At 32.7% G+C, this 144,179-nt stretch overlaps 1 protein-coding gene across 1 annotated transcript; it reads right to left on the reverse strand.

The window, feature by feature from the left end:
* Window positions 1-37,705: 37,705 nt before the first annotated feature.
* Window positions 37,706-97,873, reverse strand: LOC124365554 (piggyBac transposable element-derived protein 3-like). Its single transcript, XM_046821545.1, has 4 exons — window positions 97,735-97,873; window positions 53,119-53,382; window positions 52,734-52,983; window positions 37,706-37,898 (listed from the first exon to the last, which is right to left on the reverse strand). The coding sequence occupies exons 1-4, from the start codon at window positions 97,871-97,873 to the stop codon at window positions 37,706-37,708; spliced, it is 846 nt and encodes a 281-aa protein (XP_046677501.1).
* Between the last annotated feature and the right edge of the window lie 46,306 nt (window positions 97,874-144,179).

A 144,179-nucleotide genomic window follows, 5' to 3' on the forward strand; every position in this document is an offset into this window, starting at 1 on the left:
TACGAAAATATATCTTTAAAATCCTTACAAAATATGCTTTTGTTTTTATCTTCACTAAAAGTCGGTTAAAAAATAATTAACTTGCATTGTTTAGGTGCACATAAAATATTACTGATCATTACTGCTATAGAATATTGTTTTAAAATTAAACATATTTCTACATCAATAATGTCTCACTTTTATATATAATGTGCACTTTTTAATATGTGCTATAAAGCAGAGATTTTTTACGACTTAGGTCAACGTTCCTGTCAAATAAAATAAATTTTTGGTCATTTACAAAATAAACTGGTGGTAACAAGAACAACAGTTTTATAGCACTATGATATAAAAGAAAACTTTGCCACTGAACACAAACATAAACACACACACACTTCAAGGCGAGTAAAAAGCCAAATGTAACATTTCAATTATTTAGGTTTAAAAGGGACCGAAATGTTATGGGTTGTGTAATGTAGGCTAATACTTTTCCATAACAGTGAAGTAGACTTGTATTCTATCCTTATATTTTAATGGCATGGCTGATAAAATTTAGTTTACCGAAATACAATAATCATTTTATTTATTTATAAACATGCGTTTAATTAATAATTTAATTTCTATCATATTGTATTCAACAAGCATATTATATAGTCGAACTTATGACGCCAATATTTGACAAAACAAAACGCAGTTGTACGATTTATAATCAGGACAAAACGTATCGTTCACAACCCAGTGTTAAATGTTTCACTGGAAAAACATAAACAAACAACACGGATAGCAGCCATTGTCATAAAAGAGCAACCAGAACTGTTTATGTGTTTAGAACAAACAAATAGAACCAGTGGTTATTTTATAAAACACAGAGCTTTCACCTTATGGACATGACTGACAAGTACAAATAGCGTTATTTATTGATGTTCCACCACAACGATTATTCCCCTCGTTGATTATAACAAACAAACAAATCACAAAATTTGGTGTTTATTAATCATAATTGTTAATGTTCTGTCTTCATTAGCGTATATACAATTTTATTATTTATTACCTCTTTAACTTAATATAGTATTATTTAAGATGAAGCTAGCTAGACCTTCTCCTACACTATGCAAGAGTTTTAAACTATGAATTCTTAATCTAACCAATACAAAAATAAAGTAACAAAACGTTTTCTGATTGTCGAAATATACTGACGTACCTATACACTTTAACCTAATATTTCGTATTATTTAGGTAGACATTCGCAAAAACTCAAATCATGTTCACATTTCCTATAGAAATGTAGATTTAATTAATTATAGTATGAGACAGAGAGATAGAATATAGTATTTTATAAGACATGGCTATACACATATAAATAATTTTTTACATTACTACAGTAGACTATCGAAATTGAGGTTGGATCCAAGTTTTGAGCTAACAGTTTTCTCAGTAATGCCTTAGCTCAGCAAATCACTAAGATCAAAAGTTCAAACTAAACTGACAATCCCTCGGCTTCAGCAGAAGCTTGCTTGAACAAAGTTTTGCATTCATGCCAAAGAGACATAAACTTGTAAACATACGGAAAATACAAGTTTAATCATAAACTTTGAACAGTTTTAAGGCTAAGAATAAATTAGGTTGTGCTAACTAGACCTAAAATAATCAAGTATGGCACACACATGTCTTTCACTAAATAAAAAATTTAATATTTGAACAATTTGTTAGTAAATGTTTGTAATTACAGACAGATATAATTACGTAATTGTTAACAGGCAACTGACAGTTTGAAATTTTGTTATGTTAGTGAGTTATTTTTTGTTAGCAAAAAGAAATGATCGTACCAATTTCAATTAACCAATTTTTAACATAGTATTATTGGACTATGAAAACAGATGAAGAAACTCATCAGTGAATATGGATTATGACAACTTTTACAATGCAGGTGTGTACATCAGTTACAGTACATATTCAATTATGCTCTGTATCCTAAGCATAGCTTATATTAAGGGTGGGGAAAAGGAGAAAATGTTACTAAAATAAAATATTTATAAACACTCTAACACAAACACCCATAATAAAAAAATGTCTATATGTTTCATTGATATGTGTTCTAAAAATAAGAACAGGTCATAAACTTCGATGTAGGCTAGGAGCCGAAAGCTAATCAGTAACTAAAAAGCGCACCACCAGTATGTCTTGAAATTTGTACAAAAAGGAATTGCTCCTTAGAAATACATTGGTACCTCACCACGTTGGTTTCAGTGGTTGGCTGAAATAAGGGCGTAATAGTTATCTTTTAACTAGCTTGATACCTTTTGAACTAATTGCTACAATACCGTCTCGTAATTAGCTAAAGATATTGGAAATCTGTATATGGTTTACAGAAGCTGATTTGAAACATTTTGTAAGACTATAAGGTTTAGTGTGTCAAGCTAAAGTTTATCATTTGAGAAAAAAGTTATTATTTCACTAATACAATCATTTTAAACCATACAATTTACATCTCTATTGAAAATAACACTGACGATAGATTTTTTTCTGAGAGGAAATTTCTTTATTAATTTCAAGAAAAACCATGTTATGTGTATATTGCATTTGCGTTGAGAAAATTGGCAGTCGGCGACTGTCTTATAAAGCTTTACATAAATCTCAAGATGTATTTATAAAATATTTAAATTACAATTAATATAGGTTTTAGTAGCGCAGGAATAATTTTGAATAGGGCAATAAATGTAATGTAGTGAATAGATGAATTCGAAAGATGTCTTGTCAAATATGAGTTAGATTTCTCTTCAAATAGCTTACACTTATAAATTTCAATTCAATTTATTATTATTATAAACCTAAGAATGAAACACAGTTATACACTTTGAGCACTGATTTTTTCATTTAAATTCAAATTTATTTATTATTACAGTTATTCACCCAATTTATTTTAAAAACAATCATAAATTGAGTGACAATAATAAAACAGTTTGACCATGTCTCAGCCAAGCCCTGACTGAAACCAAGTGTTCATGAATAACGGATACCTTTGTCCCTAAGGATTTACATAAATCCCTTTCCTATCGCAGCCTGTACCTCCGAATGTCCAACCCGAGGGTGTACGGAGTTTTATCAAACGTATCTAGGTTGAGATTTCCGTCATAAATACAATTCAATAGAGGTCATAAATAAATAAGTTAAAATAAATAACATTTCGTTTCATATTGAAGCAGCAGTTACCAAAAGAAATGATTTCGAGTTCGTTTTTTAATAATTCCGATCCTAATTTTAATTTGGTTAATAATGAATAATACAGAACTTCGATGAGTACTGAAACAATAAATTTCTTTTTACTATAGAGATTCTAAACCGGCGATATTTACAATCTCTGTTTCTAAAAATACAATAAGAGATAATCATATGTTTTGTGTCTATTTTGGGTTTCAATTTGAAACTTTGTCTTATGCAAGAGGCATGGAGCTAACGTTTTTATGCGTAAGTAATCGGTATATAATCAGTAGTATAAAAATGTACAAATTGCCTCTGATAGGTTCATGTTTGAAATGTATTGTTGTTCATAATCAAAAGCTTGTTGTTGAGAGTAAATGTACTGTACACAAATACAGTGAATACGTTATCTATCCATTGATATTATTTATTTATATAAAGCATATATATATATATATATGTTAACGTATAAATATAACGTATTCACTGTATTTGTGTACAGTACATTTACTCTCAACAACAAGCTTTTGATTATGAACAACAATAAATTTCAAACATGAACCTATCAGAGGCAATTTGTACATTTTTATAAATAAGACTATGAACCATAATTAAATAAAACGCGTTGTGGTCAGGAATGAATTTATGGATAAGCGTAAACAGTGATGAATTAATGGGAACGAATTCAAAACGATTTATGTCTTATTATATGTTTTCGATCAATCTTATATAACACATTACAAGATGGTCAGAATTCACAACTATTTTACTTATGTACAATTCTCTTTATAAAAATGTCAAAATACCGAACTTTAATGTATTCATGTTCAAAGGCCGGAAGTAAAGTGTGACAGGAAACGCGTAGACTGGAACCGCTGCACGGCTCGTTTAAGCCTTCTCGCTAAGTTTACTTTTATACTCTTAGCCGCCTGTGTTTACTTCAAGCGTGACTTTCCACGGATTTATTAAAATCTAGTAAGGGAATACATTACTGTTATATGATTCAAATAAAAAAAACGAAACTGTAAAATGTTACTTACAGTTATGAAAACTGTTCTTATTTATTCGCCTACAATACATAAATGAGGTGAAAAATAGCTGAAAGTGCACTTATTACAAGAAACTATGTTGAATAGTTGTTAAAAATAATAGTAGTTAGAAATAACAAGTAATAAGTGAACTTATTTTTGTTGACTTCAAAAATGTTATTTATTAAAGATAAATAACATTCCCATATTTTATAAAGATCTTTAAAATGTAAAATTAACAAATTTTGTTAACGTTTTTCTCTTTAAGCCATGCTAGAATAACTTAATCAAATTGAAAAAAATTATGAGTTTCGTCATGTAGAAATAAATGCATAAATAAAAATCGGTGCTTTGGGATTATACCGACCACACCCAGTATGAAGAACACAAAAATATAAATTTATAAAAACAAACGTGATAAAACGAAAAAACAACTCTTTAATTACAAAATTACAACATTACAACGATTATCAATTGTTAATGGGGTCAGATTCCGTTATATACCCCCAACGCTTAAACTTTTTTCAATGAACTTACAACGTTATAAAAAAATGTAGTTGAGTAATAGAATTAACATTCCATCAATATACAAGCATTTCCAGGTATTTTTATCGGTATTGTTGTCGCTGTTATCTTATCTTTCTCGCTGTTATCTTATCTTTCTCGAGAATCACGATTACGGCAGGCCGCGCGGCATCACATGATTATTTAAGTTTTTGCACGGTACATAATTGCCTTTCCATTACAATTCAATTTATATTTCTGATCAGCCCCTCTAGAATTTGATATTTTACTGATAGGTACTATCTCGAGGGATGTTTTTCTGTCGTTGACATCAGCGCGGGCTTCGGCAGCACCTTCGGCCGGAGGCACTCGCAGTTTGGGTGGCGGAGTGTGGACAAGAATAAAAACAAGTCTTGTGAGTTTTTTTTCAATAAAAAGTTTAGTTTTTGTTTGGTAATGTTTGTTTTTGTTGAATTGTTGTGTTTGGAGAAATGTAGGGGTAAAACACGGAAGTACAACAAAGCGACGCACCAACTGAAGGGGCGGCGAGACTCGGCAATCACGTTATCTACTAGACCGCTCGACTTTGACCTCTGTATGAGGATGGGGAGGGGTTTGCGATAAGACAATACCTGTTTTATATTGACGAACTATTGTTCTACGCTAATCTAGTAATCAGTAGAAACAAAATGTCAAATAACGTTTGGTTGTGGTCGGTATAATCCCAAAGTACCTAAAAATCTCTTTATTATCGTTAGAATATTACATTTTGTACAATTACTTTTATAATACACTAATGTTAAATGACAACAACACAATCGCAGAGCAGTAACATACATATACACAGGTCTTGGCCTTAATAAATCTTTGAATTTTCTCTTAAAATTATCAATGCACGCATTAGTTATAGCCTGTAAAAGAATCCCATTATAGCTTAAGACTAAGGTAAGGAAATCTCTTTTTCCCAACTTTAAGCATCACTTAGGAAAGTTAAGCTTCTAAGGTAATAATGCATGCATCATGTTCTACAGGCTTTAGACGGCTTCTACGCTGCAAAACCTCAATATAAAACAAGAGACATTCAATTTGGTACTGTGGTTCTAGGAAGAATAAAAGATTTATGGGCCATGCAGCACGTCATAACCCGACACACCGTTTGCTTTGGGAGCATGTTGACACATTAAAGACGATTACCACAGCCAGAAGTAATGCTAACAAATTTTAGGAAACCCACACTTTGTTGCATATTGAGTTTAAAGCTACATTGAGCTTCAGTTGTGTGTATTTCATTGTTTTAGTAGGAAATCTTTTGAGTAGGATTTGTAAAAAAATTACAGACATCGGTATGAAGTGAATAGGCATCAACTTGATATAGCTGCCCCAATCAACCTGTATTAATAATGTGTTAATATTTAGAAGTATATAAATTTTCTATGTGGATATTGTAGATGTCTTTAAATCCCTTCCATCGCTCTGAATAATTCTTTCGCTGCTTCTCGTTGATTATCATACCAACTGGATTCTGGTACTCCATCAGTTCCCCGAGTAGGATTCTGCAATGTTCCATAGTTATAGAAACATAAAATTCAGCAATAATGTGACCTATCTTACCTACAATCCAATGACATGAATTAAATTAGTACTATTATCCACAAATACTATCTTTCCCAAGAAAGATTATCTTTGGTAACTGCACTTTTATTGGGAACATTAAAAATTAATGAATCAATAACATCAGGGAAACCTAATGGATATTCTAGATCGTCACATCACTAACTTAAAATGTCGAAATATCAAGATTAAGTTCAGAAAAAGAAATTCAGATATAATTTTTGAAACCACATACTCCAGAACATAATGCAATAGTTAAAGACTCAATATAAAAGGGGAAGTTTAATTACTCGTATTTTAATTATTTTGATAATCTCTAGGATAATTCAAAGAAGCACACTATATATGGCTGATTATTATACTACAGTACTTAGTATAGAGCAAATTAATCATAAATAATAACGATTATCCATAGCATAGTTATGTAAAGAAACGTATATAACACGTTAAATTCTTTGAAATATTTATATCCACTTTTATGAAAATTCAGAAATATTCAGAAATCCACATTTATGAAATATTTTGTATAAATTACAGTATCACTTTTTACTACCTAATTTTTTATATAGAAATAAGTCAAAAATGCCACACACGGAATAGTCCTGTCTATTTTACTTTAATGTCTTTGTGTCAGTTTGTGTTTTAGTACAAAAAAGTATATCTTAAATTTGAATGAAGATATAATATTTGATACCTTTTTATTTGAGTTTAATATATAAGTTTAAAAAAATTTTAATTTACCTAATATATAATTTACATAAATGTTTCGGAAAAACATTATATCGGCTTTAAAAATACTCGACCTTGCAAAATTCTCAAAATATAAAAAAAAGTGGGAGATCTTATAAAAGAAATTATTAAAATAGTAAAATAGGTGTTAATTTTAAATTAAAATTGTTATAAAATTTTATTTCATTATAGTAAATAAAAAGCACGAAGTAAAGGTTTTATTGAGCGTCATAATTTTATTAAAAATACATTAATCAAGTTATTAGTTTTAATTAATAGCTGATTAATAATTGTATTCATGTATGTAGTAATTGTGATTTGTAATTGTATTTAGTTTTAAGATATAGTTTAATTCCTAAAAGACACAAACAACATGTAACGAAGCACTGAATGACATTTAATACGTATTTTTATATTATATATCAAACGCTAAATTTTATAGAGTAAGTTAAGTACAGCCTGTATATAACGTAAAAGATGGTGGGACTGAGAAAGCTCGATTTCATGACTCATGTTAACGTTCTCGGCACTTAGTGCTTCTGACAAACAAGTCTTAACTGGTCTGGCCACTGAATAAACCCGAGTTTATCCACAAAAGCCGTATAGTTTCCAGCAAGAAGATGAATAGATCCAGGTAACAGACTTTATAGAAGGGATTCAATTTCTTTGAAATGTAAATTTCCAATCATTTTATTCGTAACTATTTTCTTCAGAATAAAGTATTTATGAATTTTATGTTTTGTAACGTAATTCGAACATATATATATATATATATATATATATATATATATATAATTTCAATAAACATTGAATCGCAAAAAGTACTTGCTCCGCTGGGACTCGAACCCGGATCTCTCACTTGCCGGGTGAATGTGATTCAATTATTTTGTATTTGCCGTATCTGTCACATATGCGTTTAAATAACCAAACTAACATATGATTTGAAGACCAAATACCTATAAAATATATATATATATATATAATATATATATATATATATATATACGTGTGTGTGTGTGTGTGTGTAATCGTGATTTTAGTTTTGTACACGAATTTACATGAACCAAATTCTACGTAATAGCTTTACAGGGAGCATTCGACTTCAATGCTAAAAATCTTCCTACCCCTAGAAGGGTTGCAGAATTTCAATATACCCAAAGGCTACTGTAAAACCTAATCCTTATTCATAAGCCTAGTTTTCCTCACATTTGTAATGAAGACTATATACTGTTGGATACACTATGGAACCCAATCCCGAGTCATAAATGAATAACATTCTTACCTTTGCAAAAGTAAAGGATAAGATTTGTATGGTATAAGTTATTGTATAAGTGTAAGGAATAATCAAATTCTAAATACATCCTCATCGTTAACCATATCAAGATTGAACAACACATGAACCAAGTGTTTTAATAGGTATAAATAAAATATTCTAAACTATTATCTTTTAAACTTGTCTATCCATGGAAATTCTCTAGCATAGAAGAGTTACAAATTTACAAGATTAAGGTTTATAATACATTTTATAATTGTCAATCCAAGGCAAATGTCGAATATTATGAAACGTGTATAAATGCGCCTGTTGAAAATAATTCATGAAGAGGAAATTTAACCGTTATTGCTCACAATAGACACGTTGCCTCTACGATGCAGTTGTATATACACTAACTAATATTCCTGTAGCTGTGTCTAAGGAATAGGGTCTGTGGTGAATGAGGTGTTATGCTCTCATGCCCCTTCACACACCCAAGTTTACACCGACAATACCAGGGAGATGAAGTGTTTGGCGAACATTTCTGGCTCGCTACAGATAACGCAACAAATTCCGGTCGGCTAATCTCGCTTTTGGTTATCTACTTAGAACTATATAATTTTATTCTAGTGCGTAAATTATCTCCAGCATTACACTAGTGTGGATTGTTCGAGATTACCGCGTTTTTTAAACCCGATTCGGTGTTATCTGATACGCAAATTAAATTCAATTAAATCAACCCTTCCTACTACAGCTGTGTTGAAAACTTGGTTGCTCCACCGTGCTTACAGATCATGTCTATTACATCGTAGTGTACTCAATTGTGTATGTAATGAGAAAATAAGACTACCACTTCATCTATTTATTGGTGTCTCTGATATCGAAAAGATGTAAATGTTTCGTTTGAAGCTTCTTCGTCATCGACATTCTTTCGATCTCTTTAGATGAACATGACTCAAGATTCCAGGAGTTAAGTCTGAGACAGCTTCAGATACCAGACGCTGCAATAAATGGAAGGTGAGCTGAAGCTAAAGTTCTAGTCCAATTGAATAAACCCTTCCTACCATAGCTACTTCATGTGTTGGAAGCCCTAAATAGTTGTGGAACGTAATATTCCATACTACCCAACATTTTCATGATACCTGTATCTCATTTATTTGTAGTTTAGTACTACCCTTATATATATATATATATATATATATATATATATATATATATATATATATATATATCAAAGTGTATCTATTAATGCTACCCTATCAACATATTGATAAATCTAAGAATGCAGAGGAAGTTAAACATAATTTGTTCTTATAAGGATGGTCTAAAGATTTAGCATTTCAGTGTTTAGTATAATATAGTCGATCTGTGAGTTAAAAGTTTACTACCCGTGTGTTTATCCCAGGAGGGCTCAATTCTGACTGTTCCAGTTTCATCTACACTGGTTAAAGCAAATTCGGGTGTGTCCATTAAATCTGGCCAACCTATGGATTTCCAGGAGCATAACATCACTAACTGAGTTAAAATGCATAAATCATAAAAAGGATAGCAGAACTCATTTCACTAGAAAATTTGCCTAATTTCAAGTAAATTATAGATGGAGACTATTGGAATGTGAGAAATAAAATGTTTCTTACTTTTAGTAAAACAATTAGAGTTAGGACACAGATAGTAAATATTTCGTAGGGTAACCTTTTTTATGGTGGTAGCTGTTTCTTGCGCCTTTGCAAGCCTTTTTTCTAAATCAAAGCCCTTCTACTAAGTAGTAAAAGCATTTATGATATAATATGTTGAAGTCCTATGAAGTTTTACTAACGTAACAGACATATGTATGAGGTACATATTATTAACGTATTGTCTTGAGTTTAAAGCTATACAGCTCAAAAACTTTTCTTCTGTCAAAAAGTGTCTACTTCCGCCTCTTTCAATCTGCTTTTGTTCTAAATGTTCAATACATGTCCCCTGTTCAATACATACTTAGGTCTAAACAGATGTATGTAGAAATTTATATTATATTGTTGTAGGTCGTTGTTTATTATTATACCATTTTAGCTACTATATATGAGCAGTTGTTTGTCATTATTTCAAGAAATCATAAATTATTTTTTATAATAAGATATAATATATTGGGTAATATATTATCTTTTTATAATGCATGAATTATCATAGACCACCAATGACAACTCTACGAAATTGTCTTTATCTGTAGGTAACAGGTTTTTTCCAATTCTGCCACACAGTTTATGTCTTCATTTGCCACACAGCACAGCACAAGAGTGTCTTTCACCTCAAGAAAGAGTTGCCAAATTGTCTTCATTCTGGCTGGGTACTACACAGTAAAATCATAACTCTAACAGTATAATATCATTTTCTAAAGTTTGAGGCAAATAAAAATAAGACAACAGCAGTGCGGCCAAATACATTGATCTCTGGCCAGAGACAAGAGGTGATCAGCTGATCATACGGCACGACCTGTCTATACAGCACGCCAATGTAGCTCATCGAAATGATTTATACAACTACAAATTTAAAACAAATTAATTCTGATATTAAGACTATATTATTGTTTTAAACATTATTGATTTCAATAGATATTATTCTCAATTATGCATTTATTTTAATTCCTCCATTAGAGACGACAATCACATTATAGAGATATAAAGTACCAATAAGTGGTGAATTCCTTATTATTTTACTTTTACCAATGCCAAATCGATCAACATACATATAATGTGTTCCAAACCCGGATCTGAAACTGGTCGAATGAAAACGTTAATCGTTACACCAAACAACATTCTTGTATTCTGTTTCCATTAATTTGTATTAGAGTTCATACTTTTTATAAACCTGGTAAGACCTTGTCTACATGGAAGTCAGTAGAATAATGTATAATAGATTATCACAATTCAGGGACCAAAACTAATTTTTGTTTCTTTAAACACATATATCCTAACTAATATTATAAAAACGTAAATTATTTTAACCGATTGTACTGAAATATTACACATTCCTTACTATCACCCCTTTTTAACTTATAGGCCACTTATTATTTAGAAAATCCCTTTGGGTTACGTCCCAATGATCTGTAAAGTTGATAAATAATCAATTCTGCTCTCTAAACCTGTGAAATATTAATAAATTGGCAAAGCATGTCAAATATAATCAGCTGTTCTGTGTAAACAATGTTTTATTACAGCAAAACGATATTTTTAATTAATTTAACCAGTATTTGCAATTACTTTACATATATAGTGTATTTATTCTTATTCTATAAGGAGTATCCATTAGACTTAAACCCCGTATTGGTGACATGACAGTGATCAAGTAAATACTCATCTACCTTAGAAAGTCTCCTAAACATATGAGAATTTGAGTTTGTAAACTCCCTTTGAAGCTGTCGGCAAGAACATAAAGCAAACACATATATTAATTAAAAGCTCCTGTTATATGCAATCAGTTTGTCTGTGTAAACATTTCCTTGTGACAGCACAAACATCTGTTTAGTTAATGTAACTCTCCTAGAATCCTATTTCTGAAGTGAATGAATTTAGTTTCTAGAAGTTTCCACTCTTCACTTATAGCAGAGGCAATACTAGGGACAGAAGTAAATGCTTTTTTATAAATGTGTTCTCTTTAATTTTACACAGGCATAATTTATCATGTGGAGTAAAAATCACTATATCAATTATAGCACAAATAATTAATTACGGAAAGTAGATACTTTTAAAATATTGATTGGTTTTCGATTAATTAAATATACTTTCTAGTAAGGGGAATAATGCACACTCATCTATGAAAGAATTTAGTAAATAAATTAAATCGGAAGTGCATTTAAACGGCCGGAATTAACATTTCATAACTTTTAAGTCTTATGTGGGTATGTGTACATTCTTTATAGTTATACAAATTTATGTATGCAAATTAAAATATCTCAGTCAAGGAGATACAAAGACCGGCAGTAAATGCTTTTTGGTCGAAATTGGGCTTGAAAATCAAAATGTGTATTTTTTTTTCTTGGCCATGAAACCAGTTAAACTCTCCTTTGGCACCGGAACGTAGTATACATTAGACCGGAAGTACATTTAAACAGCGAGGTTGAAGGTTCTGGCCAATGTAGGTTTCCGAGTTTTAAAAAGGATTTTAAAAAGATTGAGGTGTTATTGTAAATATGTAGTTTTAATTGTACTCTTCGTATGGTTTCGATATTTGTATTATTTACTACAGTCACTGATTACAGTCATTCTTAGAGTAGAGTTTACCATACCTACAATTTATCGTACATAAATTATAATTTATGTTTCACATTCTATATGTGTTCCAAGATACAAACATACAATACGTAAATATGTTATTGGAGATAACGTATGTCTTATTTTACAAATATCGTGAAGTATTTCACATTACACCGTACGTATAAACTTGATTACGATAGGATTAGAAACCTAAAGTATTTAGTCCAAGTATTCTTTTGGGCAATATAGTAAAATTATATACAGTACAGATTAGATTAATTTTATATACAATAAAATATGTAGGAAATATATACAACAGAGAATACAGATGACATGCGAGTCCGTTAGATGTATGAAGTATATAAATACCATTTTTGACCAAAGTAAAAAATATAATCTCTAACACAATATATCGTTCTCAACTGCTGAAGTACAGTTTTTATTTTAAAATTGGCATTCTTTACACTATTTACAAATCAAAATTAAACACACAAAAATTTATAAAGTTTCGTGAATTCATTCATTATTTCCTAATTACAAGTAAGGAATAAATTAATATGTTTTGCATAGCGTAAAAGGATAACAGGTTAATTTCTCATATTTTTAAATATCATATTACTGTAATTAAAGTGTTTATTTAATTTATTCTGAGATTTATCGTTGTTGTCATAGCCACTTGACCAATGTAAAAGTGTTCGCTAATACGCCAATATCCAATGGAGTAATATTGCAGCATTGGTGAAATCGATGTTGTTGAACAGAAATACTCCAGCACCTTCATACGAAATTTCAAGTCTAGAGGACAGTTCAAGATATCATGTGGAGAGAGGATTGTTTTTAATTCGCTAACGCTTACCTAAAAATTACATCCTGAGTTAGAGTTTTTAAGATTTATAGTGAACCCGAGCCAGGAATAGCCATTATACAAGTTCTGCACTATTTATTTAAATAAAGATATGGTTTAGTAGATTCAATAATGTGTCAACCGAATACATTTGTAAAGGGGGTGGGGAAAGCAATATGGCTATGATACCGGTTGAGACGCCCTTTTGGTCCAATATTTGTGCCCAGCCGAGCTCGATTTTCCCAATTTATATATCATAACATATCTCTTACTTATTTAACGTCAATTTTCCTACAAGTTTGCTGTAATACCACTTTATAAACTCAAAACATAGGAAAATCTGTATCTAATTAGTATAATTTGCGACTATTGGCCACTATTATTCCCACAACATTTTTGGAATAATTGTGAGCACGATTGCTCCAGTATTTTTGATAATAAACATAATATAACAATTATAATAAACAATTTGTGGTATATAGATAATATTTGTACGTAGCTTAGATAAATGTATTAGTCAGTCTTAAGAGTTGAACATTTTAAAGGTGGCTGTTATTCATATATAGAAAAAAAGTTTTTCAGATGATAAATAAAACTTGAAATGTTTCATAAAATTGTGAAGTTAAACTAGGATTTATGCGTATTTATTACTTGACAACTCTTCAGGTTTCAAGATAGTTCACGTTTAGGTTACAGAATTATCGAATTTAACCGTTATAAGTGAATACATTTACAAACATAATTTTTTTATTGTAACTTAATGAAATCTACGTATTTGCAATGAATTTACATTTGTAGGCTGTAGGCTCGAACTGGTGAGCTAACTTTCACCTGAATAAACAATATAGGATTACAAAAGTAATACAGGTTCCATGAAGGAATAATTATCTAATTGATACAGCTAGATTATAACGTGTGGGTAATTGCATCAAGAGCAAAATTTAAACTATTTATATTGAGAAATAAAAGAAAAGTTTAGAAAATGTTTTACGTAGGAAAATAAATGTCAATAATATATTAAGGGATGACACACATTCAAACACGTCATTCACATGAACTCTGAATCCCAACATTAGAGCGCAGGTAAAGTTCCTACAGTTAATTAAAACATAAAGAAAGTAACGGTCGGAAAAGAGTTTCCTTTAGTTTACAATTCAAGACATTTACATTTAATGCTACCAGTTTCTTGGATTTCTCAAAGCCAACGGTTTACTGGAAGTAAGTTTCTTGGAAGTTAGTTGACTAAGATTAAAATTAAGACTTGTCAGCGCAACAAAAAGACGAGTATTACATCTTAGAACAGCTCCTTCACTATTATTATAAAATTATGTAGAATGTATTTACAAGTTGTCATTTAGTGCGTAAATATTACTTATAATTGTTACAGTTAAAAATATTAGTGAATTTACACAGGTATGCGATGAAAAATTTTGTAAATATTTAAGTTGTGGGTTTAACAAGTTTTGTGTACTGATAACAGAAAAAATAGTAAAATAATCCATCACTTATAGGAAGTCACTAGTTTCACCTACAATTTTCTTATTTTCAAGGGTTTTCTGGTACGGTATGCGTAGTTTTTATATTATAACTCAAGTTAGTAGTCAATTTAGTCTGAATTATGAACCTTTAATGATGAACAGGAAACTACACAATGTGAGTATGTTGTTAAAAAAATATTGTTGTTTACTTTTTTATTTTACTAATACAATGAAACTTAACTGGGTTAAACTAGCTCCAACTGGATGTCTTTCATAGCCCCTCCCCAATCCTGCTGTTTGCTAGGCGTCGTACAGACAGCCATGACCTTGCTTGTAGTCAGTGACCCAGTGCGGAGTTAGCCACTGTGGTATACACATTACCCAACTAACAAAATAAAAAAATCATAATTTTTTACAAGGTTTTTAATTCTTTAATAACCCATCAATTCATTTCAAAGTAAATTTGTACATTAATCATAGTACTCTTAAGTAAATACAATAACTAAATTCTTTTTAGTAACCGTTTCCATAGTTTTAAATCCCACTGAAAACAATAATTTTTTATATTTCCAAGAGATACAAATTATATAACTTTTATCATATTTAATCATCCCAACTAGTACGGCTCCCCCAAGATATTCTTATGCATCATATTGTTTTGGTCGAAATTATATCATAACAGATATACTTTGGCATAATCACTGAGGCAAAAATAGGGTAACATGGCCCTCTCTTACATTTAAAACCTAAAATTGGAACTAATAAACTAATACATGACTTAAGTAAACAATTTAGCAACTTGATAAATAATAAACATAAAAATCTTCTGATCTAAGAAGTTATTTCAAAGATGAACTGACGCGCGTCCAACTTCCTAGTTTGTTAATAATATCTGGAAGGGAATTCATGCGGTAACAATGAAGGATTTATTAAATATTGTTGATCTTTGACATGGAATCAACAGCAAAGACGATCAATCCCAAATGCTATATGCATATTGCGGGTCTTTCGAAAGTTGGATTCGATAAGGGTATACATAGCAAGGATGGCTTTCAGAGCCTTCTGACACAAGTAGGCGGGGCGCTAGAACCATAAATTTTATATATAATATGACTGGATAATTTGTGGTAGGATCGACTCTAAGTGACCTATGTACCTTAGTCCTATTTCAAAGTCTGGAAACATAAAAAATAAAATTTAATCTATATTGCAGGTTCCAGGAGTTTTACCATACATTTCGCTGTTCATCTATGTTCACTTACATTTCCGTTTGAGATGACATAAATGAAAAAGCTTGATTAGTTCGTCAGACAAGAAGCGTTTTGAGTATAAATAGAGAAATTCGGCCTTAGAAATTAATTGCAAACCTCCAATATGTTGTGTATGGCAATCTGACCTGACATAATAGTGCCTTGGCTAACATTCGTCATCACATGATTAAAGTCATGTGAGAAGAACAATCAACGTCTAAATAATTTATAATATACTTCATTATTAAATTAAATAGTGCCACAATCATCCTTCATACCGTAAAATAAAATGCGAAATTTTCAGTTGTCACTTTTCACCATCGGATATCTACGTTCCAAAATATTGAGATAGTTGTAAAATAGAACATATTATTTTCTTATATAATTTTATTGTAATGTTAAAATTACCTAACTTCCCTTACAATGCAATAAAATCGTATTATAATGTATCCAATGGAACCTATTAATAAGCTAAAAGCAATTGTAGTATAGGCGGATATCTACATAGTGATAAAGATGTAGAACCCATGTTCGTTAATAACCTATTATAGAGTGAGTGTCCCATAGGGTTTCCATGTATCGATTCCTCACTGTATGGACTGAGCGTTGCAACAAAAAATTCATAATCATTTACACTATTCCACTGACGAATATTTGATACGTCCATGTACCTATATATATTATTATATATATATATATATATATATATATATATATATATATATATATATATATATATATATATATATTTCTCCTTTTCAGAAATGCCTTTACTTTATGTTAGTAACATTTGTCTGGGGGGTTGAGTTAGTAATACGTTTGCGATGGGTATTACGTGTATTATTTTAAATATATCAAGATGTGCAATATTTTAAAGATATCAAGACTACAGAATTTGATATAGTGGGAGTTTCTTATATGTCCATAAAATTAAAAATATTTAATGAATTTAAATTTATCATATGCAAAGTCGTTTTGCTTAGCAAGTAATAAAGTATGTATTTTTAACTTTATTTATATTATACTACTACTCGAACTGATTTCTAAATGTTTTTCATCTCTTAAGTGAAACTTTAATAAGTTGTATTCTGTTTGCGTCTGTGCACTTACACTGTAAAATTCCGAATTGTATAGCAAAATTAATGATAGGAATAGCATTACTAAGTGTAAAAAATATTTAATATTTTAAAAACCTGAATAAGTCGTTATTATCTGTTTTACTGTCAGTTTTAGGTTTATGGAATTTACGAGTATTTACGCTGTCTTAAATTGACCTAGAAGATAAAATTTTACAAATAAAGTGTAACTACACTTTTAGTCTAAATCGTATATGTGAAACGGGGAAGGAACTTATTTGTTTCTCTCGAAATAGAGGGTGCGCCATAAGTTAGAGGATAAAAGCACTAATTAAAAAATTTTTTTATATTCTGATAAAGAAGTAAAAACATTTATAGTTAAAAACTATCAAAAGTTTGGGTTTGGTGTATTCTATAAGTTATGTTAAAGGCGAATAAATATTCAAAAATACACAAAATATTTATGATAAAATAATCTTCGTAAAATAATGCAATAATTATATCACTATTTTCAAACATGAAATAAAAATTAAGAAAATATTATATGGGCATTATAATAAATTTTACTGTAAAATAGTTTTTTTTTTTCACATCGTTATGAAGATGAAATAGAATTATGTGCATTTATTTTTAATAATTGCTTTCTTATTGAATAATCCATTATTCTTTCCCAATTTAAACTAATGGTTTTTTATTCATATTCGTAATATAAAATTAATATTAATATGAAAAATTTTATGAGAATAGTAGTAGTGATATGTATATATTTGTTTATAACTTGAACACGAGTAGAGACTGTACTACAACATAATTTGTATTTCCCTAAAAACAGTAAATAGTATAAATATAATTGTATAGGATAACTTCAAAAATGCAATTATCTTTTTTGGATGTAGAAAATATTAAGAAACTTAATTGCGACAAATATATGTTAAATATCCTATTTCGTTATCAACGTATTAATCAATTAATGTTTTTAAAAAATATATAAAATAAAAAAATTCATACACCTTTAGGCTGGGAAAGTTTTAAGGTTTTTTATATTTCCATATAAAACGGCTACTGAGGTTTTGTTAATTTTTATGTATGAAATGTAAGGAATTTAATTTTAAATTACTACATCTACACGCTAAGTTTTTGAAACTCGAAATACAATATTTTTTTTATTTAGTTGGTAGTACAATGACTGCGTTTCTCATGCAGTAGCAATGCAGGGGCATCGATGAGCTTTTAAAATTTACTAGCCAATTATTTAAAAATCTTGTGACGGGTTCTATGATATATTTAATGTCAGCCTATAAATTCTGTGCACGTATAAATCCATTAAAGTTTATTTGTTAAGTAACGAAAAACGCCCTGAGGCTGGCTGTGAGAGGTCAGTGGGAGAACATAAATGTAAGCATATTTCCAGAAATATAAAAATTTAGTGGTCTTGATACAAAGTCTTATTTTATTTTAGGCATTCTAATTTTGATTAGACTGTCTAAAACATTTAGGCTACTATAAAGATATAGCTATTAAGATTAAACATTTTTTGTTTGAATATTCAATTTCATAAAATGTTCTTAAAAAAGCAAAAGAGTTAGAATGAAAGAATGGTGTTTACATTTATTTTATTTTAAAATAAAAATTTAATTTTTACTTTTTATTTACTTTTTTTGCGTTCTTCTGCCCGTCCTCAAATACCACTACAAGTTTATATGAGTCAGTAATTTAAACTATGAATCAGATTTAGGTAAGGATTATCGGTATAGTAAATTATTAACAGCTTTGATAAAATACAAGTAAAACAGTCACAGGCAGGATTAAAACTTGAGATATCTCAAACTCAGACTCAAGGTACGAGAATTGGATTTATTTTGTTCTAAGAAGTCAGAGTAGGTTTCGCAACTTCAGGATCAAGTTAAAAAAAGCTTTCTCTTTAAAAAAAAAAAGTTAAAAAAGTTAAAAAAAAATTTCTCTTTTGCTTTATATTTGTCAAGATGAAAAAGTTTTAATCAAGCTCAATAAATGTTTCACATATGTACATACATCAAAAGTTTGTGTTTAACACCTGTAAATTAAATATTGTATTTTTATGCAGATATTACTTGCAACATTTATATATATATATATATATATATATATATATATATATATATATATATAAAAGAATCCTACTGTTATTATTTAGACAGGTTCATGCTTTCAACTGGAAGAATTAATAATAAATTTTAAGAGAATTTGTAGAAATCAATATAGCAATAGAAATACTGGAAATAAAAAAAAATCTTCATCGCAGTAAATGATAGTTGAGATGTAACGTAAATTGCAGACTGATGGATTTAATGATTCTGATTCCATTAAGATCAGATGCCCCTCTATAATAAGGAACATTAATTTTGCAAGGATCATAAAACTCAATTCTACTTTGTTAATAATTGTAAAAATATAAAATATACTATTGTAAAATACCCACACGTTATTCATCCACGTAGTGTTGAAGTCAACGGGCTTTATTTTATCATCATACGTATTTTAAGTATTTGTTATGGAACTAATATATCCGATATTATAGGTTTTCTTGAAATTAAATGTAAACAATTACATTTCCACAATTATTAGTTGATGTTAAATACCGCTCCTGGAGCTAAGAATACAAAACAGTTTGAATAATTTTGGTATATATCATTCAGCCACATATATACGCAGATGCACAAAATAGTTTGGAAATTATAATAATTAAATTTTCTGGGGTAGATATTTAAACATAAGTAAAGCCACACTTCCAATAAACCAGGGATCTAAAGTGAAAACCAATAAACTTTTATACTATTGGCGTATTAATCATAGGTTTTCTTTACAATAATAAATATCTTTGTTAATATCTTTCACTGTGTAAATTAAACAATACATATACATAGAAGAAAAAAATCAAGTATATCAGATTAAAACTCATGCTGTATATTAAAAAAATATAGATAAGCTGTTATTTAAAAATTAGAGTAAGTAACAAGTGAATTTTATGTAATTTACAACGTACACAGTACGATTGGTTGAGCTTTAGCGATAGCTATAAATCTTGGAGTTGCTAAATTTCATTTCTGTCTGTCTGTCTATCTTTCTGACAGTACGCTCAATATCTCAAAAACGAACTGACCATTGAACTTGAAACTGTGCATAAATTTTCATTTATACATGAGGAACTCTGAGTTCGATCATGATGCATGTCACTCCACTGGATTTGGCTCAGTATTAGTGAATATTCTTAAAGGTCTTATGGGTATCGATAATAAATAGATAGCATACCAATAAATAAATGTGGAAGCAAATTGAAACATATGAATTTTAACAAATGATACTTCCATTCAATGACTAAAAATAAAATTTAATGTACTAGAGTTTATATTAAACATTGGTTGTATTTAATGTATTTCTTGTTTGCTTACCACATCATTTATTTGAACACTGTTATATAATCTACCTTACAGAATAATTAAATTAATCATATGACAAGATATGTCGAGAAAACTTTTTATCTGTACAAATTGAATTTTCCATAAAATATCGTTTACACAGACAATAATGAGTTGTATACTTTTGCGTGTCCAACCATGGAATATCAAAGTTGCCTCATATAACTCAGTAGGCTAACACAATTTCTTTTGTGTGACCAGAGTTCGTAAATATTTCATTTCTGTGTAATTGTATATCTGTCTCCTTGTCTACAGGACATCTATATCTAGAAATCTCTAATGATTGATCTTTATGGATTTGAAAATTTTGCATGCGACCATAGTGACATGTGGTATGGGGTTATTTTAAGTTGTATATGATATTTTTTGCGATATTTTTTGCAAATTAAATATAGCTCTAAAAGAACCTCTGATGTCTTTATATTTATAAACATTCTATATTAAGATTGCTATTATATTTAAAGTCTTAAATTTAAAAAATGTGTTAAAACGAATCTGTTTAACTTTTCGATCTCTATAAAGATTTTATTTGATGTTATAGAATTACCAACATAATAGCTTAGCGTCAACATTAGAACATGCGCAATTTTTGAGCTTTCCAACGATATTGTCAAAGCATGACAGAGGTCCAAACACAACGCTAATACCGCAATATATAGTCTGAATCGTGAGTTACAGTAATGATCGCGAGTTCAAACTCCCTAGTTAAATTTAATAAAAACGCATAAACACAAGCTTAATACTATTACAGGATACTTTTTATCGAATTGTGTACCTAATGAAATATCAATGGTTACCCATTAGTTAGAGATCAGCTGTACTAATTGAGACAAGTCCCGCGTCCCTCCCCTACCCAAACAGCTGATGGGAACATTAGGGATAAAGAGGGCCGGACATTTGCCGTTATTCTCGTCTCCTACTATTTTCAGGATTTTGTTAGTTGAAATATATAACGTACAATGCTAAAAACGTTAAATAATTTTTTCATAGTATTATTTAAATAAATTTCTATAAGTAAATCTTAATAAAATTAGTATGCAAACTACCAATACCATCCTTAACGTTATATTTGAATTAGCAAATGAGAAAGATTAGATATGTAATTGGCCAACTGAAACATCTAAACCAAATTAATTTCTAATTTTAGTAGGGAAAAATCTCACTGAATTATTATAGATTATAATGAAATGAGAGGATATAAAATGCAATCTGCAGAGGTTTCCAATGAACATGTTTTAGTTCTATGGTACGTTATTCAAGATCAACAAACAAAATATTACAATACATTCTAACAGAAAACAGGATTTTGCTTATAAATTTCAAAAAAAGTAATATAACACTTTTTTACATCCCTTTTCTTGCAATTTCCATCATTTAGTCCTGGCATACACCCACCATATAATAAAAACCACCGTACAATTCTTTCACTTCAGCTTAAGAGTTTCAATTTATAAACTCTGCTGGTAGGGATTTGTTAGAATACATGATTCTAACTTTATTTATTTTCGTTTCTACTCTTGAAATTATTATACCAAGACCAATATTAAAACTAATTATAGATTTAATTTAATACTTCATGATTTTACTCTCACGCTAATGACAGCGATAAATGGAATATTAGCTTTAACTTTAATTATTAGATTAATGAAATGAAAAACAAAACAATTATGTTTCTTTATAATTTCAGTCACTTATCACAAAATAAGGCTAAATGTACTAAATTATATTATCTTTGAGAGAAGTAAAGTGATGAAAGAAATGTTAAATGTAGTGAATTGACAGCAGTCAGCAGGTGATTGATCCCTTCACGTACGAACATGTCAATCAAACAGCGGGTTGATATCACACAATAGAGGAATATTCTTAACGTGACTTATACTGCGACGTGCCAAAGCGATTACCTTAACAGTTTTAAGTAAATGGCTATAGGATATTTTAATATACTCTTATTTGCACGTACTTTATATTGAAAATTTATTGTTATAAAACCAAAGTCTGTTAGTATCATTTACACGAAGCGAAAAAATATTAAATGAGATGTAATTTATTTATTTCAAAAATATTAACAAGGACAATTGGTTTTAAAACTTTTAAAATAAGTAAGAATCGCTTAAGTATATTTATAAAAATACATCCTCCGAATAGTCATAGAAAGATTTAAAAAATATTTTATGACTTAATAACAGTATCTATTTTATTCACAACGTATCATAAAAACAAATATTCGTAAATGATTAAATAACTATTATTAGAAGGTAATGATTTTGTTATCTAGACTTAATTTAGTTACAACTATTTTATTTATAAAACTGCAAAAAAGATTCTTATAAAATTATTTCAATTTCATATAGATACATCCATAGTGTTTAAAATGTATTTTTATGATTTAAATATTAATATTTGTTGTACTGTAATACTATTATGAATGTATAAAAAGTAAGTGCAAAAATACAATGTGTTCTTAATTCTGTTTTGCATTTCCTAATATTTATATTAATAATTAGCAGAGGAATAAAAATAAATTGTGATACTATATTCACTATTTGAGCATTTTGTATATCCCTGATATGCCAATCATTTAAATATGCATACCGTTCACCTTATTAATATTAAATAAAACGATGTATAATTAAATCAAATTTAACGATTGAATACAATTAATTAAATTCTGTACTTTACTAATTGTTTGATTTATTATAGCTCTTTTACCTTCACATTTAAGTTTACACGTTTCCACATGTACTTCACTATCACAATGGAAAACTCTATCTCAGCCCTATACCTTACTGATTGCCATTCACTGGCGATCCATTAGTGGGTGGTACACTTGCCACCCACTGGTCTCTCACTTGTTACCTACTTGTCATTGACTTAAGTCTCATACAATCAGTATGTACATATCCTGATATTAAATGCAAAATGCCATGGCGTGTAACACTTGATACTGTAAGTCTGACAGGTGTCTTTTGTCACAAACGTACCACCCACCTGCCACTCACAAACTATCTACTTGCCACTCACTTGCAGCTTATTTCCTATTAGCTTGCCAGTAAAACATTTCTCGTAGAACCAACTATTGTTTTAATAACCTTCATAAAATAGCGTTAATTAAATAAATAAAGGCCAAGGCAATCGTCACTCGAGACTTAATTTAAAACAAGTTGAAGGTGAGAACTTTAATTACGATGTCAAAGAACACTTATCAATTGCCGTTATCTTGTTGACGTAGACAGACAGCTAATAACTCATCAGTATCTGAGAGAATTGTAAAAATGATTCAAGGTCAAAACAACATTTTGTTAAAACAATATTCACTCTTAGGCCTATATTTAAACATTGGTTGCTAACTATGTCGGCCTGTGGAAATAGCATTGACACCAAAATATGAAACATTGTTTGTATTATATCATATCATTATTTAGACGTTAATGAAGAGGAGATAAGTGATAATATAAGTTTATTAATGGGAAATAATAGGTTAGCTTATTAGAATCCCCTAAAGAGGATATCATTATACTCCAACATGAAAATAATAATATGCAGTAGGTACTATAGCCACAGATATTTCTAAGGTGTTTCATATAATAAACTACGAAATCATTGTGATAAAGAATTAAAAAAGTTGTACTTTGGATATTTTAAAGACAGGCCATTTTTGTTGTTACTGGGGGAAATAAAATGCACATACTCGTAAAGATTTGGTTTATTTCGGTAGGGTATTGCAGCACAACGTTGTGTAACATTAGTGAGTATGGCTATGGGTCTACGTGAAACTATAATTATGAATTAATATTTTTATAAAACATTATCAATACAACAGCAAGAATTCAGCAAATAAAACACTGAAATAGTGTGCTGTGACTCATTTTAACAGCAAAATATAATATAAATGATTAAAAGTTTAAGTTATATAAACAATAATATCTTATAATACCCGTAAAGAGTTAAACCTTATACGTTATCATTATTAGCGTCCCAAAAATAGGCCTAACTCTAACGTTACTGTCACAATATTAGTTTTATGGTATATTAAATATTCTACTGTATCTGGACTCGTCATTCATAGCTTTAAATAATAATATACGACATTAAACTTGAGAGTAATAATATATAGATGTGGAAAAGTAAATAATTACTTTATTATAAATATAAAGAAAGTAAATTATTTCTAAGAGGTGCAGAGTTATGTAATATATAATTATAAACATTATTACAGACTAAATACGCTGAGCACTAATATAATTTAAACTATTAAAATATAATTGTTTATATCTACCTCACTGTAATTTGACTCACTACTATACTATACTATATAAATATGTGTTCAAAAAGCCTATTGTTTGATTTAGAGGTAAAACTATGTTGATTGGATACGTTGTATTCTCGACGTGAAACAATAGCGTCGTAAATCTACACTTGTACATCAAGTTTGCAGTCTGCGCCAAGAACAGACTTCCCTGTGTTTGTTTTCTACTGTGATGAATAGTAACCTGATATCTTGTTTGAGCAGGCCAACGTTACATTAGTAAGTAAAAAATATTAACTATTAAAAAACCCAAGTAGTCAGTAGTATTTTAATATCGACTATTCAATAAAATAAACTATTATATTCCAGAATATATTGCATTTTATTCCAGAATATATTGAATTTTATTCCAGAAATATAGATGTGGTCATAGTTGGAAGGTTAGTTACAATGTAAATTTTAAATTTACATTAATTAAAATTTCTATCTAGTGCAGCATATGAAACCTCACAGTAATACAGGCTGGGCTTCTGGAATCTGGAGTTTAAATCAATTGGAAAAGATCCTAAAGAATTAGCGACGAAGACGGTCAAAACTCTCTCCTTGCTTCATTTATGACATCAGACATGCCAAGAGCTTTGTCTGGTTTACTCAGCAGTCAACCAGTGTGATCTAGAGGAAGAGGCCATCGCAGTGTCTCATCGAGCACGCTATAGAGTACAATAAGATATTTTAGATAAGAAATAATAGCATAGAGGAACAATCTTTTCGTCTAGATTACACTGGATCACTGCTGGATAAACCAAACAGAACTCTTTTGATTCTGGTTGTGTCTGATTTTGAAACAATGAAATGGTTTCGATTTAATCGTCCTCGCCATAGTGATTTAATATCTTCAGACGGATTTGGACTCCTAATTCGAGGAGTTGATTACTTCGCAGGGTTAGATTTAAATGTTGTCCAAAAAGGGGAAGATGAAATGAAATATGGAAAAAGGTTCAACATTCGCAAATATATTATTGGCTAGCTTGAAATATTGGCAGGTTTACTGTACATGTACATTGTAAATATTGAGTTTTTAGCAGTTATATAATATAAAGTATAATCGCTGTGAAGATTGTTCTCAAAGAATGTACTAGTTAGTATTTTAGTATCAAAGCAAAGAATGTAGATTTCAAGGGTTCTTTTCTTTAGTGTTAATTAGATCCCTGAATAGAATTATTATAAATTCTTGAGAACAAAGGTTCAGCATAAAAACATACATTGTTTTCTTATTTCCATGAACGTTACTGATAAGATTTTTCATATTATTTTTATGTAACAAAGTATTATTCAGTGATTATTGTCTTAAGTTACGTGGAAATTTGAAAATAATTAAAACTCTACGTATACTTCACTCTCTAGTTAAAAATACGTAATTTCCACCTTCTATTTTCAGATTTGATTAATGTCATCCAATATGATTTGATACTCTATTTAGTCAAAATATATCCAAAACACTCAAAAGCAATCATCTGCATATAACATTTTATAATATGTAGTTCTGTTGAGGTATTTTATGGTGAATGCCATTCCATGAATTAGGATTGAGCGTTAACGAATATTTTAACATTGGTCTTAAGTATAATAATGGCAACAATAAAATATCAAAAGAAATAAACTTGTAATAAAATCCATACTTTAAAAACAGATTCAAACATGTGACATATTAACACACGTAGCCTAACAGTCCCGACACATCATTTTTATGGGGAATTGGAAAGTAGAATCTTATTATTTAAACCTTGATAGGAAAACCAATTTATTAAACGGAAAGTCATTTTCGTATTATATATCAAGATATGTATAAAAATAACTTATAATTAGTTCTTAAATTTTGCATGAAACTATATTTAAAAAAGAATGGGTTCTTTAATGGGTAATTCTCTCGTCAACTAATTTTTGTTATTAGATTGTTTGCCGGTCTATCTGTCCACAAGACACCTCGAGTACAAATTGAGCTACACATTTAGAATTTTGCATCCAACTTCAGTGTTACGCTATGTAGTTGTGTGGTGGTTATAATTAGTAGCGTTGCAATTAAAATTATACACAAGTTCAGTTCTAGGCTTGTATATAATTAGTTCTCTGTACCAGAAATCATTGAATAACGAACAACTGCGTGTTAACTAAAGTATACAGATGCCAAAAATTCGACACACACACGCGCAAAGTATATCTAGTATAAATGTTGGACCTTAGATTTCTCTCTCCCAAATTTCATTAACACTATTGAAATCCAGGCTGTTATTTGAGTAATATTTGATATCTCGATAAAATGTAAAATTATCCAGTGAATTTAAACTCAAGCATAAATTAATATTATTTACTGAACATTAGCTACTAAATCCAAAGTACACGCTATTATACTGATACACTAAGTATTTGTTCTATTTGTAATTGTTGGTAAAGTAACAAAAACAAATATTCTTTTATGTTTACTTAATACAGTAATACTTAAAACCGTCTGAGAAAGCGACTTACATAAGGGTACGTGTCCGGGTTATCTCACGTTCAATCAAAGGTCGTAAAAAACGTTGAAATGTTTCATTGCTGCTGGAGCTTAATGCACCTTAGCGAACATTGTCCTGCAAAATGTTATTTATTTATTTTCATTCTTTTAATTTATATATACAATATGTATGTATACTAAATTAATAAATAGAGGTTTTATTCTTACGCTTACAAGAAGTGTGTAGGAGAACTTAATGGCTACGTTAACGAAACCTATTACATATATATGTATACTAAGTTAATAAATATAGTTTTCATTCTTACGCGTGCATGAAGTGTGTAGGAGAAGTTTGGCTTAAGGTTAACGAAACCTATTACTAGAAAAACCTATTATTCGTTGTTTTGGAAAAAAACGTTCTCATTCTTTGCACAATACCTCTATCTTAATCATGGCAACATAAAATAAAAGGATAAAAATATTTTTTATAAACAGTACAACCTTATGATATTTAAAATATGACACATTAAAACATGTACTCTAATTGCCTAACACATTACATGTAACACATGCAACATCATCTTTTGTTGACTAGGTGTGTATAGTTTTATTATTTAAACACAGCTATTGATTTAAACTTCACGATGTAAATGTAACGTGTGGCAAAATGTTTAGAAAATATATTTATGTGAAGTTTTTATAACCTGCATGAATCGTAATTTCTAAATTGACAACAATGAGTTCTATGCTAATCCATGACCAATGATTGAATTTGGCGAATATCAGTAAACTGAAAAAATTCCACTGTTTGCTACGGGATGCTAAAATTGATTTTTTTAAATATTTTTGTCAATCTATCTGTCAGCAGAACATCTCGCAACTTCACACTCACAATTGAATGACACAATTTTATTTTTATTTCGTCTGCCGTTTTTATGCAACATTTCTTTTCTTCTTGTTGCATGTTGCCTCTACTAAGTTGTACGTTACTTTTATTCATTCATTAATTTAATTCATAATTTTAGCTGCATATGCTTATATAATATCATTCAGAAGTATAAGTGTATATTCTATCTGACAAGGTATGAGAGATATCATGGAACATATGGAAACTAGCGTAATTACTGTACATATGTTTTAAATGTAATGTATAATGTTTTATTGATCTATACCAAAAGTCATTGAATTGGAAATTAATTGGGGAATTATTCAACACAACCGATAAGGGAATCATTTGTGTAAGTGACACTGCTCGTATATCGCAGTTAATTTAAGGGTACAAATAAATCAGCTGTATTCATTAGAAAGAAGGATTTTGCTTAAAACATGTTTTAAAAATATAAAATATAAGTAATGAACTCAAAGTTTTTATTCTAATCAATTCCCTGTTAAATTCCTATTCATTATTCAGTCTTCATTCAGTCACTAGGTATTGATATGGAAATGTAACACGTTATATAAAGTTTGAAGCCACACTTTCAAATGATATTGCGTGAAGCAAATACTGGAAGTTTCTAACCATACTTTTCCAACGATTTGTAATCCATTGGTTACACATGTCCTTAGGAAGATAAGGTTGCAATAGGCCGTGTTACTCAATAACACCTCCTGGTCTTTTTCTTAAATTAGCTCCCAGCTTAAATTAGCTCTCATAATTTCGAAAATGACTACAGGACATCCACTGTATTCTTACGTTTAAGTACTAAATACAAAATTTAATTTTGAAGACACTGAGCTAACTTTCATCGACGGAATAATGTTAATACATATTGGTAATTTCTTTTATAATTAGATTAATATTTATTATACATTTTTGGCTATAAAAGAATATTGAATGTAAAACACTGCAATATCTTAGTTAAAGTTTTCGTAACACTTTTTTAGTATAATGAAATAAATATCAAAATTTTAAATCATAATATAAATATATCAATTTACCCCTAATGTTTTACAATATTAAGCAAATAGTGAGTACATACAAATGTATTACTCTCTAAAGCGAATATTTGTAATTTGATTCTATAAAATGTTATTTATTTTATTTTATAACCGCTGTCAATATAAACTAATAATTATCGTAAAATATCCTAGTAATGCGTTTTAAAATATTTATTTTTAACTGCTAGTATAAAGAGTAGCCGTAAATATTTGTCCCTCTTACTTGAATAAACACATTTTATAAATCCTTTCTTTCATGGGTTGATACAGTATTGCCCATACTCCTGTTTAAAAAATGCTTTTATGCTATTATTTCAGTGAAAGAGGCAGTTCAACCAGACTTAACGGTATAGCGTTAAAATTTTCACTCAAAATGTCAATTAGCAATACTTTTTATTTTATTTGTTATCCCCTTCATAAATTAATAATATCAAGTCTCTAAACTATAACTGTATTCTGTAACTTACAGCAACAGGGTAATTCAACACAAATCAACCGTAATACTTTAAAATGATTATTTTAATTTTTTATTATGATCATTTTCATGTTTAATCATACATTAAAAAAACTACTCACTAATTGTTACAAGTAAGTCAAGAATGGCTTGGGCTATCTGGAGGAATTCATGCATGGCATTAACTCCACGTTGAAATTCTGGCCGAACTATTTGTAGTTTTACGCTGATTTTGAGCACGATGAGCTTATCTTATATTCATCGGCCCTAACCTCTGAGTTCTGCAATCTCTAATGTCCACTAGTGAAACTGGCCACGGTCTCAGTGGGGTTTCCGCCGAGGTATAGACGAGTCACAAGAGTGCTGGATCAGTGCAATTGTTGAATTTACAAGATATTCCCCTTCCACCCATCTGTGTTCTCCAGGCACGCTGTTGCACTAGTCTCCACATGTCGACCAAGCTCGTCGACGAACTTTGCTTTGTCCATTTTGCGCGTATTCTAACCAAGGTTACCAATACTCAATTGCCACACTCGCTCTCTGTCTTTCAAACGGAAGGAGATGTATTCGTTTTTACTGTCAGTATACACCTAAATTAACCCACCAATGCGACAGCATAAGAGCCATGTCGCCCAATACTAGCGTAATGTCCGGTATTGACTCTCCGAAACCATGCCCTTCTGTACCTTGGGTTTGAACACATATATGCTACTTCCAAGTCAAGTCTCAAAGCCAACTGCAGATCGCGTGTTCCTCGAGTTTTAGTGACGGTCATGCACCACTCAACGGCTCTAGCATTGAATTCACCCGTTACTACAACATGACCCGCGGTTCTCCAACGCTTCTTAATTCTACCTATTATCTCAAGCGATTTAATTGGGAGAATGTACAAGCTGAACACATTGGCCTGTTGCAGCCTGATACACACTTATGCAGGTTCCCTAGAGGAACCGCATTGTGCTTCGGTTCTAGAGCTAGCTTTCTTGACATCCAGGGCCTTCCTTATGTACCTGCATACCCAGAACTAAGCACATGATTTTTGGATGCTCCAGAACGATATGTGAAAAGAACGGCGGTGCAGGCATTTTTCCAATGGTCTTTACCGCTATATTTCCAGCACTCTCGGCTCCTGTCAAGACTAGAGCAGTTCCTTTGAGAATGTGGCCGTACCTGAGATTTTGGTAAAACCGTTCTACTTCCACCCACCACTGTATTCTACAGCTGACATTCAAACTTTTTGTGGCCTTTTTTGGGACTTTTCAGGTTTTCGATCTCGTCCATTTAAGCAAGAGCTTCCCGATGTTTGCGCTTATTGGGCACTCACGGTGATCTTAAGCTTGACTTTCAGACCGGAGTTATTCCATCGAATATCCACCGTAACGTCATCTACATTAGCTAAGCTATCGTATCAATGATTTTGTTCCTGATTTTCGGGACGATGGTGCGGATAGCACTCATAACCTCGACGAACTTTACAATGTCGTCCTGGAGCTTCTCTATTTTCCTGCACTTATCGAAAAGGAGGAGCACTCCTCTAGTGGCCATAATGCAAATCTGTTGCACCTTGGTACCGATTACTCTAGCTTCCCTTCCTGCCTCATCACTACCAAGAATTTTGTGAAAATCCTGCCAACACTAGATTTGATCAGTACTACCTGACACTAAGCTTTGAGTTTATCAAGGTGTTTTTTATACGACTTCTTTGTAGAGGCAGGCGCCTCCTGGTGTTTTTTTTCCGCTTTGTCTTGCGCTGCCCTTGACGGGGCTTTCTCCCTGTTATTTTCTATGCTTTGTCTGTACCTCATTAAACTATAACGTTCATTAACAACCACTAAGGAGCTGTCCTTAGCTTCTTTTGCCTCTTCTACTTCCTGATGTCAATGGGAGGACTTGACGTGATACAGGCACCATGCCAAAGATTATGGACAGAGAGGAGACCTACCGTAGTTTAGTCACCCCCTCCGTCAGGCGCTGAAAGTTGATCATCTAAAACGTCAAAGAAGGTGCTCAGCGCTTCGATCCGCCTGAGCAAAGAAATGTGCTGGAAAGCGCTATGCTTGGATGACGAGTCAAACCTTTGTGGGAAAGGCAACAGACTGGTTACTAAGAACCTTGGAGGAGTGGGGATTAACTTTACGGCCTTGCTATCTGGGACCGTAACGGTAATCACAAACGCTATTTTCCCGGCTCATATATTGAGGAAGGTGGAAAAGAGGGCCTTTCCATATGTAACACGACATCGAGAATATTAGCTTGTGGCGGTAACGTACACTATTGGGTCGATTTTTGGCCCTGGCCTCTGGAATGTCTCTTACGATGGTCTATTCCACATCAAGATGCTACACGATCTGTTCCCGGTGTCCTACGTGAAAAACGTAGCAGATAATATTAAAAACAGGACTCCTCAGGTCACCTCTTGGATGCGAAGCCATAGACTCGACCTGCCAGTCGTTAAGTTCAAGATTGTCATGTTCACCCGACGGAGAATACCCACAGTGATTCTCAAGGCTGTGGATGCTGTCCAGGTCCAGACAAGGACTGCAGCGTAGTATCTGTGTGTGATGATCGATCGACACTTTCGGTACTGGGTGCAACACATCTAGATGGTGTGTGACAAAGCTGCAAGAGTTTTTACAGGTTGATGTTTTATATTTAGGCGTCCCTACAACAAGTAGGAGATAAATATTTTTATGTCCATTGGTAACTCCACACTTATGTACGACGCAAAAGTTCACAGCCCTGATCCTATAGTCCCATTGAGGTTCATTTGGTATTAATTGTGTTGAACGAGACGAGTATCTCAATATTTTAAATGACAAATAAATAACCCCTACGTAATAAACTAAATGAATAAAATATTATACGTTGCTACACAGAAACCACACAGTAGCGGATCTAGGGTCCGGGCTCCTTGGAGACGGCTCCTTTTTTAAGAGACGTCTTTATGAAACAAATTATCAATCTCGTTTTTTAACCTCTTAATAAAATAATATGAACTGAACGAACGAAACATTACTGTTTTGTTTTTACTGATTTAATTATTGCTTTGTTTATAAATGCTAAACCTCCTACTTATGTTACGATACGTGCAAACTAAAAGTAAGGTGGCCTCTAAAGTTTTCGATCAACTATTAATTCTATATATTACAATTAACTATGGTTCTAGTTAAATTTTTCATAATAATAAATGTATTTAAGTGAAAAATATCATAATGCATAATCTAAATAGCCTTGGAATAGTATTCAGGGTTCACCGAGATATATTGTTACCAACTGCTAAAACATATTGTAAAATATTTTTCCGTTCCATTGCTCAGTCACCTGTCACTATAAAAATATTTAAAACAAAGATATAAGTATATTAAAATCTTAATAATAATTGTTAAAGCTTTTTTTTATAAATACGTCCAATTTATGTAGTTAAACACCTAGGGAATTCCTGAAATATTAATTAAAACGTATGTACATTTGGTATAGTTGCATCGCTAAATAAAGTCACGAAAATCCTGTTAACTCTGTGACACTGTGTTAAAATATGATCAAAGATTACAGAGAGTATCTTACGGTAAAAAGTGTTAGATAATAAAGTAAACAGTAACAAAGGTAACAGATAAAAGAACTTAATCTGTAAGAAAGGAATGAAAGAATCTAATCTCATTATTTTGAACAGGTTTGATTAACTGAGAGCCAATTTAGTGATGATGAAAGAACACATGATGTAACGTAACTCTCTAGACGATAATACCAAATTTCAAAAAATAAAATACATTATATAATAGTATATATGTCATATTTTAAAAATAATAATAATAAATTATTAGCTATATTCCCAATATAGTATAAAAATACAATATTCACTAATAGTTGTCTTTAAGATAGCTTTACTTCCGTTTTCATGGAATTGATGGACATTGAATGTATATTTTATCCATAGGTACAGTAGTTAAATTAATGTTAGCACATCAACTAGCGTTAAGAGCTGAATTATGAGTCATTTAATTGATTAATAATTTCAAATTAAACATTTATTTTTGGTTAATAAGATCTGGAAATACATAGACAGTATTAAATATTTAAATGGAAGAACACTTTTTATAACAACCAACTTAAGTTTTATCGCACAGTGGTGATTTAGGTTGCTTTTGTGTTACTGGGACATCAATCTTCCTAATCTTATCCAGATAATCTTTATATATAATACGCCGATGCACTTTTTTATCTATTTTCCATTAGTACTGGACAGCGTATATCTGGCTCAATGTCTCGGAAGCAAAGTCTGGTAAGAGATATTATAATATGAGTCTTATTCATTTAAATTTCGAAATATATATCTTGCATTACATAGCAAATCAATTCTTATTTACAGTTGTGGTCCATATTCGACTGAACATTTGGAAATGTTACATCCACGTGTGTAATATAATCATCAAGAGCCACTATTGTATTAAAGCAAAAAACAGAGCTATCTGAAACACACTTCTATTATATGTTGGAAATATAGCTTTATTGAAACGAGAAATAAATGATTTAGTTTCAATTTTGTAATGGTCATTGAGAGTTCAAAAGAGTTGTTTCAACAAAATAAATTGAATGTCCTCTTCTATCTTCATGGTTTCCAATTTAACTATTACATTTTAACACAGCTTTATTGGTTCAATTTACTGGATGCATAGATCTGAGGGTAAACACAAATAAGACAAATTCTTCTATGGAAGACTACCTTTTATTCTGACTACCTTATATTTTACAGGGAATAATTTCAATTCTTTAGGATCTTCCCGGTCGTTTGCAGAGTTATTATATGCAGCGTGTGAATTATTCCACTTGTAGTAGTGTGATGAATAAAACACGTTGTGCTCTAATCTTTTGTTTTTCTATTGTTCCTCTATTTTCAGTATATACTACATATATGTATGGTTGGCTTTATATTGAAAGACTACTACTTGCCTTTACAAGAGATAACACTTTACACTTATTTTAGCTAGATTAGAGCCAAGACCTTGTGACGTCATATGGTTCATCCGATGTAAGTTTTGTTTGGCGTCTACAATTCGAGAAAAAAAAATAAAATTAATACAAATCTGAAGATTACAAATTCATTTTTGACCATCCTCTCCAAACAGAACGAAACGAGAAAAAAAACATAAAATAAATTTGATAATCTTAGTTCTCTTGCTGCTTATAAAGGCCACGTACACATCACATTTCTACTTCAATGAAACGATAAATGCATACGTGTTGAATTCTGAGTAATCTTATTCCCATTAAACGGGTTAAAAACAAGGCAGTTACAATCCTCTGTGTAAAGAACTGTTCGCCACTTGTACATAAGTCTACGAAGGCTGACAGAATTTTAAATGAGGTTTAGGAATCATTTCATTTCTCACACTTGATTTAGACTACAAAACCATCACTATTGCTCATACAACAACTAGCTCTGCTTAGTTGCGCATGGAATAGTTTTTATTTGCAAATAAAATTGAAAATATCATCAATTTAACTCAGTCTCACTCCTCAGTGGCATAACCGGAAGTCACCTCTAGCTACAGGGAATCTATATAAATAAAAATTAATTTCCGTTCGTTAGTCTCGCTAAAACTCGAGAACGGCTGAACCGATTTGGCTAATTTTGGTCTTGAAATGTTCGTGGAAGTCCAGGGAAGGTTTAGTCGATGTTTAAGGTTTTATTTTTGAAATATAACAAAATTGCATGGAAAATACTAAAAACGACAATTTGATTTTCCCTTACAAACTGTTCTTACCTGTCAAACGTTTGATTGATGTTCATGTTTAACTTAATTTAATTTAACAGCTGTAATAAATACAAATGACGAAGTATCTTAGTATCATATGTTTAATTACTACTGCATGTAATTTTGGGTAAAAAAGCTGTCGCCATTATAGGTTAACCTTATTAGTGCAAGAAAACATTAATATCAGATACTGCTTACAATGCCGAGAAGAAAACGACCTAACATAGGTCGTCGAAGTAGATCTAATGTACGGCGAGCTACCTCACGCGCTAATCACACTGATGACCAGCAAGAGACTGATAATGATAAGAGTCGTATTGGTATGGCATATTTGCGTTCTACAGTAAATCAGGAACGGGAACATCGATCACAGCAGCAGCAAGCCCGGAAAAGGAAATTGACCGATTCCGCAAACGCAATACTCCTGTGAACCTGGAGCGAGCAGCATTCTCCTACGATCAAGAAATCGATTATAGTGCCGACAAATCAAATTAAACATATATTGATCAGTCTTTATGGTAAGAAACATATTTTCTTAAATTTCTCAGCACTTGAAAAAATCGGCACTTGAATCTTTAAACAATATAACTTTGGAATAATGAGGGTTAAAATTAAATGATAAACTCCACCTCTATATCTAAATTATTTATAAATCCGGCTTGCTAATGATGTCTTCACTTTGCTCGCTAGGACCTGACGGCGTGGCGGGAGGCCTCGGTGACTCGAACAAGTTGGCACATCCAGAATATTGCTAATGCTGTGCTCCTGATTTTCTTCTATCTCATCCAAATATTTTAATTCTTCACCAGTTAAATTAGGTTCTGGAAATGTTATTCCTTCAGATGATGATGATGATAGCATTGTTGAGACGAACTTCGGTTTTGATAACAATTGTTGTTTTACTAGATTTTTTTTCCTTGGCCCTGTTAATTCTTATTATGTGGCTCAAACTGTGACCGCACTTGATACAGAAGTTGAAAGTATCAGCGGTTATTGTCAAACATTCGTCGCATCTCAACAATTTTTTAGTGCAACTGGGACAGGTAGTTGTTTTATTCTGCCGTTATATCCACTTTTTAAAAAGTGACAATGCATTGTAAAAGTTCTTCTTCTATAAAAACAAATCAATCAATCAATTTAAAGGAAAGTGACTATCACGTTACAAACGAATTCAGCCAATTATGAAAACAAAGCGATCTGACACTTGATCTGACAGAAATTTAAAACACCTTTTTAAAGACACCTTTTTGTTTTTTTTTATTAATTATTGTGGCATTGTTCAACAGCTGCGGTGTAGAAGGCTATACTATGATGATGATGCCTTTATAAAGTTACCGGTTCTGCAATACATAATTTGGGTTTAAATTAATATGGTTTATGTTAAGAGGTAAGTGAAACGAAGTTCACCGGGTCAGCTAGTGTATATATTATATACATTTTGCATGTGTTAGAAACAGGACGAATTCAATTTTCTCATGCATAAATGTTATAATTCAGTTACCTCTATTCTCGACGCTTAACTCCATTTATGATCAAGCAATGTAATTCTGTCAATAAAATATACATTTTTCGCAAGAATAGTGTTTTGAGAGTGCTTATGGATTATTTATTTCATATTTTTATTTTATAATGTTTTTTTTATCAATTTCTTTCTTGGATACAACAATAAAAAGCTAAGATACTATATTAAATATGAATAATTATGTTGAGTCTTTCCAATAAATTACACGAAAAGTTAAACGGAGTATGTTATATATTGCAAATTGCTTAAAATAGAAGCAAAAGTGAAATGTTTAAATGCCACATTATTCACACAACTCCGGGTGTCTAATTTCCACTATACCCTGGTTGAGTTGTTTCTACTTTTAATAATACTATAACGTTACAACTGCTTGATTATTTCTCCCCTGTAAAATAAAACTAGTAGAAAAAAATTATTACATTTCTTTAGATGGCTAAGCCTATAATGATTCAGAGTTCATTTTCAGTCAATTTCAGAGTTTTTATAGGTCACAAGTAAAAAAGGGAACAAACTGAAAGGAGCGATGAATATGTCATGATTTAATTTCTTTTAATTTTAGGTCATGGCTCATACAAACACATCATGCACCACCAACACGAACTCTAATCATTGTCATAACCTTAATTGGAGATTTTGTGGCGGGGGGGGGGGTGTTCAAGACTAGGTTAACCTCTCCGGGTGTCGTCGCACTTGACCTTCCAGTCTTTGGCAGTCTTCCAGACCCAGAGATTCCTCAAGACAATACAGAAGGATCGGATTAAGTGCGGTGCGCCACGACCATCCGTCATCCGTAACCCAACCCACGCGCAACCCAGATGTCCAGTAGAGTGAACTGCTTCACGCTCTGATCTCAGAATGCTAGTATATCAGTCTAAGTGTCAATATGTCTAGTGAATCTGTGATATATTTTCTATTAGCCATGTCTCCGAACTAACAGTGCAATTTGTAATGTCTTTGGGTTATAATTAATTATTACATAGAATAGATCAATTAAATACACCCACAACTTTGTGGCTTATATTCGTTTTCAGAATAACTTTTCTTGTATAGCCTAGCACCAATCGAACTTTACACACATTCCGATAATGTAACAACAACAACATTAATATTCACTCCTCATCATCTCTCCATACATCGGTTTAACTGCTTTTCTTGTGGGTAAAAAATGTATAAGTTCTAAAATTTTTGAGTTAACCCCAACAGCAGTATTTAGATATCTTCGAAAAAATTTCTCCGCTTTCAATAATAGCACCAGTACGACAAGATTTGCATCTCTATTATTTCTTCACATCACATATCTCCATCTCCAATGACCTTTTATTTGATGTTCCACAGTGCAGACAGTTGACTGCTTCGCCAGCTGATATCGTTCCAGCCTGCTAATCTCTACATAGCCCGTTGCAGACACAGCCAATTCCATATATTCCGCCAATATTTTGTTCAGTATAATTATATTATTCTTGTTAGATCTCTTAAGTTAGAATATATTCTTCATATAGACTTTCCACTCACTGAGATATTACAAAGACCACCAATGCTCGTATCAGATAAGCCTAAAATATGTCCATAATAGTCTTAATTATAGCGCTAATTTAGTTTTGATTATTAGCTGTACGAATTTTGCTGTGTCATATCGAAGTGTTTTTAACACTATCTTTACTGTCATTGGATACTTAAAAGTAATATTTCAAACAGTTTTGTCTTCTATATTTTAAATATAAAACCATTTATATAAAAAACTAAAAAGCATTACGGTATATAATAATAGTATCATTAGAATAAAACATCTACTGTTGCTTTTTAAACCCAAACAAAGTGAGTAAAAAGGTTTCAAGTATATTAACATTGTTCTTAATGGCTAAAAAGCAATGTCGTTTTAAGCTGTCTCTTAAGCCAGATTGCTTGCCCGGAAGGGAGCTAACGACGGGCAGGCTTAATTTTCTCTGTTTCCTTAAATAATATTTTCGTGTCACTCGTGAACACATTATAATCTCTTATTCATTTAAACCCGGAAGGTATAATCCAAGAATCTCACTTTAAAGTAGTGTTCATCAAAATAGTGTCTTTGATATTCTAAAATTAGGTACACATCGATAGGCAATATAGCTCTCACTTGTCCCGTTCAGTAATGTTTAACTGTGTGTTCTAATTTAGAGCCATCATAATCAAATTATATATTATTAAAGCCGCGTTTAAACTGGAAACAAAACATGTTTATAAACATTGTTTCTGGAACTTTTATTCTAGAAACAATGTTCCTGGAACTTTATTTATATTTTGCTACTATCATGAAATATTTTGCACGCAATGTTCCTGAACATTTTAGGACAGCCACTCTTGAAGATTTCTTCTGACGAGGAGGATATTCTTCTTCTAGCTGCCGCTACCTGTGTTTTGTTATGTGATAGAGAACCCAGAAGGTTCTGGGTAAAGCCTTCACTTGCGTCACGAGGTGTTTATAGTGGAAGTGGCCTATTCAAAGACCTTAGCTCTAGAGAGTTAACGTGTTCCAAACGTTACGTTAAAGCTAAGAAATCGTAAAACTTATGACAGGTTTCAAAAAATGTACAAATACATTTTATTTTACAAAAACGCCATTTAATTGCGTATAAACCCTTATAATACAGCTTAGTAAACCTTTTTTTTTTAAAAAAAGTCTATGGTTAAATCTCATCTATACAATGGGCACAGCATCTTCTGCGATGCTCGGCACAGATTGGCTTGGCACATCGGCAGCAAAAGATTGACGTCATCCTCCGTTTTGCTGATGGATATATTCCACAAATTGTTCGACGGGGGTGTTGAGGGACATTAACTTTGTTTGTTTGAAGAGGTGCCTTAATTATTTCAGAAATTGATTGGCGGAGTTTTCTTGGCAAGTTTGGGTAGTTCATACGGTGCTGAAGCCATGGTGTGATGAGGTCATATTGGATTTGCATTGCAAAGTTTCTCCTTGAAAGTGGTTTAGGGCCCATTTTCACCATGTTACTAGTGTAAATAACGTAGGAATTCACTAGCATGATATCTATCATGCCAAAAAGTACACATGATGGCCAACGCCTCATCTTTCGGCTGCACGTCATTTGATGGGATATTTGATCCAAAGTATCAACTGCACCTTTGGTTGCGTTGTATGTCTAAATGGTTAGAGGTTTTTTTGGAGTCATTATCAATTAATGGCTTTTCATGACAAGTAGATAGAAGCAACACATTTCTAGAATTCTTGAATTTGTTTAAAACCATTGTTTTCATTCCATCGAAACAAAACATACTGACAACTTGTTCTACTAACAGAACGCATAAAAAATATTGGTAGATCTGATTATTTATGTTTCTCAACAATTTTCCTATATCTAAACGTCTTGTGTTTCCGAAACATTCCACAATGTTTATAAACACCCTTTGGTCTTAACGCTTTCTATGGGAAACAAGAAACATGTGGAGAAACACCGAATTTCTGTTCCGAAACATTGTTCCAAGTAGTTATTCTTCGATTTGAGGAATTGTTCCGAAACACTGTTTATAAACATGTTTTGTTTCCAGTGTAAACGCGGCTTTAATATCATCTGGTCTGTGAATAAATATTCATAGAATAGCTTTGAAAATACGTCCTATATAACCGTCTTGATATACTCAATCCATCATAATGTAATTTTGGGTAATATAATATTTTGTGTTCAGTAATAACGAAATACGTAATTATTAAAATACACAAAAAACGTCTTTCATGTATTAGTAGGCACATTTAGATTTTCAGGAATCATCCCGTAGGTTTTATGTTCAATCATATTCACAAAAACATACGGTTACTATCAGCTGATATCATTCTATTTTCATAAGATAGTTTATCTCTCATTGTTGTTATAACATAAAGTTTTTCTTGCTCTTACTTTATTTATATAGTGGAAATTTTGATATTGTAAAAATTTGATTGTACTATTTTTTTTAAATTTTTGTAATAGGTTAAGAAAATTCTTGACAAATTCAAAATGTTTGAAAAAATAAATTTAATAAAATAAGGAATCAATTACATACCACTGTGTCAAAATCCTGGACCTTTTTCTTCGCGGTCTCGTCTTTTGCCTCTTAATCATTACATTATTCAGCTTTCTAGATAAACATTTTACTGCATTAGATTATAGTTAAATTTTAAAATTTAGTTTTTGTTGTGTCCGAATTAAACCGAAAAGCCATGTTACAGTTGTGACAAACCAATGAGATGAATGTGTAGCTAATGAGATTATTGTTTGCTGTAACTCCTACGTTTGGTAAGGTATAAGTGATAAGTGATAGTGATTTATATGAATGAAAGTGATGTCCGAAGTACTTCATAGCATCTTTTTAGCACATACGGGAAAGTAAGAGAGAGAACAAATAATTTAGATTGCATAACCAGATTTGGCTAAACAATTTCTATTTAAGCTATGTACCAAGTGATATATTCTACAAATCTACGAAGTGGCAAATTATGAAAAAGATTCATAGTATTTGGTAAAATAACTATAAAAATGACGTATATAAAAACTTACATCCACTCAAAAACTATTCGTACATATTCATGTATCATTTATACGAGTTCTAGGAGAAATATCTCTATAAATGCAGTGAAAGTGACTTACTTTGACCTGTTAGTGGTTCGTAGTGACAAACGTATTTATACTTTGTTTATAAAAAGAATGATTTCAGTAAAATTTATGTAATTGTACTCCAATATGGAAAATGGTTCGAATTAATCTTCGGTTCCATCTGTTTTAAAAATTACGTAATATATTGTTACGGCTTTTGGTAGTGCATTTAAAATCAAATAATATAATCATAAAATATTATCATTATTACATTTAAAGTTTTTTTTATCCAGTACGACTAATCAAAAGTTGTTGAATATAGCAAAAATATATCAAATGTTTAGAAAACCTATAATTATAAAGAGATTGATTAATGGGTTTATGGGTGGTAGTAGGTCTGTATAATAGTTGAATTGTAATTATACTCATATTCATATATATATATATATATATATATATATATATATATATATATATATATATATATAAATGAGGTATTAAAATGTTAATGGGGTTGTACTTTATAGTCATCTTGAAATGACAACCACTACGTTTTTAGGGACATTTCCCATAGTTCACAGAATGATACAATACTATAAGTTAAATTATTTTTCTAGACTTCCAGTCTGATCTCTTCTTCAGGTAAATGACTAAACTAATGTATAACTACAGCGTAAGTTTAAGGAAATAACACATACCAGAGCGTTGTGACACGAGTGAATCAATAATCAAAACATACATTTTGTGTATATATTCCTTGCACACTAACTCTAAAACATACACGTAATAAAACTAATCACTAATTATTAAAGCTTAACTACTAATCATAGGTCACAATAGGTCTGCCCACACCGGCCTATCAAATAGAACTAAACAGAGACCAATAGTAAATGGCGATCGTCACGGAAGAAACAAGACGGCAGAAAAAATAAGGGAATGGATTGGACCTTTCTTATTATTGGAGCAAGATGAACTTCTTAAAACATCAGAAATTCAAATGTGGGAAAGTTCTCCTAAAACTGATCGTAATTTATGTCCAATTGTTAGTTGCTTTTTGTTATTATTTAATTTACTCGTTATTGTTATGGATTTTAGTCGTTTTTGATATTCTTATCAATGTATCTGTCACTTATTTAGACTATCTTGGTAAATTCTCATTGATATATAATATAATTAATAAGTAGTAGTCAAGTATTCTTGAGTCTATAATTTGTTATTGAATGGAAATGGTGTAACCGTTGATACAATAAATAAATAAATAGAAAACTATTCTGTCATCCCATAATTTTTTATTAAAAATTTGTAATCTGTATGATAATATAGGTTTCATTGTTAGTAATTTTTTAAGAATTGGCAACGAAAGCGGCGTAATTTCAACTGATGGTTGACTAATCAGTTAAATTGCTAGGTCAAAGTATGAAGCCTCAATCAATTTCCACTTAAAAAATTAGGTACTTGATGCAATTGAGGTATTCCATCCTAATTCATAACACTGATATACAATTTTAGATTTTTATGTTAGCTCTTTGCTAGTGTTTCCTCTATGTTCTTTTATCCTTATGTTTAGTGGTATTTTTGTCTCGTCCATGTATTCCGCATTGCAACTACATTTTATACTGTAAACACAATATTTGGAATCCTGCGTACTATTTTTGTTTTTGTTTTTACAAGACTGTAAAACAGTATTGTATTTCAAATGCGGTTCTAATGTTGTATTTTCTACCTACGCTTATAATTTTATCGATAGTCCCGACATATAAGTGATTGACATACACGAAAATTTATTAGTATTGTGGGTGAAATCTAAATATCACGCATAAACCATCTGTTATTCCAGTATTTTAAGTAGGTTGATACGAAAGTTTTACTCAGTTAGTTCAGTTGATTTAGCGTTGATTGTAGAAAACTTCCGTGCATCCATCACAAGTTTCACAATTTTAAGTTTACCTAAACAAGGGAGTGGTTCACACTTGACATGTTAAACGGATCTATTGAACATAATTAAGGGGACATAGGTAATATAAAAATGAGACATGTCCACCAAATATATTATTCAGCAATACCACTAATTAACCAAATTCCACTATGCGTTTTCTTGTTACTAATCATATTAAAGTGATTAATTTTAATAATTAACACTGATAAAGGTTAAGTTCTAAGTAGTTTTCAACAGGGAAATCGTATGTGGCCAATATTTTCCTGTAGCGAGAGCCCCTATTACCCTTATTACAAAAATTTAATCTAATAACTCCACGCCATTATCCAACGAGCATCATATTAAAATTCTGCAAATAACTTCAGGATTTTCCTTATCATCTTTCATCTATGTCTTCCTGATTTGAAGAAACCCTATTTTCGGCACTCTGTCGTTAGTTATTGTAAGATATTTTATCCAAATTTACTCCTTTAATTAAACACCTATATAATATTATTTCTATTTTTTTAAATATTAAATATGAGTATGGCAAAGTCCTTAACCCTCCATCAGGCGCTTAAAATTAGAAACACCATCAGGCGTTCAAGGAGGTTTCCTCCAGGTTAGCGAAAAATGGATATCATAGTCGTTAAAACTGTTTTTATTTGTTTAAATATTCATAATGATTTAATTACAATGTAATATATTCATTTTTATAAATTAAATAAAAATTACTCTCTTATGTAATGAATTTTCCAAATAAGAAATTCGAAAATCCAAAAAAATTTTATTGTACAATAACAACATTATTAATTTTGGGGAATAATGCAATTAATTGTAAAAATGGTTAACCTACTGTAATAATATATGGAAATTAACTTAGTTTTTAACTTCTTAGAAGAACAACTTACTTCAATTCTTGAGATATTATACAATTGTAATGTCAATTATTATTACTCTGAAATCAAAATTTATTCTTTAGTAAAACTTTTTTACACACTACAAAAAGTTTCAAAACATTTTCCTTCTGGTTCTTATAACGACAATGTTCACTCCATAAACAGTACTGAAATGTTCCCTAGCACACTTGTACTGTACTGTACTCTCGTCTTCATTCTCCATTTCACAAAATTCAAATAAAATATATTGTAAAACTTAAAAAACCATAACAGTTCACACATTTAGGCGCACACGGATTATTACTCCATAAAAACTACACGCAATAAGACTCTCACGGAGATTTCGTCCAAGCACTACAAACACAACATCGGGCGCTCACGGAGGAATCGTCCAGTCTCGCACGGAAGTAGACCTCATACTGACAGATTTTGACAAAGATAAGCGAGAGGCTATTGTTTCGCTTCCCCGAAAAATGCTCGTGAAGTACATTGCGGGAAACGACTGTCAACATCAGGAAAGTAGTACTACTTTTAATAATAAAAAATACACGGAGGAAAACTCCGTTTAGCGCCCGATGTAGGGTTAACATTGTTAAACTTAAACAAGATAAATACATTTTTTACAGTACATTGATTTTGAAAATTCTGATAGTAAAGTAGCCAATATTCACTATTTATTAAAAAGTATAGAATTTATACGTGTATACGTGTAATTTTTGTGAGCTGTCTAAAAGTACATAAACCAACAAAAATATATCATACCAATGGTAGAACTTTTTTTTATCAGGCAACAAAGTTACAAATGAAAAAGGCCTATATAACACCAAACTGCTTTTGAAATTATCACTAATTATTTATTTAACTATGTACTGTTTAAAAACTAACAGTATTTTGAAAACTACATTTTTATATTTTATTTATTCTTAGCTCTGACCTTAAAAAGTATGTGAATCAGAAAAGCTTACAAGTAGTGTACTTTTCGATATCGTTAAGAATTTAATCAGACGAAAACTGAATCTATAAGGACTTCTGATATTTAAGTTTGTTGTTAAACTAACTTGAACCCTTGGACAGCTCAACAATATCTCAAAGTAGGTCAAGTAACCTTTATCAGTTCAGGGGAACACCACGTTATATAGTTATCGAAGCACCTCGATTTTGTCTTCGATTTTCTTGTTAACTTTACTGCTAACTGGATTGCTGATTTCTCTGACGTTTATAGAGAGGTTCACTAGTTAAAACAGTTACTTCCTTCGGTGCAGTTTATTTAGTTTCCTATTGACAATTATTTACTGCCTTAATATTAATGTGGAAATCTCCTAATCATTTACTTAAGTAAGTATTCACTTAAAACTTTCATTATAAAGAATGAAAGTAAATGTGCCATCAATGGTCTTAATGTATCTCGTATTCCGTATTGTAGAATAATAAACTTTTGTGTACTTGTTTACTTGTATATGTAGTTTTTGTATTGGTTACTGAGCTGGTCTTATGTAGATAATTTTAAAGGCAAATCAAAACTCATTGTGATTTGCACCATCTTTAATCTACTATTTAATATTTTACTTTATAAAATTTCCCGTACAGAATTTTCTACTTCAAACGCTTTTGAAGTAGAAACTTTTTTCAGTACCTTTTGTCAAAACATTAAACTTTACCTGTGACATTGATTTTGAAAAGTTATTAAATTTATTTATTTGTATACTTCTAATTTACTATGGTTAATACGGTCACGATGAATAACAATAACATCATAAGAAAGGCGCAAATTCTATTCTTCAAATCTCCGGTTTGCAATGTATATAATAGTTCATAGTACATGCCAATGTAGTAATTTGTAGTATTCACTCGATTTTTTATTACTTGCGATTGTCAACACGACAAAGTTTTTAGTTTATAACAGACTAGTTACTTATGACATAAATGCTAATGGATTGATTAATAATTTCAAGAAATGTAGAATTTTTGAATAGACATTTCGTAATTTTTAACTGCTACGCCAAATACAAAGGAAACAGTATTTAAGGGATACACTGTGAAAGAAACAGGATTTTCCCAGAAATTTCTCATCGTTCAGTGAAAAAATTATCAGTAACACTACGTTTCGAGATCTGCAATATGACGTCTTCTTAAGTTAAATAGCCAACCTAACGCATAAATACAAACTAGGTTAAAATAAACAAATCATACCAGAGCATTGTGCCACGCTTAAGTCAGAAATCACAACCACCATGTTGTGTGTAAACTTCACTAACTCTAAAACATTCACTGAAAAAGAAACTAAATATCTTAAAGATAATATAAATGGAAGAGAGAGAGAGAGAGAAAAATATGTACTAATATATTTCTGAAACCGATACTATATCGAAATTTATGCATTTCTTCAAAAAGCCAAAACGACCCACACACACTCAAGCGCACGATCAAGTAAAATCACTATAATTGTTACTACCTGCATCTTTAACTATTTTGAAGCCATATAATAAGGTTATACACGTAATTGATAAAGTATGCATTTTTCTCTCGTATAGGTTGGTCCTGAATTCATGTAAGACACACAGATAAATCAGAGGTATACATGTTTGAATTTTATGATCGTAATTTTGTATTTGTTAATTTAATTGAATAAACAAGAAACTTAGAACTAGCTGCTTATTTTTATTGGACAATTTTACTGACATTATCCAACAAAATAAATATCAAACATATATAAAATACACTTTTAACTTTTAACTCCATTCTTTTTCAAATGTATGCCAAATGTACAATACACGCAATTAATAATATACTACGAAATTCAACATTAAAAAATACGGCAATACATTCCAATCCTTGTAGCAAACTACTTTTTATCATATAGCGATGGGAAACCTACGCAATCGTATTTTACATTTAAAATAATCTATCGTCAATAAAAAAACATTAGTAAGTAACTTTTTTGCTCTTTTGGCCATGTAAGGTGATTGTAAAAACACATTTGCATCACTTATATCAAGTATACTCCTTGAAAATCATTATTAAAGAAATGCATGTCGTGGTCTGATCAAGTGGGTTGGCTCCTAAAATTCTTAAATTTATTAATAAGATTTTAGTTTATTATTATATAACAAGATTATCCTGTAAAGTGATATTTGATAATATCACTTTTAACATCGTGAGCTGAAGGTAATAGAAAGCAATTTATACCAAGAGTATATTAAAACTATAAAAGGAATGAAATTTTATAGTTTTAACATTTCTATATGTTTGTTAAACAGAAATACATTTAGTTATAATTGTCAACCTTACTAGCTAATTGAACCTTTTTCACTATAAAACCATCTTTATAATATTTTTCTATTCACGCCATTTAACAAACTTTATCGACATTTATTATGGTTTTCACAATCAGAAAATATAAAAAAGGAAATTCACACCGAAAAGAAATTGAAACACAACGTATGCTCAATCAAATACCAGGGTTGGACTTGCACAATTATAGGACCCATTCTTCTCAATACATAGATGAAATTTCGTGAAAAATATGAAGTCAAACGTAGACACCAATAATATATTAAAACATTTTTTCTTGAATGTAGGTTGAATAGCAATGTTTTAAAAACAACAGATCCGATGCGCTTGGTGATAATAAAATAAGTTGTTTGAAATCTATTACCGAATATTAACATAGACTTTCCAATATATTATTTAGTATATTTTACACTATGAATAAAATAGTGACATACTCAAGTCATATGACATAACGTATGCAGTTTACTTAAAACTGACACAAAATATTCCGGCAGTAGGAGATACAAGGTTACTAAGTACAGCCTCATAATGAAGGTCAGAAATTAGTGTTCATAAAAAATTAAAAGTTGATGATGCCAAGTGAGACAAGGAATAGTGCTGGAATTTATAAAAAGTACTATTTATAATAAAATATTTCTTTTGCAATCTGTATAAAAATATTGTTTAATATTATCATCTTTATAATGAGCATAGTTTTTATTAATCTAGAATTTTTTTGTATGTACAATAAAATATCATTAATAATAGCTTTTGCTATTATATATTGTTAGTCACATGTAACTAAAAATTATATTTTTATATTACTATTTGTGTACCCCTATGGTTTTTTAGTTATCGAGTATTATAAATTTTCATTTTTCCGTGTAGAACAGTCATTGATTTTACTAAGAAAACAAATTAGTTTACACAGACACTTTTATATAGTGCTATTCTGTAGAACTTTGTTTCTGCTACTTATTACACTCACATAGTAAAATCCGAATTGCTGATAAAATATTTTTTATTATTTGAGTTGTTCTGGAATGGAAATTTATAAAGTTTTTTGTGAATTATCATAACATTAAAGTGGAGTAATATTCTTCCAATAATGCTTATTAAAAGGGTAAAAAATCCATCAATTAACCCCTATCATATAGCATTCAACCAAAATGTTTTAAGTTATTTTATGTAATACACCAAGTTTCTTACAAAAAATAACGCTAAAGTATGATGTCGAACCACCACCATATGTAGTTTTAACAAGCCAATGATATTGTATCACTGAGAAAACATACACAGACTACAGTGAATGCTGTCTTTGCCATAAAAGAGCAACCAGGATTGTTCATGTATTCAGGGCAAACAAATAGCACCAGTGGCTTATCAAAACACACAGCTTTCACTTTTGGCACAGGAATGACGAGTGCAAATAATGTTAGAGATTGATGTAACATAAACGTCTGTTCTGCTCGTTGATTGTAAAACAATTCTAAATATTTTATGTTTATTAAATGGAATTATATTTTTTGTTGTGTATTAAATACATAGTTTGAGAATTTCACTTTGTATTTATTAGCTTATATGTTTATTAAAATAAATATAGCTTCTTTAATTTGGTATTTGTTTTATAACATATGAAGATTGGCCTTCCTCTGCAATTTTGTAAAGGGAAAATTATCGGTTTTTTATGTAGTAATTAAGAATTAAACCAACAAAACTTTCATGGATTGTCTACTTCTACTGACCCTATAGTGTTGTGAGACTGGCCAAATTGTCCGATATCAGACACAATACCGGCTTAATCTATAGATTAACAGAGGAATCTCTAGCACTAAGAGAATACTTTATTGCTTTTTTCTGATACTTTACTAACTATTTCCTTTGATTTAGAGACGTGTATGTAAAAATAAAATTATTTTTATAATGCTGAATTTAAAATAGAAGTTATAATTCTGTAGCTTTTTATAAAGAAAGTTTTTGTCATTAAAGTATGCTACACATAACTTTTTCATTACAATAAGAATATACATTTTATTTTACAGTCCTATACACATATTATCATTTCTTTTAACTAGGAAACTTTATTTCAACAATGTTTTAAGTTAACAGTTTTCTCAATTATAACTTAGCCCGATAACTAAGATCCCAAAATTCTCACCATGCAAGTAATTTTTTGGCTTTTGTAGAAGCCTCCTCAAAAGAAGTTTTGGATTTTTGTTGGAAAGAGATACAAAATACCTGTAACATACAAAATATAAAATAAAAAATTATTTCTTACGTTATGTTGTAGAATTTAAACCGAAAAAATTAATTAACTTAAAATAGTAAATATTTTTAGATATTTTCAGTTATTAAAGGCAGAAAAATATACTTTCTTTGTTATTTTTTTCTGCTACCGAATTAGTTTTCTTGCAAAGAATTATCTATTTTTTAGTTATTCAATCCATTACCCTTTTATCTATTGAGTTTTAAATGGTGGGGAATCTCACTAGTAAATTTTGAATTATATTTTGTTCTGATATGGATATGTGATGTCAGCTGCACAGATAGTCGTGTTTTTGTGTCGTTTAGTTATGGGAGGAGACAATTGCACTATATTAACAATAAATTTTTTGTATTGAATATATATTACGAACACTATCGAATTAAAAACGTGACAGCAACTCCTATATTTTCAAGGGCTATCATTATTATAGCGTCTTATTCGTAAAATGTTAAAATGTCATATAATAAGAGTTGGAATATCACGGAAATAAATTTAAAAAGGACTATTTGATGTATTATAATGGTTAGAGGAAATAGATATTTCAAGTCTGTTTCCTAGTAACTATCTTACAGTTTAATGTTGTCTTATAAATAAAAAGCACAAAATGATTTTATGAATTGAAAAATTAACCTTGATTTCTACTTATTTATTAGTTAAGTTACTCTCCCCGTTGATTCTACAAGGAAACATAAATTGTTTTGGAATAAACAGTTTGACCAAATCTCAGTCGATCCCTCACTAAAGCCAAGTGTTCATGAATAAAGGATACCTTTGACCCCAAGGATTTACATAAATCCCTTTCCTATCATTGTCTGTATATCTGAAAGTCAGACCCGAAGCTATACGTAGTCTTTCCAATCGTAAATACCTTGAGATTGTTATCATAAATACAATACAGCAGAGGTTACAAAGAGATTAAAATAAATTACATTTCATATTGTAGCAAATATAAATACAACTTGTTTCACCTCTTAATTTATATATTTTAGTTTTAGTTTAACAACTTTTAATTGAGGTACGAGTAATTCCCAAACATGTATTTTATTTAAAACCATGTAAACGACATTTACTCGTATTCTATACAAGATATATCTTGCAAACTGCGTTTAGAATTCATAAATATTAAGTATGATAAAAATCTATTCATAAATACAGTAAAAATTTCAAACACTACATTATTTGTATTCAAAGGGCGGAAATAAAGTGTGACAGGAAATGTGTAGCTCGGAACTGCCGCACGGCTTAAGTAAGTTTGAATACTTTCACCCTGTGTTTATTTCAATAGTGACTTTCCACCGTTAAAAAAAATTAAAATCTGTAGCATTTGGTACAAAGGCGATTAGCATTTATTTAATAAATATTATTGGGGGAAATTATACGCGACAATATTTTATAATGTAATTAGTGATGCCAAAACATAGGTAAAATAAATAATGTAATTTGTCAAGAAAGAGTCTATGGAGTTAGGAAGATACAAAAAGACATTAGTTTTCTTCTGGCAGTGTACTTTGTTAACGGGTTTACAAAGAGAGTTGACTATTGTTCTATCTTACCTTGTGATTGAATAGTTGGAGGGTATTCAAAGGCGTTGCTTATAATTAGCTGATTACGGAAAGGGGTCCTTCTAAAAATATCTAACACGCCACTTTCGGCGTATTTTGAGTTTCTTTTTTTGGTTAATTGATGGTGGTTTTCATTAAATTGTTTACCATACCAGTCTGCGCGGGATTTTGCGTAAGTAGCTACATTGTAGTTGAATTACGATTTTAAAATTTCTGGAGTGGAGTTTTGTGTCAACTAGTGTTTGCTTTCTTTAACAGGGATTATTGTATAATTTAGATACAAAGCGAAAATAAGAAGATTTGAAATTACTTAATAATACAAGTAGACAAGAGAGTAAATGTCGTTGCAAGTACTGTCCAGAGTATTGTTTTTTTTTCATTTTAATATAATTTAAAAGTTACTGGAATAACCATTTTGTATCTAACAGAATAATTTTTAAACATCAAGATATAAAGTTTTTAACCCGTTTCTGCCCAAATTATTTTTTTGTCAGATTTTTTGGTGGCCTTTGGTTATTTGCTTTATCATCAGTTATTTACTATAGTTTTAGTATGAAATATGTAAAATTTAATAATAACAATAAATTATAGCATGTCGACAGTGGGCATGAACGGGTGCAGTTAGAGAATAGAGGCTAATGTAGACATTTGTCGACAGTGGGAATGAAAGGGGTGGTTTTAAAATAAGTTAAAAAATGAAATAATGATGCTTTTATTGTTCCATTACAGTATTTATGAATAGATTACATATCAGAAAGGATTGTATAAGAGATTACTTCCTCAGAAAGTATGGAAAGCCTCCGTACAAAGCACATGGCATCCAACTTGACAAGTCTTGCACCGTTTCCTTGTTGCTTTGGAACACAGTGCGCAGCGAATTTGCTTTTGAACTGTTTCTAAATGATGATCTTTTCCACTGAATCGGATTTCAGGCAACACCCTACTGGATACTGTCTGGCTTGGCCGTCCTGCAGAGGATCGATGGCTTGTGCATGTTCGCATGTACGTACGGACAATGTAGCGGGTGAATCCAAGAAGATCTAATTGTTCTTCAGCTCCTTTTGGCGTCATTCTGTATAAAATCCAAGCATTATTCATACTCACATTCAGCATGTATGCAACCATTGGCCAATACCACTTTTTGTTGCGAATATGATTACGGTAGGTAGATACATTTTCATCTAGCCTATCCACCCCACCCATATTCATATTGTACCAATTGACACAGTTTGGCTGTGGCACAACGATGTGTTTTTTATTGCTAGAGGACCAACGCTTTGCTTTCCCCTCAGGATGAACGCCTGTTGCTGTCGACGCTATAGTAAAAACACTGTTGTCCATGTATCTTACAAGTGTTATGTTGGTGTCTGTGTCAGTTATTTGATGGAAAGTACCTCTTGGTTCTTTCTTGAGATCTTGAGGTTTACGAAGAGGGGCATCCTCAACTCTGTCTACCCTTATGGTCCCTGTACCATGATATCCCCTGTTTTTTAACGCTTCAAGCAGTTTTAAAGATGTAAAGAAGTTGTCGAAAAACAAACTATATTTTCTGTCCTGTGGGAGTTCAGATATAAGATCAATGACAACTGAGCCTCCCACACCGAGCTCAGGAATAGTTGCTCCAGTCGCTTTGCCCTGATACGGTTCCGCTTGAATAGCGTAGCCTAACCTTGTAGCTAATATCCAAACTTTATATCCGAATCGGATAGGCTTCCCATGGATATGTTGTTTCAACCCGTGCCTTCCAAAATAAGGTACCATGGATTCATCAATGGATAAGTAAATGTCACCTGGGAAGTAACGAAGCCATCGCTCGTTCAGCATGCACATAACAGAGCGAACTTTGGCAAACTTGTCATCTTTGTCTAATTTATCATTTTCACAGAAGTGAATGTTTTTCAAGATATCCTGAAAACGATTACGTGAAATTGCACGTGAAACTGCTTCATGATGTGTGTCCTCTGCCGTTTCCCAGTACATTCTGTAACGAGCCATAGTGTTGTATCCTGATAGAAAAAGAATGGCGAAAAAACAGACGTATTTCATTTTTTGATGTAGAAAAGTTTATGTTTCCTTTTTCTAGGGAATATTGATTAGTGCAATAAACAATGTACTCTACGACCTCGTCATCAAAGAACATTTCAAACAGTTCTACAGGAGAATAATCATTTGACAAGAAATTCGCACGAGTAAACTCTATAGAGCTTACATCTGCAATGTCTTTTTCTTCCCATGTACGTTTTGACTTATTTCCTTTCACCTTCTTTTTTGTTCTAACATCTTTTATTTGTTTTCTTTTTTTAGTTCTGCTCTCTAACGTATTTTTACTAACTTTTCCTTGGGTTTCTTCTTCAAAAACAACATCTACGCTTACTACACTGTCATCTTCGTCCACAGGTTCCTCAAATTTCTTATCTTCTACTTGTTCCACTTCTTCTTGGTCACTTTTTTCTTCAGGTATTCCACCAATTCTTATTGTAACTAACCCATCTTCAGTTAATTTTCTTCCTATCAGCTCACCACCAGCTCTGAGTTGGTTGCCAGATAAATGATTTATGTTGCCACTATCATCGTCATCGGAATCACAGTCACTGAGGGCTGGATTATCTGGTGGCTCAATAAAAAATGTTGGATCTATAATATTTTCACTCTCTTCCAATATATTAGCGATGTCAGCTACCGTCAACCTAAAAAAAACAATTTGTTGTAATGGACATCGACCCCTACCGCTGGTGCCCACTGTCGACATTTGTCGACATCAATATTTATGATTGTAAAATCGATACCCTAAAACAATATTTTACACGTTCAACACAGTAATACGTCATACACATATCTTATATCACTATAAATAGCGTACGGTAAATAATATTATTATTTACAAGGTTGTAATACACTTACCTGTCTATCAGTGACATAGTGAGGCTGAGAGTCAATCAGTAGAGTTGTTGACACAAAAGCACCAAACTAGCCACTGCCGCGGCGCATCAACTGCTAGTTCAGAGATACCAACATAACAGCGGGATATTATCGTAAGAGTCCTAGACAATCAAAATTTCCCACAAAAAAATATTAAGTTGCGTGTCGACAAATGTCGACAGTGGGGAAGAAGAAACGGGTTAATAAACAGTTTTGGGTAAATCATAGTTAAATTACCGTTTGAACTTTCAGCCAGTACCAATAGTAACAGGTTAAACTAATCACAAACTTGTGTAAAGTGATTTTGTTATACTTGCTAGTTTATACTGCTACTTTATTGTACAAACATATATAAATTTTTGAATGTTTTAAAAATGAGGTTTACTCTAGAATATAATAATTTTTCAGTGTCCAGATTTATTTCTGGTTACAGTAGTATCCAGACGTTGTTGGATATACTGTAACATTTATAAATTAAATAAAACTCTTTTAAAGACCGTTATAAATTAAAAAATTTTAAAGTGGTTTAAATAAATTAAAAAACAAAATGTAATTAAGAGGAGACTAGCTTTCAAAAGATCAAATGTTGTATGAACCATTGATAATAGGCGATGAAAAGTATATAGGTAAGGTTAACTTACATTGTAAGTAAAAAAAAAAAATAAAATCATTTTTGCAAAGAAATAAATTATGTTTCATCAGGTATAACAAAATAATATTATTTTCCTACCGGTTCTATAACTTTTTCTTCCCGGTGGGAATTTGTGAAGAGATATTAGTTTTAATTATAAAACTAATTTAGTTTATTGCTAAAAGATTTAATGTATCCTCGGTAATCTATAATGTCATTTTTACTTAAAAATTAACTCAGCAACTTATAAAGTAATTTTCTCGTCTTACTCTGTGTGATAGGTCATTAGAAAAATGATTATATAATTAAATTATTATCTCATTTATAACGACTATATGATTACATTGACAAGTATAGGGCAATTAGAATGACGTTGTAGTTCGTGTACAGAGTAGCTGTTACTTTAATAGCGGTTAAACAGGATAACGGTTTTTAAGAACACTCCAATGGGCGATACAGAGCCATAAATACAAACGCTTATCTCCATCAGTACAGTACAAGTCTTGTCTAGCCAATAGTGATTGTTTGCTTTACGTAATGGCTTGTTAATGGATCACTCAACAACTAGCAATATTGTATCTCTGATTAGATCTTAAGTTCTTATTCTCTTTCAATGTATGTATGCTTTAGCTTTTATGTGTAACATAGTGTATACTTTTGTTTTTACTTGGCTACATATAAGTAAGTTAAGAAACATTTTTGTTTATATCAATTAGGATTCCCTAACTAACGTCGATTTGTCAAGCATTTCTTTCGTCTTCATAATTAAGAATAGGCCTATTTTAATACCGTAATACATATTAACAATACAGTACATCAACATTAAATTAAGTAATTTAAAAATCGATTTTTATGACTCGGAACATGTTGCGCTTTTGGCAAGGAAGGAATATAACTTCGAACAAATAATACATTAATATGCAAGATAAAAATGTGCTTGAATAGAGGTTGCATGTTTCAATTTTATTTTTAACAAGACTCTCATTTAACTTTCTCATCGATTTTTACTCTGACTTAGAGCGTCATGCTTTGATTAAAACACACCATCGAGTTATTACTTTTGTTAGCAGCTGATTAATAGTTGTATATGTTATGACGATATAAAAAATATATAAGACTATATTGCTAGTTAAATTAAAGAACATATATCGGTTGTGAAAATACTACGTTATAAGTTGTTCTTTATATTATGAGTTTTATATGACCTTATTTCCTCACAATAGAAACGTAACCTCCCCGATACGGTCAAAAGTAAGAATGAATCATCCTGTAGTTTTGTGTAAAGGATAGGGTTTCTGATGAATGAGGTATTACGTTCTCACCATCCACCATCCCACACCAAACTTTACACCGACAATTCCAAGTGAGATGAAAATATGTTTCCAAGTCCTTGGCAAACATATTTGACTCGCTACAGGTAACGCGACAACATGTAGAAACTCCTATCTAATTAATCTCCATATATAATTTTGTTCATTTAGGTAGATCAGCTGTTCCCAGTATTCACAGTTATGAACCTCTGAGTCCGTAAATATTTATTAAATATTTCTTGATAATAAGTGTTTTGGTTGTTTTTAGCAAAACTTTTTCCTTTAAAACCATTAGATAGGTCTGTCTGAGAATAATCAGATTTCAAGAAAATAATTATGCAGTTACTGGAGTGTTTGATTATTGCAATCACGGAAAATGTGATTCTCTGTAATTAAATTCATTTAGTAGTTCAAATACTCCTATCATTACAGCTGTTTCTAAACTTGGAATGTTTAGTTTAGCTTCAATTCACATAAATTTTATATTAGTGTAATGTCTCAGGTCTGACGTTCAACATGCTTGATTCTAGAGATTCGATAGAATTATGTACAGATAAGTATCGAAAAAGATAAGTAAGTATTAAAAAGAAATGTAGAAATATTTAATTTTACATACAATATTACACAGTTAAAACAATTTAAAAGCTTGTCACACTTTTTTTGTCCCGCAGTATATATGTGAAACATAGGTTGTACAGAAAGTGGACATGAAGTGATGATATATCTTACTGTATGCTTTTAAGTCTTTACATGTAAACCAATTGAACATTTTTGTTAAATATACAAAACAATTTGTCGTATTGTCAATACACTATGTTTACAGAGAGAAGTTGATTACATTTAACATACTTTAGACGTGGATTCAACAGTGTACCTATTAAAACCCTTAAATTTGAAATAATATTTTACATTTAATTATCGATATAAGAACTATTTTCTTTTAAGTTGGACTTTAACAATAATACATATCCACAAAATGTCATTGAAATCGGTCAGAGATTTCGTAGTTTACTGTAAACGAGCATTGTGTTACAAAATTTTATATCTATATAAATATGTATAATGCGTTGTTATTATTTACCTGATATGCAATTATATATGGTACAGTAAGAATAACAAAATGTATTTATTATTCATTTTGGTAATCTCAATGACACAAGTAAACTACAAATTAAGTAAAGTTCTAAATCCTTTTTATTCTAGTACGTTAAACCAAATAAATGATAAATTAAAATGCTTTGTAAATAGTGCAATATTTTATTTTTGTATTCGTTTGGTTTTTAAAGAACGCAAACATCATATACGTTGTAATTTACTACAGCAATACAAGTTACGTGAAGTTAAAGGCGAAGTTATTTACGGGTAGCCCGAGGCTAGCTAAGATATAACTAAGGTTTACCGAACATGCTGCGGGCTGAAAGATAGTTACAGTTACTATCAGTTAGCAATTACAACAGGAGCCATATTTTTAGCTGACGACTATACAGAACTATATCAAACTGCAATTTGTAAATACTGTAGAATAAATTTAACTGCCTACTTCACAAAAAGATCATTGCTTGATTACAACTTTCTAAGTTTATGAGATAAGGCTACAACGATATTTTTTCCGAGAAATATTTGACATACTGTAGTATATTAAAAAGATTGTATAAAGTCACAAAATATATAGACTAAACTGAAAAGATCTAAAAAGTATTTAAATGAATTTAAATCTACACATACGTAATAAGCAATCAGATTTACTTATGAATCCATTACCAACTAATGTCATTACTTGTTAACATTAAACATAAAACATATTGGATATTTTGAAAATAATAAGTTAAAAATACATACAATTATATTACATCGTCGTTTTCCTTTCAAAGACAATCTATTTTCATTCTTTCATATCCTAATTTTTTTGCAAAAAAGAACTCATTTGAGCCATTTATTTTGTTAACTAATATACGTTTATTTAAATTGATATAGGTTTTGAAAGTTTTACTACTTTTAACTTTAATCAACTGGATGATTATCTATCTATCTATCTATATATATATATATATATATATATATATATATATATATATATATATATATATATATATATATATACATATATTATGTTAGTTATTGTTAAATGGAGAGTGTTGAAACAGACTTTTATATGAATTATAAGTATTTTATAGTTCTAAGAATGATAATATTAAATTTCATCTTATAATTTACGTGGTCAAATTATAAATTACTCAAAGGTGATACTTGCTTAGTTTGTGATTATTTTAGTGACATAAAAGTTGTAGCATAAATCCGTTTGAAATGTTCTGACGGGAATATTTATCATGCTGCCACCAAGCTCAGTGATATACGTGAAAGTAAATTACGTTAAAGCATAGCTAAGGGCATAGTGAGTATCACCATTGTTTTATGCGCTCTGGCTACCTCGGGTAACCTTGCGTCGAATAAAGTAGTAGATACTCCGTCTAGTGAAACTGTTTCATCGCTTCAGACTTAGATAGACATCAGATTTCAGTTGTAACTGCGTTACAGCGTACTAAATTGGAGATATACTTGCTCTCTCTTTGAGTACTATCCTAAACTTTACTTCGAAACATCCTAGATCTTAAAGTAAGCTACAAATCGTCTCAGAAAAGGGAGAAATGAAAATTGTATATCATTAAGACTCATGGTAAAACATATAATGCATTTAAAAAACTTTTTTGGCTAAATGTAACTGTTTATTAAATAATTAAAATTTTTCTAAAATTTTATTTCTTTGTTTGTGCATACAATCTATAACAATTTCCTTCTAGTATCTAATTAATGAGAACATTTTTATCGTATAACTCTGATTCTATTACATTAATATGTGTTAAAAAACAAAGTATATCATTATTAATAAATCACTCGTCTACAAACAACTAATAATATACAAAACATTATTAAAAATAAACAAATACTACCTACCTCACCAAACCTTTTCTTATTTTGATATTTAATAATAGCACATTTCTGATTCAGTTAATCCTTCATCAAATAAAACTTAAAGTAACATTAACCATTTTTAATTCTATTAAGGAATATTGGAAGCAATATAAAATATTTCACAATTTACATACAGTACAGAATACAGTAATAATAAATAATATTTATAGTTTTAAAACGAATCAACTTCAAAAATGTAATATATAACTTGAATATTTTTTCATATGTTACTTTTTATTGATGATTTATAACATAGTGTATTGCAGTTTTCTTAATAATTTATAGGGTGGGATCTAAAAACATTAGGACTTCATGAGAAAACACCATCCGTATAAACACAACGTGTTTTAGTAGTATAACCACGTTTAGTAGTGGTACACAAAGCATGAATGCAATATAAACATATTTCTGATCTAGTGATTATAAGAAAATGCTTTCTCGTAAAAAATAATATATATGTAGGAAGCAACTTTATACTAATCATATTAATTAAATCAACGTTCATCTCATAAATTTTATCTTCATCAAAACTTTACAAAAATTTTTGCTAGATTTCATATATAATCAATGTTATGCATTATTACTTTATAAATTGTAGGCAGCTTAATTTTTTATTACCTTATAGCGTAAAACTCACCAACCTAGTGTAAACCAGGAACACAATATTGGTTAATAATTTAAATTGTGTTTCATAAATCTCGTTCTTCGTTCATCTGAGTAATTTTCATAAAACAGTTTCCTTCTAAAAACTGGCATATATATGCTAGCTTAACTACCAATTAAAACAAATCTAGTGATATAGATCGGACTCTTTTTATAAATTAGTTAGCTTTTATTAAACTCTATCTGACAGACTAATATCGTGTGTATGGACCAGAGCAAATATATTACAATACGAAAATGTACCATGTAACATTTTTATACCTACACGACCACTTCAGATATCAAACAAACATTTAGTTATTTTTTATTGCTTGGTTCCGTGGTTAATTTTCAAGATCGGGTCTTGAATATGTACTCTGAATTTTAAAACATGCATAACAAGTTCACCACAATTTGAATAAAAGTTCAATTTTCGGATCTTTGTTGATCTTATCAAATGGTACTAATTTCACTTTTGAGAATAAACATTTATCATTATATATTTTGTTTGAATTTTGATAGTTTGTTGCCGAACGAAGTACCTAGTATCATCCATTGTAGCCCTCTGTATTTGTTGTGGATTATTTTGGACATACCACGTATTATGTACGTTATATTTCAGCATTATACCGATAATATTACTCTCTGTACCGATGTTGGAGAGACAGACTAAATTTGTATGCAGTATAACATTAGTGTTATTTTTAGGTTTATCGAAATAAACCGTATAACGTAGAGTCATCGCAAATTAGGTTTAGTATTAAAACTCGAAAAACAAGATTAACATTTTCTTTAGGCGAGATCAAGGGATTATAATGAAAAAGTGTACCTCTCAGAACCTTATAATTCTCATAAATATTTATTGATACATATATTTTCCTAACACGTAGGCACTGCGGTTTCAAGAGCATGGAGGAAGTTGAATTTTGTGATGTTAATTGACGAATGTTTTATGATGGTGTATATCTCTCCATAGAAGTTATATAATATTTTAAATTTAGCCTTATGGGTAACTAAGATGACAGTTAGACAATAGATGAGTAGATGCATTTGGAAACAAGCTTAATACAGTCATATAAAGATTTTAATATATGACACACTAAAAGTAATAAAATGGAAGCCTACTCTGATTTAATCTTTCTTCTCCATGGATTTACCCTCCCTAAATGTAAAATTTAATCATTGAAAGATGGAAGATCAAAGAGATCCACAAATTTGTCTAAAGAACGAAACCAAGTTTAATTGCTTTACGCCTTCTAAATCTCAACACAGAGCAACGTTCGTTCATTGAACCCTATGCTTTAACGCTACGAAACTAGCCTGTTTAAATCCCATGGTAGCCTATACCCCAAACATTATATCAATAGCTCTTAAACCCACATTTTCAACACGGGTATTAATAATTATATTTGTGTGTTGTTATGATATGATAACCAAAAATGTTTACTTCAATCAAATTGTAAATAGGCCACAATAACTAATAATTAAATTTTATAATAGACTATTATCGTTACTTATTGTCCATAATTTGCATGAACTTGCTTGTTCAAGCTTTAATGTAGTGAAAGTGTATTATAATTAAAGATTGACTCCCCACATCTCATTGTCAAAATTGTGCAAAGAACTTTAGCAAATTTTGTACCATGAAATAAAGAAATAAAACAAGCGAGATTATTCATTCCTTCCGTAAAACTTTTTTGCAGAGTTATCGTTAGGTAAGTTTATTTTGTTATATTTACGAGTACCTAATATAAAAATAAAACATTGAACCTATTTTCTTTTGCTGATTTATATTAAAGAATAACTGTGCATGACGCATATCCAGGTTTAATAGTGACAAAAATGTAAGATACCTAAACGACGAAATTCCATCTGGATCGTAAAATTAGTATAATAGTAGCTTAATTTATTTAATAAGAAGTATTTTTATTGGGATTGTTTTACGAGTACCTAATCACTTATTAAACTACAAAATTACAACATTAAGTGAAAAATAACAATATAGATTTTAAAATGCACCTTTCTAATTTCAAAGGAAAATTATGGATTGGTAGCTTCTTTTAGGAACGGATAAATACACTCTGATTTATTATTAATATTCACAGGACAACAATTAAACTAAGTTAAAATACGTTAAACACTATTAAAGATAATATATTAAAGACAGTCAATATTGCGGCCTACAACTACTAGTATTTTATTTCATAAAATAAATGTTATTGATTCTTGTTAGTAATTGGTAGGCGAATCAACTAGTTTAATCCCACGTTGTAGCTTCACCCTCGTTTAAACCTACAAATTGTATAATTTTTTTTATAATACATATAATAAAATTAGTTTTAACTTTGAAATGGTAAACTTTGTTTACATCAACTTTGAACAGGTGCAGCTAAGAAACAAAGAAGAGTACTTAAGGGACATGTTAGTAACTCATTATCAGATTAATTTACTAAAATTTAAGATGTAGTCGGTGGCAAAACCCTCCTCCACTTCAAATAATTTGATTAATGCAGATTATTGTTTCAAAAAGCACATCGTAAAATACCAGCTGGAACACAAGGATTGGGAAATATTTGTTGCGTTTATTAAGACAGTGAATTTTAAAAGATTTATGTGATTCATTTAATAAGTTTATTAACATACATGTTTAGAAACTGTAAATTAGGTACGAGTTTTAGTCAATTAAAATAAGTGAGCTTAGTAACGAAACACACTTTTGTTGGTTTAATGATGCATATGTTATCATGACGACCAATAAATGACGTTTCAGAAAGAGATAATCCAGCATTAATACATTTTTTTATGATTTCTCTCATATAATTAAATCCCTTACGGTGATAAATGTCATATCCTCGCTTCACGTATAACAGTCTGTAAGGTATCAAAAAAAGTGCCAAAAGATTGTTTTGCTTCCTTAGGTGTAATTTACCTGTTCAGAGCTATGAGATCACAAATCATTCCTTTTCTAATAAAACTAATTCCAATTATAGTAGAACTCCTACTCAGCACACTCGAGTATATGGATACTAAGAGAATGAGGATAAACAGTATATCTTTCACTGAAAGAACTTTTATAAGAATGAGTTTCAGATCATGAATTAGTGATGTTGGCAATAAGATAAATATTTTTACTGGAATTAGCCTTTTCTAGGAGAATGCTCTTAGAGAAAATCGTCAGATATTGAATAATGTATTAAGATCGCAAGTTTTACTTGTGGACAAGGATCCAAAGGTACGAAATTCTAACATCGGATGCCACTGTTTAGTTTGGTAATAAATATATCATATTGTTGACAATAGAGCATGGTATAATGTTTTATTCCATTCAAAGTTTCTAGAATTTCACTCCATTTTCAAATACAAAATAATGCTCGTATATGATAATTGCAATGTACAGTTAGAGTTGGGTTTGGTTTTAAATATTCAGTTTAAGTCTCCTTGCTATCCTGAAATAGTTAAGAGTAAATTAAATATTGTTGAGTTTATCCTGTGTCCCATCGTCCGATTTAACGGCCGCCTCTCATTGGAGAGACATCGCGGGATCCCGTCTGTCTGTCTGCCGTTGTCCAGGAGCGTCCCTTAGATACTCGGACATTCAGTTGTACGGTAAGAGCCATTGTGGAAATATGGTTCGGTCGCGGTCACAATCTCGTACTTTCTTCTCTCTTGAGCAGGGTAGTCCTGTCTTGGGTCTCAATGCCCTCTTTTATCGTACTCGTTAGTCAGTGTCTCGTTATTATAGTCAGATGTGACATGGTAGGGTCGAGGTCACTCGAAAGTCCCATACTTTGTTCTTAATGCAGACTCTCTTGGGCAAAGTAGCTTTCTTTCTCAAAGAAACTACATGCAATATTTAACATTAATATATACAAATATCTTATGCGATATAATAGATAAAACGTTATTACAACAAAACTAGAAACCTATATATATATATATATATATATATATAGGGGTGCTGAAAAGTCCCGGGACGGTCTAAATACTTTTGAACTAATTACATTATAAGAACCAAAATTTACATCAAGCTTTTGCTCACATAAAACTATTATTTTATGTATTTCACTATGATATCCTGCTTATGGGGGACGTCCCGCTAGGGGTTGGTGAAAATTCTTAAATAGAAGCATAGGTCGAGTCGTACATCAAATTAAAGCTCTTTTTAATAGAAACATTTTGGCGAAAATCTTACGTAAAACAGTTGACGCATTATAAAATGGCGGACACTCAAAGATTATAAAATACCGAATTTTTCAAATGCAAACATTCTGGTTGTTAGAGAAAATTGACACTTAATCTTTTATTTTACTTCTTTTACTTCAAATCACTTACCAAAACAGTTATAACAAATGTTCGAAGTGTTTGCCTTCAGTTTGCTGACAATATCCCAATCGATTGTATAACGCTGATATCGCATTGTTTATCTGGAAATTCCTTATCAGCAGGTAAGGTTATTACCTTCCTTATCTGGAAGGTAATCAGATGGAGCAAACAAGACCAAAAAGACAGCAATGAAATTGCCAGCTGACAGATACAGTTGTTTTATCAACTCAGTCACTTAGAAGTCTTCAAGGCCTAATTTTGCAAGTAGGTTCAGTAGTGCTAGTTTATTTTGCTATGGCGCTTTCCGAGAGAGAAAGAATAAATTTATTAATGATGCGCGGGTTTGGTGACCGTATTAGATCATGTGATGAGGTAAGGCATCTGTTTAATGATACCTTTCCCAATAGACCTCCAATTTCAAAATCTACTGTGGGAAGGACAATACAGCGGTTTGAACAGACAGGAAACATTGCAGGTCTCTCTAGATCCGGAAGGCCCAAGACCGCGACCAATGAGGACAAAGCTTTAGACGTTTTACAGTGTTTTGTTGAGAACCCACATGAATCGATTGTCTCAATAGCACAACAACAAGGAATTAGTCGATATTCAGTCTCAGATATTTTAAAAACTAATAGTTACAAAGGGTATAAAGCTAAATTGGTGCCGGAGCTAAGCGAAGACGACTTTGATCGTAGAATCGAGTTTTGCGAAGTTATGATGAATAAAATCAATGAAAACTTGGGATTTTTAGCAAACATTGTATTTACTGATGAGTCAACATTTTGCTTGAATGGAACAGTAAACCGCCACAACTGCCGCTATTGGAGCGATACAAACCCATACTCAGCATCCAGAAAAGTTAAATGTTTGGGCCGTTATTGTGGGGCGGCATGTGGTAGGGCCATTCTTTGTAGAGGGAAATTTAAACTCTGCAGTGTATTTAGCATTACTCCAAAAACAGATAATTCCTGAAATTCAACGTGTTTTCGGTGATAATTTTGAAAATATCTGGTTTCAGCAAGATGGAGCCCCTCCACATTATGGCGTATATGTAAGACATTCTTTAGACAAGGTCTTTCCACATAAGTGGATTTGTAGAAGTGGAACAATAGAATGGCCTGCCCGTTCTCCAGATTTGTCCCCTTTAGACTACTTCTTTTGGGGCTACCTCAAAAAAAAGGGTTTAAAACAAAACCTCAAAATTTGGATGAGTTGAGAAACCGTATTGTAAGTGAAGCTCAGGGTGTTCCTGTACAAGCTTTAAACAATGCGATATCAGCGTTATACAATCGATTGGGATATTGTCAGCAAACTGAAGGCAAACACTTCGAACATTTGTTATAACTGTTTTGGTAAGTGATTTGAAGTAAAAGAAGTAAAATAAAAGATTAAGTGTCAATTTTCTCTAACAACCAGAATGTTTGCATTTGAAAAATTCTGTATTTTATAATCTTTGAGTGTCCGCCATTTTGTAATGCGTCAACTGTTTTACGTAAGATTTTCGCCAAAATGTTTCTATTAAAAAGAGCTTTAATTTGATGTACGACTCGACCTATGCTTCTATTTAAGAATTTTCACCAACCCCTAGCGGGACGTCCCCCATAAGCAGGATATCATGGTGAAATACATAAAATAATAGTTTTATATGAGCAAAAGCTTGATGTAAATTTTGTTTCTTATATTGTAATTAGTTCAAAAGTTATTAGACCGTCCCGGTGCTTTTCAGCACCCCTGTATATATATGATACAATAGGAACAAGTATTCTGTTGTGCAGTACGGAACAGTTATTAATGATACACTCTACATAATTTGATCTAAGATAGAAAATGTAAGGATATTAAATAGAATATAAGACAACTACATGTGATACAATAATTTTTTTCATGAAGTTCATACAGTAAATGTTATTTATAATAGAATACAAAATATAAAATGAAACCAAAGTAAATATGAGCAGTTTTTTTTAATTGTTCATGAACTATATTTAATTTCTTTGTTTTGTAATTTCCTCTGACAATCAGACTATTTCAATAGCTAAATAAAGAATGAATGGATTTATACCTTTTCGCGAATTGACCTTTGATAAATCGATAGTTACTAATTGAAAGGAAGGAGTAAAGCACACAATGTCCCGCGTAACTCGCTTCGCTTTGGTTTCATGGAAAGTTGCAAGACTATAGCTCATTGCAGTCAGTTACAGCTCTTATTATGTTACATATGAAAATATAATAAGATTGCTCTTAGAATATTTACGTATTTATTATTTCTACAATCTTATCAATGCTGTGATGGTTAACTAAAGGACGAATGTAATAAAAGTTCGGGAGTGCTCAGCGAAATCCAATGGAGTGACACTCATATTTTTTTAATTAAATATTGCTCATATATTTTTTTAATCGCTAATGAGGGGTTGAAGTTAATATTTGGTTACTGAGTTTCGTACCAATAGGCATACTCCATAAGAGTATATTGACGAAGTGGTGAAAAACACGTTTAACACCAAAAAGTGTCGCATAGGAGATTCAGTTTTTTTCTTTTGATTTGGGTAATTTGTAGGGGACTTATTACCTTTCATTCAATTACCATCCATTGCGATTATGTTCACTTGCGATGGTAATTCATAAACGATATTTATGTTCTGTTTGAGGTATTGACTTTCCTTCACCATAGTGTTGCATTGGGTCACATCCTTTCCTTCTACAGTCACACCTGAATAGACAATAGAGGTGCTCCTACTTATTCTTTTGCCTAAATAATATAGAGGCTGGTTAGATTTATAAATCCAAGCTTCAAGAAGGTATATCTGATTTATATAGATAGATTAATAACAATACAGTATATTCATTAAAGCATTAGCACAACACGTAGTTGAATACGTAAAAAACATTTTTAGTTGAAGGACATAAATATGTTGTCATTTTACATTTATAAGCGGAAAACATTTTTGGGATGTAAATTTTTTAGATAATAATGTTATACTAAATACTCAGTAATGGTAATTATTCAAACACATCATTCACATTTGATCTGAAGAAGAACCTACAAGCGCAGACAAAATCCTACAGGCAATTAGAACATAAGAAAGAAACTGTTGGAAAGATACTTCTTTTAGTTTAGAATTCAAGATATTTAATACTGACGCTACCAGTTCCTTGGATTTCTCAAAAGCCAACAAAGTTTCTCGGAAGTTAGTTGACAAAGATTCAAATTAAGACTTGTCAGCGCAACAAACAACGAAGATTACAACTTTAAGCAGCTATTTCACTATTAGACTAAAAAAAAATGTTTCTGGAGTTGTTTACAAGATGTAATTTACTGTGAACATATTACTTACAATTGTTATAGTTACTAGTTTTGGATAAAAAAACTATAACATGAAGTTAAATATCAATTAACTTTATTTAAATAGCAATACACGTCTCATTTTCACTTATGTAATTAAAAAGTAAAAAGTAAAAGAAAAAAAGTAAAAAGTAAAGAATGTCTTATTTTACCAGGCGAAGTTAGGGCTAAGAAGCCCTCTCTAACACTTAACCTGGGGACCAACGGCTTAAAGGTGACTTCCGAACCACCACCAATGGCCGGGCAGGCGGGCCGCTTGCAAGGACAGGATCGCTCAGCGGTCACCTGTCCAAGCAGCAGCCACGCTCGGCGTTGCTTGATCTGGTTATCTTGCGATAACCGCCGTACCCACTACACTGCGCCATTGGCAATTAAAACATGTTCAATAAATTTAAAAACCTTTAAATTTTTATTCTTAAAGAGGGATTCTGATGTGCAGGTGAGGGATTAGGGTTCGAGCCCAACGTAGGAATTAGTTTAAGAGCATCAATAATTAATTATAAATTAAATCAACTGTCGATTTTTACTTTAATAAACATAGACTAAGGTGCACTTTATAAATTTATCTCAGAGCAGGAAGTTATGGTAGAGCTGAAACGTTCTACACTCTTTTTCATCTATTCGACAAATCTCACATAATGTATGGTATAAAAATACATTTCTGGTATGGAACATAAAGTGAATGTCACAGCTATATAACATTTGAAATAAAAATTTAGTCAGACACCATTTAAAATCTATTACAATAAAACTCAACATTGTGCTTATACCTGAAAATTAATCTGTTGTTACAAACAGAGGATATAAAGAATAAGAACAGGGGCATTTAGTAAACGCTCTCCGTGTTTCACCTGAAACATATGAAAAACTTAAAATTGTGAATAGTCTAGTTAACAGCAAATAATATTTATTTACCAACGGTGGAGAAGTACAATTTTTAAACGATTTTGTTCACCAAAGCAGCTAAATATTTGGGTTCAATAAAAAATCTGAGACAAGTTTCCTAACAAGTGTTAATGAGTAGTTTTATATCTTTAAGGTAATTAAAAGCGGCTTTCCCATTCAACATACTCCCAGAGTAAATATCACTGTAAGATAAAAAATGTATTCCAAATTAAACATAAAGTTTAATACCGTTCATATAATACCAGTTTCAGACGACTATTGAACAGAGTATATTTGATGTTGTAATAAACATGTGTAGTTCACAATTTGCTATTAGGTTACAAAACAGTAATTTTAACATGACGCAATTGAGTGAGTACAAAACAAATATTTCGGATTCACCAGTTGGAGTAACACTCTCTGTTCAATTGTCTTTCTTTTTTACATATATTAATACTACATCAAGTTCAGTGTTTGTTTATTATTTATTAATAAATAGTAATGTCAGCTACCAAAAATATCTGGCCATCATAATAAATGCTTATGCATATTCCTTTACTAAGGTGTTACCTGCACCTTCGCATGCAATTTTATGCGAGATAACAGTGTAAATATATCCATATGATTCTGTTATAAAGTAAGATCTGAAATTCATTGACAAGGGATTGACATATTTTGAATTTAAATGTCAGTGTGTTCATAGCCTTAAATCCACAAATAGAACAGTTTCTGTGTAACCTATTGGAGTTACACAGCTTTTTACGCAACGTTTTAAGATATTTTACCGAATAACTTTAAATATTGACAGAGCCGTTAGAGTTAATCCCTCTAAGTAAGGACCCTAAAAACATCTGCTCTATATTTCCGTATACAGGCAGGTGTGTCAGTCCTGACTTTTAAGGGTTAAAACTAACTATTTATTTTTAAAAAGTAAATACGAAAGGACCCGGTTTTTGTTACCTATTACTGGGAGTGTTGATCTATTAATTTAATAGTTCATAGTCAATCTATTACTGTTAATATGTTTATGTATAGTATCATACAACAACCTATTGTGATAGGTTCGAATATAGATAACTATGTAAAGTTATCAGCTCCACGTTGGTTGTGCCATCCATATGTTGTAGTTGCGGATGTCCGGTGTATGTTGAAATCACAGGTTGTTCAAACACGAAGGTTAAAAAGGGAACGATCATTAAGGTGTGTGTAAAATTTTATATGTACAAAACACTACTTCAAAAATTCAAACTTATGATTGAATTTTACTAGAACATTTGCTCTTTCTTAGGAAGAGGAACACACGTCGTTTCACTGCAATGTTAAAGACAGAAAGAGTCGAATATTAATTTCTGTGTACTGTTTATAACTTAAAACCTTTAATTCACAATAAGGATTTAATTTCACTGAAGCGTTTGCTCTTTCATAAGAAGAGTAAAAACAAGTATTTCCACTACAAGAGTTAAAGCCAAACAGACTGAGCAATGTCCCGCTGGGGTCGGCTCGACAAGAGCGGAAGTCGTGAGTTAAGCCCCAAACTGACCCAAACTATTATTTTTGCATTTAATTTGTATTTATACCTCTTTTAGATCATGAATATCTTTAGAGGCTATTGTAATAAATGATTCTAATTCATTGAATTGTCTTTTTTATTAACTATTTTAGTCTAACATGTAGTCAGGTGTTTGTAATGGAGGATTATAATTCCCCTTACCGAAGATGCGCCAACTATTTTAAAATTAAATTTTAATTACACTTTTATGTTACCTACACAATAAACTGTATTACATGAATTAATAAATTATGGTGGTTAAAATAATTTAAATAACTTTTTACAGCACAAAATACAAAATATGCATAGATGCTGTGAAGAAGAAATATTTAGGTAGCCTACTTATTTATCCAGATGTAATCCAACCGAAACATTTTTATTCAGTATAATGAGAATAGATACACAATTAAATTAAACCGTATTGGCATGTGAGAACAAAGGAAGACAAACATCAATATCAGAGGAGCATTTTATTCCACAATCTCAGTTTGGAATTTCTGCCGTATATTTTCCGACAGGTCATTCGTATGAAGATTGAAAGCGAGATATTGACTGATCCAGAATGTAGATTTCTTGTTTGGATTTTACAGCCTTATCTGATTTGTTTGTCAAATATGAAGGATCAATTTTTTCCTCCTTGCTGTAACATGGGCTCAATTCCTTTTCAACTTCTAAATAAAAATATTTAATTAATTTAAAAACAAATATACTAAGGCTTAATATTATGATTGAAATACTAATAATAATAGTAATAAAACAAAATATTATCATACTTTTCACATGGGATGTATGTTAGTCCTTATCCTCTTCCTTGTGACTCAACGGAATTGGTGTGTATAGCCATAACAAAAATTATATGAATAATTTTTAATCCGGGTTCACGTAAAGTGCATACGAGTAATAATACACATAAAACAGGTTAAAAAGTGTCTTAAATCGGAATAGAAGGGGGCATTTACAAAACCTACATTTAGTTAATTTTGTGATTTATAAATAATATTTATGACACTTATCAGTTATTTTAAACGAATATTGCATTGTGACAGTGGCACGTTACATCGTAGTCACATTCTCGGCCTTAAGGCACTTTAGAGAAAGAAGGTACTTAGCCGTCATTTAATATTTTCAATGAATAAAATTTCATTTTTGCAACAGTAAGATTGTGAAGAATACGTATATTCTTCTGGACTTTTATCACGGTTCAGTGATACAAGATATCAGTAACACTACGGTACGAGATCTGCAATATGATCTTCCCTTTAGGGGAATAATTAGCTAACACATCAATACAACCTGCAATAATCATACTAGAGTGTTGTACACATATACACAATACACATAATTTCAGAACACAGAAACCACATGTATGTGTGTAACTACCTCATACTCACTACATCCAACACATAATATACTTATTAGTTTAAATAATTTGTGTTTTGTTTTTAGTTTAATTATCCGCCTGAGGAATAGGTTAGATTGGTGATCTCGAAACGTTGTGTTACTGACTAGTGGTATCATAAAATGGTGTGAAACTGTCTTACAATATTCCTGTTTCTGTTATTTTAAATATTTTTTATTCAAAACTGAGATCCAATATTAACTTTCTAATTCTTACATATGTTACGTTTGTGAATGAGTGTTACTTAGAGGCGGAAATGGTATTTAGAGGGATAAATTTGTTCAAAGTAAAGACTTAATTTTCAAAGTGTGAGCTCAGGTATTATTAGGATATCTTGTATACAAAGCAAGGTGACTTAAGGGTGTGTTCACCACGTACTCCAATTAACGGTAATAGTATTAAGTATCTCATTCACACGTGACCTGAGCTCTACAAGATACACAGATTAATGATAAACTGGTCTCCACTATTAGCTCTTGCAGTGTAACAAACTATAAATATAAATCAAGATTAGTAAACTTTTTTTATAATAATAATGGATTAATACTCTCGCCTTAAGAGTTATAAACGCATGGTTTATTTAAATATTTCTCAGTCAGATAAAAGTAAAATACATTGCCACCCATTTAAGGTTGGTTGATAAAATTAAATATAAACTAGATTGTAAAAAGAATGTAACATATTGAGAACAACGCTCGATCTGCCCAAGTTACTTATATGTGCTATACCGTGATTCTACTTGCATATCATGGATATATCTGGTAGAGGGTTGACTTGGGATTGTTATATAGACAATCTTTGTTCTAAGTTCGTAACTTTGTGTATTTTATCTTCAGGCATTTATGTTTTGAAGTAACAGTCCGAGTAGTGCCTGACTCAGGTACCGATGACTGCGTACTACGGAGTATACCAAGGCATTCAGAACTTGTCTAAAACTGTGTTGATTGCAAAAGCATACTACGGCGCACTCGTGTTTTTTGGCATATAAATGGAAGACCACTGAAGAAAGTAAATCCGATGATCCGCCGTTGATTCCAATGTTTCCTTGTAATTTTTCATTCCACACACATATTTTGAATGCATATAAACATTTTGCAAGGACGTTTATAAATTACTAACTCTTTTGTTGTTTTTAGGCACGTTTAGACAAATAGTTATTCTTTTAGTAGCCGCTACCTTTAAATTGTAAGTACCATAGACAGTCTAATAAACCTTTACAGCTTAGTTCCCTTTTACATTAAGAAAATTAATCTAATACATTTCGGGTAGTCCGTTTATATTTTTATGATTTGTGTCATACCACCCGCAGGACGATATCTTTTCGTGGTTAATTCAATACACACACACATATACATATATACAATTTTATTCACCAATTATTTATTTTCGTTTGTACTATTTTGTTTTATATTTTTATTGTTTATACAATTTATGCACCTGAAGACGGGTTTCACGGAAATATAGTGCCAATTTTTTTCAAAACATTTTATTTGTACTGTTATTTACTAAAAATAATACATAAAGCCTCTAGGCACCAACTCTCAAAGTAAAAGTATGTATATATATATTACACAATATGTATACTTATATATATATATATATATATATATATATATATATATATATATTTTATATACATATAAGTAGACCTCGCCCGCATCGAGCCCCGCGCTCTGATTGGTCGAGAGGGGGTCACGTGATCCAAGATGGCGGCGCCCATGTATCACGTGATCAAAAAATAGTGGTGTGGGAGAAATTCCCTCATGTGCGGGAGAAATTCCCTGCTCACACTCTTATCCTAGTGTTTTGGGGTGATTTGGGGTGTCAAAACCTGTGTTTTTCTGTAAAATCGGTGATTTTGGGTGTGAAAATCGGTGTTTTTCGGTAAAATCGGTGATTTGTTGGGTCCGGTGAGGGAGAAACGAGGGACGGAGGGAATTCCAATATGGCTGCGCCCATGATGAATTGGCGGGAACAGGGGAACCTAACCTCACTTTCTTGGTTTCCCGCGTATTCAATATGGCTGCACACAGTTGGCGGGAACAGTAGAACATAACCTCAATTGTGAAATTGGCGGGAACAGGGGAACCTAACCTCACTTTCTTGGTTTCCCGCGTATTCAATATGGCTGCGCCCAGTTGGCGGGAACAGTAGAACATAACCTCAATTGTGAAATTGGCGGGAACAGGGGAACATAACCTCAAATGTAAAAAGGGCGGGAAAGTAAACTAAACAAGAGAAATAAAGACGAATCGTACCTTATTGTGTGATGCGGTGAGTCGATGTGGGCCTGGATGTGGTTTCGGAACATCCGCACTACGTATAGTACCCAGGTTAAACATTATCCAGTATAAGAATCGGTCCAGAGAACTGGTAGACATCCTACGACTGGATAATGTCCCGTCCCTTTGGAATTTGGAATATAAATTTTGAATGTGAAGCCAATTGAATAATTAAGATAGAGGTAGAGAGAGATCTACCTGGGGAGATATATTGTGAATCTTCCCACAATCAGCTCACGGCACGTGGGGCATCTATCCCCCACTCTGTTGGAGCATGGACGGCAGAGTGTATGCCCACACAGTCGAAGAGCGATTGTTGGTAGATTCGCAAAGCAAACGGGGCAGGACACTTCGCGGGGTTGAGTGGCAGGGGTTGATCCGTTGGACGGCACAGCGGTGTTTCTACGTCGGGAGTCCTCCTCCATGCGGGTAGCTGTCTCGTATAGGAAATCCGCGAGGATGCTACGGATTTCCTCCCAAGCGGCTGGAGCGACGGCACGGAACTCCTCCTCGGGTCTCCGCACCATCCACCGTTCGCGGGTTTCCTCCCAAGCGGCTGGAGCGGCGGCACGGAACTCCTCCTCCTCGGGTCTCCGCACCATCCACCGTTCGGTGTCGTAGACGGCCCCCTCACTGATGCCCTGCACCTGAGCGACTATACTCAGGGACCTTGACACCGCCCTCATTGCCTCCCATTGGGGATCTATGTCCTGTAACATAGGTAACGAATTAAACAGATGAAACACTACGTAGTGGCATGGATAATGTAGGGAATGAAACGTACTGCAGATGGTGAGAGGAGGGGTGGCGAGCCGGCAGCCACTTCCATGGATATGAGGGACTCCTGTGAGGTGGGGTCGGGGGAGAAACCAGAGTGGAAGGAGCCACTACTGATGGGCGAGACTGTTGGTGGAGTAGACTGATTCAACCTCCGATAGAACTGAGAGAGATCCTCAGAGGACTGTCTCCGGGTCGAGGGGTTGCGTCGGAAGTCCCAAGAAGTACTCAACTGTCAACAAGAAATATCCATTTTTTGATTCTGTAAACAGAGCGAAACCTGCAATATAATATGAATGCCCTATATACTAACCGAAATCGCCTCATCTGAGCTGGAATTAGATTCCTCCATCACCACCCTTTGAGTCGCCTCGTCGGGAAAAGTCGACGCCTCGGCTATAGCCCTATCGGCAGCAGCGATTAGACTCTCCTCAGAGATGTCAGAGGGGAGAGTGATGTTTGGGTTAGCATCACCGGTCCACCCGAGAGTCGATGGTTGAGACTCATCCTAAAGCACAAGTGAATTAATACATGGCGGGTCCCGCCACCGGTTGCGGGACTTAGCAGACACGAATACTGCACGAATGGAAAATAGGATAATGGTAATCACCTCTTCAATACCGGCGCTTATGACATGCAGTCGGCCGCGTCGAGTGGTCACCCATTGCCCAGACCTGAACATCCTCTGGATCTGAGCCTCGTACTCGTTCTGAAATAGAGTTCGATTATAGGGACTGCAGTAATGCGTAATTAGTACAATACAACGGTAACAATAGTGTACTGACCCTGGTCACCTCACGCTGAAGGACAGGAAGTGTAGCCCGATCATCACCATTATTCTGAAAAAGAGAAAAATAAAGTTAGAAAAGCTGCCACACACCTAAGGAGTAAAAATTAGAGTATTGAAATGTGAGCTAACCATATTCAGATGGACTATAGACCCGCTATCCGTAGTAAAGTATCGATCCCGGATAGCCCCGGGCACAGGGATCGGTTGACTCCTACGCAAACCGTTTGAAGTGGATGGTTGTTCCTAAAAAACACTTTACAAGTTAGAAACAGTGTTGAGGGACAACTCGATAGAACAATAAATAATCAAAACAATAATTACCTCGAGATCGTTGCCAGCCACCACCAACAGCAACATGGCGAAAACGGTAAAACTAGTTGCCACAGACATAGCAAAGCTATCACAGCAAGTGCAGCTGCAGCCGATGCACCGCGCTTTTATACGCGGACGCCTCTCCCCCACCGAGACTCGCACTTGCACCGCATTAACTGCAATTTGTGACCCACGTTTCCACACCACGGTAAGCCAGAATGGCTAGGCCGTAGGGGTCCCAGTGCGTTTTTGATTATAGTGAGTTTCCCCAGTAGGCCTATTCTCACTCTTTCACTTTACTAATCACTTTACTCGGTGAAGCCTTTCAATGTGACCAGTATTTGTGTACAGCCCCAACCACCGCTGTACACGATAGCGATTCACTCCATTACAATGTATCGCTCCTCAACATATTTTTGTCTCCTGTAAGTTTCAATAGCCACTTTACTCGGTGAAGCCTTTCAATGTGACTCAAAAACTTACCGGAGAATTTTACATTTTTTAAATTTTTTTATTTTTTACAGCATCTAGAGCGAGGTACATACCCCTGGACTTACGGAGTTTAGGCCTGCCATAGAGGTATCTGTCACACACACACACACACAACTGCTCCCGGTCTTACGGAGTTTAGGCCTGCCGTAAGAGCAGTAAAGAGCCCCAGGACTTACAGGTTTTACGCCAGCCTTAGGAGCTTACCAATCATTCACCCCGCTCTAGAATTTTTCGTATCTAACCTACAGTCAAAAGTCACTTTACTCGGTGAAGCCTTTCAATGTGACCCGTCGGCGAGTCCTTTCAAGCCAACACGTCGGGATTCTCAACTAAATGCCGAACCCCTCCGCCCCTTTACTAATCACTCGCCGATACTAATAAGCGTTGGTATTGTGCAGCTGTTTGTTAAGGATCTCGAAACGGCACTTTGCTGCAATCATTGCGCATTTCACATTGGGATCCTCGGTTGACGTATGTTGTGGCAACGAGCAAGCAAACCTGTGTGTTGTTTTACAGCTACACGGATTGCCGGCCTCCTCGCACACTATATCGTCCAGTTCACGGACATCACTGTGAAACTTTCTCAAGAACTCTGCCTTCTCCAACCCGCGCGTGTAAATCACGGCAAAGGGTTTGCATAGAGTGCGAAGTACATTAGCTCTGTAGGGATAATCACCCTCCTCCCAAGAAATCTTATGGTAGTTATCTTCAAGCCAGCGAGCTGTTGTACGATTTTTGGCGCTCAACCGTTCTCTAGGAAAAGGTGGTTTAAATATAATTTGACATTGAAAAGAGTTTCCCACGATCGCGAGCTCTTTAAGAATAAAGGGTCTTTTATTGCCTTGAAATGCGTGAAATTCAACTACTGCCACATCCATGGGGCCAACGTTTGTACAAGGCCACTTCAAGAGCTAATTTATGAGCTGTGGAACAGAGGAGTCCCTGACTATCTGCTTTTGCAAATACGTCCTCCTCTACCAACCCTGATGCTAGTGCGTGAATAGTAAACCGTACAGACTCTTCGATAATAAAATTGTCTCTGAGAGCAATGTACATCAGAGGAAGGCTGTTTGTAAACTGAGTCCATTCGGCCTCGTTAAGCGTTAAAGTATGCTCCCCGTCAAAGAGAAACACGTGCATACGACCGAAAACATTTGTGACCTTGATATCCTCCTCCGTGTCCGATTTAATATAAAATTTGGTTTTATTCTCCAGAGCCAGGGTTATGGAATTGAAATGAGGAGTGATTTGATTGAACACATCGTGTGACCAATAAACGCATCCCTTTTTACCCTTAAAGAGAACCCCGAGAGAGTCACCCCGATTCTTAACAAACCCTACAATTACGCATTTTGAAAGATCACTATCCAAAAAGTAGACAGATCTAAGAAAAACCCCGGTTAACGCATTGATACGCTCTTTACGTTTTGGAATCCGCGTGGGTTCCACGTCCATAGTCTGCGACTCCATCTCAACGTCTGACGTAAATTCTCAAATTTTACTTTTAGACAGGAGCATTTCGACCAATCAGAGACGCGCTTATTTCGACCAATGAGATTTTTTAGCAGGTGGTTCTTCCCCCTCCACCTCCTCCTCCTCCCATTCGCATGTGTAAGGACTTATCAAAAATGAGACTTGAATTTTGTCACAGTCCCTCACATCCCAAGCGACGCCATGGGATGTTAAATTAGTACAGTCGAGGGTTTTAATTGTTTTCAATTTTCCGTCCTTCGACAAGAAAGCGTATACTCCGGCTTCGATACCCTTTCTATACCCATTCAGCTTCACATCATCCTCTCTGCAAAATCTAACCATAATTCTGTCAAACCCCGTCACATCATAAAACTCGCTATTAGGTGTGAAATTAGTACAGTCGAGGTATTTACATGTTTTCTTTTCTCCGTCCTTCCACAAGGAAGTGTACACTCCGGCTTTGATACCCTCTCTATACCTATTTAGAGCCTGTTTAATAGGATTATCCTCATCATCCGTGTCGTAGGCCTCGGGCTCATCGTCTACGTCAAAACAAACCTCAATTTTGTTAAAGTCCTTAACATCGTAAAAGTCGGCATAGGATGTAAAATTAGTACAGTCGAGGTATCCCAATAATTCCCTCTCTTCTTCTTCCTTATAACTGTAAATGTATAGCGCCATCGTTGCGAGAGTGTTCAACACTGGGTAGGTAATGTACGTCGGCGTAGGAGTCGCTCAATTTATACAATTACCCCACCTTACAATTACCCCCACCCTAACAATTACCCCCACCCTAACAATACAGCCCCTGTGTTGCGGTATCACGGAAGGGTTCAAGTAGAACCTGTAATCTCGAAAGAAACGGATCGTTCATTTCAGCTAACTGATCCAAAATCGTAATCGATCCCCTAATGTATGAATCCATATAGTGACACTGACAAGTGTCAGGACCTGACGTAGCGTCGGGCCGTGCCCACGCACATTCCTTGAAATGGCCGTATCTATAAGAGTCACTGGGCACTCTAACTGTAGGTCTAAAGCGAGCAAAGAGTCTTCGCATGCCCTCGACCTTGTAGAGTAGTTCGTTCTTTAATGTTAGGTATCGAGTCGCCTCGACCGAGTCAGGCTCGTTTAGAAAATTGTTTAGCTTCTCCATGACACAGAATGAGACACACGTACAAAATTCAGCTATTTATAAGGGTTTACCCCACCACCGCTCCTACACCACCCGCTTAACGTTACCCGTGAGCAGAGTGTATGCCAGGTGTGAGTCATATAGTACTAAGCAGTAAGCCGCAGTGTTTGCAGCAATAGCGTTTTTAGTCTCAAACTCCAGACGCACGTCTACGGGGCCAGTTTTTATTGAATCATTCTGCTTGGAGCAGTCAATAACATAGAGAGGTACGTTACTTTTAAACGTGTTGAAATCAACTGTAGGGGCACCTTGTATCTGGTAGTATGAGCTCTGGAATCTGGTAAACATGTCGTAGAAAATGCGTAGATCACCATGGATGTTATCGTACGGGAAGTACTGTGAATTCAGAAACAGTTTGATATTGAGTAGATCGCAGTGATCAAAGCTGGAAGCGTCTTTTTTCAAATTGTTCTTCCTTCCAGTCTGGAAACCTAAAATCACGTAACGAGGTTTTTCAATTTGGGTACTCGTTTTTATTGTCCAACTATGACGTGTTGTCAACGGCAAACTGGGGTACTCGTGAATTTCCCATGATCGAAACGGAAGGTGAATCAGTGTATCTTTCTCGACCATACGCAACAGCTTTAACCTGTGGCTGTCTGATATTGTAATGTAAGGAACCCTCCAGTACAAGTCAGTTATATCAAGATCAACAGTAGCAGCGTCAGCTGAAATTACAGCATTGTTATCAGAGGCGGCTCTCAGAAGAACCAACTCTTGTTTACTGTTAACCACTACCTTTTTGTAATCTTCGAAAAATCCCATCAATGTCCTAACGGGAACGGCGTAATTGAACTCTTTAACAGCGTCTGCGGAATTATTCGCCCCGAGCCACCCTCCGTTAGCCAGACTCATTTTTTCATTTTCCTTAAAAGATACCAGTCCTTTGATCGTCGTAGTTATGCCGACACTGCGTGTTTTATCGATTACTTGACCGTTCAACTCGTAACGAATCTCATCAAATAAATGTGCCATCGAGTTGTTCACTAGATTTACATTGCAAGCACTGCCGTCAGCTTTTTTAGCCTGCAGCGTCCCTTTAACATGTATGAAGCTTTCGAACGGTGCTGTGATTATGTCTTGCTGACTAATCGGTATTCTGATTTCATCGTTATTCTTAAACGTAGACGAGGCGTACGGTTTATGGGTATGAAATTCCCACCCCGTTACGACTTCATCGTACATTGCTCCGGACTCTATCGATAGAAGCGCCATACTTAAAGCCTAGAGACTTTAGAAACTTTATGTTCTTTGATGTTAACGCTGCCACCTTTCGGTGATTACTGACCAGTGTGTGGCTCGGCAACTCTCTAAATACTAGACCCATTATTGTTTTCTTATATGCAAGCGTAGTGAGACTATCTCGTTACGGAAATTAATCAATCTGCCGTCCTGGTCCTTGAGTGTTACGGAAATGTTGTTCACTCTACGAACGTTCACCGGTAAATAGATTACATTGGCGGGTTTCTCAACTATTTTATAGCCTGGGGCCACTTCAGGATAGAACTCATGCAGCACGTGTCCCTCTACACCGTTTTGAAAGGATCCTCGTGCGATATTGCATTCAACGCGTATAGTATTTACATTCATTATGTTTATGGGGACATCGGATGTGTGTACCCTGCCTGGCTCAAGTGGTTTTTTACTGAACCCTAGTAGGGGAGCGATTGTCTGTTCTCTGTCAAAGTGTATGATTTTATTACAAGTGATTTCGGATTTTAGCGTATTATTGTTTCCTTTCAGACTAAATGTCACATCCGCGCCTAAATGGGATTTGATGTATTCTTCGATATTTTCAATTTCGTACGACCCCTCTGCTATCTTGATTTGTTTATTGTCACCGTAATAAAACATATCGTTTATTCCCGTTTCAATATTTGGAATCGTATAGTATGTGGAGAGGTCAACTAGACCAATTTCGTAATCACCATCGCTCACGTCCATTGGAGGAAATACCTCGCATGATACCTGTGGAGCAGGACCGCTAAGTGAAAACATTACTGCTGAGAAACTTTAAACACAAGTGTCCGCAGACTACTGAGCCCTCACTCTGTCTTCTCTCGTAATTATACCGTACGTTAACGTCTGGTCCTAGGTATGATATAAGCTCTATTGGTGGTCTTAAGTTACCAAAACTGTCAAAGTAGTATACCCTGTCACCTATCTTCCTGTAACACACCCAATGTGTACCTTCACCGGTCGAGTTATCCAGATTAATTATGGCCGATTCATACGATCGCGGGCGTTTGGGTAGAGCGTCTCTCATATAGACTCCACGGAAATTCGGAATATTAAGTAGTTTCGCGTAGTGTACTAGCTCGTAATTTGATAACGGCTTTATTGGTATCGACGTTTTTTTTTATTGCAACACCTCCTCTTCTTTCTTACCCCACCGCCTCTCTTTGGATACGGCTTGAGGTACATACCCTGACCTTTACGTTTGGGCTTCCCTCGCTTGCTCTTCCGCCTCTTCCCTCCACCGAGGGCTGTTTTGGTCTTCATGGCTCCTGTTACAGCTAAGGCTGCGGCTCTTTCCCCAATACTTGCGTCTGCCGATTTGACTCTTTCCCAGGCTCTTTTGGCCAATTCTTTGTCGGCTTCGCTTCGGTGTTCGGAATCCCTGTATTTTGAGTACGCTATATCGTGAATTTTACAATATTCGTCCAAGGGATTTATACCCTTATCACCCCTTGCCAATCTCACCCCTAATTTCGTACCTGGACCACAGTATCGGTACCCACCAGGTAAATGGAGTTCGACAGGTAGAGCGTCAATTGCACGGTTCAAAAGATTTCCAGCGACCGATCCGGCGTTTTGCAAAGCGCTCGAAACCAGACCTCTTCCTCGCTTGACGGTTCGTTTCAATCTGTTTCGCTTTACTTTGTGCTTTCCCATTTTATTCCCTTATATACCGTAATACGTTATAGAGTTGCCTGAGCAGGGTCTCCCTAACACATGTGATCTGCAGTACGTCAAAGATATCCGCCTCGGATCTTGTAACCACTCCTGTAAACTCGTCGTACTCCAGAACGTGACTGTCTGTTATAAAGTACAGACGGCCATTTATATATCTGAAACCTCCTCTAATTCCATCAGGGACTCCTGGCAACACGCTACTGGTCATACCCAACATAGTGCCTCTGAGAGTGCATTCGTTAAGTTCTACAACAAATTTGTCATCGGTAAAAATAAAGGTCCTACCTGTATTACCGTTCAACGCTGCGTTCACTTTATTTATTCTGGAGTGTAAGATTGTATCAATTCTTTTCTGTCTTAAAAGTACGAGTGACGGATACTCAATAATGTACAATGTCTTGTCCACAATCAAAGCCACCTCTCCGTTCGGTCTTTGGTACACAGCCGAAATGTTTGTAAAGTCTGACGGTAAAAACGGCAACCAATCGGTGATTATTAGAGGATTGGTAAACTCCTCACGTGTTCTAAGCGCGTGATTCAGACTCAGAGCCCATACATACTTGCCGTAAAATGCGTACAATCTATTTTTTACAATAAAAAATGTATTGATTCTATGTCTCAATGTACAAATGTCCAACTCTGTAGGTATTGTAGGGGACGTAGAGGTTGACGTGGGTGTGGTGGTACTGGTAGTAGTGGTAGTCGTGCTCGAGGTTGTTGTAGATGTTGTAGTAGTAGTGGTGGACGTGTATGGAGGAACAGGTGGTCCGTAAATATACTGTACTGCCAATTGATCATCTCTGTCTAAATCATATTGGTAAAGATTTGAAATACCATGTGGTACAAAATAAAAAGGATACATTATAGACGACGAAAGTGATGAATGTTGCAAGCCTAGAGCGTGTCCAATTTCGTGTAATAGAACCAAAAAGAATGAAACTTTTCCAGGTGCAGGTAGATCCATTGTATAATCCCAATCTTCGTCACCGTCCATATGAACATCTGTCTGGTTCATCCCCAATATAGGGAGAAAGGCGTGACCCACTAAACCACCCCTACCATCAAACACTCTACTGCAATTTTTCCGTAGATAATACAAAAGATGTTTCCTGGGAGCGATACTTAAAATGATTGTGGGGTTTATAGGGTCCCGCCGGAAGGTCAGGTTGGAATGTCTTGAGAATAGGGCGAACGCATCCCGACATAGTTGGTCATACTGATAATTACTACCGTACATAAACCAGGTAATATCGTTTTTCCGCCATCCGTAGTTTGGGTTTGCAGTGAAAGACGCTATTAATTCGTCCGAATTGCCGCATCTGGGCTGGTTCATTAAGTTAGTCGTCTCCTCATTTACATATCCGGTCACATTCAAGCCGAACGTCTCCTGAAACCTAATGACCGCCTGTGTAATGTCTGTGGATAGCTCTGAGGTATTAGTATCGAGATAGCCGTATCTCTCCAAGTACAACAAAGTTTTATTAGCAGCTATCAGAGGAGCTACACATAGAATAAATACCAAGAACCTCATCTCGCCAGGTTCCAAAGTAAACTGGCGGTAAAAATGTCAGCTGCTCACATATAAATAAAACCATCACGGTTTCGATCTCACCCTGCTCACTGGGTCTTTAAAGTATGGGTCGACAATGTTGAACCTAATCCACTCGTCTTTATCGGTTAGGTGTATAGCGTCTAGCGTCGGAGCCAGTAGTTTGTACATACCGTAAAAGACTTCGCTCACCACTCTCACCAGATAATTAACAGACACAGCGTCACTCATGTCGACAGGGTCGCCCACAAGTTTCAATCTTTTATTCCTACAATTCCACGTGTCACCGTCGAGTATCGGAGTGTTCACTTTAAGGTATCCTCTATTAACAGCATCTCCGTCATACAGCGGAGAAGCTACTTGACTTAATCGTTTACGTCCAAATAACCATTTATCCTTATCCGTATCCGGTGTTCTTTCCTTCACATAATTTACAGTGCAAGCGTCGGTACCTTCTTTAGGTTCGGCAACATTAGAAACTCTGTAATTATTAAAGATAACTGTTCCGTCCGCAATACTTTTAGTAGCAGGCAATAGATTTTGACACTGAGAGAGTGTAACGGCATCGTTTGGTCCTTGACCATCGGCTACATTCACTAGTCTCCTCTTTTTAGCGTCGATCGTGTCCTTGTCTATCGCCAGCGTTTTTTCATTCAGTTTCCTGTTCAAAGTCTGTAGGTTTACACCGTCGCCAGCGAGAAGAGGATCAGCCATCTGTCCGAGTCTTTTGTTATCACATTCCCAGACTTTACCATCACTACTTCTTTTTAGAGTGTTCGTTTTAAGATATTTTAGCGTCACTGCATCTGTATCCTCCGCGGGATCACCTATCATGCGCAACCTGTAGTTGTCAAACCTGTAATATTTGCTGTTCGTGTCCTTATAGGGTACCTCCCTAGCAAGACGACGAAGAGTCAGAGCATCGGTCCAGAGTAGAGCATCACCTATGTTGCTAATTCTGTTACCTTTAGCGTCCATCACATTTTTCTTGGATACAAGCGAAACGTCAGACACAGTCTTGAGGACTGCGCTATCCACATTATTTTTCAAGGTCTGCAGGTTTATAGCGTCTAGACTGTGCTGGGCGTCGGCCACGTTACATAACCGCTTGCCCTTGATATCGTAGTTGCCGTCGACTGTGAGACTGAATCCTTGTCCAGGCGGACCTCTCTTACTTCCTTCACGGACCGTATGACCAAACTTGTCAACACTCATTGTGCAAGTGATGAAGACTCCTCCTGTACATTGCTCTTTATAAATATCTTATCCCAGTCAATATATGTGTTTTCATCAACATCTAAGACGCCGTGGAAGCGAGCTGGAGGTACGGTAGTGTGTATCTTATTGATCCAGTGAAATAGTTGAACTGCTAGACGTCTTATAACTTCTTCATTTGTATTTTGTAAGCTGTTTATTTGATTCTGCTGAATAAGCGCTTGATTCTGAAGGATTGCAATTTGAGAGTACAGTCTTCTTACATCTTTCTTTAGCTTTTTGTTTACAGTATTCGTAACTCTCTGAATGTCTTGCTTCTTCAGAGATTGTGGCCTCTGACCAAACTTATTGACGGTCATCTCATCAATGATCTGAATCTCGCGTTACCATCACCTGATATAGTCTTTGATTCTTTGAGTTCTTCGATAATGTTTATTATTTCGTTCCTATGTCCCGTGTTACCGGTCTCTGCTGAGGACACGAGGAGTCTGAGTCTGTCACACAGTTCGTTTGGGTCATCATAGTAGATAGGGTCTGGTGCTCCTACATCCTTATACCCGCTACCGGTCTTTGGGAAGAGTTGAGAAATAATGACTTTGTATTTCGTTGAAGCGTTACGGTTCACGTGATTTTTATAATTGTAACTTCTCTTGTGAGCAGACGACAGTGTCAATATATCCTTGTAAGCTCTCATATCGTTTACGTTGTAACGTTTGTCATCAGGCAGACGATTAAAAAGCAATTCATAAAGTCCCTGTGTAGGTCTGTAGGACCGTTCACCTACGAGTATGCTACCGTCATCTCCAAATGATAACTTCTTATCTCCTACCATTAGCGTATTGTTGTCGTAGCGTGGTCCGTACGTATGGTCGATCTTACTATGTTTACCTGACATATCCTTCATCATACTTGTCATGTACCTTATGGTTAGTGGATGGGAGAACGTGTTCTGTATCCATGCAGATGCTGAGAGTTGTCCTTCTTTCGTGCTGAGTATATCACTGACGTCTGGTGACGACGGTCCTGCTTCAAGCACATCATCGTCCTGCAGGAACGCAGGTGTTTTGGGGGTTGACATAACGTCCGGAGTGAACTGTACGGCTGCCTCATCTTCATTTTCCTCTTCTTCTTCTTGCTTTGGTTCGGTTTTCGGTTCAGTTTTTACAGATCCTGTTGTTTTTCGTAACTCTGACAGGATAGGTTTGTACTGTTTTTCTAGAAATACGTCTGTGGCCAGAGTTCCTTCTCTGAACTGTTTATACTTTTGCTTTATAGCTTTCCTCAAACGAGTTATACTGAGAGTAAGGTCCTTCTCCTTTGAAGCCATTGTTTAAACTGACAATGTGACTCGGTTTTAGTACTTTAATACTAACTACTTTATGGCAGTTCAACCTGTCTAAAGAAGAGGGCTCGTTTTTTATGCTTTCTTAGAAAGCGTACGACCTGCTTTAGTGACACCACGGTACCTAGCCCTCTTAGGTAAACTGTTCTCGGTATCTGTACAGGTCTATCAGGGTCCCTGAACACAAAGGTCCTTTTCCATCCGTCTCTCCACTGGGGTATCTCAGCTACAGTATACTTGTCACTCTCCACGTGCTTTTCCATATATTGTTTCAGATGCTCTATAGGTCTGTTCACCCTACTGTGTATGTGAATCATGTAAGAGTTGAGTAACCAGAATTCACTTGGATTAGCTCCTGTAAAACTCCTCCAAGCCTCAAACTGTTTGGTATTTGTAATTGAGTAAGTCCCGTCACGCAGTGTTATTCCGAACTTATCGCAGTACATTGGTACGGTCGGTAAAGCCAATTTGAGAAATTCTGTCGTAAACAGACTTTGACAAAGATTGTTTACACCAGCAAAATCTTTCTTCCTTTGACCTCGCGGTAAACCGTCTGGGACGGGGCCGTAACCTACGTTGTAGCTAATGTCAATGTAGCACTTTGAAGCTAGAGCACGATTGTAGATCTTGACAGGGTTCCTGATTGGTATTGTTCTCTCTGTAATGAGAATACAGCGAGCTGCATGCGGTATGTTACACCCGTACTGGAGCATCCTTATACAGGTCTGCGCAAAGTTTACACTACCATGAGCGTTTCTCAACGGTACGATTTGACCGAATTGATCGGGAAACGGTCTGAATCTGGATAACATGTTCTGTGGATTTCTTACCGTACTATTTAGCATGTCCTCGTGGTACACCACGAGTTCGAGCGGTACCCCTTTGTTTTGACTTCTTTTCACAAACTCTATCCATATATCGCGATTGTAGAACCGTTCGCTTGCTGAAATCATTAACAAGATTACGGGTGGTAGACTAGCACTGTACATCCCTACACGCTTATGTCTCCAGCACCTCCTATTGAAGAGAAAACCATGTGGTCCGCGTCTGCTACAGTAATTACCGCAAAACTTTTTCTTATCGGCATAGTACCAGGTGCACAGGTTTGAATGGACTTTGTTGGATCTCTGGATTGAGAAACCTCTGAGGTCATTGTAGTGGTATATCCTTACCATCATAGATCTTGAATGAAACTATCGATTCCGATACGATACCTGCCTTTATCAATGTCACAGTCCTTGCATATGACCAGGAAGCCGTGTCTGTCTTTCCACGCCAGAGCACACATTTGTTTAAACTTTTCAAAGTCTATATCGGTATTGACGTGGTCACTGTATGCATGGTGAAGGTTTGTTTCGTCTTGTTTGAATAGTACGATAAAGTTGGCATTGTCTCTAACGAGCTGTTTGGGTATATGGCTGTAGGTCTGACCTAGGTAGAATGTGTCAATATTCTTGTGTCTACCCATGGTGAAGTAGTTTCGTATATTGTTATGTTTTTCACAGGCTATGTCGTCGAATATCATTACTGAATTCTGTTTAGCCTCACTCGGGTGTATGACAGATGCATTGTCATCATACGCGTGGTATCCGATCTCTTTCGGCATAATCTTGGATAGTAGCTGGTACTTTGGTTGGTAGAGTGATTTTGAAAACACGTAAACATTTTCAAATCTCAAACCGTTAGGATCTACCAATAGGTTAAACAGTACGTTCGTTTTACCGCAATTGGACGGTCCAACAATTAATCCGCGAATCGTGTCAGGTAGCAGAGGACCGTTTTTATTTGTACGATTCATACCACCACCTACAAACTCGTCAAAGTTTCTCACTGGTAATTTCACAGATTGACTAATCAGTCTCATTGTCGAAGATAAACTAAGTTGCACATTATTATGACATAGTATATAAAGTAACAGAGCTGAACTGGTAGCCCTCCTGGACGTTGGAGCGCACAGCTGCATCCGCTCCCACGCAGCGGCTGGTGCAGCTGCATCCGGTCCCACGACTGCAGTTGCAGTCACACTCAGTGTGTGGTGATGTCATGCTTGCTCACCCATGTGTCACTGTTTTTATCGAACCCTTGCCATCTAACAAGTACTTTGTCTCCTTTCCGCCTCAACACTTTCTCAACTAGATATACATTACCAGTTTTGGACCTGAGGAGTTCTTGTTCATAAAACCCACCTTTCAATACTTCACCTTTAGAGTCTTGTAGAATGTACGTTACGGGTTTTGTAGGTTTTATTGCATATACTGTAAATACTTCATTTGTCCAGTTAGGCAGATAACCTTTTTTAAAAACTCCTTTGTATTTGCTAATCCTTACCTTATCGTTTAGCTTGAATTTAGTGATTTTAATTTTTTGTTTTCTTTTTGTGGTTTTGTTTAAACGGACAAGGATTTGTTTTACGTGTTTCTGTTTAACGTCTTTTGGTTTCATACCGATTGTTCTGTGGACATTATTATTGTACTCCTTGACTATATCAGATAGAATACTGAACCATTCGTAACTTCCACGTGTCGTGAATTTTCTATACATTTTCTCTTTTAATGTTCTGTTTAGACGCTCTACAATAGAGCTTTTCAGATGTGAGTAGGTCGAGTAAAGGTTTATTTTATATTTGTCCATTAGCTTTTTGACGTGAGTGTTGTACCACTCCTTACCCTGATCAGTCTGAAGGTTTTTCATCTTGTGTTTAGACAGTATAGGTTCTAGTGCATGCGCGACTTCTGCACCGGTCTTGTTTTTTAAAGGAATGGCAAACGCAAGTTTACTAAAGCAGTTTATCATTGTCAATATATACTTGTAACCTTTGTTCACCCTTGAATACGGGATCATCTCTACTAGGTCAGCCTGGTATAGATCATTGAGTCCCTTCAGCGTAACCCTGCGTCTGGGATAGTTTTTCCTAGCCGGTTTGTGCAGTTCTTTCGCTATAGCGTCCATTTTGTAAATGAAGAAAGAAATCTGTATACCGGTATTTATAGCCGTCTAAGTGGTGTGGTTTGGAACACCCACATCGAACACTCGCATGCTCGATGCCCAGGTTAAACAGTATTTGATTTTTAGGGCCAGTCCAGAAGTAACTGGTTGTCGCCCGGTGATCAAATACTGTCCCATCCCTTGTTGCTTAGACAATGGAATAATCGCAAATGCAACGCCCGGTCGTATACTTAAAGAGTTGCCTGTTACACGATGCGCACTCCCATAAACTACGCATTGTGTAAAATGTATCTTTCGTGAAGTAATGCGTTGTCGACACTTCTTCCCAAACAGCTGAACGGTCTCGAGCACACGTATGACAAAGTCTGCGTAGTCTGCCTCCGGCGTAAACTTCTTTGTATCTGGCTACCATTTCAAAGCAGTTTTCAAGATGTTTAGATTTAATTTCCCGACGGATGGATTCGGGGATCTGGTTATATCGTAAGAAGTCAATACGGTGTTGGGCAATTTGCCGCAGACAAAGATCATAGAGGCTCTTTGGGTTCCACGCCATGATTGAGAATGAAGTGCTCTCCCACCACCACCACTGCCTCCACGGTTACTCTCCCACCACCACCGACTCCCCCACTGAGACCTCACACTTTGCACAAATATAGGTGTTTACAGCAATATTTACAATTTTACAGTAATATCAACACTATATACATTTGTAATTTGTCATGGCTGAACCGGTCCATCGCTATCTCCCACACATTCACACTCGATCCCAAGGAATTATGGGGTTTAGTCCACCTGAAGGATCACATTCAAACCCCAAGGCCACGAACCTCTCGGCACATTCACGGCAAGAGTACATCTATGGGGTTTAGCCCGCCTCGTTGCCACACACATTCATACATGATCCCAAGGAATTATGGAGTTTAGGCCACCTGAAGGATCGCAACCACTCTGTCCGGGACCTCAGAGCCTATACACACACACACTCAGGCTTTTGGGTCTGCGAGGGCCGGTAGCAAGCACAGCGACAGGAAAGTCAGTGGACGCTGTGTGGTAGTGGGGGTACGCGGTTGCGAGGAGAGCGTTCAGTCTCGGTCAGTGATGGAGGAGAAGCAGCATCTACTCGAGCAATCGCGGGAGAAGTTAAAGAGGATGAGGGGGAAAAGCATTGACCTACGAAGGTTATTGTTTGTGGTGTCTGTGTTTAGAAGAGTGAAGGAGGCTGTATTTACACCTACTGTAAGTATACTATAATATACTAATATTTAGAAACTTTACTATAGCCATACGGTAGTGTCTCATACTCTCCTTCCCGCTTACGCTTAGGACCAGTAATTTTAAATAGTTTAGTCTCTTCTACGGTAACTATGTTTTTGTCTTTTGTCCGTCTAATACGGTTTTCTGTTATTTCTAGAGTTGGATCCGTTTCACTAAGCACCATTTCTTTTAATTTTTCAAAATTTAGACGTTTACTAGTTTTTAAATTTAGAGTGAGACCTTTTATTTTACAGACTTCAACTAACGAATTTTTATTTGTGGACCACACTAAGTAGGCATAGGTTTTAGGACCACCAGAAACGAATTCTACAATGTATGACCCGGGACCGTAGTCGACCAACTCATCGGTCATCTCCCCGAGGTAGTCACCGGTAGGAACTTTATACATGCCGTTTTTATGTATGTACAGTACACTGTCTGTGTCATAGTAAAGGACTTGAGATTGTAGCTGTTCCAAGTGTTCATACAGTTTTAACCTCGCGTGAGATGTGGTAAAAGCGGCCAAGACGACGTTGACGGTTCTGAGGGACTCGCTAACCTCTTCTATGTTTTGCCAATTTACGAGGAGAACCTCTTCGTTAATTTCTTGAACCGTATTTACTTGTGTCCCGGGACTGGTTAGTAGTTTGAAAAATGTGTCGGGTGATCGTATTATCGATGTCTTTGTCTGGTTCTCTCTCTGTCCGAATTTTCCCCAAAACGAATTTAGCATTAATTTCGCGAGGGAGCGAAGACCCGCGTTCTTTTCAATTTTTGTTTGGTCAAGTCTGATACCTTCATGTTCAAAATATTTTTTAATGTACGTTTCTTTGTCCTGATCAGTGAGACACCAGGAAGGGTAGCCCGATGCCTCCTGTTTAATTTTTAGAAATTTATTTACAAAGTCTGTGAAGAGTCCGCCATCCTCATAGGTCACTACCTCGTATTCCCATAATTCGTACATTTCTAAAATGGTATAGCCTTTTTCTACAGCTTTTCTAATTTCCTGCATCGTCCATGTCCCTGTCAATGCTCTCTCTTCCGTGGTGTGGGCACAGTCACCCGAGTACATGTCCTCCCCACACGTCCTACATAAAACAAACATTAATTTATCGTTCATGCGTGTAGGGAGAACCGGGTGGTACAACTTTAGCGGGGGCAGGACTTTACATTTAAGAAGACCTTCAGCCTGCATGCCTCGCCCCTACATTCTCTGTCACCCACATAGATTTTAGGATGAGATTTTACATACATTTTAAATTTATTAACAAAAGGATAGAGAGAGCATACGTCCACATACTGTATAGACTCCCCCTCTGCACACTTGTGGTATGTTCTTGCGTTGCCTGTTCTACCACCAAAGAAGGCGTCTCTTGGATTAAGTGGGAGCGTGTTTAGAATTGGTAATGAATTTAGGTATGCCAATCTAGGATCTTTTTTCATTTTCTTAAATTCACACTCCCACATCTCGATAACTTCGTATCCGGAATTTTGGAGTTTAGCTATTTTGGATTTGGTCCTTTCGTACCTCAGATGCAAAGAGTCTGAGGGATCGTCGGGTAAGGGCACTTCCCTCTCGTACTTGTAACATTTAGGGCACCCGTGGAAATAACAACCCTGAAATTCATACACGCGTTCACCGTCAAAACCGTCTACTTTCATACCGGCAATTTTGACTTCTCTTTCCCGCCCTGCATGCTGGATTCGGATGCCACGCTGATCCTCCTCCCAAGTCAGCCACTGCAAAGCGATGGGGGATTGCATGTCAACAAGTCTGTATCCATTGTTAGGGACCAGGCCAATAGTATTGGGTTTTAAGAACTTACGTCTAAACACCAAGTTACAGGCGCTGGCTATGGTGACGGCTTCCATGAACGGGTCTACGTTACATTCTTCGAGAAACATTGCTCTGAATTTTATACACGCCTGCGCCAATATGTCTACATCTGAAATACAATACTCAATAAGTTCTTTTTGGAAATCAAACACTACGTTTTTGTTGACCTGGTCATTATGCCAATTTTCAAAATCTGTATAACTTTTTTCGAACATCGATTCAGGGCAGTAGTATTCCTTGGGTGGGATGGGGCCTACATAGTTTTGGTTTGCCAGAGTGTTAAACAAGTGAGGGAAGTAACCCTTCTTCTTCTCTGGGGGTAGATCAAAGGCTTTGTTGAGTGCTGAGAGGGCCATGGGGAAATAGTTCAGTGAGTCGATAAATCTCACGTTGTCCAATTCCATGAGAATGACTTTGGTGCCACGCATAATTAGCTCTGGAGTGAATTTTGTCTGTTCCAGTACGTACTTTAAGATGAACTGAAAATCAAAGCCCTGGCCGTTATGAGCCATTACACAAACGTTTTTGAATTTTTTTCTAACATCCATCACATAATCCATGAATTTAACTACAGGATCTTGTCTGAAGACTCGAGTACGGGTATTACAATGTTCACAATTTCCACCACCGATACATTTGAAACAGAATTGTTGCGAGACACATAGATTTACTTTATGAACCCTTTTATCGTCAATGTACTCGTCCTGTCTTGTTTCCAGATCGAAAAAGATGAACAGAAAGTCTTCGGTTTTGGGCTTGCCTGTGTCGACTCGCATGTAGCACTGGTGGTTTGGGGCCTTGAAATCATTACAGATTTTACAAAACACTTCCCCGCACACGTGTTTCGATTTACGCTGTTTCAGAAATACGAGTCTTTGACATTGTTTGCATTTATTAACAGATTTACACCGTTCACCCTGGTGAGCCGCGAAACATATTTGATTTTTTAGAGTTATGTTACAATTTGGGCAAACTATTCCTCCATGCTCCTCTTTACAGGGCGGAGAAACTGTCTGACACGCAGGACAGATGTTTGAGCATCTGTGAAAACCTCTGTGGTCGTAAGGGACATGGCACGCCTCACAATAGAAATGGCAAGAAAAGGCTGCAGTCAGACTAGTGATTACATTGTAGTGACCCCTATGGTACAGTAGGTTAATTTTATACAGAGCACTTTCATTATTACCGTTAAAATACACGTCCCTACCCTTACTGTTATAGTTGTAAACTGTAATATTATATTTTTTGAGGTGATCTTGAAATTTTGAAAGTTCGTGGACCCCCGCTCCCTGTTCAGAAATTTGGACCCCGACTTTAGTCATCAGTTTTTGGGCTCTAGAAGTTTGTCGCTTACCCTTGTCCTGCCTTACTGCTTTGAACTGAGGATCTTTTTTGGCGTAAGCTTTTGCTACCACTATAGCTCGGGGCAGACACAGATTGTCCACATTTTCTATCGATACAATACCTGTTCGTGCTTTACATTCTTCGTGAAAATTATTGTACAAGCCAGGTCTTCTGGGACCACCACTACCAACAGGGAGATTGACACGCGTACATTCGACTTTGAACGTATCGGTAGACTTTACAGAGTCCGCGTTACTTTGAATTATCCCCCCGAAAATTTCAAAAAGGATATCGTCTTTGACCTGATCAGCTGGTCGAAATGCCACGTAGCCCGGATCTTTACTTTTTAAATTTAGACTATGAAGTGTAAATCCGAGGTAGTCCGAATCAGTGCAATTTGCTTTCATTTCATTTACAATTTTAGAAAATCCTGCCCTTAGCCAATCGATTTCATTAATGTTTTCAGGGACGGGATTGAATTTAAAGGTGGTCTTAGTACCGTATACCCTATATTTTTTTATGTAAGTCTCGTTTTTACCTAGCGTTTTTACAGGATCCAACTCCATATCCATATATACAGGTTCAGAATCTACTTCAATATTTTCGTAAGACATGTTTAAAACTAAGGATATATATGGTATTATAGAAACGATATTACGTTAGAAAATCAACTAAATGACTAATAAACTTAACTGCTACTAGTGACGATAATTTCTATTTAGATTAAGAAAAATAGTTACAAGAATAGTATTAACGGTAATTGAAATAAGTATTAGTAAAAGTAAAAATATTTTAACGTATTAGATTGAATTATTTTACTCGAGTAATATCAAAAGATCGTAATTGTTTAAATAATTGTGTAAAACTCAGAGCGACACACGTCCTATCTCCCTGACCTCCCGCACGGATCTGACGGGAGAGAGAGGAAGGAGTGCCGGCCTCTCAGGTTCCACCAATCAGAGCGCTTAGATACTATTTACATCCAATCAAGGACGCGCTTATTCCAGCCAGTGGGGAAGCGCGGAATTTTCTTGTTCAGAACTGGCTAACTCAGGTCTATTTATGTTACAGACTTCCTCTGATGACGTCACCACCACATATTGCTATCTGTGTGGCGGGAGTGAAGAGTGCCAATGTGGATAGTTGTTTAGAAATAGTATAATAAATTAGTTTTTACCCAAAAAATGTTTTATTTTAAACTCCTGGAACCCCTATGCTCAGCTCTAAATCATCACACAATAAGGTACGATTCGTCTTTATTTCTCTTGTTTAGTTTACTTTCCCGCCCTTTTTACATTTGAGGTTATGTTCCCCTGTTCCCGCCAATTTCACAATTGAGGTTATGTTCTACTGTTCCCGCCAACTGGGCGCAGCCATATTGAATACGCGGGAAACCAAGAAAGTGAGGTTAGGTTCCCCTGTTCCCGCCAATTTCACAATTGAGGTTATGTTCCCCTGTTCCCGCCAATTTCACAATTGAGGTTATGTTCTACTGTTCCCGCCAACTGGGCGCAGCCATATTGAATACGCGGGAAACCAAGAAAGTGAGGTTAGGTTCCCCTGTTCCCGCCAATTCATCATGGGCGCAGCCATATTGGAATTCCCTCCGTCCCTCGTTTCTCCCTCACCGGACCCAACAAATCACCGATTTTACCGAAAAAACACCGATTTTCACACCCAAAATCACCGATTTTACAGAAAAACACAGGTTTTGACACCCCAAATCACCCCAAAACACTAGGATAAGAGTGTGAGCAGGGAATTTCTCCCGCACATGAGGGAATTTCTCCCACACCACTATTTTTTGATCACGTGATACATGGGCGCCGCCATCTTGGATCACGTGACCCCCTCTCGACCAATCAGAGCGCGGGGCTCGATGCGGGCGAGGTCTACTCATATATATTTTACAAACGTGACTCAATTGGTCTTTCAGCAGCTAGCTGCCCATGTATTTTTTATTATAAATTATTATCAACCGAACCAGTTAAGCTAAATATGCCATCCCTTCTAAATCAGCATACATAACAAACAATATACAACACTCAAACAAATAATTATATCAAATAAGACAAAAGCCAGTACAGTTATAAAACATTTACAAGATACTAAACATTTTAAAAGTATTGTAATAATCTCAAATTTACTTTTCTCAAAAAAATTACTTAATGCATAAACAAGCACGAACACGTTATAGGTAAGCTTGCAAATGTCGGGAGCAATAAACACTTGAAAGGCATTATATATTTTTAATTAACTATAAAAAATTTAAAATATTAAAACCTTAAAAAATATAACAGTTCCAAGGGTACTTTTATAGCGAAATCCGTCAAAGGATAAACGAGAACGAGCACTTTAAATACGCTTGCATAAGCCGGGATCTACGATCATCTAATGCTTCTCGTATGTGACAAGTTTTATTTACGTTTAAAGTTGTTGTGTTCGCTTACGTATTTACGGATGTCGTAAAATAGAAATACCATTTGAATTGGTGTAAAAATATTTTATGTCTTGTAAATGTTTTTTAACTACACTGGTTGTTTTGTTATTGTACTTAAACATTTTTAAGCAGACGACAGTTTTTAATGCTCATAAAATGGCGCAATAAATGTTTGATTTATTTCTTGTATTTCGTAAAAAAATGAACAATTTGGTAGCTTTACTAGTTCGGGAAATATGTTTTTTTAAAAATATGCAAAATTGCGTCTAGCAGCTAAACGACACATTTCTCGAGCTATGTTTGTAAAACATCTTTTGTTTGGGATCATGAACTATGAGTTACAGAAGTTTGACAACCTATGAACCCCCAAATAACGCCTTTAACCGACAGATTAAATATTATATGTTGCGAGATGTTTCAAATATAATTATTGCTATGCAAATACTTGAAATTATTAAAATATATACCGTTACCAAAACTAAAGGGTTCTTGCAATTTAACTTAAAACGCCGAATATTACTGATTCCGATTCAAATAAAGTCGGATATCACTCTAAAGAGGGGTACATATTTGTAGGGATTGTATTTACCAATAGTCCTCCTTTGCGTCGAATAAACACAAAAAACACACGAACGATATTATACACCATAATATTTTTATAAATATATGCGTATCAAAATACAGTATAAATAGTCACCATTAGTTTTGAGATCAGCTGCTCTAATTGATGCAAGTCTCGCGTCCCTTCCCTCACCCCGCACTGCTGATTGCGACATTAGGGATAAGGAGGGTTAAACGTTAGCCGTTAGTCTCGTCTCCTACTATTATCCTTTTGTTAGTAGAACCATAAAACCTATATGCTGGGGAAAATATTAACATTGTTCATTTGTATGCTATGTTGGTATTCCTGAAGAAACTTCTCCAAAATAACGTTTAATATTTCTAATATACGTACGTACGTAGACAAACATAATCTTTTAGAATACTGTTGATTTCATAAAAGATAAAGATTTAAAATTGGCGTTCAAAAGTAAGCATTATAAAAAGCTGAATTGTAAAACCACAGTGAATTGTATGCACTTATTAAAAGAAAGGTTATGTTTTTTAATAGTAAAAATCTGGTCTCTGTCACCAGTTTAGTCTGAATCTTTTAAGATCTGTTTTACGTGTAGTGTTCTATAATTATTTTCGTAATGTGGTTTACTAAATAAAACCTAATAGACCCACTTTTTAGAAATATTGCCAGGTATTAAAATATAGAAATAGCAAACATTATTGTAAAATACCTAAACATTAAGAAATACTCTTTTGCGCTATATGGTAGGCTAAAATAAATTATATAATTTAAACTATTATTTTCCACAGATTTAATGGTTGCCATTTTGTATCCTTACGAATCATCGAGAAAATGAAAGAATAAAATGAATTTATGTTTTCATATTATATTGTAAAAATTAAGGTTACTCAAGACATCTATACGCACGCAATTATTAAAATGGGATACATACCTTTTTAAGTAAAAACGTCTATTATAATGTTATGCTAGATTGAGCACTGCGATAGTTTTCTAACAGAAGTAGGTGAATATGTGTTACATTCGAGTAACATTTCAATGCCCACGGGTGAATCTATCAAATAAAAAATACATTTTTGAAATATTCATATTTTTACGTGCGTAGGAGGCAACATATCTGATTCAAATTAATTATATTTCTAACGCCACAGTTGAGACTGTCTATATTAATGCCTTGATGAAGACAATATTCTCATATAAAGGTTAGTGAAAAGTACTTTGGTGAAAAAGAATCTAAATCCTAGCACCTTTGAAGTTATTTTAAAATAAATTAATAATATTATATATATATATATATATATATATATATATATATATATATATAATTATTATTATTATATTCCTCGTAGAGTTCAGTATTAATTAAATGACAAGGAACACTAGAGGCATTAATTTTATCAGGGTGAGTGTGAGAGTAAGTCTCCCAGGCCTTTGGTCACTAAGGTGCCACCCAGTTGTCATTGACCTGTCACCCAGTTGTCATTGACGTGCTACTCATTTTTACTGACTTGCCACCCAGTTGTCATTGACGTGCCACTCATTTTCAGTAGGGCGGCACTCATTGTCACTGACGTGCCACTCATTTTCACTGACGTGCCACTCATTTTCACTGACGTGCCACCCAGTTGTCATTGACGTGCCACTCATTTTCACTGACGTGACACCCAGTTGTCATTGACGTGCTACTCATTTTCACTAACGTGACACCCAGTTGCCATTGACGTGCCACTCATTTTCACGGACGTGACACCCAGTTGTCATTGACGTGCCAACCACTTCTAGTTGACGTGCTATCAACCTGTCACTAATGTGACACCAACATGTCATTAACCTGCCACCCCCTTCTCAGTAAATTTAAACCCACTTTTCACTAACCTGCCACTCATTAGTTAATAATATATTGCACACTTGTCACTAACGTTACACTTAAGTTTCACTAACCAGCCAACGCGCTTACCACTCATATGCCACTCACATGTCAAAACGTGCGATTTACTTTACAACTATTGGCCACTCACATCTTACTTATCACACACTTGGAAGAGAAACCTAATCGTACAATAAATCGTGTTTAAAAGCTTCATCATATTGTAAAAGTAAATGAAAGTCACATTTTAGGTTTTAATTTTAACAATTCAGTTCGAAAAACTCTCAAAAGTTTACATATCAGCTTCACGCTCTGATGTTAACTTAGACAGCTAATTGCTTAAATTTGGTTCAGGTAAATTGTGTTGCATGCAGTGAGATCAACAGACTTATTGTTTATTGATTTTACTTAATAGTCTGTGCTAGATTAATTTCATAAACTAGTTAGAATACCCATAGCTTTAGAGTCTGAGGATTAAACTTCATACACCAAGTGAGTTTGGGAGCATGTTATTAGTTTTCAAGTATTATAGAAGTTGGGGCATTATTCTAGCTTCACTAGCCATTGGGATTTACTCAGATTTATTCATTATATATATATATATATATATATATATATATATATATATATATATATATATATATATATACATATGCATTTTAAACATACGTAGAAAAATTTTTCATTTAGCCACTAGCCACTATTTAGAATTTTAAAGCTGCAGATTTTAAAATAGATTTGATATATAAGACGAAATATTACAAAAATAATCATTTGAACTAAGCGTATTCCTTCAGACCCAGCCAGATGAAATTTACATGTATATGTATTTTAATTCTACCGTAACACATTCAAAAATATAGAAAGTACAAATCTTGAATCCCTACAAGACCAAATTATCTTAAATATACAAATAATTATTTTTTTACACGTATTATATTATAAGGTTAAATATTATACTTCCATAAAAGAACCTTTAATCCTCCAGCATCTTGAAATCTTCAATGTTATCAAAATTTATGTAGAGAAAATGATGCAAGAAAATTAATTTAGACTTTTAAGAAAGTTTTATATTTATATTAATCTTCATAAATAATTCAGATAATGATTTTTTTAATGCGAATGGCTATCCTGAAAAAAAATTATGAACTCAAACTATATAATAAAACACTGGCTCCTTAGGAAGTTTGGATTGTATCTGTCATGAACTACGATAGTTTCGTGTTTCCAAATATTAGCGCAATGTACCCGAAATTGGAAATACTAGTTAAATTTTTGTATAGCCACTATCTTGAAAACATACGTGATACTAAAAAAACGTTAGAAAAAATATTAACGTGAATGTGACAAGAATTAAAAAACAGGAATTTCGATTTAGAATTATCATGAAATTAACTTTGTTCGACATCTCTAAAGGTTTCAAAACATTTACCTTAAACTTTTCTGAAATGGAAAGATTATATATCAGTTATTACATTTTTTAGCGCAATAAACTTAGTATAGAACTCTTAGGTATTTAAAATAGCATTAATTTGTTCTTAAGTGTTTGTTTATATCTAGTAAGATTTAAGATATGTTTTATACGTTACGTTTTATAAGATACGTTAAATGTTTTAGACAGTATAAAATAATCTGCGGAAGTTGTTTTAAACACGATTAATACATTAGATCGTAATAGATATATGCTAAATCAGGTAAAGAAGTGGTATTTTTGCATAATCTTAAGCAATAAAAGATTTCGAAATGGTGGGGAGTCCGTGATTGTGTTTAATTTTTATCTTCCTTATTCCTTTACATAAATAACAATTGTCACTTTTCAGGCTATTTTAAGCAACACTTATTCTACTTCGAAGAAATCAAGATGGTGACCGTTTAAAGTAATAGAAGTAGTAAATTAATCCCTTATTATTAAGTAAATATGTTAAAAAAAAATTCTGAATAATAGTATCTGAATAGTGTCAACGTTTTGGACTGAATATAATATGCTTAGGACAGTTGTTATCTTGTAAGAATTCTAGGTTATGTAGCTTTTCTAAACCTGTAAAAAGATAATGATCATAATAACAATTAGATCGTTAAGAATATTATGCTACAATTAAGAGTTATTGTCCCCTCTGTTTTATACAAACTACAAATCTAAACTGATAATGTATGTTTAGAGCTTTACGTGAAATATATTTTTTTATGTGCCAGGACGAAATCTATCATCCAAAACAACCTAGAAACTGTCCTCCTTGTTGTTGCTATAACTATGGCTTTGATCGATTATTGCAAATTAACATTCCTTCGTGTGAGACTGCGCCCCAATATATGTAATTTTATACCATAAATATGATTTTTTTATCTTATATTTTAGGTTTTCCAATTTATTTAATAAAGTTTAAAATTTCCTAATGGCACTTTAAAATATTTAAAATATGTTTAAAATACTCAACTGTAAATACTCGACCAGAGCTACACAGTTCAAGATTATATGAATGAGATTGTTCCCGTTATCTCTCAATACATTATGTAAGATATAGCATCGACAGGAAGGGGTAACTTAATCCCCTACTTGAATATCCTGCCACATGGGAAACGAAGCAAGTGCAATGAGAGATTCCTCATTTTCTTGTTCTCGTGAACAACAACGATTATTCGGGTAAACGTTGCCTATAAATCGTAAAGTAGTACACATAGAAAAACCATTAATAATTCTACGTACGAGTACTACAAACCTCTCATGTCATTATTGCCAGTACCTGAAAAATTAATTAAAAAATAGGCTGTGAATTTAGTACAAATATTGGCCTGAGTTATGGAACAAAGTACCAAGTTTACCGTCCGTTTTAGGATATTATTGGTTTGTAATTACGTAACTATTTTACATAATCTGTCATCACTATAGCACTGAGGAATACATGATTTTATCATTAAATTTTATTTAACGTGGTATGTTTTAATTTCATTTGTTCTTGTCCTCTTTGTAAAGGAAAGCGAGATTATCGTGTTTATCATCTCCTTTTAGAATTTTTCAAAAGAAAAATGTTTATTTTGGTAACAGGTGAAGAATTGGCGTCAAAGGCCAAAAAGTCCTCTTTTCTTATATTAACAATCCGAATAACCTTTGAAAATATTCCAAATGACCACCATTTTTATTAAAAAATTTGCTTTTGCAAAATGTTGGAACTTCCATTAATGTGAAAAACTAAGTTAAAAAAAATTCCAGAAATAAACTTTTACCTTATTAAAGTCATGAATAATATAATTAAGACCAACATAAATGTGCTTAATTATTTTGTAAAACTGGAATACATATCGAAATGTACTTAATGAAGGCGGCCACTAATGAAGAGCAGCAGCTTCTATAAGATTTCTACCTCTCAATCCGCTTTTAAACAGTAATCCTTTCCGTCCAATATTGATTTAGAAATGAGAGTAATTTTCTGTTTAACTTAAGGCTAATTAACCGTAATACCTGCCAGCGCAAATAATGTTTTTACACGTGTAACGTAAGGTACTATTGAAAACAGAAAACTGCATTATAGTATCATTATATAGCTTAACAGAACTTTTACGGTATATCTACTATTAACAATATTGTAACACTTGGTTTTTTTAAAACAAATCATTGATTAAATTTATTTTTCAATACATTCCATGATTTTTTAAATAAAATAGCGAATTATATAAAAAATACTATCTAGCCTTTTAAGGAATATTAAGGTATAATGTATGTATTTTGAAATTACCATATTGGCCTTCGGTTATGTAAAACTTGCTTCTCTCTGTCAAAATCAAATTCATCATACGATATCTCAGCATCTGTTGAAGTGTAGAGTTTTAAGGTGGTTATCGATATGAGAGATGCAATACTCGTATTATAATAATTACCTCATCATTTAAATACTGCTGATTTCAAAAGTATAAGGTTTGGTTTAAAGAGCCCATCTTAATGTTTGGCTCCCTCCTAAATAAAAAAAACACCTGTACAATTCTTTTCTTCAAGTTACGGACATATCTGCCGTTGGAACAGCATAGCTTTCCACAACGATTTTTACTCTCATTATTGCTAAGATTCAGAAAATTGAACATAAAAATACGCTTGTTGAAGTACGTTACATATATTTACTTAATTTATCTTCTTAACACAACCTTATAAAGATTCATACTTAAGTGAAAAGTGGTATGTATATGATTCAAAATATCTAAGTCACAGGAAATAGCACTTTGTATCAGCCACTTAATATAATGTCGTCGTAAATTTGCATGGTCACATAAAGTTTCTCGTCTTCGCCAAGAACAGATTTCTCAGTCTGATATCTCGGCTCCTACAGTGATGAATGGCTAGAGAACACTTCACTTGGGCAATCCAACTGTTACGATCCATCTTCGTAAATATAATTAAATGTATCAGCAATGTATGCTTTAATTTCAGCATATTATCAGTGAAAATAATTTAATATTTCAGATTAAATTGCTGTCCATTCCATATCGATAACCAAGAAAATTATATCTTCAACTAAGAGATAAATCTAATTCAAGATGCAGTTTTAATATGTGTGTGATTTATATATTTGTAGGTTTTGGAAATACAAAGAATAATATTTGAATAATACTGTAGGAGGTCTAATTGCTATCTGTTTGATATCAATTTTAATAGCTTTTTTAATATTAATTGGATCTATAAATAGAATTTTAATTCTAGAAAACAAAGGATTAGAACTCCAACATATCTAGTTTACTATTTACATTGCCATTACTTTGACAACAATATTTCTTTTGGTAATCTCGGTTTGAGAAAGAAACATTCCAAAAAAGCCTCGCTTTAGTAAAATTGTAACGAGGTAAATACGATCTCGCTTGGTAATAGGCATAGATTTGATTCATACGCTTGTTTTAAAATATTATACTCTAGAAGCTGCTAATAATAATGACTTTATTTATCTAATAATACTTAATAAAAAACTAATTAATACATATGTTTAATTAACTTGTAATTGCAACAAAGTATAACTACGCCAAAACACGTATAGTAACAGGTTTCGCTGAGCTTACATGCAAAATTGAAAATCTGAATATATTTTTATTATCTAGATTTCCTGTTGGTAGATATACAGAGACATACATAAAAATTTGTAGTTGAAAAAGACATTACACATCATAAAACTCATTCTTGTAAAAATAAAGATACATGCATAGTTTGCATCTCAAAATCGTATTAAAATTTATATTTATATTTGTGTTGATTAAACTGGGTTCCTCATCAGAGTAAAACAATATTTTGCTCACGAGGTCAATAAAAATTATGACGCTGCACTAAGAGGTGAACTGGAGCTAAACTTAACATTCATATTAAATCAACGCTTCTCACAATGGCTGCGCTCTTTGTAAAACCCTAGATTATATATGGTATCAAAAACATTATAGTATAGTCATTTGTGATTACGCAATGAGAATTATGCTTATTCCTATGGATTACACCATACTTTTATAATTTTTAGTGTAGGTGTCTTTGATGTCGAAACTATTTAAATTTTTCAATTGGAACTTCTTCTTCGACTACTTTTTGTGGATCTCTTCAAACGAATTTTGCTCCAGATTTCAGGAGGTATGTCTGTAACAGCGTCAAATTCCAGACGCTGCACTCAGAATGTGCAACTTGCACCATCATTGAACTTAGTACTCCTCACATTCAGTAATTGCTCAATGAAAAGTCTTGCATGATATCAAGTGTATAGATAATTTTATTTATGAGATATATTGGAACAAACCGACAGATAGAAATGACTCCTTTCCAGATCCACGATTAATAGATAGAGCTCAGCCAATAAAATAGTGTTTATCTTTAGTAAAATATATATTATTATCCGTGTAATAGGTTACCATGTAAACCCATTTTTTCAGAATATATCCATATAGACTTATAGTTTATATGACGCTGTAGTAAAATTGTTTGAATAGTTTTTTAAGTACTTGGCTTTTCAGACAGATTTATTAACATCACTACTAACTATTCCGGGGCACTGTGAAACGTTGTTTATTCACTTGGTGACAAAGGATAATTTTATATTTCAAACCTTTAACGGAGCCGTATAGTAATTAGCAGTTTCCATATGAAATTTCAAATATCTCGGGTTTTCAATGTTTATTCTCTAGGGCACCCACGACAAGCAATGTTTGACTTTGTTTATATCCTCTAAAAATTTGTATTGGAATACAATTTTAACATGAAATTGGGTAAGTAAGGATGAATTGACCAATTTATTTACTATTGGTGGTATAACTATTTCTACTGTAACATTGGAGACTATAGATGTTCCAAAGTAATCTACTTCAAGACCTATCATCAGAAAACTGGTAAATAGCATGATGATATCTATGTTAAATGTAAGTACATAAACTTAATATACCCCTTTCCAAAGTCAGTGACTTGAAAATTAATAACAAACACAATTAGTTAGTTAATTGAAGAAACTTTGAGCGTATATAACAGGTAATGGACTGATATATATATATATATATATATATATATATATATATATATATATATATATATATATCTAATTTTAAATATGGAGCATTATTCACTTGAACAAAGTTATTTATTCCTTTAAAATACCAAACAATATTGAAATATATAATATTTTAATTTACTATCACTAGTAAATGAATTTGAAAAATTTCCAAGATTAATTTTATTATTGCGCAAAGCCTTTCGGAATCATTGACTCCATCATCAGGTACTTCAAAGATCTTGCACAATAATAAAATTAATACTGGAAAATCTTTTTATTCATTTACCAGTGAGAGTAAATAGAATGTTTTTCCAATGCTCCAGTATTCTTCATTCTTTATATTTTACTATGTTTATTAACTATGTTAATTATCTAGGAAACATTAAATGTATATTCTAATCGGTTATCCTTATTAAACACCACTCATTATTTATCAAAGTAAAATTAATTATATATATGAAATGGATCATGTCACATCTAAGTTGGAGACTTTCTTTTAAGTGATATTGCAAGAAAAAAATGTAGTACTGGGACCTTTCAAGCACAATTTTCAAATGCCTGAGTGTAAGACTGCTGCAAGGTTTTTTCTAAATTGTGCTCCACTGCCTTACACATTCGAAGCACATCAAAAGCACAAGTACAAGACATCAGTATTTAGGTTTAGCACAATTTATGCAATTGGAGAAAATTTGTGTGCCAAATAATATTTAATGTAAAAAAGTTTTCCTTATCTTTATTTTAGTCAAATGAAATAATCACTAAAAATTATTGAAAATACTTATATCTTCCAGACATTTATATAGACCAAAACTGTTGCGTGTTAAAAAGTACTCAGCTAAAATTGCAGTGCGGGACGAGGAAAACAAGCGATCACAGGAATCCGAATTTGCATAGAGAGTAGACTGGGTTGTGATCTCACAAATACTACTAATTTATTAATCACTAGTTCTGAATTCTTTTATTCAGTAAAGTCTTAGAATCAACATATATTAATGAATAATTAAACGTAAAAACAGTTTTTGAAAGTCTAAATCTGACTTTTCTCGCGCAATGGAAATTAGGTTGCTTTCGTGTTGCTTGGCTATCATTCCTCCATAACAGGTAATATTTATATCAACGAAGGCTTTATTATATTTCTTCCATCAACACCGGAGACCACCTATTAGACCATAATGGGTCTCATTCCTAGTGAAGAGAACGAAATGCTTAGTTTGCTTCTTTATTTAAATTTTTAGTAACACTGCATTATATTTAAAAATATATATACGATTATATTATATATTAACGATGATATTAACGATTTTTACGGACTAAAATAAATGCAATTGAAAGTTTTAACGAAAAATTGTTTTTAATTATGTTTTCAAAATAATAGGAATTTTAAAAAGCTACTTTTAATAAATTACTATTAATTGTTAATCTTATTTATATTTTTAAACTAAATTAGAAACAAATATATTGTATTTTAAACTGTTCGGATATGGGCACCTAATCCTTGCGATTCGCTTCTTAATTTACTCTCAACGAGTAATGTTATAAAGATCGTGGATAATTACTTACATTAATTTTACTGTATTTAAAACAAACCGATTGCAAAATAAAGAATAAAAAGAGTTATTTTATATATAAGTTTACGCACTGCGGTATTGAATATGTCACATACACATTTTTAATAATAAAGTATTTAACTATACCCTTAGTGAAAATAAAACAATTTGCCAAAAGGTGCATTAAATATGAGTCGTTGATTTTCAATGGTTGGTGCGATTTCAAATGAAACCTTAGCAATCTGATGACAATAAAATTAATATCCATGTTATTTTATAGAATAGTAATTACCTTTTAGAAATTAGATAATCCTGCTGATTTGTAATTTGTTGCCTTTTCAATATTTCCGCTACTGAGATCCTCACGTTTTTCATTTTGTTCCCCAGTTTTATTCTATTTATAACACTACTATCTAGGTAGCTCTCAATGTCAAAATATATTTGATTGCTTTTACAAGAGATTTAACCTTGAACTTAGCTGCATACATCCCCACTGGCCTTATAATAACATCCAATCTAGAACTTTTTGTGGTCGTAAGATGGACAAAAAGTTAAAAATTAGCCTATGTTCTATTTACAAGTATATTATTACCTAAAATAATCTCAAATTTAGAGATTTCAGACACTTATTCTAAATTCTAAGCTGACTTATTTGGCCAATGCCTTCAAATAGAACGAACCAAGGAGCAGCAACGTATGAAAATGTTCACTAATGATTAGCGATCTCATGTCGATTATTAAGGCATATTCCTATCCCATCAAAGCTCTATATATATAAAACAGTAATCCACCCTGATTAAATCTAAGGTTGACTTCTTTAAATAATCTACGCTCCAGCTAATGGAACCTTTCACTATATCATGCACCTACGTCCCTGAAATCATTAACGATGGCCTAAGGGTTAGTGGACCTATAAAACCAACCGTAGGTCATCGATATTCGTACAGCTTTTCTTAAGCTCAGTTTAACTCATCTGAAAAGCAGTATATTGGAAATCTGTTGTATATTGGTATTGTATTTATGAAACTAAAGCATTGCAGTTAGTTCATCATCATTTTGGTTTTCTAATCGGTTTTACTTTTGTATTCAGGACTGCAAAAATTCCCTGACCTAATTAATATAATCTTTCTTGAGCGTCACAACAATTACTTTTTGAAAAACAGTTAAAATATCACGGTTCAATTCAATTACACATCACAATTTAATTAAAAAAATCACGTCTACCTAAAGGGTATCACTTATATGGTTTTATCAATTATCCGAGGCGATTAAACATTTCCCTCAATTATTCACTTTTGCAGACGAAAACACCTCCATATCACATATTTTAATATACATTAATATTAAAGTTTTAAAAACTTTTGCGGTTTAAATTAATAGTTTTGGAATATGAAAGTTGCTTTCCAGATTCTAATTGCTAATTAAAAAAACAAACTGAATATGTGAATTTTAGAAACTTTCACTGAAAGTAACCCAATTGGAATTAAAAAACGTATATTTAATTAAGAGTTATTGAGTCACTCATTTTGATTCATTTAACTTAAAGAGATGAGTGCTCAATTCTTTTAATAAATAAAACTTGGTAAACTTAGAAACTTATCTCAAGTATTTCAAAAGATTAAACTAGTAATATTTCAAAACAATAAGATAATTATCATAATTATTAAGTAATACAAGAAACATTTATTTAATTTTTTATGAAAACATGTACTACTTAAGAGGCTCTCCGTTTAAGTCTATACAAAATAAAGTTTTAGTTAAATTCGTTAATTTTAACTAAATCAATTTGCTTTTACAAAAAAAGTACATGGTTATACAAACCTTTTTCTGTTAATATCTCAAGATTATGGCCGTTCTAAATATTAGAAAGAGTTACCAATACATTGACTTTCTACAATTTACGGTTGCTTTTCAACCATTGTTGTGTGAATCTAACAATTCTAACAAACTTCAGTTTGAAATTTCGATAAGACGGCCTCATTTAAAATATACTTTTTCCTCCAATCGTGTTTGTTTATTTTAATAAATGTAAGCAGTGTGTAGTTAACGTACGAAACGCTTTCCAATTAAGTAATTTTTGTAATCTTTAGTTTAAAATTAACTCATCTCATCCCAAGGCCTACTTCATTTACAGTCAACAGTAAACATTACCCTACCACTTGGGAACCTATCTTGCCTGTGGGAAATCATAGCTAAACTTAGCAGTAAAACTCACAGCAGTATTTACTCATAATTACTCATATCATTATATAATATTTTGTACGGAATTATGTTTACAACCTGCAGATCGTAATGGTTTTACGATGTTTCAGGTATAACATTTGATACCTCGGAGAGTCAAGAGACCAACTATTTTCAGGAAAGAAATTCCTCTACTGAGTAGAAAATGCCATCCACGAGAAGCTACGAACTCACTTCCTGAAAATTGTTATTCATTGTAACATTTTAAGTGTATTGGGAATTTATGGTAATTTTTCCTTCCCATATAGCCATGTGTTTTTCGTAAGAATATGTGTTATGAAGAGGAAGGATCATATTATTTCTTCTGTCTTGTAAGGTAGGTTGATTGAGTGTAAAAACTTTTGGGGGAAATTGAGGGCTACGTTTCCAAAATGATAATGTTTGATATATATACAACGTAACCCTGAACGATTTTCAAACAATGTGAACATATTGATGGTATGTCTAATTACGTTATATATGTACTGAACGTATCGTGTTCAGTCTGCATTGAAAATTAGTAGAGTTTCAACTTTTTCGAATGTGCATGGCCATTGCTTTACAAACCTTTGCATTGGACAGACTAACGAACTCATCCAAGTAGCTTTAAGTACTGCCTTTGTTTCATGTTAAGTGTGAATATATTAAAAACTTCTGGGGCTGATAATAGGAGAAAATTTAAAATATCTCATAAAAATCCCGCCTGAGGGCGATTGTAACAGGAACATTTTTTATAAAATCTACCTAAACTCACGTAATTAACTGAGTAATATAGTTAAAAGTAACTCAAAATATTTAAAAAAATAAATTAAATATCCAAATACAGAATATTTAAAATTAGGTTAAGTATAAAAATGCTAATAAAACAAAGAATTTACATATAATTTCCATAGTAACCGACGTATTAGCAGTTTAGCCGGGAAATTGTTTGAACAATCTATTACAAACTATCTAAAATATTAAAAATTGCAAACATATAAAAATGGTATTCGTCATAGGAATATTAATTGAATTTATCGCAAGTGAAGGAGAAGTAAACGCTGTATTTACGCTATTATGCAGACCAATTATGCCATCACCTCAAAATGCATGCATCCGTCTATATTAATTCTTCTACCCTGGAAACTGTTAAACCTTTGCCTCCAGCAGTTTTTAAACCAATTTTTTAGAATTGTATGGTGCTATTTGAAACATGTACTTCGTTTCTATCGAGTTGAGTTTTGAGAATTACGTATGGCTTATAATTATTTAGTGTTAGTGGTGATATTTCATTAGATATTATATATGATAAGGTTTTTGGAAATTGTATTAACACCGTACTGTGGATGCTGCCCATTTTTCTACTAACTACATTAAAATCCGTCTTATATTCTTTGACATGTCATGCCCAAGCTGTTTTTATGCCATCTAATTGCTCTTGATATACGTATTGCTCCCCACCCCCCCCCCCCCCCACCCCCCCCCCCCCCCACCCCCCCCCCCCCCCACCCCCCCCCCCCCCCACCCCCCCCCCCCCCCACCCCCCCCCCCCCCCATTTTTCTAAATCTTTAAACGCTAATGGCAAATCATTAATTAACAACCACAAATTATCCTTGTTATTGCACTTATTATTTATCTGCATTTTAGGCTTTATATTAGATGTTCGTTTACATGTTTGCCTTCGGGAGGAGTTTGAATGGCAGAAGGAAATCGATAATCTATTTTTATCTTGATCTGGAACGTTCCGGCAGTCACTGGGGCTCGGATCAGCTGTTCCCGTCGACTCGCCCTCAAACATACGTGATAGGGCATCTGCCAGTGCATTATCGGTTGGAACTTTTAAATTCCACCTCAAATGGCAAATTCAAAATCCTCTCGATCCACCGGGCAAGTCCTTCCTACCTTCCTTTTGTGATTTGAGGACATAGGATAAAGCTTGGTTATCAGTTTATTAATTTAAAGGTTCTTACTTCTAAAAATTCGTGCCATTTTTCTATGCAAATTAGTGCACTCAAAGCTTCTTTTTCATAAACAGTATATTTTAATTCGGCATCAGTAAATTTCCTAGAGTAATAGGCTATTGGCATTAATTCATTTTGGGTCGTTTTCCTGTAACAAACAACCACCTGCGGCTATTCCACTAGCATCTGTCATTACTATAAATTGCTTTGAAAAATCGGCTAACTGGAGTACAGGAGGATTAATTATAGCTTCTTTTAACTTTACAAACGAATCTTGACATTTACTTGTCCAAACAAATTTAGCGTTTTTCCTTCTTAAACGATTTAAAGGATTACATAATTCGGCATAATTATTTATAAATTTTGAAAAGAAATTGGTCATACCTAAAAACTGTGAAATTTGTTTGGCGTTCTTAGGGCGCATAAATTCTCTTATACTCCTTGTTCGCTCGGGATCTATAGTACTGTATTATTTTTTATTAAGTTCCCCAAAAAAGGAGATTTCCTCAAAACAAAACTTTGCTTTCTCTAGGTTTGCCGTTAAGCCATGTTTGCTTAGTCTATTTACAATCTCTCTGACATGTACTAAATGCGAATCAAGGTCTTTACTGTACACTAAGATATCATCCACAAAAATTTATCAACATATTTAAATTTTATATTGTCTACGGACTTTATCCAGATAGGCGGACAATACAGCACTACCAACATGTAAACCAAAGGGTACTCGTTTAAATTTATATTTACCAAATATAGTGCTAAATGAGGTAAGATCCTTGACTATCAGGTGATAATGGACATTGCAAAAAACTTTTTCTTAAATCTATTATTGAGAAATATTTGGCTCCACTAAGATGTTGATAATAATTATTTAAATCACCAATGGGAAAATCAATTTTCTGTAACTTTTTATTTAATTCGGTATAATTGACTTGCAACAAGTCTGTCCTTTTTGGTTAAAAAGGCTGGGACTGGAGTAGGCTGAAGTACTGGGTTCAATTATTCCTTGGTCCAACCAATCCTGTATTATTGTTTTCATCTTATTTACAGTAGGAGGGGCTCATAAAATAAGGCCTAATATTTACAGGTGTGGGGTCATTTAGAACTAATCTCACTTCCAAATCTAGAGCCTCTCCTAATTTTCGATTAAAAACATTTGGAAAATCCCCTATAAGGTTTTGTATCTCAGCCTCAGCTCTAGTGCACCCTATTTTTACATCAATGCTGTTTACTTCATGTTCAAAAGGCTGTTGTCTGACAATAGTTTATTTTCTCATTACAATTGAATTTAAAATAACATGAATCTCCATCAAGATCTAAAATTAATTTGCTATTAGTTATAAATGGGTTTCCCAATACAATGTCCCATTTTAAATTATCCAATACAATAAAATTTTACTTTCCAACAAAATTTAGAAATTTTTATCTTAGCATAACAGTAACCAAAACATTTTATTTCGGTGTTATTTGCACCAAACATTCTATCATCTGACTTCATTAAATTTAGAAACATTTTTATTCAACAATAGGCTATCATAAAATTCTTTACTAATTATATCTCTTGTAGCACCAGGTATCTAATAAGCAGTTTGTTTTTTACATTTTTACCCACTATAGCTTCAATTAAAGGCATATTGTTACACTGTCTAACATTTAGTCTTAATTTAGGTTTTCTATAGTTTAATTTACTCCAATTTTTAATTACCATTACCATAGACTCTCATAAAAATAGTGTTTTTCTTTTCTTACTGTATTACTATTTATAAAATTATTATTCTTAAACTTATGAAACCGGGGAGGGATATTTTTAGGTTTTGTGTGTAATACCACTCCCCTGTCAACTAGTTTTTGGATTCCTAAAACAATTTTTTGCTAAGTGACCAGGCCTATTACAATTGAAACATAACTTTGGGTTTTTGACAGTAGGCCTACTTTTTCTAAGTTCAACATGTGGTGGATACATGTTGTTAACATATGTCTTACTTAAATTGTCCCTTAAGTTATCATTAAAGGTTATATTGTTACTAGCTATACACACACATTTTCCAAATCTGTAAAACAAATGGGATTGTTTTCAAAAATTAACTTATTTCTATCTGTAGGCTTAATACCTCTTTTTATACAAGTTACCAAGTCCTGTTTCACTTATGTTACACAATAAAACTTGACTGAGCTCTTTGATGTCATAGATGTATTCATACAGTGGCTCATCAAAACCTTTGTGGCCTATAAACTAAATCTAGTCTCAGTCTTTCAATTAGGCCTACAGGGATAAAAGCACTAATTAATTCCCTGTGTAGATAGTTGACATTTGGCATGACAGACTTACACTGTATTATTTTGGCTAAAAGTGACCTTTTTGCATAACATGGTAACAATGCTAAAATTTCATTTTCTGATAGGCTAGTTTCACATTTTAGTTTTAACAAAGTTTTCAAAAAGTTTATTAGCTCAGGTACTACTAAGCCATTTGTTACTGTAAAATTTTGTAAATAACATTCTACAGGGTTGTTTAAACTTATTAAACGTATTTAAACCAGACATAGGTTGACTAATACAATCATTGTTTGCATTATAAATAGGCATTATAGGCAAAGTGGGGGTACTGGCAGTAGGCTGTGATATTGTTGGTGGTTGTACAGAAATAGGGCCTATTTGTTCTTTCACTGCCTGTTCCATAGCCTCATCTTGTTCTAATGATTCATTTAAATTGGCTTCTAACACTTTAAGCTGTTCTAGGTTCACTGTAGGTAGCAAGTTTTTAGCTAACTGTTGTTCAACATTTACTAGCCTACACTTTAAAGCTGATAAAGTTTCACTATGTAAAGAACTTAGTTCTAGCTGGTTGTCTAAAAATAAACGGTTTATTAAATGTTTTACACTTTTCTTGGAATTTGGTGATTTCTAAAGGTGAACTAGCACTGTTCAATTCACTGCACCCATGTTCTAATAATATCACTTTTTCACTGAGAAGTTTTATCTTCCTGATTGTGGTCTACTTTTTTAATAGGCTACTAGGAGTAGGTAAAATATTGTTTCTCAAACACTGTCTTAAGGACTTTCTGAGTTCATTTACTGTACTGTCACTATTTAATTTAATACCTCTAGATATCAGTTCAAATACCAACTCATCTTTAGACAAATATTCTATTTTAATGGCAGGCATTGTGGCGTTTTCACTCAGTTTCACCCAGTTGATGGCAGAGTAGGCACATCATCAGCAGATTGGCGCAATAAATGTGTACCGTATGACGATAACACATGGGGGTGGTGACTTCTGAGGTCGTAGTAATAAATACTAGAAATACAAAGTTTACTTATAAGTTCAGTGTAATTACGAAAACTTAAAAGCACCACTTTTAGATGGTAAATGAAAAGTTATGTACTGCCATGTTGCTGCCAATTAGAATATAATAACTAAAAGTAATATCTTCTAGGTGGGCCTAAAATATCCAATGTTCTATTGAATTATGCGTACGACGTTTTACTTTACAAAACAATTATATTTCACTTCCCTTCACAATAGGTAGACTTACAACCCGGGTAATCGGCGTCTTGGCACGAGACATTGAAGCTGTAGTCTAAAAACGGTTATTTCTAGAAGAGGAGTAGAAGTTTGGAAGTGGTAGCCATCTATTCAAACAACACGTGAGGTACATCAGCTACGTAAACTCGCCTAAAACAAATTCGCGACGGTATTAGCCATTTAAATGATACAAATTACTATTTATAACAATGTGCTCGTCGCCATAAGGACGACGCCACAACCTTTATCTATCTCCATCAAGCAAATAAGAGATCTTCAAGGGTAAGTTACTTTACTATTCACATCTTTACTTTACGTTACATTCATTTTATACGTTTGGCATCAAAGGGCTAATTTAATAATACGAAAAGATAAATTTTACTTACGGGACAAAGCGCGCGAGGTCTGATGGGTTACGTAGTTGGGCTGCTACAAAGGGTTTAGAAGAAAAAAATTCATACGCGTGCCAATTAGGTAGTTACTCCGCCCAATAATTTAGTTCCGGAACATTGGATGTAAAATAATATAATATAATACTGGCTGATTAGGTTTGCGAAATTTACATTGTATGAAATTTAATTAACTAATTTACGGTACACACGTATGTACTTGTTTTTCCAGATATTGTTTTTGTATTAAACATGTAATTTTAGTTGGTCACTGGTATTATAATGGATAACATTCCAATCTCCCTTTCCGATAAACCTAACTTCACTAACTTATTTGAAAGTAAATAATAGTAAAATAGCCGTGAAAATACCTTGTAGTTACAAGAAATGACACAATAAAAATGGAAGTTACTCCAATTTAGAATAGAAACACTAACAAAAGACCTACATACATTTCTAAGCCAAACATACATTTACTAGCCCTATATATTACTTTCATGTGCCGTATTAATATAACTTGGTTTTATCCCAAATTTAACACAGCCATATGTAACGATGGTACTAAATTCCATCTAAATGAACCAAGCGGAAAATCCCGATTGAACTATCAAAACTGGATGGTGATTGATAACCTGTAATAGAAACTCGAACATGTTAAATTCATTTATTTTATAAATTACTTCTACTACTTTGTTTGTAGATTTAACTATAGGTTTAACATTTTAATGGCAATTTAAAATTATCATAATGCATACACATGGATTTATTACTAGTCTATCATAACTTATATTATTTTACTTTATTAATATTTGGTTTTTGAATACAGTTTCTTAATACTTTCCATAACATGATTTACTATTTAACTCGGAGGTAAGGAAACCAGCAATGTTTTCAGAAAGGCAAACAAAGTACAAGTATAACTCGTCGAATAATGGAAATAAATTGTTTCTTTATAAATTTACATTCATTTTCAGAACCTTTTTATTTTTATATTTATTTACAAAGCACTTTAAAACTACACTATTTACTCTAGTACAGGTTATAACTGACATAAGATTACTGAAAAGTTTATTACAATAAATACTTTTCTGCGGTACATTTTATAATAGTTCTTTTTGTTTATTAAACTTAAGCATGTAATACAGATAAGTGTGATAACAAGTTTTAGTCACTATCTTAAAGTTTTAAATTGGCAAATTGCTTTACGAGTATGGCTGCAATTAAATGGGCGGATGTTAATTCCTTGACCCTTGATTTCCTGAAATATTGTTCCGCTTATAATCTGATTGGAAGGATAGATACATTATTTTCTAATTTCAAAATTATACAAATGAAATATAATTACGTTATTGCACTAAAATGGCAGTTTTATTTTATGATTTTTACAGAATAAATTACCTGACAAAAAATGCTTCTCGTGGGTCAAAGAAAGCACTTATGAGCTAAAAGCCGTTTGCTGCTACTAAATCACTAAACATTGATATATTTGTTATGTACAGGATGTATGCAATAGAGTGAACTTACAACAAGATATATAAAGTCAAAATTAATACGCAAGAGCTTGCATGGCATTTATTTAGTAAAAATTTAACAGGTCTTTTAATTCAGGGCTAGTATTAAATCACGAAAACCCGTACGAAAATGGATGCTTATATCCAAAAATCAAGGTATTTTACACATAAGTTGTATTCTACATAAATAGTGGTCTTTCTCCTCTCCAATTCCACTTCTCTTACAATATTTTTAATATTAATATTTAACTATGTACATGCAGTAATATTTTCAAAAACTTCATTATTAAAATATCCCAGGGGAAGTCGATTCCTAGCGTCTACAACGTCAGACTTCAGATATGTGCAGGGTGAAATCCTGTCTCTCACCATAGCACTTGTTATCAGTGTTATTGACTTTTTATTATTATTATTTTATTATCTCTTTATTATTCTGTTTCATAAGATTATTGCACAAACCAGTGGGCCACGAGTGTTGGCAGAATAAGGCTTAAACAGGAAACGCCCTTTAGTGTGCAAAGAGTTTAAGGTAGATTAGATTATGCCATTCGTATGGCGTTAAGAAAGGCAATTATTATAAAAGGAAGCTTTATGTTATGCCTCTGTCGTATTCCTGGAAATTGTGAACTAAACATCAAGTTTAATGGTATGCAAATTTGTATTACTACGTTTCGAATCTTATCAGTATTAATTTTATTTTTAGCACTTGTCATCATTATTCTATTAAAAAAATATATAAATTAATGCTCTCTCAAATAAATATTTTTTTAGAATAAACATGCAAATGGTAACACAATTTTAATTGAAAGGATATTTGTCAATAAAATTCATGACTACTAATAAATTAAAACATTTATAATACATCCTCAAAATAAACACAAAATATACACTTAGTAACGTGTTGTACTTATGAAAATAACACTATAAATGAAAGACACTCGAACATTGATGATCTCAAACAATCGTGTCTGCAGTGGTTTGGTATCTTTATAACTGAACTATAACAGCTTTTCGTTAAAGAAGCATAGAAATAAATATTTATTTTTTATTTCTATATATACTTGAATTTATCAAGCTTCATTCTATTTGAGGATTATTTATAGAGAAATTACAAATACTGTATTAAAATTACTGGTTCTTTGGCCAATTAAAAACCTCATCGGCAGGTTTCCGTCAATTCAAGCTCCCGTTATAGTAGATCAGATCAAATTTAATTTTGTTTTAAATACACATAATTCAACTGTTTGGGTTTCATTATTCTTGAGGAGGCATTTCTTGGGTCCATAACTCCAAAAGTTCACACATAACTATGGATCCGTAGCTACATCATATTAAAACTGGGTCCTTTTATATTTTGTTTTAAGTTTTATATTTATAATGTTCAAAATTTTAACTCAAAACTTCTATAGTATGATTTTGTTTTCCCCAAACATAAATTAGAGTTGCTGTTATCATTCTGTTTACTATAAGCCCATATCCAATAAAGCAGAGTTATTCATATTTTTGTTACTAGCAGCTACTTTAATCTTTTAAAGCTAAGTTTCGATTAACACAATTCAAATGCAAACATATGTTGTGTTAAATGTTAAAGGAAAGGTATTTTTAAACTGAGTATATTTTATATTTACTGTTTTGTCCCATATTTTTCATTTTCAAAATTTGGACGTAAAATCGATTTTATTCTCCCAATAATTAAAGTACAAATTAAACTGGAATGCCAAAATATTGCTAAATTGCTACCAAATAATATTAAAAAGACCAATTTAGATTTTATTGATTGTGTAAGCTATACAGTATTCATTATTATATTACAATGATCAAATTAACAAATACGTAAAGTCACACGCTCGTAAGTGTGCATTAGCGTTGTTATAAGTAAAGGTACAATATTTTATGCTTTTCGTAAATTTTTACAATTAAATAAAAGTGTTTTTCAATATTTTTTAATATTTTAGTGTTTATTATTAGTTTGTAATAAAATAACAATTTTTTCACAATAAAGGACATGTGACCAATGTTTTATAACGTAAACATTGTTTTATTGTTAAGTTTCTCCTGAATAACAGTTATTATTCACCACATGATGCAAATGGTACTTTTTAATGGTAGTTTGTGTTTCTTTGATGAATAAGATATAATTTCAGGGTAATATTTGTAGTTGGGCCAGCTATTTAGTTATTATTTGGCACCTCGGAGAGTGGCCAGCATGTAATTTAATGCAAACTGAACTCTAAAAGTAATATTAAGTTTATTTTATTTTGTTAATCCTAATCACGCTACTGGACATGTGATTAGGCTATTCCTAAGATTTTATTTTTGTACTGTTTTTGTAATTTTTTTGAAGGAATAAATCATTATTCTCATTTACAGTTCATCTTTTCACTTCAATAAGAATAATATCTTTCTCAGATTTTCAACCGTAGCTAAAGTTCTTTGTTACTTGGCCACTCTGCAAATCACCTTAAACCCGTATGCATGTGGATTTTTACTGCCCTTTTCGTAATAAATATTGCCGATTAAACTTTTTATCATGGACAGAAATAATCTCGATCAGTTCCATAACTTTAGCATCAGTATCGAAATAAATGAAACTCTTCATTTGTCCAATACATCATTCCTAATACTATCGTATCTGTCAATGGCTAATATTTCACTTTTCAGACTTCGTAAGTTTCTGTAAACTGTTTAGTATAGAACATATTACTATTCCAGTGAACCATTCTTCGTCAAACGGGAAAGTTGTGATGTATGTAGGGGTAATGAAACACTCTAAGAAAGCTATGCCATAAAGAGACACCGAATAGTTTAGAATCGGATTTGAACAGCTTTATTTTCAATTACAGATTATCACCTCATATGACAACAATGCATTTTTAGCATTCGCTAGGACTTACAATATGTTGATATTTTTGAAATTTTAGCACTCAAATCTGCTTTAAATATATCTTAGTGTACTACCTTAAATATAAAACACAAATATCATATCTCAACTACATTTTACTGTAAAATGATTAGTTAACATTAGTATTTATGAAATAGTTAATAACATAGTCTTCAGTTATTTTCGCAGTATAACTTATAGATATATTTATATATATATATATATATATATATCTTTGAAATGGCTACGTTATATAGACGATGTTTTTTTTCATCTGGGATCATGGAGTCGATTCATTGACACAATTTCTTAATGATCTTCAAGATTTCTCTTCTTTAAAATTTTCATGGATATATTCTAAATCTAAAGTCACGTTTCTAGATTTAGATGTTTTTATTGAATCTGGATTTCTCCAAACTAAATTACACATAAAAAAAAAAAAAAAAAACTAAAGAACACGGTAATTCATTGAAGAATATCTATGATTTATTATTGTCTCTTTACAATAGTGAAGAACTTAAAACCGATATAAATAACATAATAAAAAAACTACAAAGTTTTATGACAAACAAAACAGAAAAACTCAAATGTAAACTTTTACGTATCTGTAAAGAAAACATAGAATTAGGAAATGAAATACCAACAAAATGGAAATATATGTCACAATTTGATTTAAATAATGAAATGTCACAAACTGAATCGGAATCTTTTAACTACGAACAACCACAAATTAAGTCATCTAATCTCAACGATGAGCAGCAAGCGAATGTACAAAAATCTCAATTAATTGTAAACCTTTCAAGTTATGCTCCAAAAAAGGTAGAACTGGAAGTTCTTTCAAAAGGGTCTTACTTTTTGTCCGACCCCTCAATTTAATCAAATTAATTTATTGAATGATGCTCTAGCATTTGCTAGAGATGTAAGAATAAAATACTTCTTCAGTAAACAGCAAGAAACATTAAACTCAGATATTATTCCATGTTTAGAAAAATTCAAAACAAAATCAAGTTGGGAACCTCCTCCACTACCTCCGGATCACCCTGTTGAACAGTTTATCAACCTAGTTCTGTTTAATTTATCCAACCCTGAATTTAAAAAGTCATTAAATACAAAGGAAAACCTCAGTCCACACCAATTTAAAGCAATAAAGTCATTAAAAAATAACACAGACATCATCATTCTACCTGCCGATAAAGGGAACAAAATTGTTATTCAAAATTTAGAAGATTATATTAAAGAAGCACAAAAGCAATTGTCAGACCATGATACATATCAAACTTTAGATGAAGACCCAACCGTTAAATTTAATGATAAAATCAAAGAATATTTGGAGGAAAATGGTCCAGAACAAGATATTTCTTCAAAAAACATTGCATTACTTTCACCAATAAAACCTCGCACCCCCATTTTTTATACACTCCCCAAAATTCATAAGAGTATCCAAAATCCACCTGGGAGACCCATTGTATCCAGTTACGGGTCACCGACTGAAAGGATATCCTCTTTTGTTGATGATCAGTTGCAACCACATGTAAAATCTCTTCCATCATATGTAAAAAATTCATTGCATTTCATCGATCAAATTTCCTTTATCAACCAACCATTACCTGATGACTCTATTTTAGTAACAGTGGATGTTAATTCCCTTTACACTAACATCCCACATGAAGATGGAGTAAAAGCAGCAGAATATTTTTTAAATTCACGACCAAATAATACTAAACCTACAACACAATTTATTATCACGTTAATCAGAATGATACTTACAATGAACAATTTTAAATTCAATAACCAAAATTATATACAAATTTCTGGTACTGCAATGGGAACTAGAATGGCCCCATCTTACGCAAGTCTATTTATGGGCTTATTTGAAAAAGAATTTTTAGATACACAACGCTTAATACCTTTGAAATGGCTACGTTATATAGACGATGTTTTTTTCATCTGGGATCATGGAGTCGATTCATTGACACAATTTCTTAATGATCTTCAAGATTTCTCTTCTTTAAAATTTTCATGGATATATTCTAAATCTAAAGTCACGTTTCTAGATTTAGATGTTTTTATTGAATCTGGATTTCTCCAAACTAAATTACACATAAAAAAAAAAAGATAAACCATTGGCAAGACATTGTCTAGAACACAAACAAGACAAAATTGAAGAGTGTTTTAAATTAAAAGGAATACACCAACTACCACAATGCCCTGATGAAAACTACAACAGATTAAAATTAAAGCACATGGAGCAAGCTCATCAAATTATGTTGAAGACAAAAAATCCATTTGGTCTAAATTTAAGGTAACTTTTTAAATAATTTTTAAAACATTCAAAATTCGCCATAAATTACAAGTTGCATTCCACTCTTTATAAAAATCAACTGTTCCAACAAGATTGAAATTAGAAAAATTTCACGTCAGCTGGACTTTGTCAAATGTTATGCACTGTGTTTACATTTATGTTTTATTAATTTTTGTTTACATGTTATAGTTCTGTATTCATTTTTATTTAAAAACTTCCTGAAGACGGGGGTATTAAATCCCCCGAAATATAGAAGTGAAAAATAGTTCTTTTCTTTTCTTCTATTCAACACAGTGATTAGTAATATATATATAATATATATATATATAATTGGTTCTGCCGGGACTCGAATCGAACCCGGATCTCTCACTTGCCGAGTGAATGTGCTACCATTACACCACAGAGCCCTCACTTTTTACGATTCAATTATTTTGTATTTGGCCGTATCTGACACATATGCGTTTAAATAACCAAACTTAATAATAACGTTTTAAATGCATATGTGACAGATACGGCCAAATACAAAATAATTGAAATCTTAAAAAGTGAGGGCTCTGTGGTGTAATGGTAGCACAATCACCCGGCAAGTGAGAGATCCGAGTTCGAGTACCGGCGGAACAAGTACTTTTTGCGATACAATTGAAATTAAATAAGGCTATTGCCAATCATTAAAATTTAATGTGTATATATGTATATATATGAATATATATGTATAAATATATATATATATATATATATATATATTACGAAAATTATACAGAGACCTGATAGTATAATAAAATAAATAATATATGCATGAACTAATCAATACTTTACCAATCAAAAAACAGACACAGCATTCATATATATGTATGTATGTATCTATAAATGCATAAATTACAGCATCACGCTCCAACATTAGTATGGTTATTGATCTAACGTATTGGGCCTTAAGGTGCAACAGAGCGCGTATATTGCCTGATAATTGCTACCAACATAATGCTGATTGTTCGAGGTTCAGTGAGTGGTCTAATTAGTCCAAAAGTATCCTTATCCTCTTAAATAGTTACCGCTAACAGCGTTAGCAAGCGATTGATTGGCTGTAGAGTAAAAGTTTTAAATAATATCTATCACTATTACAGACTAGTCCTTTACACTTTTCCACGCATTATTTTAAACAGATTGTCTTCATATATTCCTTGATGTGCTTTTATTCAACAAGTGCTTAAGCTAGAAAAAAGGACTATCATGTTATAATTTCAGAAGATATGGATATTTAGAAAACAATAGCTGTATTGTTTTATATCACAGTTCCGATGTTAGCCGGCAGATTACTTTTTCTTTGTGGTATCTGTCCTGTCACAGACTTCATAGGTAGCTCAAATCTACAGGCTGCGACTGTACTGTAAAGCAGGTTTCAGTGATATATCAATAGTAATTAAACTGATAATATAAAATTAAGGCTTGTGCCTCGTTTAAATTCTATGCATAACAAACAAAACTGCTCTTGTGGTTTTTTTTGGGTAAGTATATGCTAGAGGTTAAAGTTGTATATTTAAAAACAATATTTTGTAATTATATGGTACTAATACAATATTTGCTTAAGAAATACAGTTTTAATTCTAAGATAACTTGAAAAATTTTTTACACATCTAATTTAAGCTTTTTCATGCTGATTATCGTATAGCCTGAGCATTAGCAAAGTCTATTACTCGAGGGACTGGAAATACTTTATTTATAACCCTTTCTTATATCTGTCTTAATTTCCACGCAGTATTTTAGGAACCAGCTGCCGTATAAAATTTATTTCTGTATAAGCGACATTGAAGGCCTATTTTTAGACCTTTAATGACTGTTTCAGTGGATTCATAGCTTTTGAAATGGAAGGCTTATTACGTCCTCTGACTTTATTGCAGGTATACAGTGTAGGAAACCTTAAAAAAATCCTTTATGTTTGTGATATGGGCTTGTTCGCATGAATAATGGCTCTATTTGCTCAAATATCAAAATAATTTCACACAGAATTGAAGAATGCAGAATTGAAATATATTTAAATAAAAATGAATAATAAATATTCTATAGTTTTATGACAAATCACTATATCTTGGTCTTTTAAAACTTGATTTCCAAACCAGCAGATATCGTTTCATGTAACATTTTAATGATTATTTTTATGTGTTTTATCATTTTAATGAGTATGAAAATGTCTATTGTATGGCTATTGCAATTTAATACAATATGTTCGGATTTTAATACAGTTATTGAAATCCCTACAAATTACAACTATAAGGGAATAATTTCGTTTTTTAATCAATAAAAATGATTATTTTAACTATAAAAAATAAATAAATAAGATGTATATTAATTATTTGTAGCGTTTGTAAAGCTACATTGATTTATTTTTCTAATTAAAACTTAAATTAAATTAAAATCGAATATTGGGATTTAATTTTAGATTAGATTGTGAAAAGTCAGGGTAAAAACGAACATGTAATCCTTTGGCAAGTTAGTACTAGTAGTTTTAAATTGTTAGGAAGGCAGGTTGACTGCCTTGAATTGATTAGAACTTGTCTTGTTGCGAGTACTGTTCTCCTTGTTTGACACAGCTGGACCAATGAGAGAACACCGCGGATGTCCTGAAAGGTTGGTTGGAAAGGGAAGTATTTAAGCGCTCGCTCATAATTTTCGCCCTTCTTTTGGTTATTTTCGTGTATTAAGTTAATTACAATGCGCCGTGTTTCTTAAAAATTTTTTTCGCGAGGGATTTTGAGGAAATATTAAATTCATAGAAACTACAGAGCAATCTGAATAACTTATTCTCGAAGAACAATAGAGCATAATAGAATCATACAAATTACATTTGGTTCATGCTTGCAAGAAAAGTGAATTAAAATTGAACTTTGTTAATAACTTTAATTGAGATTTGGAAAAGTAGTAATTTATTAATATTTAACTGGAACTGTTTTATTGTGAATTATTAATTGCAAATTAATTGAACATTAATAATTGTTTGAGAGAGTTGTAATTTGAATTGCAGAGACTTGAAAGTTAAGGTTCAACTAGTGTAAAGAGAAGATTAAATTTTCATTTTTGAATTGTAAGTGAACTTAGAAGTGAACTTTTTTTATTTTATTTATTTCCAAGTGGTATTTTATTTTTATTGTAAAACTTTATTATTTTATTTTAGAAGAGAGCTCTGATTTTTAGTTTCATATATTTGATTAATATTTTTTATTTCTTGCCAAAGGAATTTTTAAATTTACTAAAAGGTTTGTCAATTCTTTGTGGAAAATAGAGTGATAAAAATTCTGAAACTTTGAACTTATTAATTTTCCAGTTTTAATAAATCCATTATTTTTAATTAGAACTGTGATTTTTAATTTTAGACAAACCAGATAATATTTAATAGTTAACAAATTTAGTAATAAATTGTATTGAATATTCACTAGGAGCTTACTAATCAAAAAATATTTTTTATCGTCTTGGATGTCTCATTGATAATTTAAATATTAATACTCTGGAATATTAATATCAACAATCCAAGTCGTTATAGTATTGGAATGTAAATTATCAATGCATCATTATTTGTTTTTATTTTTCTCAAGTCTAAAACATAAATATGTCATTATGTTAAGTGCGAAAGACCAACTTATAAAAAACTAATACATTGTATGAATTATACATCATTAATTATAATGGTTCACACTAAAAAAAATAAATTCTTCACACCTTCCCTCCATGTTGTGAAGTATTTTTTTGGCACAATAACTACTTAGTTCACAAACCTAAATGTGGAATTCATGAGCAACTGAAAGATTTCAAATAATAATCACCATTGAGTGACCACGAATTTTAAAGGTCCTGATAAAAAACTATTAATCACACAAGTGACCTTTTGGAGCAGCTAAAAAATTGTAAATTTTAATCACCATTCGGTAATTTCTTACTTTAAAGTTATTAAAACAGGAAAAATTAATCAAGGCATGTGTTTAAATGTGATAAATATTAAATAACAAATTTTAAAAGAATTAATTTGAATTCCTAACTCAAGAGAAGTACATACAAGTTGTGCACTTTGTCCAGTGGGATCGGTTGATTATTGTCTTCAATACCATCAGTATCTTGTCATATTGACACTGAGTGGTGCTTAACATTTAAATCTGAAGAACATGTATATCTTACTTTATTAAGGAGAGTCCGTTTCTTTGTTTGACACATATTCTGCCAGTCATCATTACTCACTGGTATTTTACGAGTTTTACGTCAAACAGAATAAGGAAGATATGCTTTAACAGGTAAATAGTACTGATAAAAGGTGACATGGTCACAGAAACGATTCGAACCTGCACCTCTAGCACAAATTTAAAGTCCAACGTCTTACACCGTGTGGACATAGACACATCCTGCAATAGTTTTATAATGAAATATTAAAAATATTACAAGATGTAAATTAATTATTCAATTAATCGGGGACCACTGGGTATGGAGAGTGAAAGATTATTACTTACATAGTATGAAAACCCATGATTTTAGTTAATGTATTAGTATGAGTGTTTCATCATGAAATACCTATCCTGAAGTAAAAGACATGTTACATGTATCATTAAATAAAGTTCATGCACACTCTGGCATGTTAATATAGGCTTTTCTATTATGAAAAAGTATGAAAACCAATGATTTTAGTTAATGTATTAGTATGAGTGTTTCATCATGAAATACCTATCCTGAAGTAAAAGACGTGTTACATGTATCATTAAATAAAGTTCATGCACACTCTGGCATGTTAATATAGGCTTTTATATTTCTGTTCATTAGTCACTCTATTCACTACCTTCGATCTGAGGACAAAAAGTATATCAGTTCACATTGATATTGTTATTGAAAACTGGCATTTAGCTCTCCATGCTTTCCTTGGCCCTCGATCTATTTTTTCGGGTGAATTAATTTGTCTTCAATTGCATCCAATAGTTTAAACTTAATTAAAATAACGCAATTATATTAATATAATTTCATTATTATATAATTATGGAAATTGCATATATATAATTTTGAAATGAAAAATAAATCTGGGCTTATGCAGTATCATACTTCTAAATTGCTATTACAACGTCAAACCTATAATTAAATAGACAAAAATAGTTTTAATCCACGAGACATAATGTTCACATGTTTGGGTTGATATTACAGTTATCAATCACCAAACGGTGTTGATAACTTAATCGTTTTTGTAAATTTCTTTAGTTATTTACAACTTAAAACCACCGGAACGGATGGCTGTGTTGAATTTCAGATAAGTCAATTTGACAATATTCCGGCACTTGAAAGTAAAATATATGTAAGGTTAAGAATTCTTTGTTAGTGCTTTATTATAAATTGGAATACTTAACATTTTTATTGTGAATTTTATTGCAATTATCGGGTAATTCCACTGTTAGTTTACTATTATTTAGGTCAAAATATGTTAGGAGGGTTACGGTTAACGTGAAGGAGGGTTGCAGTGATATCCTTGATAATGCCATTAGTCAAATTAATACATTTAACTAACATATTGGTTTAATACATATAGGATATAGCCTAAAACAAGAAAATATTGTTATACTTAATTTGGTTTTTATTAAATCCTCTTGAAACCCTTGTTTTTGTTCTTTAAGGATGCAGTAGTCTAGGCAAGTATAATTAATATGACACGTCTGAACTGTCTACATGTTCCAAAGTTTGTTGGAGGGGTCCATAACGTCCCTTATCTATTGATTCAGCTCATAGAACTGACTGTTCCTTCTTGTTACTTGTGAATATTGTAATCTATTCGGAATATGACAGTTACAGGAGACCCAAGATGTAACTTTCCATATTGGATTATTCCATAATTATTATTTAGTGTTACAATAGTTATTCCATATTAATTATTCTATAATTGAGACTAAACTTTTTGCACCTGATGAGAAAATGAGAGTGCTAGTTTCCCTGCATTACACTTACTTACTTACTAACTGCCGTGGCTCTTGGTACCCAAGGTGGTACTTTGTCTCGCCAACACACTGCCTCCAGATCTCTCTATCAATTGCCTCTTCTTCCCTTCTTCCCAGTTTTCTTATGTCTCTTCTGATCTGGTCTCCCCATCTCAACTTGGGCCTTCCTGGTGCTCTTCTGCCCTCCGGATTGTTTACAAGGACGTTCTTGACTAAGGAGTTGTCCTCCTTCCTTAGTAAATGGCCAGCCCCCATCTCATTCTCCTACTTCTCACCTCGGCCACTATGTCTGGGTCCATATATAGTTGCCTCAACTCTACATTATGTTTTATCCTCCACTCTCCATCTTCAAGGGTTGGCCCATAGATTTTTCTCAATAATTTGTTCTCAAATACTATCAAACGTTTTTCTGTTTTTTTACTTAACACCCAGTTTCTTAGCCATATAGCTGAACTGGTCTTATAATGGTTTTATATATACGGAGTTTGGTTTTGTGTGATAGTAGTCCAGAGCTTAATAGCTTGTGGCATGCTGATAAACTTCTGTGTGCTGCATTTATCCTTTGTTGTATTTCCATATCTTCTTCATTATTATTCGTCAGCATTACTCCCAAATAAGTGAAGTTGTTTACTTTTTCAAATTTGTGCCCTTCTATTTCTATATTATTTTCATTGTTTATTTGGGTTGTTCTCCCACACTCCATTATTTTGGTTTTCTCTTCATTTATGCTTAAACCAACTTTTTGTGTATGGTTTAGGAGTTTTGCGACCAGCACTTTCAGCTCTTCTTTACACTATATTTTATAATCTATGTGTAGCTGATGAAACGATGTATATTCTTTGTTTTAAGCTTCTTCATCGTCGACTTTATCCGATATCACCAGACGAACATGGCTCCAGAATCCAGGATTCAAGTCTGTATTAGTATTAGATCCAAACGTGCAGCGGAAAGTGAATTGAAGCTAAAATCAACTTTAATATGAAAACAATGTCCGACGACGGTTAAAATTATATAACTTACGCAGTTTCTGGTATCTTTTATATAAATTTCCATGAAATAAAATTATAAGTGCCACTTTTCATCTTTTTCCTAATTCACTTCCATTTTACTGACAGTATCCTATACTTTCAGAAACAGTAGCTGTCCATATTAATGGCGTAAGATATTGTTTTTGCTTGTAAACATCAATTACCAAAGCTATAATATTCAGGAAGGTTAACTTGTTCTGTTTTAGTAGATGCACTCCATAAGGGTAAACCTCCTTACTTTAACTTCAGGCATTCCATGCCAGGCTTCATGGAACACATTCTAGTCTTGCTGCGTTTACTAACTTTAGAGGGTAAGAATTATAAGCATAAACAAGTAAGCACAACGTAATAAAAAATTTTATTAAGGTTGCAATTTAAAAACGACATGAGATTTAACTAAATAAATTTAAGTTCCGTTCGTTTTATATATATATATATAAAAACAGTTGAATCTTGTTAAATTACCGTTGTTATTGTTAAATCTTGTCAAACTTGTTAAATCTCATATATATATATATATATATATATATATATATATATATATATATATAATGTATTTTGTCTATATTTTTTTAGAAAATGATAACTAGCTTAATCCGGCTTTGCGTATTCTTATGGATTACCCGAATCGGGTTTCAGTATTTCTAATTAGTGAAATGTAATAAGAAATTTGTTGACTTCTGAAAGAAGTTTATATATTTTTAATTTGTTTAATTGTTTAAGCAAAACGAATTTATATAATTAGGTTTAATTAAGTAATAATACAAATTATATTGTTAGACAATTTAATAATATCCTATAACTCAACTTGAGTTGAACGTTTGTAGCAGTATCTATTGATTATTGAATTAACGACCGAACTGTTACTAGCCTATTTTATTTCCAATTTAAATCAGAAATCGGGAAAACCTAACGTGAACAAAATTTATAGCTTTTTTAATTGGAGTCTTTTTATTGCAACTGATAAGTGTACGCTCAAAAATTTTGTATCACAAATAAATACAAAAAGGCTAGGCTACTGCAATCTTGTTTAATGCTCTCAGTAAATCTATTTGTATAAGGTTTCGCATCGCACGCTGCATACAAATGCAGGTAAAATATGCAAGGATTTCTATCATCCTAAGTGGCTGAATCCTTTGAGTTAATTTTTACTTACATCGTAATGAAAGTTTTTCTAAAACCTACATTTTAATTTTTCAGATATAGATGAAAAATTCAGCGTTTAACACTGAAAAATTCGTAGCTGAGGTTCAATCTCCCAGTTTAAACATTTTTTTTATTTTTATTAGCTTTGAGTGGGACCAAAACTTATGAATATATATGCGTTTACCAAGAATAACGCATTTTGAGTCATACTTAGAATGTAAGCTGTAAACATAAAACTGTTAAATAAAAAATTATATGTAAGATCTAAATAACAAATTTGAATTACACTTGAAATAAATGATGACATTCATTAAAGACTTGTAATGCATATACTTGTATACTTCCAACTATCTGCATTTTATTTTTAATCGCAACAAAAAATACTGTGTTAAACATTATTACCACGGTTACATTATTTTTCTCATGGACGTTTTAAAGATAAACATCAAGTAGGTGTGGTGGGAATGATTTATTCTCTGACAATATTGACTTCTGCTACTTCTCACATCTGCTTAGTCGCCTGTAGTTTACTATTCTCCTTCAGGGCCTGAAAACTTATATATATATAGGTCTCTTCTGTAGGACGAGAACTCCAGATTTCAGGAACCTGTCTATGACAGTGTCATATTTTAGATGTTGCAATAAGCGGAAGGAGAAGAAGTTTTGAGGACTTTATCTTTGCTAAGGACGCGTGATATCTAATTGAATAAGGGTGGGCTGTTCAACTGATATAACCCCTTATTTTCTACGGGAAAGCATTAAAAAAAACGTACAGTATTATTAATTATATTTATTAGCTGAGGTTTAGCGAAACCCGTCAGTTGGGAGGCTAGACAAGTCTGTCGTCTCCCTGTCGCCACAATATCTGGAAAGCAAACTAACCTATAGACTTTACATATTTAATTCGCCTCATTTTTACGTGATGAACTTTGAGCACAATTATCTTACATGACACTTTAAGAGATTTGGCGAGCCGAAATATTTACATTGGTCTTTTGGGTAACCAAGATGGCAACGAAAAATCATAGAATCAACAAATTTATAAACAAACTTCATTAAAGTCATGTGATATTTTAAACACGTGATATTTGGTGGATCGCTTGATAAAACTTTTGTTACATACAATCGGTTCCATCGATACTCCATTGTATCAGTTTATTTATATATAAACAAGGTAGGGCGTGTCACGTGACACGTCGTGTGCCTTGCTACTACCTTGTTATTGTCATTACCTGAGGTTGGTGCGGACTGATTGAAAACGAAATAAATCAGATAAATAACTTTTTAGAGTTGAATTTATTAATCAAAACCGCAATTAAAATCCAGAAGTTGGTCGTGTACAATGTCCACAGTGACATTTCCTGCTAACTTTAATTGTGTTTCAACAGTTCAGGTAAACTGCTGTGTTGGGCAGATTGGTGTTTGTCCGTTAATTTGTCTGGTTAAAGTCTACGGATTGTGTTTAGAGTACAGTTGATTGGATTGAAAGCAATTCACTAGTGAAATATAAGTTCGGATCTCTCCTTTCCCATTTAGAGATCGATTTTAAGCCATGTAACAAAACGTACATATGGTGAATCTAGAATAGAGTGACAAAATTTAAGAAATGGCTTAATACTTACTGTCTCGGTAAATGCATGTCCTGAGATTTAGTTTGTGTATTTTACGATTTATCAAAGAAAAATATGAAGTGGAAGTGTTTAAAGTACAAGTATTATGATATACTAACAAGTATTATGATATACTAAATAACTTATTATCGAAAACATATAATACTTTTCTACACGAAGTCCAATGCGGGAGCTTTTGATATTTTTTAATGTTCAATTTTAGAAAAACTCAATAAATACAAAAAAAAAACTAATAACATGCTTACAAGAGTTATATATTTCTATAACTGTTACGATACTTTGCTTTAAGGTTTACTAGGAAAGCACTTTTAGTGTAAAATGAACCAGCGTGTGAAAATTGCGGGCAGGCGAAGAATACTGTTCTTAAAAAAAAATACAATAATAATTGTACAATAGGTAAAATAATGCTTCAATTTTTTTGGATGGTTTATTTTTGGTTGAATTTATTTTTTGAAAATTATATTTCCAAATTTGTGAACCCCGTTCTTTTCATGAGCTACTAGAGGCTGGTTCTGACTTCCTTTTTCCACTGCATCATCAAGATTATGTCTAGGTAGCTTCAGAAGGTATAAGTTCTTTATTCATGCATAGTTATATATTAAGGTTCCTCTGGTTTTTCCAATATTTAACTATATTCTTGTCTTGCTGTTTATTAAGTTCTAATTCACCTACATTATCCAACTATGCAAATTAATAAAACTTAAAAATCTTTGGTCCCCGTTTAAATTTTTTCTACAAACTGTTTGGGCAACTGTTTGAATTTTGTTAACTATAACATTAACTTCCATGCATTAAAGTAGGTTATTGATTCTTGAGACATATATTTTAGCTATGTTTGTTTATTTAAAAACAAAATTTTTCTTGACATTTCATTAGACTAATTTTATGTAGTTTCGTCTGTAACCAGGGTTTTCAATATTTTAGATCTATTAGTTTTGTTAACTAGTTCTACAGAATTCGTAAACACTGTTATAGTGTCTTCGATCCTTATACCGGTACCGGTGCTTAGGTCACCGTTCTGAACAATGTACGGTTGCCCAGGGATGGGCTTCCACTACGATATACGGTGAGATAAGTCATACAGCAGAGACAAGGTTGTAACCTACATGGTTTTTTTAAAATTTTATTTGTAATCTTTTGGGAAACCAACTACATAGAGTGAAAAATGTGAATCTGGGCCTTGTTCATATTTTGCAGATAGGGAAGAAGGAGTTTCAATCCTTGACCTAAACATTTCATTGTTGATGTGTTAGCTATATGAAAAGTTGTTATAGTTTTCGTGGAAAAGGATAATGTTTGCTAAAGCTATAATCAATTACTGTTCGTTTTATATACTGCTATGGAGAAATGTTTAGTGCAAAATATAAATGGTGGAGGGGGTAATTATCTGAGTACTTCACTTGATTTTTCTTGGCCTCCCTCCAGAATGGCAATCGAAAAAATTAGAAAATGATTTAGTTTTTCTTTAACTTGGAACCCATCTCTCTTTAGGTCAAGCCGACTTCCAGCACCTTCCACGAAGAGGGTAAGGGGGGTTTCAGCACTGTTTATGGCATTATAAATCCAGGATATTTCTATAAAAGTATGTACTTAAAATATGCACGTAACATCACAGCCACGCATTCCATGAAGCAACAATGGATCAGAACACATGAATGACAAATTTGGAAACCAATAATGTGTTTATGCTTATGTCGCCGTTTGTCAAACTGCTGCTGACGAATTTCTTTTTACTCTGCTTGAATTTAATTAATAGGCATACAAAGAGAGAATGTTACTGTTAGTTATTTTTAGTTTATTAAGATCATACAACTTTAAATTTATTCTGAATCTTATAGTGTATATTAATAATTTTGTTGTTGCATACGCCAGTGAAGATGGAAATGCCCATATTGAAATTTTCTCGTGAAATCTGTTGGGAATATATTTGTATATATGTAAATAAAATAAATAAATAAATTTAAATGTAATATAACACTTTGAATCTTAGAACATGTTCTCTTGAATGTAGGTAGTAAGGTTAGTTCGGAGATTTTAGTTACTTTCATTACATTAATATATGTATGGATGGATACATGTGTTCATAACTTGAAAAAACATTTCAAGCGTAATATCTCTTAGCTTCATTATTTATTTCCAAAAAATTCATAACAAGAAATTTAATGCTCAACTACCTCTTTAAGCCTTAACTTAATATTATTAGCTATTCTTAGAAAAGCTTTTGTGTTTATATGCGCCTCCACTTTTGGACGTTATTATAAAATTTAAAATATTTATTAATTTAGGGCTTGTGACCTTTTAAAATTCAGTACAACATTTTATGTTCTTGTAAATATGCAGCTATTTAAAGTAGTACTTAACTAATATAACTTTCAATTCTTAAAATTTTACTAACACTCTTAATAGCGTCAAGAACGGCTATACAGATAAACACTAGTTGGTAGAAATATTATGTTTTCTTATTTTTTATTTTAAAACTATATATATAGCTGCTGATAGTTTTAAAAAGTTCTAAATTTATTTTATTAAAAATGGGTGTTTCTCATCCGGTAATGTAGTTGCCAGACAAAGCTTACCGTATGACATAAATTGACATAAATAACGTTTTTATTACGAAAAATTTATGTATTTAATTGTTTATTAAAGCATTTTATAATATATACCAACATATTACCCACAGTTTTCCACGCAATTTCATGCTGAATAATAGAGAAATCACTTGCTTACCATTTTTAAATGGTATAAAATACACTACTGCAATAATTAAAGGTGACTAATAAATATACATAGAGAAGAGTTAGACTTCAAGCATGAAGAGCATGTTGGGGGGGGGGGTTTAATCAGAGAGTAACAAATTAATGGACACCATCTAACTACTAAATGAAATCCCTGCATCATTCCACGAATTTCGTTGAATATATCCAACGATTTTAGTTACACTAGACTTATTTTAGATCAGGGAGGAATCCTGCAGTTAGAGTCTTCAGCTTTTTTCAGTCAGAGCATTTGCGTTTGAATCTCATAATACCCGTATTTTTGAAATGCAAAGAGGCGTGGTTATCAAGTACACATATTTAATGCTCATGGCTAAAAGCTTCAGAGGTTATGCGAAATTCCAAGCAGCTCTTGTTTAAGGTTCAGCTCTTGCAAGATCATTTCATGCACGTGGTTAGAATTAATTATATTTCTAAAACAAAATTTGAGTTTTATTTTTATCCCAAATAATAATTATAAATATTTATAGGTGCTGTGAGGTAAAAGGCAGTACAAAACATATAAAAATAAGTTCATATGTTTGGGTCTCCAAAACCCATAGCCAAAAAATTTACCATAGGTTATTTATAAAATATTTTTCCGTTTGGGCAAATAAATAACATTGAAAAATAGAATAGATATTAACCTTGTATTAAAGTTTCATTAGGTTCATAATTAGGTTCTAGACGATAAATTCCCCTCATTCAAAACAAAATTTCAAAATTATTGAATTTATACTCAATCGGATGTTTGGTCTCTCATAACGGTCTTTTATTAATGCTAAACCAATTATTAGTCGTTCTTACTCTGTAAATCTTTGGATCACAATTTAAATACATTACTTGGACTGAAAAACGTAATATAATCAAATAACGTCTACTTCCGCGCTTCTATTACACTTTGGATATAAAGGGCAGAGTGGAAAATTCTCATTTCCGACTGAGCCAGACTCCTCTACATATCTAAATTGGTAGGATGTCTGTTCACAGTAAGTTAAAATGTTTTCTAAACAGTTCTGTGAACAAATCTACGTAGGCATGCACACAACCGCATAGAGATATTTAAACTGCCTTGATTTAATAATAATATTTTAATGGCTTATTCCCATAAATCCTCGTGTATTTTCTTTCTATCTTCGGTATGAGTTTTGCAGACGAGCATACCTGAAAACCAGACGAAGTGAAACTTCTGTTTGCTACATTGTCCTATATGTATACACATATTCAATACCGCATGCCTCATAAATGTAAAACTAAAGTTTATGTCCCCTCAGGTGATTTGAAAATTTCATATAGTTTCTGTTTATTGTTTCTGATTCTTTTTACTACGTCAAGGGCTTACTGCGTTCGATTTTCCCTAAACTCGATTCAGGAACCGAATATAGTGCGCGGATAACTTTTTGTTCCTTCAAAAACAGCTGAAAAACTTGCCATCGCACAATAGTAAAATAAACCAATTTTTACACCAAATATGTACATATTATCAATTTAGTCCATTAACTAAGACGAGAGAAAACTTCTTGATTTACTTCGCCACTGCCGCTATCTACAATAAAATTTAGATAAACTAATTTTCATCACTATATGTAATGAACCAAACTAATGCTGATATTTCTGTCAATACAAACAACTCAAAAATTTTACAACTCGTTATGTACTGTGACTCAACTATCTGTAAAACATATTGCCCATCATAACAGTAAATAAACATGCTATAACTTTCAAGAATATTTGTAAGTTGTATTTTAAAAAAAGGTATGCTTGTATTTATTCTCATGCCTAAGTAATGAATATGTCACATTAAGTACAAATCTCCCCACTAGGTTTTGTGTGACTAAACATAAACAATTCAAACATCCAAATACCTGTATATATAAAAGAAAATGTTTATTACAATAATTGAAGAATTCTTATTGAAGATTAATATATATATATATATATATATAAAAGAAAATGTTTATTACAATAATTGAAGAATTCTTATTGAAGATTAATATATATATATATATATATATATATGTATGTATGTATATACATTTCTCATTCTAATTCAACATGAAAATTCTGTACATAACTTAAGAAACACCTTAAATTTAGTAAGTCGATCCTTGTTACCAATTCAAAAAACATTATACGTCAGACGCGCTAGTTATGGTAAAGTTATCATTGGGAAAGTATCAAAAGTATATCAATTTAAAGCTATTATTTTTTGCCTCGCATTATATTTATCCGAACATGAAAAACTAAACGCGACGAACACATTGTTAGACGCATAATCAATAATTATATGACAGTGAGACAGCTATACAAAGAGAGTGTTACTTAATTTAGGAGTATTTACATAGTTAGCTAAATATGATTTAACATTTAACTTCGTAATCAAAGGATGATTTTATTGTATACTAAGAAAACCATGATCATATCGATCGTATTGATCATATTGATTTTCATCATATTGATTTTCAACCCTTTTGATACCCTTTTATATCGACATCCACCAAACCCACCTTAGGTATTGATCAATTTAATGACTGAAGGAAATTTATTTTTGGTTTATAGAAAATAAAAAACCAAAACATATGCTTGTACAATCAAAGTTTTGCTATTGCCTTCTGGACTACAAGTCTTGATGTAATTAGTATATTAACGATTTTTGACATGTTATATAATGCGTTGTTTAAAAACGATTAGATTTAGTAAAGTATTATATAATAATCTTTTTTAGAATTTTTATAAAACCGTGTCTAATGTAATGCGAAGTAATGTAACTAAGTAAGTAAAGTAATTTAATGCAAGAAGTAATGTAATATAATTAATTTGAAGGAAATTTGACAGCATCGGATTGGTGAAACTGCAGCGAAGAACGACTGAAAACAAAATGCCCATAGAAAGTGGAAGCAGGCTAAAAAGCTACAAAGCAAGCAAAAAAGCAGATAAAACAATGCAATCGAGCACTAATTGGAGCAATCAACTTTAATTCCTGCGAGATAATAATGCTTTGTTGACTCCTTACTGTTGAATAAATACAGATTTGTCATTGACTTAGAAAGAAGTTGAAATAATCTTTTCGTTCTTGTAAATGCATAACAAAATGAACGATAATATGAAAAGCTTATCAAAGTGTTTCTGTACCTTTCTTCTTGTGTAATCCTTTTATATAAGTTACTGGTATACTCAAGTGGTTCTCCTACTATTCAAATGAATACGGAACTATTCACACAAACAGCACGATGAACTTTTCATCATTATTTATATTTTTATCATCGTTTTTTATCAAGATTCATTATTATAACATTCTATGAATTAAAAATTTCTTTATATTACAATTTTAATGTAACTGTTTTATAATATATTCAGTAAGCATTTCCAGTCACTTTTCATGGGCCACCTAAAATTCTGGTTACTATTTTCGATTACTTTACAACACGAATCCGTGAGAGCTTTTTAAAGCTAAATTTATTAGAATGTGTTATTTCATGTGGAACAAGACCATAAATAACGTTGGTCTCTGAGAAAGTTTTATGTTGATGTCGTCACATCCGGTCACATACAATGTGGTCAACAAATGTACTTTTCCGGTCAAGGAAGTAATATCTGTCACTCCTGCCACATTTCGTAGGCTATGAATTTTTACCATATATTCTGTGTTTCTCAGATAAGTGCAAAGCTATTACAACTCTGATTGTCCTTAACATAAAAAATCTAATCATTATTAATCTTCCTGGATCACTTTTTTTGGAATAATAAAAACGAACGTTTGGGAGCTTTATATTCAAAGCTTGTATTGTTAATAATCCGTATATGTTAACATTTGTTAACTTTTGCGATTTTGTTAACAAAAAGGACTCTGGCATAGTGATAAGTTTCGTTAACTTATTCTATTCATCAGCTTTGATGGGATTTATCTATTTCGAATTTATATACAATACGGAATTTATCTCCAAAACTGTTTTTAAGTTGATTAAAAATGTATTGTTAAAGTTTATTTAATACGATATAAAAACAAACCTGTTTTAAGCCCATGTAAGTGCGCATTATTTTAAGGGACTTAATATGTATATATATATATATATATATATATATATATATATATATATATATATATATATATGTATGTATGTATATATGTATGTATAGAAAGCTATTTTATAAACTCGTGTATTACTTATATTTTTATTTTGGAAATAGCTGTAGTTTTATAAGGAAACATTCTATATTTATTATTATTTCCACACCACTTGTGATTGAACTTCAATATAATAAACATAATATAAAAAATACAATCATTACAAACTTTTTAAGTTTATGGTTTTTTGAAATAATAATAAATAGTGGTGATTTTTAAATAAGAAAGGGAACCAACAGTTGCACGTATGAAGTTTGCTACGTGAATTTTTGAGAAGAATATATAAGAAATTAAACATAATGAGTGAAAAATTCTGTTACTCGCCGAGTGAAAGATACAGAAAACCTTCAGTTTTAGTTTATAAGACGCAATGTTAAGAAACTTTTAAGTGTGGAAAAGCGACCAGCGCGTCCTTTAAATGATCTGTAAAACATCCTAATTACGTAATAATCAGGCTTCAATTATTATTGGGACCTAGTCTTTAGAGCTTCTTTGGAATGGTTTATTCTTCACCATTGCCTCTGAAAAATATACCCTATATCTTTGTATGGTTCATTCCTATGGTGACATCCAGAAACGCGTGTATGGAATTTCTGAGCTGTAGGAGTCCCCGGACTTTTCATCAAGATCTTACTTGACTTCTAAAAGCTCTTCAACTGCGTTACTTTTAGACCAATTTGTAACTTATAACCTCTATATGTTCTATTAAATACATACCTTTTGAAGCATCTGGCTTTTTGAAACTTTGATCTGCCAACGTTTTTTGTGAATAGCAACTAATGACCAAGATTTGTTCAGCCTTTGTACAACACTATCTTTTCATTAACATTTTTTTATGGAACTTCTGGAATTAAAATGTTACCCTCAAGAAATTCAAAAGCTCTTGAATTCTTTTTTTAAGCTCATATAAATTTTCTAGACTATAAAATATTTAATATATGTATACCTTTCAAGCTTTTGGATTTTATAAGGTACTATCTGGATAAATTTATTGGTCAGTAACAACATTCTCGTATGCATAGTAATAATATACACATATATGCACGGCAATATTATTAATATATATAGTGTGTGTGTGTGTGTGTGTGTGTGTTCATTTACATAACTTTAAACATAGACTTGGCTTTACCAACTCGAGCGCGGCTGCTGCATCCATCCATAGTGCCCGCTAAGCGATCCTGACTGTGCTATCCGGACCTTCGATGGTGGTTTGGTACCTTTAAGGCTTTGATCCCCAGGTCAAGTGACAGAGAAGGCACTCCCCTCTATCGTTGCCTGTTAAATCTAGTTACTTTTTACTTCTACCTCGCCATAAATTGTCTATGTTTGTAAAGGTCAATTAATAATAGTATTAATAACCGAGGTCACTAACACGATGCTGCAAGATGTTGTTTTACAAATTCACAAGAATAGATGACATAGTATTAGGACTTATTCTTCCTAAATAGAGTTTAATTAAATATGATCTATATTTTTGTCGTTAGTAAAATGGGTAATGTCTATACAGTATAAAGTAATCTCTGTTCAATAAAATACATCAAAACATAATTTTCAAATCCAATTGGATTAAACAAACTGGGACAAAAAAACGAGTAAACACAACCTGAACATGTTTCTTTGAATGGACACTGTTTAAGTTTGCAGATACACTGAACATCTGTCCAAACAAACCTTGTTGGTTAACCCGGTCGTCTCCAGACTCAGACTTTTCAAATTTGTATCCAAATATTCCCGACAAAAATCACTCTATATACAATTCTCTATTATTTTGTAGCGTTCTGAACAACGATTTTCACATCAAATCACTCATCATAATGAGATAAAGAGATATAACTAGAAGGTTATGAGATTTATAAAAGCACCGACTCTACAAAGTCTTTCATCACAAACCCTCAGGGATGTACTTATCTTGATAAGCATGGTCCTGTACATTATAGAAGATTGTTTTATTGAAACAAGAACATAATTTTTATTAAATATAAAAATTCACATACTTTCCAATTAATATATCTGTATTATCCTATTATTATAAGTCAGTCCCCTTCATGTACAATTTTAACGGATTAAAAAGAGATAATATTATGGAGACAAGTTGCTATATCCTACTATCATTTACTCCTATTATCTAATGTCTTTTTTCATACTTATTATTAGCAATAAAATTTATGTTTTATTTGAATAAAAAAATATTTACTCGTAATATATTTTCATTATTTATCAATAAAACACAATGTTGTACTCCTATAACCTGATGTACACATGATGACCATTGTGGAGGCAATATTTTATATATGCAATGTTTTTCTAAAACGGTTAGTTATAATAATTTAATAAAATGTCTTCTTATTGGAATACTTGAGTTAGAGAAGTTATATTTAAAATATTACATCAGTTCAAGTTCACTATATTTACTTCTTATTCTTATTTTCTATTACTATGAGATTTGACTTTTAGTTCTGATGGTAGGAACTATCATATTTTAAACCGCAGGGTCTTTTACTGTTTTAGTTAAACATAATATTTTATCAATAAAAATACTCAGTACCTATATTATAGACATTAAATTTAACTATACAGTATGAGTTAAAAACTGGATAAACTCTGTTTACTTTTCGGTCAGATCAATAATGCACTAGGGGTTCATTTTATATACTTTGTTTTTAATGTGACCATACATAAAGTGGTCAAGTTGAGATAGATCTGGAGATCTTGGTGGCAACTCGGTACTTCCTTTTCTGCCTATCCAGTGATTTGGAACAATATTGTTTGTCTCGGATATTCAGGCTATAGTGTGGAGGTACCCCAACCTGCTGGAACTAAACTTCATTACAGTTGTTGGTAGTTTCTTAGATAACTGGATAACATTAATATTGTAAAATTTCCTGATATATACATCGGCTTTAAGGTTTCCATCAATACAAATGGGCCGAACAATTGATTTCTAACAATACCAAACCAAAGGTTTAATTTTTCAACATGCTGGTTATGTTTCTCTCTTCCTAGAAACGTTATATTATTTTTTTAACTCCTGATTTAAATACATGATTTCGATTGGGATAAGTATCATTAAATAAATTCCTTACTTCATAATACTATTCCAGTCGCCATACCATTGTATCGCCAGGATCATATAATACGATCTTGTTCAATTACTACATTTTACTCCTACATTCAACACTACATTTTAACGTAAAGTATCAGAGAAACACGTCTTAACTTTTTTAATTCCAACCAGAAACGTAACATGATACTGTACTTCGTTAAAACTTATAAAATAAGGGAGGACTGCCCTGCAGCAGGTAATAACTGTAAAACAGCTTTGGGTTTGTAAGGAAAGTCTATTAAATTGTCTATTAAATTTATTTACCTTCTGAATGTGGATCTTCATATTTTGCCTCATTTAATTTTTACTGTAATTCAGTGAGCAGGCATTTTGTACTGGGTTGAGATACAAAGCTCTAGTTTCCGATTTTCTTCTTCTTTTATGAATACCTTCCAAATGAAGCATCACTTAATGGTCTTTACATATAACAATTTTTAGCCACCCTCTAAAAATCCCAAAGTTCAATTCAACTCACACTGTATATTACTGTATAGTGATTGGCTATGGCGCGGTGTGGCGAGTACAACGCTTATCTAACAATAACCAGACAAGCAACGTCGAGCGTGGCTCTTGTTTGGATGGGTGACCGCTGATCGATCCTGTCCTTGCAAGCAGCCAGCCTGCCCGGCATAAGTCATATTTAAGCCGTTAGTCCCCAGTTAAAGTGTTAATATATTTATTTATTTTATTTTATTTCCAACAGTATACCATTTTAAAATTTAAAAAAAATAAAGAAAGAAAAAACTTTCAAGATTTCAACTCTCTACCACTTAAGAGAGGCCTTCTTAGCCCTAACTTCGCATAGTAAAATAGTACATCTTTACTTTACTTTTTAGTTTATATTTGTAGAATTAACATTGAAAAGGTTCTAACGTTTGAATTTAGAATTCAATCTTCAATTTAAACCAGCAATATTTGTGATTGAGAGTGTTTACACTTAAGCTGGGCCATTTATCGCGTTGTAAAAATAATCTAGGGAGGTAGGCTATATTGCCATGCGAAAATTGATTTCCCTCGAGGCTCCTCTACCAAACTCTTGCTTTGCAGTCTGGTTCTGCGTGTTCTACGCTTATCCGTACTCCAAGTACTACTTGATATATAATATATTTGGACAAAAAGTACTTAGTTCTAAAATTTGTTTTATTTGTTTTACAATTTGTGGAATACGGAACAATAATCAAGCTTCTAAACACCACTCTCAAGAATTGTTTGACTAAGCATTTGTAAGAATAAATATTGAATACATAATTTATGATATGTTATGTGCAAGTAATTTCATTTTATATAAACAAGGATATGTAGAATGGAAACTATATAAATTATTGGATTGAAAGTCCTTGGATAATGGATTACGAACCCGTCACTATTTTTGAGGTTCAGTTTGAATGGTCGTCTTCAGGAGATTACGCCTCAGAGACCTGTTCTGTCAAACAATAAGCACAGGAGCTGTTAGATATATGTTCCACAGTTTTCCTCAAAACATATTATTACAATATAATCCCACAGCTTGATTCTCGTAGCTTTGATTAACTATTCTTATTATAAAGAATGCGCAACAATAAACCTGCAGATTAATTTTATTATTTCAGTAATGAAAATATCCGTTCCATTTCAGTCGGATGAAAGATATATTACATGACATGTGGCCAATACCTCTAAATTTCAACTGAAAATCATTATTAGTTCAGATGTAATTTGTAAAACAATTGTGGGACGATAACTGAACCTTTTGGGATTTTAATATAATTTTTACACTTTAAAAAAATTTTTAACTTCATAATCCTGAATGTTGCCAGGCCAAAATTGTTATGAGCCTATAAATTTCTTTGTAAATACGTAGACTCTAATTTCTAACATCAGAATCAGTGATATTAAACATATTTACTTACAACAGATCAATTATATACTCCTATAATTTTAACCGGCCACTATGTAGAAATATTAGGAGATATGAAAAAGGTTTGAATAAATTTTGTTTAACATTGCTTTATGTTAAGAAATAATCAAAATAAACTTTGGCCCAATTACGAATAACCATCATCTTTAATCGTTTATTTCTTAAGACTGGCTATGAAACTCAACCTAGCAATAAGTAAATAATTCCCCTGGATAACGTGTAGCCTGAATCTACTGTATAAGAATTATGGTAGTTACCGCATTCGTAATTACGCCCGCACTGTTGTATATAATTACAACTGTGTACTTCCGTTATTAGAAATCTTACATGATGTAAAAAACATGTAATAACAAAATATATATTCTAAAACTATATATATATATATATATATATATATATATATATATATATATATATATATATATATATATATATATATATATATAATTTAATTTTAATAAACATTGAATCACAAAAAGTACTTGCTCCGCCGGGAGTAATTATATATCTAATTTCAAACTATTTTTGTTAACAATATATATATATATATATTGTTAACAAAAATTGTTTGAAATTTCGCGCATTTCAAAACTTTTTTATTGGTGTTAATAGGCTAGTAACTAATCAACAATTTTTGTACGATTCCAAATGCTATATTGAAACTTTAGATAAATGATAGTTATAATAATCGGGATATTTGCTAAAAAGAAAAATATTTAGATACCCTGAATCAGATATTGTTTTGCCATGTGTTTACAAGTTGTGGGGTAATATATTTTATCATAGAACACATGTCCCCTGTTCTCGCCATGCAAGCTTTTAAATAATATAAAATATTATTGTGTTAACATTTAATGAAAATATGTATATATACTATTTGAAACTATACCTATCAGATTCACCCATCTCGTATAACAGAGATGAAGAAATCCTGTAACAGGACACAGATCTTCACAACAAGTCCGAAATTAATCAGGATGGTAATTATTTTATGAGCTAAAATCCGGAAAATCGGATATTTATTTTAATTTACAATATTAGAGCTACCTACTTTAAACAATATGTATATATATAAAGGGTGAGTCAGAAATATGGTAAAATATTTTAAGACGTGATAGTAGAGCTAAAAATAAGAAAAACATTTTATATAAAGGTAGGTCCGGAAACGCTCCATTAGTGAGTAATGGCTGGCGAAAGATTTTGCTTTGTTTTCAGTTCACCTGGTGAAATTAAGTGATTCTGAAATGTTTTATTCTTACTTTTTAACTCAAATAAGGTGTATTTATAAGGCAAACCACCTGGAAAATCAAATAAAACCACTCTAGAAGTTGTAGTGTCAACAGTTTTTGAGAAAAAGTATGAAATATGACAAAAATCTAATACCAAAAATACCGTATGAAATGTTTGATGTCCAATAACATTGTTACATGACCAATAAACAAATTGTTTTTCTTAATACAGATTGTAGAGAATATAATTCTGAAAACAACCGTAATAAGCAAAGTTAACTAAATGTGTAAAAAAGTTATGAAATTGACTCCTCACGTATTAATACTTAACACACACACACACACACACACACACACACACACACACACACACACACACACACGCACACACACACACACACAGTATCTTTA

This window comes from Homalodisca vitripennis, chromosome 6 (genome assembly GCF_021130785.1).
Source record: "Homalodisca vitripennis isolate AUS2020 chromosome 6, UT_GWSS_2.1, whole genome shotgun sequence".
Taxonomy (NCBI): domain Eukaryota; kingdom Metazoa; phylum Arthropoda; class Insecta; order Hemiptera; family Cicadellidae; genus Homalodisca; species Homalodisca vitripennis.

Excerpts from the sequence above, each read along its gene's own strand:
- LOC124365554 (XM_046821545.1), bottom strand. The coding sequence starts at position 97,873 with ATGAGTGGCACGTCAATGACAACTGGGTGGCACGTCAGTGAAAATGAG. Across the intron at positions 53,383-97,734 it reads CAATGACAACTGGGTGGCAA|ACAAAGATGACAAGTTTGCC; the intron begins GTCAGTAAAAAT and ends ATGATAAATTAG. Across the intron at positions 37,899-52,733 it reads CAGCCAAACTGTGTCAATTG|CATTCTGAGATCAGAGCGTG; the intron begins GTACAATATGAA and ends CTGATATACTAG.